Source organism: Cryptomeria japonica, chromosome 2, assembly GCF_030272615.1.
Source record: "Cryptomeria japonica chromosome 2, Sugi_1.0, whole genome shotgun sequence".
Classification (NCBI taxonomy): domain Eukaryota; kingdom Viridiplantae; phylum Streptophyta; class Pinopsida; order Cupressales; family Cupressaceae; genus Cryptomeria; species Cryptomeria japonica.
This window is the reverse complement of record NC_081406.1, coordinates 160,618,083-160,762,261: the sequence shown is the minus strand read 5'-3', so window position 1 is coordinate 160,762,261 and position 144,179 is coordinate 160,618,083. Positions and strand designations below refer to the sequence as shown.

At 34.4% G+C, this 144,179-nt stretch overlaps 1 protein-coding gene across 1 annotated transcript; it reads right to left on the bottom strand.

Moving 5' to 3' along the window:
* Positions 1-86,994: 86,994 nt before the first annotated feature.
* Positions 86,995-133,641, bottom strand: LOC131070541 (polygalacturonase-like). The gene is made up of 10 exons (XM_059213431.1): positions 133,417-133,641; positions 133,140-133,268; positions 132,769-132,927; positions 132,467-132,674; positions 132,032-132,113; positions 131,820-131,928; positions 131,488-131,613; positions 131,182-131,401; positions 88,940-89,160; positions 86,995-87,084 (listed from the first exon to the last, which is right to left on the bottom strand). Exons 1-10 carry the CDS (start codon positions 133,639-133,641, stop codon positions 86,995-86,997), a joined length of 1,569 nt encoding a protein of 522 aa, XP_059069414.1.
* Positions 133,642-144,179: the final 10,538 nt, after the last annotated feature.

The window sequence follows — 144,179 nt, the reverse complement described above, 5'->3', positions numbered from 1 at the left end:
TTGTTATTTATGTCATTGCTCAATCAAATCTCCTGATCATCTAGAGATATTTCTTGTTCTTCATATAGTGGATTTGAAAACACATAGAGATCTTTGTTAGACATACTCTGGCAGTATGTCATTTCATCATTTATATCTGCATTATTATAAAGAGGATTTGTAAAACATTTAAAATGATCTTGATAGTCATATGACTCTTCAATTTTTTGGTCTTCATATGTGCTCTCATTGTCATTAATGTATTTACTAGAGAAATAGGAGGACTCATCACATAAAGTTTTTTCCGAATGGCAACCATCCTTAGTCATGTCATCACACAACTGATTTGAAAAAGATTTGAACCTATTTCTAGGTACATGTGCACATTCTATCTGTTGTCCATGACACACCTATTTTTCCTTTGCTGCATTTCTCTGATACTCTCTATCCAGAAGATCTGAAATTTGTTCACTACTGAGCAGACAATCTTCCTTTTGATATTGCATGTTGTCTATTTCCATACAGGTCTCATTAACAATGGATTCTTATTCAATCTAATCCAAAATTCCCTCTTCATTAGGGTTTTGTGTTTCCTCTGTAGATCTCATCCTGCATCCATTATCTTCTGCAACAATTTCATCATATAGATACTTGAGAAAATTATACAACTGAGAGTCATACCCTAACTTATATATTTAACTTAATAACTCATAAAATGGAGGCTTGACATCTGAAGGTATCTCCTGATAAATATTGAACATCCTCATGAAGAAATTTACTACAGATTCATCTTCTTGTTTTTTTATATTTAAAAATTCATCCAAGGGAGACACACAGAATTTTGTTTCCATAGTGTATTCTTGGTCTTCCTCTAGCTCATAGCACATGCTTCCTTCTTCAACTACATCATGAAACACATCAAGGAACCATTGCTCCAACTCCCTACATGATGAGATGCTCTATGTAGGGAGTGATTGATAGGCTTATCTTGCATTATCCTTCAATATCCTGATGAATAACTTCATCACGTATTCTTCTACATAAATCTCATAATCCTTTACGAATATACAAAATGAGCCCAAATGATCAAGTGCTAATTCATCATATTCCCCCTGGAATTTTGGTACAAGTTATGAAAGATTAGGGAACAACTTGTTTGGGATACATTGAAAGCTTTTGAGATCCAATGGCCTGATGCCCTCTAGAATAAATGGTTTTCTTTGAAACATTCTAAACCAAAACTGCTATTTGTTTCAAAAAGGAAAATTTTCATCTCCTTCTAGATCTTCTCCCTCAGTAGAGTCACCAACTGAAATAGATCTTGTTATGTATAATAGAGTCGCCACCTCTTGTCGAGGAAAATATTACTTACTGATATCCTGGGTTCTTCCTTCTAGTAGAGCACACCTTAACAGAGATTCTGGAATTGAAATTATCTAGACAACTCCCTAGCAGAGTCACCAATCTGTTGGGTGACTCGGATGGGGAAAATATGTATGAAAACTCCCCAGCAGAGTTGCCAATCTATTGGTGCCCAAAACCACAGATTGGAAAACCCAAAGACTTGTCAAATCCTCAAGTAGTCCAATCAGCTTTGGCCAACAAACAGGGATAGTCAAAGACTAAATCCCTCTTCCCTTTAGGCTCCACTAAACCTAAGAGGGTGTACCTCACACTCTCAAGCACAAAAGAGATTATTTAAAGTGGATTTAAGCCTTTTAGCAAATTACCAACTGGTAAATTGTTGTCTGCAATTATGCTTTATTATGTGCTTTAATTGAATGCTTTGAAAAGAAATGATTGTGAATGTATTGAAAATGAGATTTCTTTTAGGACCTAAAAGACATATCCATAGATCAATTCATATTGGATTTGGGAAGAATTTTTTTCTGTCAAGGACCTTGAATGCATACAGATCAAAACCTTGAAAAATCAGTAACAGACCAATGCCTCTATCCATGTATATATATGACACTTTATCGAAAAAATATCTTATACACTCAAGAGACAATTTCTCACCAACTATGAAGGTTCAGTATGTGTTACACAAACAATAAGAACTCCATCTTTGACCTAATGCAACAGCATGTGATTCGCATCATAGAAAATCTATAAACAGATTTATCAAGAGGACAAAGATAACTCGTCGACACAAAAGTGTACACAATATTTAGAAAAAGAGATAGTGAACCTTCTATATTAATCTTCGCGAAATAATTGCATACATAAGATGCACTTGTAAATACTTCATTACAGATTGCTTGCACAAAATGATACTCCTCCTTCCTATAGACTTCTCTAATACAAAACGATATTCAATCCTTACAGCATTATGTTGTTATTATGACTCCCCCCTCCATATCTACATTTTTTAACCACTTATATATGTGGTTGAATGGGCACCATACCCCTTTTGGGGTGAAAATTCACCATTTTACATTAAAATTAACAAAACCCTTTGGAATTAATATGCAAACTAGTTAGTCAATAACCTTGCTTTAAGCTATCTTTTGGGTTTTTGTTTGGTCAGCTTCCTTAAACTTCAAATATGAATCTAAATTTTTTTTGGTGGTAGGAAACCTCCACGTATAAAATGGGTCTTCATCAGATTTTATATTCTCATACATTTGCATTCCAAGTCGATATCTTCTTTCATGCAGGTCGAAATAACAAACTTTTCAGCTTTCTTACGGTCTTTTGTATAGTCTATAGCCAAAAACACATTTTATAGATCTAATATTTTTACTGGATCTTGGAAACTTAATTTTATGAAATGGGTATTTCTTATATTTTCATGTTTCATTCATTTTAATTCTCTATTCATATCATCTTTTCTAAAGATAAAAAACACTAGTCTTTCATGGGGTCCATTGGAATTAATTTATTCATATCCTCCTTTAGTCTAGTTGTTAAAATCATTAATCATACATTATGTGTTATTTCCATGAAGTGACCACCATTTTTCATAGTAGGGTTCTTGAAATTATTTGGAAATTTGAAGCCCCAACACCACTGTCATTGTGTTGCATGATTTTGTCGATCATCTTTCAACTAGTTCAATCAACTACTTATCAAACCTAAGTCACTTAGATCATGTCTTATATAGGATAGATCTTTCCTGAAACCAAACTAAATCTTAGTTACTTCTCTCAATCACTACGTTAAAAAAACAACTAGCTTCAATTTGATCTTGATTTTTGCATCACATCTAGCTCTCATTCATATCAGTTATAAATACCCGTTCAAACCAAAATTTCTCACAAGAAAGATGACAAAGGTAAAGGACCATCCTTTTCATCAAGAGACAATCCATTCTTTGTAGAAAACTCCATCTCTAATAAACCTTCATCATCAAATTTACCAATTTTTGATTAGCCATTATCTCCCATCATGTCTAGAGAAAGGCAAGAAAGACAAGCTACAAAAGATGATACTTATGACAACCTCAGAACCCATGCTAATGACAGTGATTCCTCAATGAGTGATTCTGAAGACTCTGAACCTATAGAAGTTGTTATAAATAGCAGTCAAAATGATAAAAATTTCTGAAAAATGATGAAGATCATCATGGCTAGAGAAAAGGATTAATATTTTCTAGAGCTAGAAAAACAATGTGCTAAACTTCCTATTGATTATAAAATTGAAACCCTTATCACTAAAGAGGAAGAGACAACTTTAGTGCTGGTAAAAAAATAACTACAAGTGTTACAGACAAAAATCACATAAATAAGAAAACAAAGATAAATCATCAAAGCAATATTTGCTAGACACGATATGCTCATTTCCATTTGACAAAAACCTTTACGTGCCTCAATTTCCTTCAAGAGTGGAGATTCCTAAGTTTGACAAATATGATGGTAATGTAGATCCTCAAGACCATGCTAGAGAATTTTGTACTTTATGTATGGAATTCATTTACGAACAAACGTATCCAATGCGCCTTTTCCCGAGGAGTTTAGGAGGACAAGCTATGGAATTATTTTCGAGCCTATCTATGAGAATTAAAAATATTGAGGAATTAGTTAAATCATTTCTCCAACAATACTCCTATAAAATTCATCATCCAATCACTATGATAGAGCTTTGCAATACCAAACAGAAAACAAAAGAGCCTTTTCTCACTTTTCTCCAATGTTGGAGAAAGATGTTCTCTAGATATTCATAGCCTATTCCAGATTCTGAGAAGATGGAATATCTTTGTCAACAACATGATCCCTGAATTAAAATACAATATCCAAATGCAAGTGTACCCTTCAATTAAAACAATGGTGGATAGTGCCCTCAGAATGAAAGATGTGCTTATAAAGAAAGGAGAAATATCACTTTGGAAAGAAACACAACAAAGGTCTAATTCCAAAGGAAAGAACAAATATTGGAAATACGAAAAAGATAACAACAAAAATGTTGTTAATGATGGAGTGGTAGACACTATTAAAACAAAGTCAAAACCCATAATATCTAATCTAGATAGTGGTACACAAGCACTCAAAGTAGCTGAAACTGCGGTAGAAAATCCTCCTAAAAATTCAAAATAGTGGTGTAAAGAGAAACCTTGGCTTTTAAAGCCTAAACACGATTTGACTCCTCTAGAAGAATCGTATGAATCAGCATTTAAGACTTTATTGGAAAATAATCTAATAATATTGCGAGACAAGTCTAGACCATATGATCCAGAAGTTAAACCCAAATGGTGGGGGGGAAACAAATACTATAAATATCATTGAAAAAAGGGTCATACAACAAAAAAATGTATGAAGCTCAAACATGAGATTAAAGACCTCATCGATGCTAGCAAAATTATTGTTGGAAATCACACAACTAATGTTGATCACAAAGATTTTAAAGATCCCTTACTTGCTTATGAACAAGGTGATTCCTCAAAATCCAAGGGAGGTGCCAAAGTCAATTACACCTACACTAACAATGACAATGTGATCAACATGATTGAATCTTCCCAATCAGAGTATTGCAATGTGATTATAATCAAAGATAAACAAAGTAAAGCACAAACTATAAATTTTGTGACCCACACTCAAAATAAGGTTACTCTCCAAGGAGCTAGTTCCTCAACTCCTGCTCAAACAACATCGAACCTACCAACTTCTTCAAACAAACAACTAGATACTATCACGGCTAAATATAAGTAGCTAGCTTCATCATCTTCTCCTATTTATAGCATTATCGAACAATTGAAGTGAACTACTACTCAAATCTCCATTTTTGAACTACTTAAAATCTCATTTGCTCATAGAGAGATCCTGGACAAAGCTTTGCTCACTACTAATGTCCCCAAAGATTCAGATGTAGATCAGTTTCAATCTATGGTGGGTCATCTGATTTTGCCTCATTACCTCACCTTCTCTGAAGAAGATGACAACTCACTGAATCACTCACATAACCAACCATTATATATCGAAGCTATGATCCATAAACACCAAGTCAAAAATGTTTTGATAGATGGAGGCATTGGGTTGAATATTTGTACCTACAATCTACTGACATAGATGGGATTTTCTAAAAATGGCATTGATCCAACAAAGAAAACAACAATCAAAGCTTATGATGAAGAAGAGAGAACCTCTAAAGGTTTGGTACTATTACCGATCAAGGTAGGATCTATGGAAAGAGATGTTATTTTTCAAGTCCTTGACCTTCCTCTTTCATACAACATCTTACTGAGCATGCCATAGATTCATGAAATGAAAGCATTACCATCTACATATCATCAATACTTGAAATTTCCTTATAAAGGAGTTGAAGTCAGTATTCCTACTGATACAAGCTACACCTGTAATGAATTGGTGCAGTGTAATGATACCTTTGTTTCTCATAACTGAGTAGCCTCTACAGCTGAAAGTTTAGAAGCTTTGATGAAAGAATTAGAAAAGAAATTGAAAATCATAGATACTAGAATGGATGGATACAAAATAGAACCTATACTTTCACTAATGTCTCTTCCTCCATCAGCAAGACAATCTGGAAAACCATCAAAGATTATGAAGCCACAAACTTCAACTCCAAATGTCATTTATGATGGTTTTTTTGTATAGTCCTCTACATCCCTTGTAGATGAAATAGAAGAGGATGTTATTCTCAAATGACTTTACAAAGAAGATAGTAAAACCAAGGAAATACAACATTGTGAAATTTCCATGACACAAAATGGTCCAGGATATAAGATGATTCAACGTATGGGATATTTAGGTACTGATCCTCTAGGAAAGCATCAAGAAGTTAATGTTGAACCCATTCAGCTACAAACTAGGTCTACAAATGATAAATTCAGACTTGGATAAAATATAAGAGAGTCATCAGATCAGAAACACACTTCTCATCATTAGTCTAAGTGGAGGAAAATGATACTACCTTCAACATCACGAGAGTTAAATACTCAACAAACTTAGGAAGAGTATCAAAATGAACAAGAAGAATTGGAAATTAAGAGAGAAGAAGCAGCTGGTAATCAAGTTCCAATTGTATTAGCAATAACTGTACAAGGAGTAAAAATCCTATAAGACATGAGAGAAGAAATCAAAGGAATTAAAGAGTTGTTTGCACCATTGAACATTTCGGTCACATACACATGTAGAAATAAAATAGATGATTTAGAAACTGACTCAAATGAGTATAAGTGGGGTCCAAAACATCTCTCAGATACATCTACTACATAAACTCCTGAAGAATCTAGTGATATCATAGATGAAGCACAAGAGATCATATGCTTAAAGCTGCAAAAGGAAATAGAAGAAATTAGACTAAAAAGACAAGAATACTACGAACAACAGCTGAAAGAAGAAAGAACACAAGAAAATTCCTCACCTACTATATCTCCCTCTAATGAGATAGAACAAATCAGGTATGGAACTATAAAAGAATAATTAGAGGATATAGAAGTAGGGCTAGTCATTAGTCTAGAGGAAGCTGAATGGAAAAGAAAACAAAGACTAACAGACCCATCAAGGTTATGTCAACAGGTATGTCAAATACAAGTGATCAATGAACCAAATCATGAAGGAACTTGCAGCATCAAATATGTAGATATAGATACTATACATGCTTTTACTAAGGCACTTGAAGAAGAGTCAGAAACTTCATCTTATGACTCTGATCACTTTGATATAAGCTTTATTTATGACAATACCTATTGGATGTTAGATGCTTGATTAGTCCCAAAGACACTGAGAGGGCAGGGTGAATTAGTGGCTAACCGATAAACAAAAGATTTAAACTTGTTTGCAACTTTATAACAAAAATTAATATACCGATAAATAAGTAATAATCCAGTAAAGAGAAATAAGAGAGACAAGATCAATTCACACCATAACACAAGATATTTTGGTGAGGAAACCCGGTAAGGGAAAAACTTTGGTGGGATTTGTGACCCACAATATTTACTCATTGGTCAATATAAATAAATATTACTTACAATAGGGGCCTACACATGCAGGAAGGCCAACAGCCTAGAGCTCACTGCTCAATGACAAAAATGGAGCCCCACTGACTACAAAATGGATAATTAAATCCAAGTACAATGTATGGCTTTACAATAGCATCTGCAATGCCTGATTTAGTACTGGTTTAAGCTTAATCAAATACCTCTACTATAAACCTTGCTTCGCTCTGCTTATTACCTAATTACATAATCATCTTGTCTATTCCCAAAAATTCTCTCTCAAAATGACCTACAAGATCTCATACATATATGAGTCTTTACAATACATCATGTCAGCTACAAATAATTAATTACATTACAATATAATTTGTATAAACAAAACTTTATCATATGTCGGCCTAGGTGCTGGTATGATTCATTGCCAGTGTATACTGGGTGTTGGTGTGAATGAACTTTGTGTAGTTGTCGGTGCCGGTATGCGAAGTCTGTTATCGGTAATTCTATAGAACCCTATTACCGGTTGGTTGCCATCAATGACACCATCAACTATTCTCATCTAAGTGTGTAATGCCAACAATCTCCCCCTTTGGAATTGATGGCAACACTCATGAGGAAAATCCAAAAATGATATCCAAAGATGTCAAAAAGAATCAAAGAAAAAATAATTCTACCTTGAAGTTGGTAACCGGTTGGTTACAATCTAAAATATATCCACTACAATGAGATTAAGTCCTTGCAAAAATGTAGAACTATCAGAAATGATATCCTCAGTCTGTCAGATCATGTCGATTAGATGATGCATTTGTTCCTCCGATGATCTTTCTCCTAGAATAGTAGCCTTAGATAGTCCATTCCAGTGAGTCAATAGATTGTCCAATCTAGGACCAAGTTTGTTGTTTAACTCTAAGGCTTTTGACCTTATTCGAGCTTTCTCCTTTTCAATTATTTCTATTTTGTCCTCATATATTGCCATTTATTCTTCATATAAAAGTAAAGTAAGTTCAGAAGAGCCAATCAAGTTGTCTTCTATATCATCTATTTCTTTCTGTGTCTGTTTAATTTGATCATCAATATCAGCAGTCAAATGATGTGGCTTGTAAACACCTCTATACAATTCCTTGAACTCCAAAATTGTTGAATTTAGTGTTGGTATTAAAGAATCTAGCTTTCCTATATAGTCCTGAATAGATTTATTGAAGAAATCTTCCTTTTCCTTATTTACCCTTTCTTTAATTGTCTCCTCATTAATCTTATCAGTCAATTGAATATTAGATGAAATGAATTTAGACAATGTTTCTAACTTATCAATAGAACCTACAATATCATCTACCTTACATGTTGGTGCTATCTGATGCAAAATAGGTTAGGTGTCATCAATAGCCTTAAATGCTAAGGCATTGCATTCTATGATCTTTCTGATAGAATCCAACAAAACATGTGTCACATTAGTCGGTCTAAAGTCCAAAGAAGATGTACCGGGTTTTGTAATGATTTTTATTTTAGCCTCAACTGCCTTCACATCTTCCACTTTCTCTTTTCCTACCTCACTTGAATCCACTACTGGTTTAGATGTGATCTGTTCAGGTTCTATCTCTACTAGTTTCTCTACCTTCTGTAGGATGTCAACATTTATAGATTCAGTTACCTTTTCAATACTCTCAGACGATTTGTCTATTACTACATTGATGTCCTGATTTTCCACATTCATGGTGAACAATGTTTGACTCCGGATCAATATTCTCAATGTTCACTTTTTCTATTTTCTCTTCCTCATGTTCAACTTGTGATTCAACTTGTTTATTAACCTATTCCTTTGTTGGTTCCTCAAATTGTTTCTCTTCTTCTACCGGTGGTGTGTCTTCAATCAGTGGGGGTAGGTTATCTTTAATAGCCAAGTCAAGAATGCTACCAATTTTTCTCTTACCCTTATCACCTTGTTTCTGATATACTTTGGTAAAAGATTTGTCTAATTTTTGTCTATCCTTCTCTTCATTCTTTTCTTTTTCTACAAATAATATGTCCCACTTGTCAGCAGTTTCATCAGCTATTTCCTTTACTCTTCCTACCATTAAACTAACCTACTGGTGACCACTAGCAAAGACTGATCGGTTGGCTTCAGAAATCAATTCATCAATTTCCTGTCGCAAATTAACAGGGTGAATGACCAACAATGCTTCAACCTTTAACTTCTTATCTAGTTACATTATAGACAACCTGTTTGCCTCAAGTCTCAAATAAAGATCATTAGGCAAATCATCAACAACCTCAATCAAAACTTTCTTGAAAATGTCAAGATGTAAAATAATGCTTTCCTCAATTGTTTCCTTATTAAAATCCATGAAAGTAAGGTAATATTTGTTAACATTGCTAAGATTTCCATCCTGTGTAATTTCATTTATAAGTTCTATTGGGGATAGAATGTCAGATACCTTAGATGTCGGTTTCTTCGGTGTAAGTTTCTTTCTTTGAGTGCTAGGATTTCTTGCAGTTTGTTGTTTCTTTCTTAATGTTCTTGTTCTCTTAGGAGAAGGAGTAGGTGTCAGTGAAGTTTTCCTTTTCTTCCTTTCAACTCTTTTGAACTCTGTTGCTTTATCACTTTTTGTCTCAGAAGAAGTAACAACCGGTGAAACATGAGCTATCGGTTCCTATCCATCTTGCCTTTCAAGTTCACTAGCAGTAATACCACTTATATTCATTACATTTTCTTTTACTTCTTTGACCATTTTAGATGCATCTCTTATGATTTTTTCTCTTCTCTTTCTCTTCTTTTGTATACCAACCACCTTCTCAATAGTGTCATAATTGCCAAAAACTTCTTCAGAAGGTTCTCTTGGTGCATCAAGAAGTGTCTTTGTATAGGCCTCAATAATGTTCAAATCTACTTCATAACCCATCTATGTTATCCAAATGGTTCAAGGAGTAACAACCTCCATCCATGTCTCATCTCTCTTGATTACAAAACAAATTTATTTGTCATACTTGTCCACAATACTTTGCGGAATCCTTTCCCTAGCCTTCATCTTAGTTTGAAATTTCTTGAAATAAGATTTTACCATTTCATCACTATTAGCACCTATGCTGGTAATAGCTTTCATGATCTATCTACCAATAGGGATGTCATAAGCAAAGTCCTTGTGACCAATCTTGGGAATCTCCTTAGTGAAATAAAGCATTAGGCATACAAGTAAGTTACCAAATCAGAAGGTTCCCTTCTTGTCACCCTTGATCTTCTTCAAATTGTCTAACAATTCATCCTTAAGCCATTCATAGATGTCAATCCTTGCATTGTTCTTCACCATTCCATATGCACTATGTATACAAAAGCTAGAAACAAAATTTAACTTATTTGCATGAGTAACTCTGTAACCAAACACCATGCTCACATATTTCACATTCACATCAGTGATATCACTAACCCTAAGGGATCTATTGTCAGATGTGGCACCGGTGAGCTTCATAACTCCCATGTTTGGGATCTTCTTGTTCTTGTTAGGCCTAGTACCGATTGAGGGTAAACTAGTAACTGCCTTCATAGCCTCCTTAGTAATTTTAAAAATAAAGTCTAGCCACATAAATTCCCCATGAACCCTCCTCAGTACAAGATGAACTATCTCATTTGAAAATTTAGGAATGTTCAAGATTCCAACAAATTTTAAATCCTCAACAATCTTATGCTCTGACTTAATTAAACCTTGTTCATTAGTTATAACATTCTGGTATATGTTTCTCAAATCATCAAACCCTAAATTCTCTATGTTGCAATGAATATATATCCTCGGATCTTCAACAAAAGCAACTTCCTTCAAAATTTTAGAAAATGCTCCCATGGAGTCATCTTGCTTAGAAATCTTAGGAATGATCTTAAACACGGGTCTAGGGCACTTAACATTCTCTACCACAGTAGAGTTTGCAATGAATTTGGGAACAGAGGATGAAGTAGCCATGATACTGAGAAAAATACCTTTTCTGCACGAGAAATCCTCTTAAAATTGCTCTGAAAATGTCTTAGCTTCTTTGCCTTTTGAATGCCTTTTCTCTCTTCACGCTCTTCATAAATTTGAATGCTTTGTAATTTGAAATGAGGGATTTCCGCGCTTTATAATCAAAAGTTCACCAACAACCGTATTAATTGCTTCTGGTTAAGTGAAAACTTAACATATCTGCTGCTAAAGAAGAAATATAGCTTCTTACCATCAACAAAGGGTAAAATGCATGATTTTGAATTTTCTACCATACCCCCTAAGGATTATTCCTTAGTTAGATGAAGTCCCTCCTACCGGTGTAGGACTACCCTGTTTTGCCAGTGCAGAGATAGATTCATCACAACTTTGATCTTTCTTCCTAAACCATTGTTTAGAGAATTCTTGCTTGATTTTTGTCACCTTTTCTTTGCATTTTCTATTGGATCCTTTATTGTTCATTGGTGAATTCTTGCTTCTACAAAAAATTTCAATATGCCCAAACTTATTGCATGCATAGCAAGTTACATCATTTCTCTGAATTGCCTTTCCCTAACCTTGACCAGCTTGAGTTCTGCATTGATTAGATAAATTTCCATATCTACCACAAACATAGCATTTCACATTCATTATGCAATTGTCTGAATTATGTCCAATTTTATTGCATTTGGAATATTGACTCGTGGGTACATTTGTATTTTGATTATTTCTAAATCTGCACTGATTTTCGCCATGACCAAATTTGTTGCAATTAAAACATTTCCCATTAAATTTATAAGCATTAGGTTGTCTTACCGATTTGTTGTGATCATGATTGTTTGCAGTCCTAGAGCTTTCTCCATGTTCAAATCCAAGTCCAACTATTTCTCCATCAGGTTTCTAAATTTTCAGCATATCATCAAGATTATCTAAACTTTTCTTTAATTTGTCTTTGTATTCATTTGTAGTGACCAATTCTCTTTCCGAAGTGCTAACTTGTCTCCAGAGTTCCTCATTGTCATGTTGCATGTGAATCAAATCAATTTTAAGCATGTCATTTTCATAACTAAGCCTTAAAGATTCATCTGAACTTTCATTAAGTCTTCTGGCCAAATCTTCCTCATTCTTCTTCCTATCTTCAATATCTTTGCATAGTCTCATGTTTAAATCTTGCATCTCATTCTTTATGTTACTATTCTCTTGTCTCAATTTCTCTGTAATATCTTAGAGAGACTCTTTTTCTTCATCATTCTTCATCATCTTGATTTTGCAATTGCACATGTAGTTCTTTTCTCTTATTCTTTGCTATAACCAGGTTATCTTGAAGTGCTTTGATAAATTCCCAAGCACTTGTAAGTTCATCTTCAAGTTTGATATTCTTCAATTTTTCTGCATCAAAATTTTCAAGAGCTCCTTCCAACTGTTTTCTCAAACTTTCCATTAGTATCGGTTTCAGAATCTTCCTCAATTTGTTAGGCTTCTATAAATAGAGGACTAGGCTCTGATACCAATTGTTAGATACTTGATCAGTCCCAAAGACACTGAGAGGGGGGTGAATCAGTGTCTAACCGATAAACTAAAGATTTAAACTTATTTGCAACTTTATAACCAAAATTAATATATCGATAAACAAGTAATAATGTAGTAAAGAGAAATAGGAGAGACAACATCAATTCACACCATAACACAAGATATTTTGGTGAGGAAACCCGGTAAGAGAAAAACCTGGTGGGATTTGTAATACACAATATTTACTCATTGACCAATATGAATAAATATTGCTTACAATAGGGGCCTGCACATGCAAGAGGGCCAACAACCTATAGCTCACTTCTCAATGACAAAACTGGAGTCCCGCTGACTACAAAATGGATAATTAAATCCAAGTACAATGTACTGCTTTACAATAGCATCTGCAATACCTGATTTAGTACTACTTCACTCTTCTTATTACCTAATTACATAATCATCTTGTCTATTCCCAAAAATCCTCTCTCTCAAAATGACCTACAAGATCTCATGCATATATGAGTCTTTACAATACATCATGTCAGCTACAAATAATTAATTACATTACAATATAATTCGCATAAACAAAAATTTATCATATGGCGTCCTGGGTGCCGGTATGATTCCTTTCTAGTGTACACTAGATACTAGTATGAATGAACTTTATGTAGCTGCCAGTGCCAATATATGAAGTCTGTTCTCGGTAATCCTATAGAACCCTATTACCGATTGGTTGCCATCAATGACAACATCAACCATTATCATCTGAGTGTGTAATGCCAACATTGGACACCCAACTATGACAACTCCCTCATGAATGTCGAGACTCTTCCTCCTGGCCCTGTTACTGTCAAACTACAATATGTTATCCAATATAAAGTATACGATAGTGCTAGTGGTAGGTCCATTGGGTTAGGTCATCTATATATTAATGTGCACTTTGATAATTGTAATGTAACTCTTCCTGGTCTTGAGACACTTACACAAGGTAGTCTTCTAGAACTCGACTTATCGATCGGAATTTATGATGATAATACTGTGAACTCCCTTGATCTTGTTAAAACTTTATCCTTGGTACATCATGAACTAATTGACTATACTGTTCAAGACCAACCTTTGAATATACCTACCTTTTCCAATGACTATACATTAGCCTGCTATATTAATATAGTTGAACCAATGGACTCTTCTAGTAGTGAAAAAAGTGAGAACATGATAGGAGAAAATGCCAAGTATCTTATTCGCAAAAAAAAAAAATGTTTTGATGGCAAAAACCACATTGTGGCGGTGTCAGAATAAAAAATAGTGAAAATAAAGGACATACCTAATGATGATAACCTCTCTGAGGCACTTGAAGGTGAGATAATTGACATTGTGCCTGATCACTTTTAAGAGTGATCATGAGTGCTAATTGAACCTACACAACCAATAAACATTGGAACAAAAGAAGCTCAACACACCATACATGTAGCTCAATCCTTGTCAGCCAAAGAACTAAAATAATTTGTTGATTTCTTCACGGAAAAGAAGATCAATTTTGCATGGACATATGTTGCTATGCCAGGTCTAGATCCTGACCTCATAATGCATCATCTCTCTATCAATCTTGGAGTTGAACATGTTAAGAAAAAACTTCATAAAAATGCATGCTCATGTTGCATTACTTGTTAAGGCTGAGCTATAAAAATTACTAAAAGATGGATTCATCAGAGCAATTGATTATATCGAATGGATATCTAGTATTGTGTTAGTTTCTAAACTTGACAAATCAATCCATGTTTGCACTGATTTCAGTTATTTAAACAAATCCTATCCGAAGGATGATTTTCCACTACCCAACATAGACTTGATTTTGGACATGACACCTGGCTATGAGATGTACTATTTAATAAATAGTTTTTCAGGATATAATCAGATCAAAATTGCACATGAGGATCAAGAGAATACAACACTCACCTTTGCAAGGGGAACCTTCTGCTAGAATATAATGTCCTTTGGTTTAAGATTGCAAGTGCTACTTATCAAAGAGGCATAACAATTATTTTTCACGACATGATGCATAAAAACATGCAGGATTATACCGATGACACTCTAGTTAAGTCCATGAAAAGATCAACACATCTATCAAAACTAGGTAAAATACTACGTAGAATGGAAAAATTAAAACTCAAGTTAAATCCTAAGAAATGTGCATTTGGAGTTACATATGGTAAGCTCCTAGGATATATTGTTTCAGTGAAAAGAATTGAAGTGGATCTCGAAAAGGTTAAGGCTATTATGGAAATGCCACCTCCAAAGAATATCAGTCAAATGAGAAGTTTGTAAGGACGCCTCCAATAAATAAGGCACTTTATTTCTCAGCTATCAGATAAAGCTCAACCATTCAGAAAGGCATTATGAAAAGGATTCAAATACAACTGGGATGAAGATTGTGAACAACATCTAAAACAAATCAAGGAATATCTTTCTAATCCACCTATATTAATGCCACCAATTCAAGGTAAACCATTGATCATCTACATATCAGCTACAGATACATCACTGAGGGAACTTCTGGCACAACCGGATGCAAATAAAAAGGAAAGAGCTCTATTTTATATTAGTAGGACCTTGGTGTCCTATGAGATGAACAATACTATCATAGAAAAATATTTTTTGGCATTAGTCTTTGCATCACAGAAATTAAGACACTACATGTTATCACATTCTATTAAGCTAGTGGCTAAGATTGATCTGCTCAAATACCTTCTCAGCAAAGCAACACTTATAGGAAGATTGGCTAAATGGGTCATGGTTCTTACAAAATTTGATATTGAATATGTATAATGCAAAGCTATCAAAGGATAGGTCATTGTAGATCAACTTGTTGTGGCTCCGCTTGAAGACAATCAACCTTTGCACATAGAATTTTTGAATGGATCCATCATGCACCTTACTCTGCAAGCCTGGAATTTTTTTTTTTATGGGTCTTTCACTCAACATGGTTCTGGTGCTGGAATACTTTTTATCACTCCTCAAAGATATTTAATCCCAAAGGCTTACAAGATTCTTTCCTTCCACAAACAATATTACATAGTATGAAGCTTTGGTAAATGGGATCAAGTTAGCTATCGAATGGTAATTTGTTGAATTACACATCTATGGAGACTCTCAACTAAAAATTAACCAAATAAATGATATATATCATACTCGAGATGAGAAACTGATGACTTATAAGAGAATGGTTGATGATCTCAAGAAATACTTTACCTTTGTATAATTTTAGTAGATTCCCAGATCAACAAACAAAGCAACAGATATTATGGCTACCTTAGCGTCTATACCACAACTACAAGAATCTAACTTTAGCTTTGAATTCATGGTGGTAGAGTTACATTATCCTGCATATGATTCTCTTGAGTCCCACATGGTTTGTTCTATCATTGGACATGACTCATTGTTGGTATTATGGATATGTTGCATTAGTTTTGTCATTGATGTCAATACTTATCAACACTTATTCTTCTAGGGATCTCTGGTTATGTTGAATTGGCACATTATGTTCACAGGCAAGTTCAATGACTTATGCATAGTCATCGATATTTGGTTCACTGGCACTGAGGATGAATTGGTATCATCTGGAGATCACTTGGCTATGTCGAAGACATCGTCTGGACACTTGGTTTTGGAGATTTGGTTATTGGTCTAATCGGGTTGAAATATTTGTTGTTACCGACAAATTCATCTAGGTTATGGACCGACATGCATTATCTATTCCAGATTCACACGACACATTATGGAGATGGTTTAATCAATTAATATTGTTGTTGAGCAGACATGATGCATCACATCTTGACTTACTTGTGATATATTTTATTGTATTATTCTTAGTAAGCCAACCTACACATTTGGTCTTAGGTTCTGGTATATATGTAAGATCTCAATTGTGAGATTAATATGGTATGGTGATGGTATGTAATAAGGTATTGTAAGATTGTGATATTCAGTATATGTGAATATAAGAAGAGCTACTCACGCAGACATCATTTGAAGATTCAAGGTTTGAAGGAGACAATTAGAGGTTAACTGGTATTGAATCCAGCATTGAAGATGCTACTTTTAGTAGTACATTATCATTGGATTTAATCATCCAATTGTAGTGAGTGTGACTCCCATCTTTTGATTGAGCAGTGAGCTCTAGGCAGTTGGCCTTTCAGCATGTGCAGACCCCATTTGTATACACATACTATCTATAGTAGCATCATTTGATTATGGGTAAGGTTTCCCACCATGGTATTTCCCCTTACAGGGTCTCCACATACAAATCTTTGTGTTATTTGTTGTGATTATTGTTTCTCTTTCTATTTCATGCATTAAGTTTCACCGGTACTGTTATTAACTGTTAATCTATTTATCAACATTAAGTTTGGTTTACCAGTACTAAGTATGAAGTTTGGTTAAGTTATATTTGGGTTAAAATTATTAGACAACTGATTCAACCCCCCCCCTCTCAGTTGCCTCCGGGTCCTAACAATTGGTATCCAAGCAAAGTCCTATTTTTGCAGAATTTTAACAACTTGAGGAGATTCTATGACAACTAACTATTTCAGGAAGGACAGTCTAAAACATGATGGAACTAACTATGGTATATGGAAGATTAGAATAGAGACACATCTGAATTGCATTGGAAAAGACATGTGGGATGTTACATAGAATGGTTATGTTGGTCCTACACAAGGTCAACCTAATCCACCTACATTGGCTAAGGATCAAGAGAATGATTGCAAAGCAAGGGAAGCACTTTTGAGCACCTTGTCATATCAGCAAATCATGGGACTATTAGACCAATCTACTACTAATTCTATTTGGGATAAATTGGAGATATTGAATGAAGGTGATTCCACTGTCAAATTTGCAAAACTGGAATGCTTCTGGGTCAGGTATGAAAATTTACAAATGGAAGAAGATGAAATAATTTTTTCTTTTATGGAAAGAGTTAATGATATTGTTTTGGGAATACGGTGTTGTGGAGGTTCCTTAAGTGAAGATGAAATTATTTCTAAAGTTTTAAGAGCATTGCCACTGGCATACAAAATGAAAGTAACTGCTATTAATGAGTTAAAAACTATGCCTAATACATCAGTATCTAGAGATACCTTTGTTCAAAAACTTTCAGCATTTGAGCTTGAGGAATTTGGTCATGTTGCTACAATTAAGACAGATTTAGCATTAAAAGCATCATCATCATCAGCTGATAAATCTGATTGGAAAGCACTCTATGCAAGAGAACTTGAAGAGAAGAATTTGAAGAGCTTGAAGCACTATTTGCAAAGAAAATACCTAAAGGTCCTATTGGAAGTAAGTATGAAGGTAAAACACCTTTTAAATGTTTTAACTATAATAAAATTGGTCATATGGAATCTAGATGTCCGGATAGACATGCAAGATTGAGAGAAGAAGGTAAAAGAACATATAAGCCTAACCGTGAATATCAGAGATATAAATTTAAGAAGAATAGAGACAAAACATGTTACTATGTTGATGAAGGAGTTACTAATGATTCTAATGAAAAACCAGGAGACAATGGATGGTTTTTTGTTTCAATAATAGAAGATCAACCAACACCTACTGTTCCACTGGTAGAGCAAGCCCTAACAGCTAAAATTGAAGAAAAGGATGAATGGATTATAGATTCTGGATGTTCACATCACATGACTCATGATACAAGTAAATTCTTATCTTTTCAAGATTACAATGAAGGTCTAGTAAGATTTGGAGATGACAAAGCTTGTTTGATCAGAGGAAAAGGCACTATATCTTTTGATGGTAAGCACAATACTGACAATGTTTATTATGTTCAAGGTTTGAAGCATAATCTTTTGAGTGTTGGTTAATTATTTGAAAAAGGATTTTAGTTACAATTCAAGAATGGTAAATGCAAAATCATGGATAGAACTGGTTTGGAAATTGCAACCGGTAATCAGATTAGAGGTAATATCTTTCATTTGAATAACATTGAAAAGACATGCTTGATTGCACACATTGATGAAAGTTGATTATGGCATAAAAGACTCTGTCATGTAAATATTGTTTGCATTGTGAATATTAGTTCATCTAAGGCAGTAAAGGATTTACCTAAGATTGTAAAACCTCATAATTCGATATGTAAGGAATGTCAAATGGCAAAGCAAGTTAGAACAACTTTCAAGAGTATTTCTGAGAAAACCAATGATGTTCTTGATTTAATTCATACTGACTTATGTGGTCTGACAAGAACAAGAAGTCTATAGGGAGATAGATACTTTATGCTAATCATTGATGATTATTCTAGAATGTGTTAGGTTACTTTTCTCAAGGAGAAATCAAAAGCCTTTGGGAAATTCAAATTATTCAAGGCACTTGTAGAGAATGAAACCGACAAGAAAATCATATGTTTAAGATCATATCAAGGAGGTGAATTTACATATGAGCTCAATAAATTTTGTGAAGTCAATGGAATTAGAAGACAACAATCAACACCCTAGACACCTCAACAAAATGGATTTGTGGAAAGGAAGAATATAACTATTCTAGATGCAGCTAGAAGCATAATATCAAAAGAAAATCTACCTCATGTGTATTGGAGAGAAGTAGTGAATACAACTATTTACACTTTCAACAGAGTTCACATCAAAGGTGAAACCGGTAAGACACCCTATGAGCTATGGTTTGGTAATATTACTACTCTTAAGTACTCCAAAATATTTGGAAGCAAATGATACATTAGGAGAGATGAGTATATTGGTAAATTTGATCCTAGAAGTAATGAAGGAATATTTCTTGGGTATTCATCTAAAAGCAAAGCATATAGATGTTTTAATAAGAGATTACAGAAAATCATTGAGAGTGCAAATGTGAAGATCGATGAACACTTTAGAAGAAATTCAATGTCTATGTATTCTGAACCGGCAGTTGAGATAATCACAAATGAACCTATACATAATGCACCGATACAAAATGTTGATCTAGTCACACCGGCATCATCAGAGAATTCCACAGTGATTGAAGAACAACATCAAGTGAATACACCTAGGTATGTTTAAGATTGAATCACTCTGAAAGTCAGATAATTGGGAATAAGTATTAAGGAGTTATGACTAGAGGAAGGCTAGCAAATGAAGAGGTATGTTTAATCTCTCGAATTGAACCAGCATCTTGTATTGAGGCATGTGAAGATAAACATTGGATTAAGGCTTTAGAAGATGAATTAGAACAGATTGAAAAGAACAATACATGGACACTAGTTCCCTAGCCTAAAAATAAAAATTTAATTGGAACTAAATGGGTATTTAGAAATAAACTTAATGAAGATGGTAAGGTAATCAGAAACAAAGCAAGATTTGTGTGTAAGGGATATTCACAGAAAGAAGGAATTGATTATAATGAAACCTTTGCACCGCTAGCTAGAATTGAGGCATTCAGATTATTTCTTGCATTTGCAGCACACAAGAACTATAAAGTTTATTAAATGGATGTTAAATGTTCATTTATGAATGGTGATCTTGAAGAGAAATTTTACATTGAACAACCTTATGGATTTTCATTGACAAATGATAAAGATATGGTTTGTAGGTTAAGGAAAGATTTATATGAATTGAAGCAAGAACCTAGAGCTTGGTATGCTAGATTGGACAAATATCTTATGAAACTTGGTTACACTAAAGGTAATGCTGATAGCAACTTATATTTCAAAGTGACTAATGAAGACATTTTGGTTATTGAAGTTTTTGTTGATGACATCATTTTTGGAGGAGAAAATGGATTGTGTAAAGACTTTTCTAATAAGATGTAGGAAGAATTTGAAATGTCTATGATTGGACAGATAAAATTATTTTTAGGATTGTAGATAACCGGTAAGTACTCCTATGACTACAATTGATAAACTATCATTGAAGGATGATTCAACTCTTGTTAATCCGATAAGATACAAATCTATGATTGGAGGTTTACTATATTTTACATAAACAGGACCTGATATAGTAAATGCAGTATGTATTGTTTCAAGATTTCAGAGTAATCCTAGAGAAAATCATGAATCAGCAGTGAAAAGGATTTTTTGGTATTTACAAGGAACAACAAATCTTGGTTTATGGTATCCTAAAAATGAAAATTTTGATCTATGTGCATACACTAACCCTGATTGGGCAAGAGATGTAGATGATAGAAAGAGCACCACCAAAGGGGCATTCTTCTTGGTAGTAGATTGATTTCATGGTTAAGAAAGAAACAAAGTTTTACATCATTATCAATAGTAGAATCAGAATCTATTGCAGTGGCAACTAATTGTACTCAGGTATTATGGATTAAGCAAATGTTGAAGGACATAAAGGTAAAATTAAAACAACCTATAATCATCTATTGTGATAATTCAGCAGCAATTGATATATCTAAGAATCCGGTATTTCACTCTAAAACTAAACATGTTTCTATCAAATATAATTTTCTGAAAGAGAATGTTGAAGCAAAAGAAGTGAAATTGGTTTATGTGAATACTAAACAACAGATTGTAGACATCTTTACTAAGCCTTTGCCTAAGGAAATTTTTGAATATCTCAGAGAATAGCTTGGGGTTATACCCTCACTAGTAGAGACTTAGATAGTTGATGCTAGGCATCAAACTGACAGAATTTAGAGAGAAACCTTTTTCTGGCTTTGATGGAGGAGAGCTACTTCTTAGGGGGAGTAGTTGGATAAGTTGGTATTTGTAATTGGTTCTATGAACTGGTTGTATCTTGTATTTGTATTACTTTGGCATTTGATGTCAAAGGGGGAGAGATATCTATGGAAAAAAAAACATTATCCTTTGGGGAGAGATTATTCATTGGGGGAGACATTTTTACTCTCTGCATTTATATTTTAATTCCTGGTATTGATCTATTTTGGAGATTGTTGGTTTGTGGTTTATTGGCATTTCTGCTTTGGCACTTAGATGGTTTTTCCATCTTGTGTTGCCATCAATGCCAAAGGGGGAGATTGTTAGTATTATGGATATGTTGCATTGGTTTTGTCATTGATGTCAACACTTATCAACACTTATCCTTCTAGGGATCTTTGGTTATGTTGAACCGACACATTATGTTTACTAGCAAGTTCAATGACTTATGCACAGTCACCGGTATTTGGTTCACCCGTGGGTTATATTATTCACTGGCACACAGAATGACTTGGTATCATCTAGAGATCACTTGGCTATGTCGAAGACATGGTCTGGACACTTGGTTTTGGAGATTTTGTTATTGGTCTAATCGGGTTGACATATTTGTTGTTACTGGGAAATTGGTCTAGGTTATGGATCAACATGCATTATCTATTCCAGATTCGCACAACACGTTATGGAGATGGTTTAATCAATTAATATTCTTGTTGAGCCGACATGATGCATTGTATCTTGACTTGTAATAGATTTTATTGTATTATTCTTAGTAAGCCGACCTACACATTTGGTCTTAGGTTTTGGTATATATGTAAGATATCAATTGTGAGATTAATATGGTATGGTGATGGTATGTAATAAGGTACGGTAAGATTGTGATATTTGGTATATGTGAATATAAGCATAGCTACTCACACAAACATCATTTGAAGATTCAAGGAAGGTTTGAAGGAGACAATCAAAGCTTAACCGATACTTAATCCAACATTGAAGATGCTACTTTGAGTAGTACATTGTCATTGGATTTAATCATCCAATTGTAGTCAATGTGACTCCCATCTTATGATTGAGCAGTGAGCTCTAGGCAGCTAGCCTTTCTGCATGTGCAGACCCCATTTGTATACATATAGTATCTGCAGTAGTATCATTTGATTGTGGGTAAGGCTTCCCACTGTGGTTTTTCTCTTTACAGGGTTTCCACATACAAATCTTTGTGTTATGTGTTGTGAATACTGTTTCTCTTTTTGTTTCATGCATTAAGTTTCACCGGTACTGTTATTAACTGTTAATTTGTTTACCGGCATTAAGTTTGGTTTACCGATACTAAGTATCAAGTTTGGTTAAGTTATATTTGGGTTAAAATTATTAGACAACTAATTCACTCCCCCCCCCCCCCTCTTAGTTGCCTTCGGGTCATAACACTCATCTCACTATAGCCACATTTACTCTTACTTGCATGACCAAATTATTCCTGCTAATCTTACCTATAATGAGAAAAGGAACCTAATCCAAAAATCTTCACGATGTGTCATCATCATTAATGATCTATTTAGGAGAGGTTTAGATAGTTCTTTGCTTAGGTGTCTAGGAACTGAAGAGTCCCAATGCGCGTTATCTAAAGTTCATGAAGGTATTTTTGGATCTCATTCAAACAGTCTAACTTTAGCTCAAAAACTACAAAGAGATGGCTACTATTGGCCAAATATGAAGAAAGATGCTATAAAATTTATTAAAACTTGTGAGAAGTGTCAGCTACATGGGAACCTTATACATTCTCCAGCAAGGGATCTCATACCTTTCATCACACATTTGCCTTTTCAACAATAAGTGTTTGACCTCATTGGCCAAATTTATCCTGCATCATCTAACAAACACAAGTTTATTATAACTACCACTGAGTACTTCACTAAGTGGGTAGAAGTGGTTCCACTAATCAAAGAAACTGATAAACAGGTAGCTTTGTTCATCCTTAACTATATCATCTGTAGGTATGGGATACCTTCTTCCATTGTAGCTGACAATGGAGGACAGTTCAAAAACAAAGATCCTAATGAACTCTATAAAATATTCAAAATCAAACAGCACTGGTCATCCATATGCTACCCTCAAGGTAATGGACAAGTCGAAGCATCTACCAAAAATTTGCTGACTATCTTACATATAATAGTAAACAAATCTAGAAAGGATTGGCATCTGCAGCTCAATCCTACACTATGGGCTTATAGAACAAGTATCAGAACACCTATTGGGGCTACACCTTTTTCTTTGGTGTATGGGTCCGAAGGATTCATGCCTATTGAGGTGGACACATCATCTTTGAGAGTTTCTTTGCAAGGTATTTTTACTAATGAAGACTACAAAATATCTAGATTGCAAGAACACAAGTTGTTGGACGAATGTTGGCAAGTGGCATTTGATCATTTGAGAACCTACCAAAAGAGAATGTCTAGAGGTTATGACAAGAAATTTTGACAAAGGGAATTTCAGGTTGGTGACCTTATTTTGAGAGAAAGTCCTAAAAATCAACAATTTTGAGACAACAAAGGGAAGTTTGAACCCAACTGGTTGGGTCCCTACATTGTTGTTGCAGTCTTTGGCTCTGGTGCCTATCAAATCTCAACATCAGAAGGAGAACAACTCCGTGAACCAATCAACACCATCCACTTGAAGAAATTCTTCACTTAGTATTCTTTGCACCCAGCAACCTGTACAACTAAAATGTCCTGAAAAAAAAAAAATTCTTTGTCAAGCAAGTGAAAACCTAGTAAACAGGAACCTCTTGTACTCAAGCACTCCATCTATCAACACAATTCTAGTATTTCCCGTTTTCATTCCCACTTTCCTGCATCTTTTCTTTCCCTTGTACATATCTTTTAGTCACTTTTGTGACATCCTGGTTCTTTTGGAACCCTCGTGACTTGAAACCGATCAACGTCCTAGTCTTAGGGTACTCGATTGATCAATTTCCATATTCTAAGTAGTATCAACCAAGTCATCTTTCTATTGGTAGTATCAAATCATCCCATCTAAGTTAGTCATCTGTCTCCAAACTAATAAAGAGTTTTTTATCACTAAGTAAACAAGCAAAACAAGATTACTTAAATAAATCACTAAACAATTTGAGATATGATCAGAATTTTCTTTGTGTGCTATCTTTTAAATTGGTTTTCTATTATTATTCCCTTTGAGTAACTTAAGAAAGTCTATCTTGACTAAGAAAAGCAAGGATTGGGGGCATAATATTTTTCTTTATTTTCTTCTTGTGGGAATGATTCTGATGATCTAGAAACATCTAATCAGCTGGGTGTCTATGATAAGTGCCTTTACATCAAGGTGAAATATCCACACATACCTTGACTCCACTTATTTGTATGCTATAGGGAGATTAACATCATTTCTTTAATGTACAATCTGGATGCATGCATAATATGTCCAAGGATACGAACAAAAAAAAAGGGCCATTGTAGATAAGATAATTAATATTGCATATGAAAAGGAAGGAACTCTATTTTGCGTGCTATGTTTGTAAATGCTCAGTGATGAAAATTAAGCATTCCAAATCCAGTGACTAGGTTTAGGTTGCATTCATTCTAAATTTTATGCATTTCGAGTGATTTCAGCATTGTAACAATGATCTCTTTATCTTCTGAATGAGAGTCTCAAGCAATCGTCATTTCTCAGCTAAGTAGTCTCTTTATCATCATTGTTTCTCCGATCGAGTATTTGTGTATTTAGATGCTAGCTGCATACATAAGCATCTTATATAAATTCATACATTTTATTATTACTTATTTGTATTCATATTATTGCATGAATAAAAATAATGATTTGCATTACTCGTTACTCATTTTCATCATTTATTTGCATATGAAAAGAAATAAAGAAAAACAACATCCATATACATCTCCATTGCATACATCCATATTGAAAATAATATGCATACATATAGAATAAATCATATAGAAAGTAATCTCATAATCAATCAACACAAGTACGATGAATTCAAATCAAGAGCTCATATATATCATCATAATCTCAGTTTCTCAGAGTACAAATGGTATCAACTGTCAAATACAATGTCTCATCAGAGAAAGAATCGTATAGGCTGCAAAAAATGGGGTACATATAAAAAGCTAGGAGATATAACAAAGCTAGCTCTCTGCCTCTCCCTCATCACCAGGTAGAGGAGGTGGTGCCTGCTAACCGAAATCCTATCTGGGTGCCCTAGCTCCCTCAGATCAAGAAATATACTGAGAATATGAAACAATGTGTTGTGCTACTGGGACCACTACACTATAAGCTGCAACATAATACGCCACCCGACTCGTCTAATGTAACACCTCCCGCTGAAGAGAATCACGCTTTTCTCTGACCTCAGCAACTTTTCGATCTTGTTCTTCTCTAACCTTTGCAAGTTTTTGGTCTCACTTTAAAATCTGGTTTTGTGCCACTGTCAACTGTGACTACAAACCTATCAACCTAGCTCTCAAAGACCATGCCACATTTAGTACTCCTTTCTCTCTCAAAGCATCTCCCTCTCTGCCTCCCTGCTCATCTCTCTGTTGCCTAAATTTCCTAGGAGTTGTTCTCTCCTTGTCACCTCCACCCTTTTTTGCCCTAGAACCACCAACCTCAACCCCAACAGCTCCTAAAGATCCACCCTCCCCTCTCCGTTGATGTCTAGCTCTAGTTGGTACCCTGCTACTACTGGCCCCAGGATCACCTCCTACTTGCCTAGGTGCCTCCACTCTCTGTCCTTGTACCAGCCCTCATACCTATAACTGTGTTGGTGCCTCATCCTCAACCTCCTCTATAAGAGGTGCATGCTCTCCTGGATCTGTAAATTGAGGAAATGGATGTCTATGAAACCAATCTCTGTACTAGGGCAATACCCCATGTCTGAAACATCCTCTAGATAATCCCATCTCTGCGGTTGTAAACCTGCTAACTCCTGCATGCTCAGTGCATATGATAACCTTGGATCCCATCCTCATCTCTCCTCCTCTCCATATTGGGCATAGGCTATGAACTCCTAGGATATTCCCTATGGTCTCCTATACTGCCTCATCATCCTAGATACTACAAACCGCTTAATGATAGACACTAGTTTGTGAATGAGAGGTTGAGTCATGAACATTTCCTTCATCTGAGCTCTCCAATTGTCCCACAACTCTAAACCCCTATACGACCTCCATACTACCATGATCAGATCATCCAACTACCTCCTCCAATAATCGATCTTGTCCAGATGGGGCTGAGTAATATAACCTAAATAACAAGAAACAATAGGTCGGTGTGCCTCTCTAGAATCATCCACTATAGGTCAACATACTGGGATGTGCTCCTACGCCCAAATCTACAAAACTAGAACACCTACTACCATGCTCTTCCCCTCCTGATACACAATCTCATGCATCTCATGATACATATGGGGAAGCAAGTATGATCCCCACCCTAATCTCACAATATGAGTCAGCAACCTCTCAAGCATCCTGGACCAACCCTAAAGAAAACCCTTCTGTCTTCTATCAAGCATAACAAAACAACTGATCATACATGCTAACATGCATGCTACAGGGTACTGCTCACCATATCTACTCATCATATCATCCCATGTGATAGTACACTCAAGAATAATCTCATCATGGAATATCTATCTCAGTGCTAAAATACCTAGTCACTGTGTAGGATCATAATCAACCTTGTCTCTAGCAAACGAAATCCTCATAATCCTATATATGTCCTCTGGTGTAATAGTCATCTCTCCAACTAGTAGATGGAAGGTGTTATTCTCTGAATGAAAATTCTCTACTAATGTAGTCGACATCCCATGATTCACACGGATATTAGGAATTTGTAAAAGGTATCCGAACCCACACAAGTCAATATGTGCTCTCTCTACATTTGATAACCCATGGACTAGCCTCATCGTCGGCAGAAATACACATCGAAACTGAGTATCCAGCAATCGAATCTACAAAATCAAACATACAAATTGTCAGCACATGATCCACCTTGTGCTAAAAATATGTTAAAGATGCTCGCGAATCCAAATATACAAAATTAAAAATTATTGTTTAGACTCTAAAAAATGCTTGTTGTTTTTCATATGAGTCTCCACAGACAAGCAAAAACTCGTACGGGTAAAGATTACACTCCACACGAGAAAACATTTACATACGATAAAACATAACATATCGCATGATACAATGGTCTACCAAGAACAATCTTGTACAATTCATGGAAAGAAACCACATGACAAAACAGAAAAAGGAAAGTTTATCGTATGACAAATGGTGTTCACCCACACAACAAAACGATGCAAACGACTTCTAATGGAAATAAAATGCAAACAAATCAACAAAAAAATGAAATTTAAGAAATGCACAAGCTTAAGATTGATCACTTACTGCTAAGTCGTAGTTCTGCGGTCAATTATGACATCTCTAGCACTCGAATTGATGATCCTGGATTGGAATGGCCATTTTTTTCATAGGGGGCTTTTTAAATTTTGAACTTTGGGAGGTGAAAATGACTTAAAAATGACACATGAACCCTTTATATAGCCCAAACCCTAATTTTTTATTATCTCCAATGGACATGAAACTTGTACCCTAAGATAAATCAATTGTCTTGAGTCCATTTTCAACATTGAAATCAAAATTTGACGTCAATTCTCTAGTCAAAATTTCACGATGTTGACTACTTAGCACTTTCATCCTCAAGTCAACTCTAAATCTTAATTTCATTCTGAAATCAACTTCGATTTTAATCTTCAACATCAATCTTTATGCTTAAATAAATTATGATCGCTAAACATTGCCTCTAATCATTGTACCCTCATCATCTTTTGATTTTGCTCCCGAGGGGTCATACTCATGACCTCATCATCTTTTCAGTGATTATCATCATCAAAAGTCAAGAAAACTTGTCAAATCTTCATCAAAAGTTGAGAAAACATCTTTTCAAGTCAATTTAAACCTTGTTACTAGGGGCATCTTAACTAAATCACGTCGCATCAAGTAGAGATTCTTCAATGTTAAAGAGAGCAATCTCTAGGATCATATCAATCGTTGTCCTTATCTGAATCAATCTTCAAATTGATGTTCAACTTTAATCACATCAAATCAAGCTGAACATTGTCTTTTGCTAATTGGTTCTTGTTCAATAAATCTTGGAATTGGTTTTTAGCGCTTTGCTCAATAGATTATTGTTCAATCAAGTTCAAAATTAGTTGCGTCTCTCACTCAATGTAGTTCAATCAAGTTCAAGAATGATATCTTGCTTTTTGTCGGTCCTAGTTCAATCAAGTTCTGGATCAACATCGCTTAATCAACTTTGTTTAGTTTCATCACTTCAAATACAGATGAACATCTCACTCTTCATCGGTTTGTGATCTATCAAGTTCAGAAGTCATTTCTCTCTTTGACATCAACTATTCTTTGAATCAATGCACTGCTTGCACATCAATTCAAAGAGGGGCAAATATAATACCCTAAAAATGGTCACCTAAACCATGGGCCCCTAATCTCGAAAACATCACCAAGCTCCTAACACAAGGCAATTAAAATTAATCTTGAGCACACAATTAATTTCTTAAATCATCAATGTCACATGGCAAATAAATTACCTTGAATTAATTAAATAAATATTTAATTAATTGATCATTTCAAGTAAATCATTTTTAAATAATTATCCCATTTATTTTATTAAATATCATAGTATATTTAATTAAATAAATCAATTTGCCATCAAATCATAAAAAAAAGGAATTAATTGGAAAAAGGGAATTAATTGAAAAAAGAATTAAAAATTGAGAAACGAAATCAAATGGAGATAATATTGAAAAGAATTAAAAATTGAGAAAAGAAATCAAATGGAGATAATATTGAAAAGAATTAAAAATTGAAAAAATATCAAGAAAGCAATTAAAACAATTAAATCTCAAAATTGAATAAAATAGAGAATAAATCAGTTTTTTCTGATTTTAACTTAATTTTAGTTCAATTTCCTTAAAAAACTGAGAAAAGAAGCCAATCACATGAATTCACCTGGATTGTGCTCCTTCTTGGAAAATCTTGACCACTCATCATCATTTGATCTCGTGTGTTGGTTTCTTTCTGAAGTTTCTATAAATTTAGGCTCTCATCTCCTCGTAAAGGATCCTAGAGAATATATTGTTATTTTGTTGTTTTTGCTTTAGGTTCATTAAGATTTTCTATTGAGAATATTTGCATATTAGTTATTGAATATTTGTTAAATCAGTTAGCTTAATATTCATTCCTAGCTTAATCATGTTAGGCTAATATTCATTAATCTTGCATATCTTGCATTCATTTAGCCCAATTTCGTACTCATATAGATTAAATCCTTCATTTAGGTGTTGTCTAGTCACTGGTATTGCATATAAAAATCTGAGAGCGAGACTAAAATCACATCTACTAGAAGGCAATAGGTCTCTTTGTGATGGTTTATTGTTCATTGTTGATCGATTTACTAACCATGCATCTAATGACTTAATTGAAGTGTTGTGTATTCTAGATACAGATACGATCCACTTTTCACACACACACATGGTTTTTCCCTTTACTGGGTTTTCCACATATTAAACTTGATATTATGTGGATGGTATTTATTATGTGATTATTGCTTATGCTTAATTAGATTATCTGTTATTCTGGTATTAATATGTTGGGCTCCGATATTAAATTTTAATTTGCTAATGGTTCTAGTAGTCTAAGACAAATGATTCACTCCCCCCCCCATCTCAGTTTTCGTTTGGTTATTTGAACTGTATAACAATTGGTATTAGAGTTTTGGTCCTATCTGCAAAAAGCTTAACCACTTGAGGAAGATCCTATGGCGACTAACAGTTCAAGTTCATCTAGTTCTTCTAGAGCTATCTTTTGAAAAAATATTCTGAGGCTTGATGGAACAAATTACTCAGTATGGAAGATTCAAATGGAGACTCATTTGAGATGTCTTGGCAAAGAGATTTAGGAGATCACATAGAATGGTGTCACACCCTATAATCTGGTATCTGGCAACCCTCCTTTGGAAAACCTAGATAAGGAGCTCGAGAATGATTGTAGAGCAAGAGAAGCCCTCTTATGTGCACTTTCTAATCAACAAATAATGGGATTAACCGACAAACCATCTGGAAAGGCTATATGGGATAAGTCGGATACTCTTAATAAAGGTTACCCTATAGTGAAGATTGCTAAATTGATGGTTACTAGGTGAGATACGAAAACCTGAAGGTGGAAGAAGATGAAAGGATTACTGCATTCATGGAAAGGGTAAATGAGATTCTTATGGGAATTCAATGTTGTGGTGGAACTCTAAGAGAAGATGAAAAAGTTTCTAAAGTCCTAAGAGCCCTACCATCAGCTTATAAATGAAGGCTACTGCTATTAATGAGTTGAGAACATTGGCTAATACATTTTCCAATAGAGATACTTTGGTTGGGGGTAAGTGCAAGAAGTTGTGTCCACTTTTTGGCCAAAAAGTGGAAGTTTTTTCCCTTTTTTTTCGATTTTGTCCCGTTTGACCTAAATATTTGAGGCACTTAAAGAATGAATCTTAAAAAAATTCAGTAATAGAAAATGTAGTGCTCGAAGTCTACTTTCCAAATATGTAATTTATTTTTATTCCCAGATCTTAAAAATGAAGTTTGAATAGGCATTAATAAAACCTATAGTTTAAAAGTCACTTTTCAGGACCATACCATGCCCGTGTACGGCAACCATATTTTGACCTAAATGATTTTTTTTTTATAAATTCTTTTGGGAAAAGATCTATAACTCACTCACCTTTGATGAGAATATTTTTTTGTAATTTTTTTCTACATATTTTTTTTTTTGTTAATTTTTTATTGGGCATAATTATTGTTTTGAAAAATTCTTGTGTACGGCAAACATAATTTAACCTAAACTTAACATTTTTTGGTTTTTTTTTTTGTTAAACTGTATAGAATTGTCTCTAGTTTGATACCATATAATTTTTTTTTTCAAAAAACTTAAAAACAAAAAAGTTACTAAAAAACAAAAAAACCATGTTTTATAGACCTCTTTCATTATTAATTATTTTTAAAATAAAAATATTGATCAATTTTTTTAAAAAAATACATATTTAGAATCTAGATAGTCTCTACTATAATGGGTTTTCATTGTTTAAAAAAATTCTGATAATTTGATGTTCAGATATATTTTTGAAGTCATTATTTTATATGAAGATTCATTTGGCCTTCAAGTTGTAGGTCAAACCAGGTCCAAGCCTAAGGGTCGGCTCTCCAAGCCATTCCCCAAGTCAAAAACCGAAGCTACAACCAAACCAAAGTTGAAATTTTTAGAAACAGGATCTCGTTTACAAAATGGAATCTCGTTTCGTTTTTTAAAATAATTAAAAAAATGTTTAGCACACGGGATCGGGATCCTGTTTCAAAAACAAAACGAGATCCTGTTTTTTTTTTTTTTTAAATTAATTTTTTTTTTTTAAACAAACAAACTATATATACATGAAATATTAAATTTAAGTATAAGAAAGGAAAAAGACTAAGGGAAATTTATCAGGATGTTTGAGAATGGTTTCAGATCTCTAAGAGTTATAATATACAGATTCTAGATTTTAGAAGATCTTATAAATTGTGACGTAATAGGACTTATAATGTCATAAAACAACGTATTATGTCATAATAAGTCTCATTGGTACATAATAGTTCCTAATGTGTCATAATAGGCCATATTGTGTCATAATAGGTCCTATTGTGACATAATACGACCTATTACGTCATAATAGGTCATATTATGTCATAAGACCCCTCAAAAGAACCTATTATGACATTATACCTCTTAATAGGAAATATTATGACTTAAGACCCCTTAGTAAGACCTATTATGTCATAATAGGTCCTATAATGTCATAAGACTCCTTAAGAGGACATGTCATGTCATAATAGGTCCTATTATGTCACAAGACCCCTTAAGAGGATGTATTATTATATTATACCCCTTAGTAGGACCTATTGAAGGGTATTATGTCATAATAGGATTGATTATGACATAATAGGACCTATGATGACATAATAGGTCATATTATGTCATCATAGGTCCTATTATGATATCATAGGTCATATTATGTCATAAAATCCCTTAAGAGGAACTATTATGACTTTATACCCCTTAGTAGGACTTGTTAAGAGGTATTATGTCATAACAAGACCTATTGTGACATAATAAGACCTGTAATATCATAATACAACCTATTATGTCATAATAGGTCTTTTTGTGACATAATAGGTGCTTTTGTGTCATAATACCCCTTAAGAGGACCTATTGTGACATTATACCTCTTACTATGACCTATTATGACATAAGACCCCTTAGTACGACCTATTATGACATAATAGGATCGATTATCATATAATAGGACCTATTATGTCATATAGGTCCTATAATGTCATAAGACCCCTTAAGAGAACCTGTTATGTCATAATTGGTCCTATTATGTTATAAGACCCCTTAAGAGGACCTATTATAACATTATGCCCCTCAGTAGGACCTGTTAAAGGGTATTATGTCATAAAACCCCTTATGACATAATATGATCTATGATGATGTAATAGCTCCTATTATGTCATCGTAGGTCCTATTATGACATCATAGGTCATATTATGTCATAAAACCCCTTAAGAGGACCTATTACGACTTTATACCCCTTACTAGGACATGTTAAGGGGTATTATGTCATAATAGGACCTATTGCGATATAGGACCCTTTAGTAGGACCTATTATGACATATGTAGAGAAAGATGAGTTGGTTGGAAGAGAGAGATGGTATGTTTAGATTCTAGTTGAGGGGTATTATGTCACAACAGGACCTATTGTGACATAATAGGACCTATAATGTCATAATATGACCTATTGTGACATAATAGGTCCTATTGTGATATAATACGACCTATTATGTCATAATAAGTCCTATTATGTCATAAGACCCCTTAAGAAGACCTATTATGACATTATACCTCTTACTAGGACCTATTATGACATAAAACACCTTAGTAGAACCTATTATGACATAATATGATATATTATCACATAATAGGACCTATTATGTCATAATAGGTCCTATTATGTCATAATACCCCTTAAGAGGACCTATTATGACATTATACCTCTTACTAGGACCTATTATGACATAAGACAGACCTTAGTAGGACCTATTATGACATAATAGGGTTTATTATCACATAATAGGACCTATTATGTCATAATAGGTCCTATAATGTCATAAGACCCCTTAAGAGGACTTGTCATGTCATAATAGGTCCTATTATGTCATAAGACCCCTTAAGGGGACCTATTATGACATTATACCCCTTCCTAGGACCCGTTAAAGGGTATTATGTCACAATAGGACTAATAATGACATAATAGGATCTATGATGATATAATAGGTCCTATTATGTCATCATAGGTCCTATTATGACATCATAGGTCATATTATGTCATAAAATGCCTTAAGAGGACCTATTATGAATTTATACCCCTTACTAGGACTTGTTAATGGGTATTATGTCATAATAGGACCTATTGTGACATAATAAGACCTATAATGTCATAATATGACCTATTATGTCATAATAGGTCTCATTGTGACATAATAGGTCCTATTATGATATAATACGACCTATTATGACATAATACAACCTATTATATCACAAGACCCCTTAAGAGGACCTATTATGACATTATACCTCTTACTATGACCTATTATGACATAAGACCCCTTAGTAGGACCTATTATGACATATGTAGAGAAAGATAAGCTGGTTGAGAGAGAGAGGTGGTACTTTTAGAGAGAGATAAGGGGTATTATTTCATAATAGGACCTATTGTGACATAATATGACCTATAATGTCATAATACGACATGTTTTGTCATAATAGGTCACATTGTGACATAATAGGACGTATTATGTCACAATATGACTTATTATGTCATAATAGGACCTATAATGTCATAATATGACTTATTATGTCATAATAGGTCACATTGTGACATAATAGGACCAATTGTGACATAATAGGTCCTATTGTGACATAATACGACCTATTATATCATAAGACCCCTTAACAGGACCTATTATGACATAAGACCCCTTAGTAGGATCTATTATGACATAATAAGATTGATTATCATATATTATGACCTATTATGTCATAATAGGTCCTATAATGTCATAAGACCCCTTAAGAGGACCTAACATTATACCCCTTTGTAGGACTCATTAAAGGGTATTATGTCATAATAAGACTAATAATAACATAATAATACCTATGATGATGTAATAGGTCCTATTATGACATCATAGGTCTTATTATGACATCATAGGTCATATTATATCATAAAACCCCTTAAGAAGACCTATTATGACTTTATACCCCTTACTAGGACTTGTTAAGGGGTGCTATGTCATAATAGGACCTATGTTATGTAGGTAGGGGGTAAGGGGAGGTGTATAGAGATAGAAAAGATAAAGAGTAAAGAGTTAAGGACACGAGAGAGAGGTAGAGACATAGTTTTAGATTTTGGGAGAAAGGAGACAAAGTGAGATAGAAAGGAAAAAAAAACAAAGAGAAATGTGACTTATATATAAATTTTATATTTCATGTATATATAGCTTGCATTTTTTATATATATTAAAAATAAAATTAAAAATTAAAAAAAAATTAAAAAAATGGGATCCCATTTTGTTTTTGTAACAGGATCCTGTTTCTAGATCTAGGCTCGGGATCTCAAAGCTAAACGGGATCCCGTTTCAAATTTTGGGTCGGGATCCCAATGGGAAACAGGATCCTGTTTCGTTTCTCATGCATTCCGTCAGATTTGCCTTTTTTTTCTAATTGTAAAACTTCCACACTAAGTGGACACAACTTTGTGCACTTACCCTGGGAAACTATCTTCTTTTAAACTTGAAGACTTTGGACCTTTTGGAGATGTGAAGATTGAACCTACTTTTCATGCATCTAAATCTACAACCAATAAGCATGATTGAAAAGATTTGTATGCAAAGGAATTAGAAGATATGAAGAGAGAAGATGATGAGTTTGAGAAACTTGAAGCACTATTTTCTAGAAGAGTACCTAAAAGCCCAATAGGAAGTAAGTATGTGTAGTGTCGTAAATTGTACGCACTTGCTAGGGTGGTACAATTTCACACCTAGTTTAGCACCCGCCTTGGCACATTTTGCATTGCATTTTCCCTTTAACACTTAATTAATTAAATTAATTAGGTCTAAGGTTCTATTTTATCATCTCCCATATCATAAAGTTGGGCCCTTTTCATTAAAGTGTGCCCCTTTCATTTTATTCCCCTAATACATCATTTAATCAAAAACCCTAATTAGGTCCTATTTTGAAATTGGGGGCTTGATTTCGGGGGACAAAACATCTCAAAATCACCTGTAACTTCGGGATTCGCTCTAAAATCATCATATCCGACGGCCCTGAAAATTTGGTGAAAAGTTGTCGGGACCATGGCGCCCAGAGTGCACACGGTCCCGAACATTTTTCTCGAAATTTTAGGAGCGCGATCCAATCATAAAATAAAGCTTAACCCCAAGATATTGGCGAGAGATTCAATCTCTAGGTCGGCCAAAAGTTGAAATTAAGACCTAGGGTTTCATATATAAGAGCTCTCTTTCTTCATTTGAAAGGATCTAGATTTTTGGTTTCAAGGGCCTTCTATGCAGCGAAAGAGAAGATCTTTGAAGACTTCAACAACATTCAACATAAATCCATCAAGCATTCATCAATTTCATTCATCCATTTAGGGCTTTGAAGACATTGAAAAGCAATAGGGGATCACCGACTGAAGATTGGCTTGTACCCCTCCCTTGGGGTTGGGTATGATTTCATGTTGTTTTCATCTCTTCACATAAGCCTCATTATATCACTTGTATTCATGCTTTAGATCTCTTTACATCTTGATTTGGAGCATTTACATTATCATTTGCAAGCAATTAGGGTTTACTTTCTAGATTGCTCTAGTTTGCTTACTTGCATTTTAGGATCTTGCACACACACAAGGTCTGCACACACACTACTTTTACAATACAACTTGGCTATTCATGGAGGTGGAAATCACCAAAGCGGGGGTTTGACTAAGGCAAAACCCTATATAGCCGCCCACCATACCTTTTTCAGATATAAGTGTAGGTTTCAAGATTCGAACGACGCCGCAAGTTGCAGATCTGACGGAAGCAGATGGAGACTGAACAACACACCAAATTGCAGAGAAAAAGACCAGGACAGGGGCGTGGTGCACCCTGGTCCTACCAGGACAGGGGGGCTGGGCACCCTCGTCCCTCTATCAGACAGCAAGTTTCAGCATTTTTGACAGCTTTTCAGGTTGCAAAACAGCAGTTTCAGGAGCAGTTTCAGGGGCAGAATCAGGATAGTGGCACCCGCGCCCCCGTTCCGAACTTTTTCACTCAGATTTTAACACCAGGTACACATCTGCATTCTCCTTTTATCTTTGTGTTTATATCTTTTCATCACTTAATCTCAATCTTGCAATCTTGTTACTAGTTCATACTTGCACTCTAGGGCTAGTAGTTGAACTTGCATCATTTTATCTATCATTTGCAACAAAGGAATAGAAATCCTAATAGGTAGCCCGTGGCTCTCTCATCTACAAAAGGAAGTAGCCAATTGTGTGATACCTCTAGGCTCTTTCGTACTCCACAAATGTGTGTCAAAAGGTAGGATTAGGGCATGTTGACCTAGTCTCGCTTTTTCCCCCACACATTTTGGTGAACCTGACGTGAATTCCAATCTTCTCTCATTCTGATTTATGTTTTGAAATTTGAGTGTTTATGCTATTTCAAATTCAAATTTTTATTTACAAGTTTTAATTTCTTGCAAGATTCAAAAATCTAGAGGAATTTTTTGCTAAAACCCACATTTTTCAATTCAAAGTTGAACTTGTGGATAGCTTAATTGGGATCAATAATTTCAAATCTGATTTAGGAACTCATTTGAATCATAAATTTTATTTTCTAAATCTACATTGTAAGTGCTTGCATTGGTTAAAATTAAACATTTCCTTCTATTTTGCATGTGTTATCATTTGAAAAAGGAAAATTGTTGTCATGATGCATTCATTTCATAGATGTGATAATGGGTTAGCTTCCCTTGTTTCAATTTTTCCTTCTCCTAAAGAACCTCCCCCCATCTATAACAACATTTTAGTGCCTAAAAGAGTTGTTACCAATCCCTTTGAGACTCTCCCATGCTCTAAGGATGAAGACTTTAAGAGTGATCTTGACAATTCTCCTAAAATGTGCCCTTCCTATTTAGCTATCCTAGAGGAAGAGAATGATATCATAAACACCTTTCTTAATGTTACTTCACCTTCCCTACATGATGCCTCTCTAAGTGAAAATGCATTGATGGACATTGACTTATTTTCTCCTAAAGTTGGTCCTTCCAATGGGGGCATGTTAGTGCAACAAGAGGTTATGAACACTTCTTTCAAAGATCTCCTTCCTAAGCATGAATCTTTGGAGAAATATGTTCATGTTCCTCCTAAAAAACACTCCCTTCACGAGGATCCTTTTGTGCAAGAAGATGACATGATCCCTAAATTCTCTAGTGATGGCATTTCCTTTTCCAACAAAATTCCCACTAGAGATGATGAATTAATGATAAATGCTTACCCTTCTCCTAAAGTTTGTCTTACCCATAAGCATCCCTTAGAGAAAGAAGATGAAATAATAAGAAATTTCCTTAATTCTCTCTCCCCTAAAGATCATATTGAACATATTTTGAGGAAAAAGGATGAGTTTAACACATCTATTGATGCTCTCCCTCCTAAGGATGAGGAATTAATAAATAATGTTATCTCCTCTCCCGAAATTGACAATACTTCAAACATTCCTTTCAACAACTTCGCTATTTGGGATGAACCATTAGAAGAAGGTGTAGATTATTCTCTACCCCATGAGAGAACCCTAGCCAAAGGGGATGAAATCAAGATTGAAAACTCCCTTGATAGTTTCTCACCTTCCTTGAATCTCAATTATTCTCCCTCTAAAGCATCTCCCTCTCCTCAACTTGGTTCTACTCATAAGGATACCCTTGTTCAAAGCAAGATGGTTAACATCTCTTTCAAAGATCTCCCTCTCAAGAGTGAGACTTTAGAGAGTAATTTTGATCCTTCTCCTAGAGAGTTTATTCCCCATGTAGATCCTTTGATGATAGAGGATGATATGACCTTTCCTAGTATTACTCTTCCTACTAGAACATCAATGCCTACCCTTTGTCTCTCTCCTAAAATTGTTTTAATCCGTGATGAGATTTTAGTGCAAGAGAAGACTATCAATAATTCTTCCAACACTTTTGTTCATTCCTCTAAACCATCCTCAATCAATTTGATACATGTGAATGAAACACCTAACAAACCTCTCTTCACTGTCCAAGGTGCTTGTCCTTCTCAAAATTCTCAGCCTTTAAATAAGCCTATCTTAGTGGTTCAAGGTGGTTATGCTAATGATTCTTTTTGCACTCCTAAGAAACCTATTATTACTATGCAAGGAGGTTATTCTACTAAGAGCCCTTATGAGTATGCTAAGAAACTGACTAGAGAGAGTTATAATGTGGTTGCTCATACCTATAATACAAGAAACAATAGGCAACCTAATCCTCCTCCAGTTATCCCAACTTCACTTCCTCAAGCTCCTTGTATTTCACAAATGCTTAGTAAGGACTATGATCTCTTAGAACAACTTAAAGCTACCCCTGCTAAGATATCCCTTTGGGATTTGATCCAAACTTCTTTCGCTCATCATGGAATGTTACAAGATGCCTTGAAAGATTTGAATGTTTCTCCACCTAATACATCTAGTAATATAGTGTCTTTGGTTAACTCTGTGATGAATCCTAAAGCTCAAATTGTGTTTACTCAAGATGAGGTGCCTACTAGTGAAATTCAACATCAATATGGTCCCTTGATGATTGTGGTTATCATAAATGACACTGCTATAAGATGAACACTGGTAGATAATGGTTCTGGCCTTAATGTGTGTAGCATTAATCTATTGCATAAGATGAATGTGGATACATCCCTTATTGAGCCTGACTCTCGTCCCATTTGAGGCTTTGATAATGTGGCTAAGTCCTCATTGGGTATTATCACCTTACCCATCACAGTGGGACCTGTTACTTTGCCTACTCCTATCCATGTTATGTTGGGAAATCTAACATACAACTTGTTATTAGGGAGATCTTGGATTCACAGTATGCAAGCTGTCCCCTCTACATTGCATAGACAAGTTAAATATTTATAATAAGACATATACCTTGATAGGTGATACTAATTTTCAAGCTCATTTGCAAACATCTACTTCCAAAGGGAGTTCTTCTAAGCCTTCCTCTTCTAGTGATGACTCGTTAAACAAGATACCTATGGATGAATCATCACCCTCTGAATCAAAATTCTTTGGGTGAGTCTGAAGTTCCTGAAGAATATTCTTCTCAACTTGAATCTACACATGAAAAGGCTTTTGATCCTGAGAAGGTTCTCACAGAAGACGATTGGGGATCTCTTGATTTCAATCCCACCTTTGTAGGTGAGTATAGGGTTCCTCCTAGAGAGCTTAAAGTTAAAAAGAAGGAAGAAACTAGAGATCAATTAGTCTTACCTGAACCTATGAGCAATAATTTTGTGGCCGCTTCTCAAACTTATCCTCCTCACACCTCTAATTCTGAAGAATTTGTTTCTTTGTCTTATGAAAAACCACCTTTTCTCTCTGAAATGGCTAATCGTTATGGTCGTGGTTTTCACATTTTGGCTAAGAGTGGCTATAGTGGAAATGGTTGTGGCACAAATGAACAAGGAATTAAAGTTCCTTTAGAACATAACATGCATGAATATTCATTTGGACTTGGATATAATCTTTCTAAGCCCACCAAAGCATCTAAAAGACCATCTCTCAATGTGAATGCTATATTTAGTAGTGATGATGATCTCACTTCAACTAAATCATCTTCTACTTCTATCAACTCTCATTCCCCTCATAAGGAAATCTTGGCGATGAACAAATCTCTTTATGAATCCCCTCAAATTTCTAAATCCACTTATGAATATTTATCTCCTATTCATCATAAAGTCCTTTCCTCCAGGGATAAGGCTCTAATAGATTACACTCATCCCTCTTCTAAGATTTCTTGTGACTTTTCTTCTTCAATTTTTATCATTTTATACATGTTTTTGATCTCACTTATAGTTGAGCATTTAGCATGTCATATTCAAATACCTCATTCAATCTATCATTTCTTTAAATAACATTAATGGCTATTATGTTGCTCATCATTATGTGACATTGGTAGCTCATTTACTGGGGGCTCATTGTCATTCATGATGGTACAATTTCAAGTGCAATCATATATTTGAAGCAATATAATAACCTAATTTTCTATGTTATCTCTTGTTCCTATGGGGACAAGAGTGATTTCATACATCTCTTCTTTTGATGGTTAAAATTTCCCTTTGGGGTAATAATGTGGAAATATTGATCATCTTTTCTTTAGAATTCTCTTTTCCTAGATATGGGAGAAGATGTGTATTCTCTTTCTTATCCTACCCACTTCTTGTGAGGAGAATTTTACACACACTAATGTCTTGCTTGCATGAACTCATGTGAGTATGTAGTACATTCTGCTTATGTCTAAATCTCTCCCTAGAAGATTGTGTATGTCCTTCTCAGGCAATGATCTTTCCTTATTTTTATCTAAGGATCCACTTTTTCCTATTTCATGGATGGTGTGGACTTTATTACTTGATGTTATTCCTTGTATGCATTTGTTGTTGTTTGTTCAAGGATTCTCTCTTACCAGAGGTGTAAGTCCTTGACTACAACCTCTTTTGCACTTGGTAAAATACATCCATAATGAATTCACTCTCCCAATTGGGTTAAAAAGAGCTTCATCCTTCATTAAGAATCATTTTCACCTCGCAAAAGAAGGAAGTATTGCATTCTTATTCTCTTCTTTGTCTTATTCTAGAAAATGTTATATTTGTTTAAGACAATTCCTCTTAGGGATAGGTGTCTTTTGTACAAAGATCTCTTCTCCTCTAAGGATCTCCTTTACACATACTACAAGATATCCCTTTTCAACTATCTTATCCTTGCTTAAAGAATGCAAAACTCTCTTGCTTGGATCTATGACATTGTTGCATTTTTGGGGTATCTTCTTTTATGATGAAGGTAGGTATCCTTGTTCTACTTTGCTTATGACATAAACATTACACTTTTTGAGCAATGGGTCATTCTTGGAACCAGAGCACAGACTCTTAGAGCGAGATGTCTCCATTTTTCTTTTATGCAAGGTGATTATTCTCAGAACCAGAGCATAGACTCTTAGAGTGAGATGCCACGCTTTTGTACTATACATATACAGGTTGTAGCATACTCAGGCATAGACTCCTATGAGGTGCTTCTAACCTCCCTTACACACACATGCACGAGGTTGAGTGGAACTAGCGGCATAAGGGTAGACTTTCTCACTCTCCTCCCTTACATGGATCACCTAGACAGACTCTAGGGGCTAGTTTTCCATGTCCTTTTTCCCATGGATCACCTAGACAAGATCTAGGGGTGAGAAGTCCATGTTTTCTCTCTCACTATTCTTCTCATGGATCACCAATGTGTGTATTCATGCTTTTTTTCCTTTCTTTTCTTCTCTTTCCATTTTGTTTCCATTTACATCCTTCATCTTGTGTTAGAGAACTCTCAAATCCTCCCACTCTTTGTTGTGTTGGAATTGAGATTTAGTCCTCCTTCTTACCAAATGATTCTCCATTAGTTTTTTGATCTCATATCAAATCTTCTTGTGAGCATTTGTCATCAATATTCTTTAACAATTCGAAGTGGTAAACATGATACCCTGTTTCAACTCACTAAAATTAGCAAGCTGAAACAGGGGGGGGCATATAGCTACCCTCGAATTTTCATCACCTTCCTTAGTAAGCATTAGGTGATTTTGTGATCTAACGTGTGTTTTGTAGGGTGCGGTTCCTAACTATGTACTGCAGATACCGCTGGGGGCTTCGTTCGACAGACTTATGCATATATCCTTTTTCAAATAATGTTTACTTTTCTGTACTTTAGCTTGCATATGCACGTAGTGTTCATATGACTGCTAAAGTGCGGGCTAAATGTAGCATCATAAATTGTACGCACTTGCTAGGGTGGTACAATTTCACACTTAGTTTAGCACCCACCTTGGCGCATTTTGCATTGCATTTTCCCTTTAGCACTTAATTAATTAAATTAATTAGGTCTAAGGTTCTATTTTATCATCTCCCATATCATAAAGTTGGGCCCTTTTCATTAAAGTGTGCCCCTTTCATTTTATTCCTCTAATACATCATTTAATCAAAAACCCTAATTAGGTCCTATTTTGAAGTTGGGGGCTTGATTTCGGGGGTCAAAACATCTCGAAATCACCTGTAACTTCGGGATTCGCTCTAAAATCATCATATCCGATGGCCCTGAAAATTTGGTGAAAAGTTGTCGGGACCATGGCGCCCAGAGTGCACACGGTCCCCAACATTTTTCCCGAAATTTTAGGAGCACGATCCAATCATAAAATAAAGCTTAACCCCAAGATATTGGCGAGAGATTCAATCTCTAGGTCGGCCAAAAGTTGAAATTAAGACCTAGGGTTTCATATATTAGAGCTCTCTTTCTTCATTTGAAAGGATCCAGATTTTTGGTTTCAAGGGCCTTCTATGCAGCGAAAGAGCAGATCTTTGAAGACTTCAACAACATACAACATCCATCCATCAAGCATTCATCAATTTCATTCATCCATTTAGGGCTTTGAAGACATTGAAAAGCAATAGGGGATCACCGACTGAAGATTGGCTTGTACCCCTCCCTTGGGGTTGGGTATGATTTCATGTTGTTTTCATGTCTTCGCATAAGCCTCATTATATCACTTGTATTCATGCTTTAGATCTCTTTACATCTTGATTTGGAGCATTTACATTATCATTTGCAAGCAATTAGGGTTTACTTTCTAGATTGCTCTAGTTTGCTTACTTGCATTTTAGGATCTTGCACACACACAAGGTCTGCACACACACTACTTTTACAATACAACTTGGCTATTCGTGGAGGTGGAAATCACTAAAGCGGGGGTTTGACTAAGGCAAAACCCTATATAGCCGCCCACCATACCTTTTTCAGATATAAGTGCAGGTTTCGGGATTCGGACGACGCCGCAAGTTGCAGATCCGACGGAAGCAGACGGAGACTGAACAACACACCAAATTGCAGAGAAAAAGACCAGGACAGGGGCATGGGGCACCCTGGTCCTTCCAGGACAGGGGTGTTGGGCGCCCTGGTCCCTCTATCAGATAGCAAGTTTCAGCATTTTTGACAGCTTTTCAGGTTGCAAAACAGCAGTTTCAGGAGCAGTTTCAGGGGTAGAATCAGGACAGTGGCGCCCGCGCCCCCGTCCCGAACATTTTCACTCAGATTTTAACACCAGGTACACATCTGCATTCTCCTTTTATCTTTGTGTTTATAGCTTTTCATCACTTAATCTCAATCTTGCAATCTTGTTACTAGTTCATACTTGCACTCTAGGGCTAGTAGTTGAACTTGCATCATTTTATCTATCATTTGCAACAAAGGAATAGAAATCCTAATAGGTAGCCCGTGGCTCTCTCTTCCACAAAAAGAAGTAGCCAATTGTGTGATACCTCTAGGCTCTTTTGTATTCCACAAATGTGTGTCAAAAGGTAGGATTAGGGCATGTTGACCTAGTCTCGCTTTTTCCCCCACATAGTATGAAGGAAAAAAACCTTTTAAATGTTTCGCATGTAATAAGATTGGTCATTTTGCATCTAGATGTCCTAAAATAAATTCAAGGTTTGAAGAAAGAGTTTGAAGATTATTTAAGCGTAACCCTAGATATCAAAACAAGTATAAACTAAATAAAGCAAATACAAAGCATGCTACATAGTGGATAAGGAAGGCATTACTGATTCTGATGATGAACTAAAAAAATACTCTGCTAGTGGACCCGACAATGGGAAGGAATGGGTGTTCCTGGCTATCAAGGAAGTTGATCTGACACTGCAAGAGAAGGCACTTGCTGTTAAAATTCAAGACAAGGATGAAAGGGTAATTGACAGTGGTTGTTCACCTCATATGACTGGAGATAAAGGGAAGTTTCTATATTTGCAAGAATTTGATGGTGGTCTAGCTATATTTGGAGATGAAATAGCATGTATGATAAAAAGAAAAGGAACTATATCATTGGATGCTAAGAACAATACTCACAATGTTTATTATGTTGAAGGTTTGAGGCATAATATTTTGAGTGTAGGACAAGTTGTAGATAAGGGATTTCAATTATAGTTCAAGGATGGAAAATGAAAAATCATTAACAAATTTGGTTTGGAGATTGCAGCCGGTACATAGACAAAAGGTAATATATTTCATTTGAACTCCAATGAGAAGACATGTTTGATTACACAGATTGACAAGAGTTGGCTATGACATAAAAGGCTGTGTCATGTGAATTTTGATTGCATTGTGAAGATCAAATCAACTAAGGCAATTAGGGATATACTCAAGATTACGAAGCCCTATAATCTGGTATGTAAAGAATGTCAAATGGGTAAATAGGTCAGAACCTCTTTTAGGAGTATACAAGATAAATCAAATGATGTTCTTGATCCTATTCATATTGATTTATGTGGCTTTGCTAGAGTTAAAAGTTATTAAGGTGATAGATATTTCATGCTAATCATTGATGATTATTCTAGAATGATATGGGTTACTTTTCTTAAGGAAAAATTTGAAGCATTTGAAAAGTTTAAAATCTTTAAGTCTAAAGTGGAAACTGAGATAGGATTGAAGATTAAATGTTTGAGATTAGATCATGACGGATAATTTGCATCCGGTGAGTTTAACAACTTTTGTGACAAGTATGGTATAAGAAGACAATTTGTTGCTCCCCGAACACCTCATCAGAATGGAGTTGTGGAAAGGAAGAACATAACTATCTTGGATTCTGCTAGAACAATGATGATGGAAGCTTGTCTACCTCATATCTACTGGAGAGAAGCAGTGAGTACAGTGGTTTATACATTCAATAGAGTACATATCAAAGGAGAAACTAGTGAGACACCTTAGTAATTATGGTTTGGCAATACCCCTACCGTTAAGTATTTTAAAATTTTTGGTAGTAAATGTTATATCAGAAGAGATAATATCACTAGGAAATTTGATCCTAGATGTGATGAAAGCATATTTCTTGGTTATTCTAATGAAAGAAAAACATATAGATGTTATAACAAGAGATTGCAAAGAATTATGGAGAGTGCTAATGTCAAAGTAGATGAGATAAACAAAAGTCAAACCAAAGTTTATGAGAAGGAACCAACACTGGAAATGATTATATCTGAATCGGTAGCACCTTTACTAGAATATAGATTTGAACCAGTTACTCTGATAGTATCAAAGAACTCTACAGTAATTGAAGAATATGGAAGAGGAACAGAAAGTCAGAGGATTCTCAGGTATGTGAGATTGAATCATTTAGAAGATTAGATCAATGAAGATAAGAGAAATGAAGTAATGACAAGAAGAAAAATGACAACTAATAAGGTATGTTTAATTTAACGAGTTGAACTAGTATTAGTAATTGAGCCATGTAAAGATGAATACTGGTTGAAAGCTATGAAAGAAGAATAAGATCTGATTTAGAAAAATAACACATGAACCATGGTTCCCCGGGTTAAAAATAAAAATGTTATTGAAACTAAATGGGTCTTTAGGAATAAATTGAATGAGGATGGTCAATTTATAAGGAATAAAGCTAGATTGGTCTATAAAGGATATTCTCTGAAGGAAGGAATTCATTATGGAGAGACTTTTACACTTGTACCTAGGATTAAAGCTGCAAGATTATATCTTGCCTATGTTGCTTATAAAAACTACAAGGTTTATTAGATGGATGTTAAATGTGCATTTTTGAATGGTGATCTTGATGAGGAAGTTTATGTTGAGCAACCTGGTGGTTTTTCACTATCAGATGATAGAAATATGGTTTCCGAGCTAAGGAAAGCTTTATATGGATTGAAATAAGCACCTAAAGCTTGGTATGCTAGGTTGGATAAATATCTTTTGAAGCTTGGTTTTACTAAGGGTAGTATTGACAATAATTTATATGATTAAATCACTGATGATGATATACTAATTATTGAAGTATTTGTTGATGACATTATTTTTGGAGGTGAAGATAAGTTATGCATAGAATTTTATAAGAATATGGAGAAAGAATTTGAGATGTCTCTGATTGGTGAGATGAACTTTTTCTTAGGTTTGAAGATCACTCAGACTAACAAAGGTATTTTTATCTATCAAACTAAATATGCTAAGGAATTATTTAAGAAATTTGGTATGGGAGATTCTAAACTGGTAAGTACTCCCATGGTTACAAGTGAGAAATTGACAAGAAAAGATGTTTCGCTACTAGTAAATCTTACAAGATACAAATCTATGATTGGAGGTCTACTCTATTTGACTCAAACTAGGCCTGGCATTATGAATGTTGTTTGTATTGTTTCAATATTTCAGATAGATCCTAGACAAAATCACGAGATTGCGGTGAAAAGGATTTTTGGATACTTTCAAGGTACATCAACATTGGCTTGTGGTACCCTAACAATGATAACTTTACTTTATGTGCATATATAGATGTTGATTGGGCTGGAGATGTTGATGACCAGAAAACCAACTTCGGTGGAGCTTTCTTTCTTGGAAATAAATTGGTTTCATGGATCAACAAGAAACAATCATGTACTTCTTTATCTATTGCTGAAACTGAGTATATTGATGCTACTACTAACTATACACAAGTTTTATGGATGAATCAAATATTGAAGGATATAAAGGTGGCCTATGATGCACGAGTAGTTATTCATTGTGATAACTCTATTGCTATTGATATATCAAAGAATCTAGTATTTCATTCTTAAAAAAAGCACATATCTATCAAGTATAATGTTTTGAAGGAAAAGGTAGAAGATAATGAAGTTAGATTGGTTTATGTGAACACTAAAGAGAAGATTGCATATATTTTCACTAAAATTTTTCCAAAGGAATCATTTGAGTACCTATGAGATAGATTGGGAGTTTCTACTCCTCTAGTAGAGACTTAATTGATGTAGTTTGGCATCAGTCTAGCATGCATTATCAGAGATACTATTCATTTCAGCACTGATGTGGGATGCTACTGCTCATAGGGAGTAGCTAGCTTTTTGATTCAATGGTTTATGGTTTTTTATTTGATATTTCTATCAGATTTCTTGCATTGATGTCAAAGGGATACTTATATTGATGTGAAAAAGAAAAAGAAATAGAAAAAGAAAGTGTAAGGGGGAGTGATATTGTTGTTTCTCAAAGATTTACAAAGATATTATTGATAGGGGGAGATATTGATATTCAGAGCTGTATGTGGGAGATTATTGGTTATCTTCCATTGGGGGAGACTTGTTTGGCATTTCTTGGTACTTTGATGTTTTTCACATCTAGTGTTGCCATTAATGCCAAACAAGGAGTTTTTGGTCATTTAATGGAATTGATTATGTGTTACATTGATATTTTGTCACTGATTCCAACACTAGTTGTCTAGATGCTTTATCGACACCCTTCTAGTCTCGATAGGTTGAGTAGTTTTTAGTTAACCTGGATCCAACATGATCCGGTAGGCTCTAGAATAGTTTGGTTATGGAATTGGCTTGTTCATGATACTCATTCTCATATTTGGTCAGTTGGTTTTGGTGTGGTGATCGAATACTATCCTGCTTCCCTAGAAGCTTGGTTTCTAGTTCCAGCGAGGGTTTCAGTGGCAAAGCTTTTGGTGGAGATCATTGATGAATTGCATAAGTAGTGTTGGTGCAGCTTCTAGTGGAGTTTCAGGATGTCGTTGATCATCATGTTTGAGACTTGGTGGATGAAGATCATTGTTGTAGCGTGTGGACCTTTACTGGGTCCCAGTTGATCTATGTTATGGACTAACATTAATGTAACGTGTGGACAAGACCTATTGATGTATTTCCTAGATGTCTTATATGTTGATATTATTTGTTTGGCCTAAGGTCAACATGGTTTGTAATTATGTAATTGGTTTATTGTCTGGTAGCCAACCTGATTATTTATGGTAGAGGGTATGTATATATAGATGTAAGATCACATTGTATATCATCATGGTTATGGTTAGAGGTCATGCTCAAGGAATGTAATGTCTGAGTAATGTAATATCATTAAAGCAAAGGAGTTGGTCGATCATTAAAGATCAAATTGGTTTTATGTAAGAGGATTTAGTCCTCTAGTATTGAGCTTAACCGAAACTGTACTCAGGCATGGGAGATGTTACCTTTTGCAGTTCAACACTTCTTTGGATTGTAGTCTGGATTTCTATGTAGTCGGTGAGGATCCTTTTATGATGAGCAATGTGCTCTAGGTTGTTGGCCTTCCTACAACTGCAAGCCCCTCAATTGTAATTCACATACTTATTGTAGAAGTATTATCTGATTGTGGGTAGGCCTCCCACTGTGGTTTTTCCCTTTACCAGGCTTTCCAAATATAAATATCGGTGTTATGTGGATGGTATTTATTCTGTTATTATTGTTTATTCTTAATTGGTCTATCTGTTATTCTAGTATTAATGTTTTAGGTTCCAGTAATATGAAACAACTAATTCACCCCTCCCCCCTCGTAGATGTCTTTCATTTATTTGAACTGTCTAATAGGATTTGGGTCCAGACCTAGTGTTATCTTATTTAGCTAGGTTATGGACCCATTTATGTAACATGTTAGTGGATGATCCCGATGCATTACCAGTTGGGTTTATTGATTGGATTATGTTGTTTTGGTCTCAATCTGACTTGGTTGATCATTAGATTGTAGGTTTAAGTTATGAATTTATTGTTTTATCTTTTATATGGCTGACCTAATTGTTTAGGTCTTGGGGTGGTATAAATATGATTTAAGATCTCTTTGTAGATCGTGGTCATTGGTTATGGGATTATTTGTGTGCGAATAAAGTTGTAATCATATGTAGAGGATTTGGTTGATTATAGATGATCGAATTGGGTTGGTGAAAGAGCTTTAAGACCTATGGCACTGAGCTTAACGGTAAGTTTACTCAGGCATAGGATATTTTATTCTTGTACTTTATTCTTCTTCTGGATCATAGTCTAGATTTATTTTGGAGTCAATGAGGCTCCTTTTGTGATGATCAGTGTGCTCTAGGTTGTTGGCCTTCCTGTATGTGCAGGCCCCTCTTATTGTAATCACATACTTACTACAGAAGTATTATCTGACTATGGTTAGGCTTCCCACCGTGGTTTTTTCCTTCTCTGGGTTTTCCACATACAAATCTTAGTGTTATCTTTTATGGATGGTTGGTAAATGTTATGTGGTTTATTTTTGTGGCTAACTATTATATCTATTATTTCGGTATTTGGTTTATGTATTCCAATAATAAGGTTTTAATGCTTTAAGTTCTATAATCTGTTGACAACTAATTCACCCCCCCCCTCTCGGTTGTCCTCTAGTTATCTGAGTTTTCTAACAATTGGTATCAAAGCCTGGTCCTCTCTACAGAAGCTTAACCACTTGAGGAATATCCTATGGCATCTAATAGTGCAAGTTCATCAAGTTCATATGTTGTTGTTTTCCAGAGAGAAATTCCTAGGCTTGATGGAGACTCATCTAAGATGTCTTGGCAAGGAGATTTGGGAGATCATTGAGAATGGTTATACACCTCATAATTTGGCATCTGGAAATCCTCCTCTGGCAGACTTGGATAAGGACATTGAAAATGATTGTAGAGCTAGAGAAGCCCTTTTGTGTTCACTTTCTTATCTGCAAATTATCAGACTATCTAACAAATCAACTACGAAGGCTATATGGAATGAATTAGAGACTCTGAATGAAGGTGACCCTACTATTAAAATTGTTAAACTTGATGGTTATTAGGTGAGCTATGAGAACCTGAAGATGGAATAAGATGAAAGAATTATTTATTTTATGGAGAGAGTTAATGAGATTGCCATGGGGAATTCCATGTTGTGGTGGATCTCTGAGAAAAGATGAAATAGTTTCTAAAGTATTGAGAGCTTTTCCATCATCTTATAAGATGAAGGTTACTATAATTAATGAGTTTAGAACTATGGAAAACACCTCTGATAATAGGCATACCTTTGTTAGAAATTTATTTTCTTTTGAGCTTGAGGAATTATGTCCTTCTGGAGTTACTTTTTTTTCATGCATCTACATCATCTACTAGCAAGAGTGATTAGGAATCCTTATATGCTAAGGAACTGGAGGAAATGAAGAAATAAGATGAAGAGTTTGAGAAACTTGAAGCCCTATTTCCTGGAAAAGTACCTAAAGGTCCTACAATAAGTATGAAGGAAAAACACCTTTTATATGTTTTGCATGTAATAAGATAGATCATTTTGCATCTAGATGTGATGGGGTTCACCTAGTTTGCTTAACACTTCACCTAGTTGGTGTTGCTCAATTCCACCAACTCACCAAGCCTAGTTTCTCTCTAGACCTCCAAGTCCTTCTCAATCTCTTCTAGGGATTGAATCTTGACCATTCCAAGGTGTTTTCTTCAAGTGTTTTGGCTAGGAACCCCGCCAATTCACAGTGCTTCCCATATGCTCAACTATGGCTACTTGGCTTCAACTTATCAAATTGGCCTCCTCCTATTGCGAGATGATGAAGAGGTGTGGAGGTGCCCATGAAAATGTTTTGAATGCATTTAGGGTCCGTTTGAGATTACCAATCATTAGGTTTCTTACCGATTTCAAAATCTTGCCTGGAAAAGGGCTACAACGAATGAGCCCTAATTAGGCCTCCAAAATCTGGTTTTTAAGGGCTTGAGTGAAAACGGTACAAAAGACCCCCAAAAAAGTTTGGATTTCCTTCAATGGTTCATCTATCCTCAAGTGATTTTTGAGGTTTTTCCTCCTTACTCCACCATACAATATGCTAACCCCAAAATGAGGGTTATGAAGGGTTTTTAGGCCTTTTGGTCGGCAATGATTGGTCAAGTTGGGGTTTGGGAAATAAATGGCTTATTCAAGGCTCCTTCTTGCATTGGAAACATTGTCCCAAATCCATGGACCCCTCCAAAGGCTTAGATGGTGGTTTGGCAACTTAGCACTTCAATTTCACCTTATTTCCTCTAGTCGGGTTGCTCCTAGACTCGCCTAGAATAAGGTGGCAGTCATATTGAAACTCATCTCTAGAATTTGTCCCTACATATGTACACTATAAAAGTAGTTTCCCTTAATTTCCCAACAGCTCATGATGGTAGCACATGTGGAATTCATGGGGCAACCATTTTACATAAAACTGCTATATACAAGCCAAAACTGGTTGTTTGCAAACCAAAGAAAGAAAACACAAATGAAAACTATCTACAAAGATTGAAATGGAACTAACAACTCTGTGACACACTAAAGAAACTCAATCCATTGCTAGATAAGTGGATTCAATCCATTTGCATATACAAAATGAGTAAAAACAAGCCAAATGTTGTCAACTAGTCTGAAAATGGGTAGTTTTAGATTGTTGAACTCACAAAAAGCATTCTCCAACCTTGGTAATCATGCAAGAGAGGGTACTTATATTTTTCCCATGTGTGGAGTCATTTTAGGGCATAGGACAATCCCTAACTCCATCGCTAACCAATTTTTGAACAAAAGTTGTCATGCAACTTTGCACTTTTTCACTTTTTTGTCTTCTCAACCTACAAGACCTATTCTAAGTCATCACACATGACTTTTCAAACTTGTCTGAGACTAATTTAACCCTTCCTAGTGCTTATACCAATTTTTGACACTTTTGACCATCAAGAAGGTCAACTACCTACTCAAACCCACTATTTACACAAAAATGCAAACCTAAGAAGAATGAACTCAACCTAGGCCTACATTGACTCAAAACACTAACTCTTCAACCCTCCTAGAGTCCTTATTCACTACTGACTTGGATAGGGTTAGTACAAGACAAAATTGTGAAAACTAGATAGCCTAAGTCTTAGGTGCTCTTGCACCAAGATGTCCTGAAAGCAATTCAAGATTTGAGGAAAGAGATAGAAGATCTTTTAGACCTAACCATGATTATCATAAAAAGCATAATTATAGGAGAAAAAAAGACAAATCATACTACTATGTTGATGTGGAAGGTGTGACTAATTTTGATTATGAATCAACACAAAATTCAGCTAGTGGATCCGGTAATGAAAAAGAATGGGTATTTTTGGCTATCAAGGAAGATGATCCGGTACGTGAAGAAAAGGCCCTTGCTGATAAAATTGAAGACATGGATGAATGGGTGATATAAATTGGATTTTCACATCATATGACTAGAGATAAAAGGAATTTTTTATCTTTGCAATAATTTGATGGCGGTTTGGTTATATTTGGAGATGATGAAGCATGCATGATCAAGGAAAGATGAACTATATCACTGGATGGTAGGAATGATACTAATAATGTTTATTATGTTGAAGGTTTAAGGCATAATCTTTTGAGTGTAGGATAGTTCATGGATAAGGGATTTCAGTGATAGTTCAAGGATGGAAAATGCAAGATTATCAGCAAATCTAGATTGGAGATTGCAACTGGTACAAAGACTAAATGTAACATCTTTCATTTGAACTCTAGTGAAAATACATGTTTGATCACACAATTTGATGAGAATTGGTTATGGCATAAGAGGTTGTGTCATGTGAATTTTGATTGCATTGTAAAGATCGGTTCTACAAAGGCAGTTAGAGATATACCTAAAATTATGGAACCCTATAATCCGGTATGTAAGGAATATGAAATTGGAAAGTAAGTTAGAAATTATTTTAAGAGTATAGAAGACAAATCTAATGATTTTGTTGATCTTATTCATATTGATTTGTGTGGCCCTTCTAGAATAAATTTTTTTTAGGGTAGTAGATATTTTATGCTAATAATTGATGACTATTGTAGAATGATGTGGGTTTGTTTTCGAAGGGAGAAATTTGAAGCATTTGAACAGTTTAAAATATTTAAAGCTAAAGTTGAGACAAAGATAGGATTGAATATTAAATGCTTAAGGTCATATTAGAGTACAAAATTCACATTTGGTGAATTTAACAGTTATTATGAAAAGAATGGGATAAGGAGACAGTTATCTACACTCCAAACACCTCACCAGAATGGAGTTGTGGAAAGGAATAGCAAAACTATTTTTTATGTGGCTATAACTATGATGATGGAAGATAATGTGCCTCATATCTACTAGAGAGAAGTTGTGAGCATGATGGTATACACATTCAATACAGCTCATATCAAGGGAGACACTGGTAAGAAACCTTATGAGTTATGGTTTGGTCATACACCTATAGTTAAGTATTTCAAAATCTTTGGTAGTAAATGCTATAGAAAAAGAAATGATTCCATTGGAAAGTTTGATCCTAAATGTGATGAAGGGATATTTCTTGGTTATTCTAATGAAAGAAAAGCATATAGATATTACAGCAAAAGATTACAGAGAATTATGTAGAGCACTAATGTCAAGGTGGATGAGAAAAATAGAAATTAAATCAAAACTTATGAGAGAGAACCAACAAAGGAGATGATCATAACTGAACTGATAGCACCTGTACTAGAACAAAATGTTGAGCCAGTTACTCCATTAGTATCAAAAAATTCAATAGTAACTGAAGATCAAATCAGAGGAATAGAAAGTCAAAAGACTCCTAAGTATGTAAGGTTGAATCAATCAGACGATCAAATCATTGGAGACAAGAACAAATGAGGGATTAAAAGAAGAAGTTTGGCACCTAATGAGGTATGTTTAATTTCTCAAATGGAACAGGCATCAGTAATTGAATCATGTAAAGATGAAAGTTGGATTAAAGCTATGGAAAAGGAATTAGATCAGATAGAAAAGAATAACACGTGGTCTTTAGTTCCTCGGCCTTAAAATAAGAATGTTATCAGAACTAAATGGGTTTTTAGAAATAAAATGAATGAAGATGGACAAGTTATGAGGAATAAAGCTAGATTGGTTTGTAAAGGATATGCTCAGAAGGAAGGAATTGATTATGATGAAACTTTTGCTCCAATAGCTAGGATTGAAGTTGTGATATTATTTCTTTCTTATGCTGCCCATAAGAACTACAAGGTTTATCAGATGGATGTTAACTATGCATTTCTGAATGGAGTTATCGAAGATGAAGTTTACATTGATCAACCTAATAGATTTTCACTTTCAGATGACAAAAACATGGTTTGCAGGTTAAGGAAATCTTTATATGGATTGAAACAAGCCCCCAAAGCTTGGTATACAAGATTGGATAAATATTTTTTGAAGCTTAGTTTCACTAAAGGTAGCGCTAATAGTAATTTATACTATAAGATCACTGATGATGACATATTGATTGTTGAAGTCTTTGTTGATGATATCATTTTTGGAGATGAGGATAAGTTTGTATGGAATTCTCTAAAAATATGAAGAATGAATTTGAAATGTCTTTGATTGGGGAAATGAATTTTTTCTTAGGTTTGTAGATTACTCAAACTGATAAAGGTATTTTCATCTGTCAAACTAAGTATGCTAGAGAGTTATTGAAGAACTGGGGTATAGAAGACTCTAAACCAGTTGGTACACCTATGGTTACAAGTGTGAAGTTGACTAAGAAATATGCATCAGCACTGGTAAATCTTACAAGGTATAAGTCTATGATTAGAGGTTTGTTATATCTGACTTAGACTCGACTGAATATAATGAATGTAATTTGTATTGTATCAAGATATCAGAATGATTCCAGAGAGAATTATTAGAGTGACATGGAAAGGATTTTCAGGTATTTGCAAGGAACAACTAAATTTGGTTTGTGGTATCCTAAAAATGATTTTACAGTATGTGCATATATAGATGCTGATTGGGCTCGAGATGTTGATGACTAGAAGAGCACATCTGATGGAGCTTTCTTTCTTAGAAAGAAACTTCTTTCTTGGATCAGCAAGAAGAAGTCATCTACATCTTTGTCTATTGTTGAAGCTGAGTATGTTGTTGTTTCTCTAACTGTACACAAGTTCTATGAATGTAGAAAATATTGAAGGATATAAGGGTGGATTGTAATGAACCAGTAGTTATTCTCTAGGATAATTTTGCTGCTATTGATATATCAAAGAATCCAGTATTTCATTCTAAGACAAAGCACATATCTATCAAGTATAAATTTTTCAAGGAGAAGGTAGAAGCAAAAGAAGTCAAATTGGTTTATGTGAACACTAAAGAGAAGATTGCAATTATCTTCACTAAACCTTTGGCTAAGGAATCATTTGAGTACTTTAGAGATAGATTCGGGGTTTATGCCCCTCCGATAGAGACCTAAATGATGTTGATTGGCATCAGTCTGACATGCACTTACAAAGCTACTATTCATTCCATATTGATGTATTGGTGCTACTACTCGGGGGAAGAAGTCAGCTATGTTGTTAAGTGGATTTATGTTTTTTCTTTGATGTTCATTTCAGATCTCTGGCATTGATGTCAAAGGGGAACAAATATATGTGAAAAATGAAACTTAACAGAATATAAATCAAGGGGAGTGAGCAAAGCTTAACTGAGATATCATTCACAGGGGGATTTTGTTCATTCTTATATCATCTTTTGGGAGATTGTTGACTATCTTCCTTTGGGGGGAGACTTTTTTGGCATTTCTTGGCACTTGGATGTTTTTCGCATCTAGTGTTTGCATCAATGCCAAAGGGAGAGTGGTGCAGGAGCACCTAGTTGAGTAAAACTCCCATTTTTGAATATTTAATGCTTTTATGTTTGTAAATTATTGTGTTAGGTTTATTATGTTGTTTTAGGTTGTTTTGGGTCATGTTTAGTGGTTTTGTTCTCATTTTGGGCTCTAGAGATCATGTTTTGCCTTTTAGGCCTTGAGTTGACAATTTTTGGCAAAAATGTGAAAAATTTCCAAAAAGGTCTCCTAATGTCTTCAAGAGAATTGAAACATGTTTGTTTAGTGTTTTTAAGAATTTCTTATTTAGGCAAGTTGATAAGGATAGGTTGTAAAAAATACCTTTGTGAGCAAGAAAAGTTGTCATTTGGCTTGAAAAGTTGTCAAAATTATCATTTTCTTGCAAAATGAAGTTATTGAAGCCTCATGCCCATACTAGGGCTTGAAAACCAATTGGAGAAACTATATAAGGCCTCTCTTTTCCTTGGAAAGGGTTGGTGATTGTATTTACAAGTGAAACTTAATAAAAATCATGCTTTTTTGGCTTTTATGATTGTTTTTCCTTCCTTTGAAGAGCAGTCCGTACTTTAGTTGTGCAAATCCATACTGTACCTTTTCGGAAGTTGTAATGTTTATGTAATAAATCTTCCTATGTAATTATTTCATTGGTTTTTCATTTGCAAGGTGTTTGTATAAAAATATTTGTAAACTAGGAACCTGCTGCCCTGCCAGGGGTTTGGAGTTGTAAAATGCATCAACTTGGTTGATCTAGGTCTAGGATCCCTCCAATGGATTCTTCCAAGTTGATCCATGTGTATATAATGTACATATCTTTCTTTTTGTGCCAGGAAAGTGGTTTGAAGATGCATTTGAGTGTGAACTAGGCAAGTTGGAGCAACTAGGCTAGTTCATGGTTAAAACTCAAGATTGTCATCCAAACGTAATTTGGAATGAACAAATCAATGAGGAAGTGATATGGAAGTATTTTCCAGAGTTTTGAGCATCACCTTGGCTTTTTGGATTAAGCTTGTGTTATCAAACATTCCTATTTTTGTAAACAAATAGTGTGTTCACTATTTTGTGATTGGTATCTTGTAAAATGCTTATTGGGATGCATCCAAAAGCATCATCCAAGCCTTGCATCTTGAAGGAAATGTAATAGGAGGATTTTTATATGTTTTAATACCTCATTGAGATACTTTCCCATTTCTAAACTCTTCATTCTTGTGGGTCCCAAAGTACAAATGTTGCTGACTGGTAAAAGGCAGAAAAAGGACAGTGACAGGGCAATTTACTATTTTCCCACTAAAGTGTTTGATATTTACTTGAATGTAAAAAGTAGGGGAAGGTTCTGTAAGATGTGGTAGAGGTCCTAAACCATTATGGAGGCTTGAAGAGTGGAGTTAGAGAGACTTTCTAACATTACTTTCTCCAAACCCTACCAAACCCTCCAAATATGCCACAAAAGGTGGACAGTCTTAAATTTGCACTAACGGTGGGCTAAACCTTGAAAATGTTTAAGAATACACCCCTAATACATCATTCAAAACAAGCTTGAGGGAGAAAATGACCATCGTTGACTGGTAGGAGCAAAATAAGGCCAATTAGGCCTCCATGGGCTAGTAGCCCTATTGCATAACACACAAAAAAATGATAGTTTTTTGTCAAATGCATGAAATGGATGGTGAAGTGGAACTTGGCTTGTGAAACAGAGTGAGAACAAACTTAAGCAGCCCAACAAGTGTTACTTGGGACTCCTAGATAGTGTGCAACCTTATTTGGGGGTAGTTGAGCCTTGTTAATGAGTTTGATCAAGTTAAGGGTTAAAGACCTCAAACAAAATTGTGAGTATTCAAAGGTGAAAAATACCTTACTTCCTCTGCATTTCCATGTGGAAGACCCCTAGTACACTCTGAAACCTAAGGTTGAAGGCCCCAAGAGCCAAGCATGAGAAAGTGTAGTTAGAAGGAATAAGCATTTTGAGTAGATCTATTCATGGGGGAGAATCATCACCAAAAAGGGAGTTTATTAGGCAAGTAAACCATGGAGAACTTGGAATTACAACAACAAGACAGATTAAGTAGTCATGCACAACAGAATCTATAAGTCTTTGGCAAATGAATTGAACCTTTTAAGCAAATTAGCCTTGTGAGTACTTTCCTAGCAAGCTCCCTATCATAGTGTTATTAGAGCCAACAAAAGATTTAGGAGAAAGACACATTAGGCAAACATGGTGACCACTGCAGAATTGGCTAAGAAGGTTGAGGACCAAGAAGAGGAAAATAGGGCACTTAGAGAGAGAATAGACCAACTAGCAATGAAACTTGCTAAAGTAGAAGTCAAAACTGAAGGGGTCCAGGATAAGGTTGGAGATTAGGGTAAAATGATGGCAATAGAGGATGAAGTCCCCATGCCCGACCCTGCCATTGAGAAAGAACCATTCTTGAAAGCCTTGAGAGCTATGAGTGGTAAGACCTTAGAAGGAGTGGCCCTTTTCAGTGGGAAGATGAATCCAGATGCTCTAATAGAGTGGATTGAAGGATTAGAAAACTATTTTGAATGTGATGGAGTGACTGAAGCACAAAAGCTTAAGGTGGCAAAATCAAGGCTGAGAGGGGTAGCCTTAACTTGGTGAATGTTCATCCAAGAGGAAAGGGTGAAAGTAGGTAAGCAACCACTAGCAACCTGGAAAGCAATGGTAGCCAAAATTCAAAGAGACCTACCTTCCTCAAGACTATGAGATACAACTTCACAAGAAAAAAGAAAACTTGAGACAAAAAGACCTAGATGTCAGTAGCTACACTGAAGAGTTTCAGAAACTCTGCATGATATCCAAAGTAGTGGAGGATGAGAGTATCAAAGTGGCAAGGTATTTGAATGGGTTAAGATGGAACATCCAGGAAGAGATAAGCTTGTTATGCCCACAAACCGTACACAAGTGCTATCAATTGGCACTTAAGGTGGAAGAGAAAGGTAGGAGAAAGCAAGAACAAAACAATAGAGGAAGAGGTAGGGGAAGAGATGGTAGAGGCCATAGAGGCAGTTTTGGGGGAAGAAACATAGATCAATGGTCCCAGGGAGAGTCTAAGCTTATTGAGAAAAGTGGGGATTCTCAAAGAAAACCCAACTATAGGGGTAGGGGATCAAGCAACCCAAGTAGAGGTAGATATAATGGACTAGGGAGAGGGTCCTACCTCTCAACCATGAAGTGCTACAACTACCAAAAGTTGGGCCACCCTACCTATAGATGCCCAGAGAAGCTTAGTTCATCCTATGGAGGTGAAAAGAGGGTAAATTATGTTCAGAAAGATGGATGTAGTACCAGAACTTCAGCATTGAACCACCTAGCTTCAAAAGATGGTGAGAGTTTGATGATCAAGAGAGTGTTAATGAAGAAGCCACATAGTACAAAGGCCTCACAGAGAAGAGAATTGTTTAGGATTAAGTGTAAAATCATGGGAAAGGTGTGTAAGGTGATCATAGATTCAGGATCCATAGATAACATCATATTAGAAGAAACAGCAAGCAAATTGAAACTACCTAGGATACAACACAAGGAGCCATATAAAGTCACCTGGTTGAATAAGGGACAACATGTGTTGGTAAATGAGAAAGCCTAGGTAGATTTCCACATTGGGGGATATGTAGATAAGATCCTATGTGACATCCTTTGTATGGATGCTTGCCCCCTATTGCTTGGTAGACCATGGCAGTTTGACCGAAAAGCACAACATGATGGGGAAAGATACTCCTATTATTTTTAGAAAGATGGAGTAAGCTATCAGATTCAATCCCTCATTGAAGAAGGAGAGAGCAACAACAAAGTACCTAACATCTTGTTAGTGAATGAGAAAGAGTTCATAAAAACACTACAAGAAGGTGAAGGAGTAGGATTTGCACTCATAGTGAAGCCTAAGGAAGAAAAGGCAGAAAAGAAAGTTGAGATACCATATGAGGTGCAGAAAATCCTTGATAAACTCAAACAAATAATCAGTGATGGTACACCTACAACCTTACCACCTCCTAGAGCCATTAGTCATCAAATTGACTTCATACCTGGAGCCTCTTTGCCCAATAAGGCAACCTACAAGATGACCTCTGACCAAAACAAAGAGGTAGAAAGACAAATACAAGAACTCTTAGACCAAGGGCTGATTAGGAAAAACATTAGTCCTTGTGCAATACCTAGAGTGTTGGCACCTAAGAAGGGTGGAACATGGAGACTTTGTACAGATTCCAGAGCCATAAACAAAATCACCATCAGATACAGATTTCACATACCCAGGATAGAGGATTTGATGGATTGTTTGGGGGATGCATAGTATTTCAGTAAGATTGATTTGAAGAGTGGTTACCATTAGATAAGAATCAAAGAGGGGGATGAGTGGAAGACAACTTTCAAAACAAATGAGGGACTCTATGAGTGGCTAGTCATGCCTTTTGGACTCTCTAATGCTCCCATCACATTCATGAGGCTCATGAATGAAGTTTTACATGATTTCATTGGCAAATTTGTTGTAGTGTATTTAGATGATATTCTTATTTTCAGCAAGACTAAGGAAGAGCACTTACAACATTTAGCCAATGTTTTGAAATAGTTATTTGATGAACAGCTAACCATTAATCTTGAAAAATGTGATTTTATGAAGCAAGAATTGGTCTATCTTGGTTTTGTTGTATCAGGAGGCAATCTGAAAATGGATCACTCAAAATTGGCAGAAATAACTAGTTGGCCAACTCCTAAGACAACCTATGATGTCAAAAGCTTCCATGGTTTGGCACAGTTTTACAGAAAGTTCATCAAGGGATTTAGTGAGATTTGTGCTCCAATGTTGGACACCATCAAAGGGGGTGTAAAGGTAAAGTTTCAATGGACAAGTGTAGCCAATAAGGGGTTTGAATTACTGAAAACTAAAGTAGCTACTCAACCAGTGTTCATTTTACCTAGTTTTGATAAGCTTTTTACTATTGAATGTGATGCTAGTAATATTGCAGTAGGAGCTATTTTAAGTCAAGAAAATAGATCAGTTGCATTCTTTAGTGAGAAATTAAATGATGCAAAGAAAAAGTACTCATCCTATGATTTAGAACTTTATACATTAGTACAAGCACTTAGGAAATGGAGACACTATCTTCTTCCTAAATATTTTGCTGTATACATAGATAATCAGGCACTTAGTTTCTTGAACTCACAGGATAAACTGAGTCAGCATGTTAAATGGGTAGAATACTTGCAAGCTTACACTTTTACTCTTAAGCATAAGAAGGGTCAGTTGAATAAAGTAGCAGATGCTTTGAGTAGAAGGTTGTTAACTATTCATGAGATTCAAGTTCAGAGCATTGGTATTGATAGTTTCAGGGACATGTATCCTACTAATAATGACTTTGCTGAAGCTTATAAAGTTTGTTAAGATTTTGAGAATAACTTCCATGGTGCATATGCTGATTTCACTTTGCAGGATGGTTTTTTATTCAGGGGTGGTCAGTTGTGTGTTCCAAAGGGTTCTATGAGAGAGAACCTCATTCAAGAGAAGCACAATGGGTGTTTAAGTAGACACTTTGGTCTCAATAAGACCTTAGAGCTAGTTCAAAGGGTCTATTAGTGGCCTAAAATGCAGCGAGACATCAGGAGGTATGTTGAGCAATGTTTGGTATGCCAGAAAGAAAAAGGTAACTCCTCTAATACTAGTTTATATTAGCCTCTTCCCATTCCACATAGGCCTTAGGATTGCATTAGCATGGATTTTGCAGTAAGGTTACCTAGAACTCAAGTAGGATTTGATAGCATCTTTGTAGTAGTTGATAGATTCAGCAAGATGGCTCACTTCATTCCTTGCAAAAAAACACATGATGCAAGTTATATTGCCTATTTGTTTTTCAAAGAAGTTGTTAGAATTCATGGTTTGCCTACTAGCATTGTTTCAGATAGGGATGTTAAGTTTCTTGGTCATTTCTGGAAAACATAGTGGAAGAGATTGGGTACTAATCTCTCTTTTGGTTCAGCTTATCATCCACAAACTGATGGCCAAACCAAAGTTATGAACAGGTCTCTTGGAAACATACTTAGGTTCTTGACAAAGGACTATGGGTAGAGTTGGGATCAGCTCATTCATCAAGCAGAATATGCCTACAATGACAGTGTTAACCTGTCTATAGGTAAAAGTCCATTTGAAGTTGTTTATGGTTTGCATCCAAGGGGTATAATGGAGTTGAGGGATATCACTAACTTGAAGCATAAGAGTGGAACAACAGATGACATGGCTCACTCCATGAAGGAGGTTCATGAGCAAGTGAGACAAGCTCTCCAAGATACCTCTCAAAAAGCCAAGGCAAGAGTGGATGCTACAAATAGAGAAGTTTAGTTTTCCATAGGTGATTATGTGATGGTTCATTTGAATAAGGCAAGGCTACAAAAGGGAGTTCCAAGCAAGCTTCAGATGAGGAGGATAGGCCCTTGCAAGATCTTGGCTAAGTATGGGTCTAATGCTTACAAAGTTGATTTGCCTACTATTGTTTCTTTGTCCCCCATTTTTAATGTTGCAGATCTGATTGCTTTCAAAGGGTAGGCACCTAAGGAGATTCAAAGAGTTTCAGATGTTTCTCAATCACTTCTGATCAATCTCTCCCTTCTCTTTCTTTTCCCCAAGTTGAACAAGTTTAGACTCCAGAATTCTCAAAAAGACAAGGAATCACACCTACATGGAGCATCTCATCAACTGGAAGGATCAGACTACCTCAGAGGCCACTTGGATACCTGAAACTGACTTTCAAAAAGTTAGCATTTCTTCTTCTTTTCTGCCTCAAGGAGTCACATGACTTCTTTGTTTTTGGGGGAGTATGGTGCAGGAGCACCTAGTTGAGTAAAACTCCCATTTTTGAGTATTTAATGCTTTTATGTTTGCAAATTCTTGTGTTAGGTTGTTTTAGGTTGTTCTGGTTCATGTTAAGTGGTTTTGATCTCATTTTGGGCTCTAGAGATCAACTTTTGCCTTTTAGGCCTTGAGTTGACAATTTTTGGAGAAAATGTGAAAAATTGCCAAAAAGGTCTCCTAATGTCTTCAAGAGTATTGAAGCATGTTTTTTTAAAGTTTTTTTAAGCATGTATGAGTTGTTTAGGCAAGTTGATAAGGCTATGTTGTCAAAAATGCCTTTGTGAGGAAGAAAAGTTGTCATTTGGCTTGAACAGTTGTCAAAATTGTCATTTTCTTGCAAAATGAAGTTATTGAAGCCTCATGTCCATACTAGGAATTGAAAACCAACTAGAGAAACTATATAAGGCCTCCCTTTTCCTTTTAAAGGGTTGGTGATTGTATTTACAAGTGAAACTTAATAAAAAACATGCCTTTTTGGCTTTTATGACTGTTTTTCCTTCCTTTGAAGAGCAGTCCGTACTGTAGCTAGGGAAATATGTATTGTACCTTTTTGGAAGTTGTAATGTTGATGTAATAAAGAGTCCTATGTATTTGTTTCATTGGTTTTTCATTTGCAAGGTGTTTATATAAAAATATTTGTAAACTGGGAACCTATTGCCCTGCTAGGGGTTTGGAGTTGTAAAATGCATCAACTTGGTTGATCCAGGTCTGGGATCCCTCCAATGGATTCTTCAAAGTTGATCCATGTGTATATAATGTACATATCTTTCTTTTTGTGCCAGGAAAGTGGTTTGAAGATGCATTTGAGTGTGAACTAGGCAAGTTGGAGCAACTAGGCTAGTTCATGGTTAAAACTCAAGATTGTCATCCAAAAGTAATTTGGAATGAACAAATCAATGAGGAAGTGATATGGAAGTATGGTCCAGAGTGTTGAGAATCACTTAGCTTACTAGATTAAGATTGTGTTATCAAACATTCCTATTTTTGTAAACAAACAGTGTGTTCACTGTTTTGTGATTGGTATCTTGTAAAATGCTCATTGGGATGCATCCAAAAGCATCATCCAAGCCTTCCATCTTGAAGGAAACATAATAGGAGTGTTATATGTTTTAATACCTCATTGAGGTACTTTCCCATTTCCAAACTCTTCATTCTTGCAGGTCCCAAAGTGCAAATGTTGCTAACTAGTAAAAGCCAGAAAAAGGACAGTGACAGGGCAATTTATTGTTTTCCCACTTGCTTGCCAAGTGTTTGACATTTTACTTGCAGGGAAAAAGTAGGGGAAGGTTCTTTAAGATGTGGCAAAGGTCCTAAACCATTGTGGAGGCTTGAAGAGTGGAGTTAGAGAGACTTTCTAACATTACTTGCTCCAAACCCTAACAAACCATCCAAATATGCCACAAAAGGTGGACAGTATTAAATCTACACTAATAGTGGGCTAAACCTTGAAAATATTTAATAATACACCCCTAATACATCATTCAAAATAAGATTAAGGGAGAAAATGACCATCATTGACTAGTAGGAGCAAAATAAGGCCAATTAGGCCTCCACGTGATAGTAGCCCTATTGCATAACATACAAAAAAATGATAGTTTTTGTCAAATGCATGAAACCGATGGTAAAGTGAAACTTAGCTTGTGAAAGAGAGTGAGAACAAACTTAAGCAGCCCAGCAAGTGTTAATTGGGACTCCTAGATAGTGTGCAGCCTCATTTGGGGGTAGTTGAGCCTTGTTAGTGAATTTGAGCAAGTTAAGGGTTAAAGACCTCAAACAAAATTGTGAGTATTCAAAGGTGAACAATACCTTACTACCCCTGCATTTCCATGTGGAAGACCCCTAGTACACTCTAAAATTTAAGGTTGAAGGCCCCAAGAGCTAAGCATGAGAAAGTGTAGTTAGAAGGAATAAGCATTTTGAGTAGATCTGTGCATGGGCGAGAATCATCACCAAAAAGGGAGTTTATTAAGCAAGTAAATCATGGAGTACTTGGCATTACAACAACAAGACAAATTGAGTAGTCATACACAACAGACTCTACAAGTCTTTGGCTAATGAATTGAACCTTTTAAGCAAATTAGCCGAATGATTACTTTCCTAGCAAGCTCCCTATTAGGGAGATTGTTGGAAATTGGAGGAATTGATAATGTGTTGCTTTCATGTTTTGTCATTGATTGCAACACCAACTATTTTGGTTTTTACCAGCTTCCGATAGGTTTCGGTAGAGTGGTTGGTTAATGATATTGATCTAGTATACTTAATTATGCTTTGGCTTGTGGATTTGGTTTAGATCTATCATTCATGCTATTTAGATGGGTATCACAATCTGTTACTTCAGGATTTGATGACTCAGGAGCTATCCTTTGTTCTAGTAAGCCTTTTGGTCATCGGCAAGGGTTCTAACAGTAGAGCTTTGTTGAAGACCTTTTGATGCATATGATAGGTGATGTTGGCGCAGCTACTAGATGTTGTTGGTTATCTTGTTTGTGTTCATGTTGATCGATGGTGTTGGATCTGGGTCCGGACCTAATGCTATCTTATTTAGTTAGGTTATGGACCGATTTATGTAACGTGTTGGTGGATGATCGTGATGTGTTACCGGTTGGGTTTATTGATTGGATTATGTTGTTTTTATCTTAGGCCAACTTGGTTGATCATTAGATTATGAGTTTAATTTATGAATTTATTATTTTATCTTTTATATGGACAACCTAATTGTTTAGGTCCTAGGGTGGTATAAATATGATGTAAGATCTCTTTGTAGATCATGGTAATAGGTTATGGGATTATCTGTGTGCAAATAAAGTTTTAATCATATGCATAGGATTTGGTTGATCACAAGTGATCGAATTGGGCTGGTGAAAGAGGTTTAAGATCTCTGGCACTAACCTTAACTAGAACTGTTCACAGGCATAAGAGATCATATTCTTGTAGTTCATTCAACTTTTGGATTGTAGTCTAGATTTATTTTGTAGTCAGTGAGGCTCCTTTTGTGATGAGCATTGTGCTCTAGGTTGTTGGCCTTCCTACATGTGTAGGCCCCACTTACTTTAATCACATACTTACTGTAAAAGTATTATCTGATTATGGATAGACTTCCCACCATGGTTTTTCCCTTTACCATGTTTTTCATGTACAAATCTTGGTGTTATATTTTGTGGATGGTTCATAAATGTTCTATGGTTTATATTTTTGCTTGACTATCATATCAGATATTCTAGTATTTGGATTATGTATTCTGGTAATAAGGTTTTAATGCTTAAAGTTCTATAATCTGTTGACAATTGATTCACCCCCCCCCCCCCCCACTTAGTTGTCCTCTAGTTATCTGAGTTGTCTAACAGATCAAAGAAGAAGAGTGTGCTGAATCAGATTGAGATGACTCCATGTGTGAAGCAGATTGGAGCTTAAATGGATCTGTACTAGCAAGTAGAGAGTGCATTGATTATATCATTTACCTATTGTTTCTTAATAGTTGCAACAATATTAAATTCCCTTAACTCGGTACGTCCTAACAGGCCTGATGTTGTAAATCCCTTCATCAGGTGGCTCGTTAATGTGGGTTTAAATCCTTTAAAAATGTTACTCCTAATAGGGTAGATCTCCTAATAGGGCTGAGGTTAAAATCCCTTTAGCGAGTGATTCCTAACAGGGTCTTCTCTTAACCAGGCATTTTTCTAAAGCTCCTAAATGGGCTAGGCCTTTAACAGGGTGCATTCCAAAAGAGTGCAAATATTTTTTGGGTACCAATTCCCATGTGGCTTTTCCCATTTGGGTTTCCATGTGAAAAATCTTTGTGTTCATGTTGCGGATAGATTGTTGATTTATTCATTTGAGGTCTTTAGTATATTTTCTTTATGATGAACACTTAAGTAGCTACCGGTAATGTTTGGTAAATCTATTTTGGAGACTGTTTGATCAACTACGGGTACTGGTTATGAACTATTTTTGGTGAAGCATTTTCAGATTAGTGAAAGATTGCACTTTATTGTTATTACTAATTCACACCCCCCCCACTCTCAATAATAACTACATCCTCACATTAACAATTGGTATCAAATAATTAGGTTCTATTTGTGTAGAATCTTAACCGCTTGAGAAAAATATCTGAAGATGATGAAGATAGAGGGTCCCAAATTTACTAAGGACAACTATAGAATATGGAGTGATAGGTTGAAGATTTACATCAAAGGTATGGGTGCTCAATTCTAGACACATGTTATTACTAAGTATGTACCTCCCATTGGTCCTCTCACTACAAATCATCTTAAGGAGCAGTAGGAAAGCATTCAAGCATTGGAAGCCATTGTAAGTACACTTTTTAATAATAAATATATTGATGTACATGGTTTAGAAACTTCTTTTGAAGTTTGGGAGAGGTTATAATTAATCTATGGTGGTGATAAGAATTTTCAAAAGGCTAAAGAAGAAAGCCTTAGAGGAAAGTTTGATAATGTGAGAATGATGGAAGGCAAAAATATTACTCAGTATAGACAGAGGATAAAAGAAGTTGTCAGTGGAATCAAAAGTGTTGGTGGTACTATAGAAGAAGACATTGTGGTGAGTAAGATTTGTAGAACCCTATTGCTTGCCTCTGCTATTAGAGTGTCTTCTATTCAAGAGTTGAGATCAGTTAGTAATGATAAGGTTACTGTTGATTCTTTTATTGGTAAGATCACTGCTTTTGAGTTGAATAGTTTTGATAACAGTGTACCTAAGACAAAATCTTCCTTCAAATCATCTGTGTCTAGTACTGATGAGAAAAGGGAAAGGTGTTTTTCATAGTAATGAATGCAAGTCAATTCATCATGGCTACGGTAAATTTGATGTTGATTATGAAGATAATCTGATGGAGTTTGAAGCTCTATTAGCAAAAGGACTTCCTAGAGGCACTGGTAAGTAAAGAGGCAAGATTCCTCTTAAGTGTTTCTCTTGTAATAAGATAGGACATATAGCTGCAAACTATCCTAGTAGTGATCAAAAGGAAGTTTAAAAAATATAAGAGAAAAGGAAAGAAATAGTGTTATATTGTAGTGGATGAAGGTGCTATTGATAAGGAATTTGAGGATGAAGACAATGAGGAGATTTTTTTTGTTGTGGTTAAGGAAGATCTATCTGATAAGAAGGCTTTAGTATCTCACATTGATAATAGTGATGAATGGATTATTGACAGTTGTTTCTCACACCACATGACTAGTAATAAGAGAAAGTTTATTTCTCTTGAAGAATTTGATGCTGGTGTAGTAAGATTTAGAAACAATTCACCTCGTATGGTAAAAGGTAAAGGTTATATCTCTTTGAATGGTAAAAGTAATGTTGATGATATATATTGGGTTGATAGTTTGAAACATAACTTGTTGAGTTTTGTTCAATTGAATGACAAAGGTTATTGTCTTGAGTTTAAGAATGGAGTGTGCAAGATCTTAGGATGCAGAGGAGAACTTGTTGCTAGTGGTAAACAAACTAAAGGTAACTTATTCCATCTAAATGCTAGTATAAACATCTGTTTGGTTTCTAAGGTTGAAGATAGTTGGTTATGGTATAAAAGGTTCTATCATGTGAACTTTGATAATGTGATTAAGGTCAGCAAGTTAAATATGGTTAGAAGTATGCCACAACTTGTTAAAGTAGACAATGTGATATGTAAATAATGTCAGTTGGGTAAGATGACTACATCTTTTAAGAGAAAATTGTTTTATTCTGAGCATATTCTATATTTGGTGCACATTGACTTATGTGGTTAGGTATGAGAGCTACAAGTTTTTATTGTGACAAGTATTTCATGTTATTTACTAATGATTTTTTAAGAATGATGTGTGTTACTTTTCTAAAGGAAAAGTCAGAAGCTTTCAGCAAGTTGAAGGCATTCAAGGCTTTAGTAGAAAAGGAAACCGGTAAGAATCTTAAGTGCCTGAGATCTGACCGGGGTGGCGAGTTTACATCAAATGAGTTTGTGACATATTATGATGAAAATGGAATAAAGAGGCAGTTATTTGGTCGAAGGGCACCACAACATAATCGAATTGCAGAAAGGAGAAAGTGGACCATTGTTGAAGTTGTAAGGACTATGTTGATACAAGGAGATGTAACTAACATGTTTTGGAGAGAAGTAGTCGACGTTGCAATATACACATTAAATCAAGTATTGGTGAAGAAAGGTAATGACAGGACACCCTATGAGTTATGGTATGGTAGAACTCGTAGTGTTAATTATTTCAAATTTTTTGGAAGCATGTGTTTTATAAAGAGAGATAACTATACTAGTAAATTTGACCTTAAAAGTGATTAAGGAGCATTTCTTGGCTACTCTACTAAGGGAAAAGATTTCAAGTATTTTTAATAAAAGGAAAAAGAAGATTGTGGAAAGCATCAATGTAAAACTTGATGAATACTCCGATGAACCTGATGATACCAGCAAATCTGATCCAATAGATGATGAAAAAAAACTTGTGATTATTGAATCGGAAGTGCAGAAAGATGTTGAGCATAACAATACAGATGAAGATGCTCAACCTATAGAAGATGAATATGGCGAACAAGAAGAGGTCATTGCAATGGAACAGTTTATACCTAGGTGTCTAAGGTTAAATCATTCAAAAGACCAGATAATAGGTGACAAGAATGCAGAAGTGCAGACTAGAACAATAATCAGAGAAAGTGCATGTATGATTTCCACAATTGAACCAAATATAGTGAGAAAATCTCTTGAGGATGAAGATTGGATAAAAGCAATGAATGAAGAGCTTGATCAAATTGAGAAAAACAACACTTGGTCACTTGTTCCTAGACCTAATGATAAAAATTTGATTGGTACAAAGTGGGTATTTAGAAACAAGTTGAATGAAGATAGTGAAGTTGATAGAAAAAAGGCAACACTAGTTTGCAAAGGGTATACACAAGATGAAGGTGAAGATTATAGAGAGACCTTTGCACCGGTTGCTAGGCTTGAAGGTATTAGGATGATAATTGCATTTTCAACTTTTAAAGGATATAAAGTTTACCAAGTGGATGCAAAGTCAACATTTCTGAATGGTATTCTTGAAGAAGAGGTTTACATAGAACAACCAGATAGTTTTGCATTGACAGAAGATAAGGATATGGTATGCAAACTCCATAAAGCTTTATATGGATTAAAGCAAGCACCAAGGGCATGGTTTGAGAGACTTCATGCACATACGATAAAGATATGATTTTAGAGAACTAGTGAGGACAATGATATTTATTTGAAGACTAAAAGAGATAAGATGTTCATTGCAGAAGTATTTGTTGATGACATCATATTTGGAGAAAATGATGATATGAGTATAAATTTTGAATATGAGATAAAGGAAGAGTTTGAGATGTCTTTAAATATGTGAAGGAAGTGTTAAAGACCTTTGGAATGGAACATTGTAAACTAGTTGGAACACCTATGGTTATAGGTTGCAGATTGTCAAAAGAGATGAATCACCCTCAATGGATGAGAAGGAACATAGATCCACGATGGGGAAATTGTATTATGTTGTTCATAATAGACCAAATATTTCCCATTCAGGTTGTTTACTTGCATGATTTTAGAAAATCCCTAAGGGGACACATATGACAATAGTGAAGAGAATATTCAGATATCGAGGGACAGTTGGTTATGGAATTTGGTATCCATATAAAGGCAATTTTTCTTTGTAGGTATTCACTGATGTTGATTGGGCAGAAAATGTTGATGACCAGAAGAGAACAACCGATGGTGCATTCTTTCTAGGCGGTAGACTGGTATCTTGGACCAGTAAGAAAAAAACTTTTATTTTTTAGTCTATAGTAGAAGTAGAATATATAGTTGCATCCATGAATTGTACACAAGCTATATGGATGAGACATGTCTTGGAAGGATTCAAGCATGATATGACAGAACTGGTGATTATACATTGTGATAACACTAGTGCTATAAATGTTTCAAAGAACTCAGTAGTGCATGCTAGGACTAAACATATTGAATTCAAGTATCACTTTCTAAGAGAAAGAGTGCAGGAAAAGAAAGTGAGACTAGATCATGTGTCAAGTAAGGAGCAGTTGGTCGATATATTTACTAATTCATTACCTATGGATACCTTTGAATATCTCAAAGGTAAGTTAGGGGTTATACCCCTATCTAAGATCAACTAGGATTCTAGTGATGCATCAATCTAGTGGACACATTGAATATATTTCACTATGGATTGATGAGAAGAGGGATACTCCTCAAGGGGAGAAACATAGGTGAAGCAGTAGAGATGAAGACAAAAGATGCCTCTGCACATTTGGCATTCTTGTCAAAGGGGGTGATGAAATGTAATATTCATGGGGAGAAGAACAATGATAGGGAGAAGATCAAAGGAGAAGATCAAGTGAAGCACAGATCAGTACAACATGGCATGATGAGTTCCTGGTATTTGTCAACAGTTGATTGTTTTAGTTATTGCATTCTTTTAGTGTTTCCATCAATCCCAAAGGGGGACAATGTTGACATATTGGCATAACTGATAGAGATGATGATTTACTGGTAAAGGATTGCTGGTCATGATATATTGATGGACTATTGGCGATGATAGAATTGTGATATGATGATTAGTTATTTGTCTTGTCATTGATGGCAACTATGGTTGTTTATGTTTGGTATATCATCTAAGTTATCTAAGGTATCTAAGCCTAACTAGTAATGGAATGTTTGCTAAGTTGACAGTGAACTAGTAAGCAGGAACACTAAAGGAGATGGTTGTAGTAGAGATCCGTGTTGAGTTAGATGTTGCGGTTTGGAATGTGTGCTTATGAAATTGGAATGAATCTATGAATGGAGCCGCATCATGTTTGGAGAACCAGAAGTCGTGTTTGTAATTGACTATTGTTTATTCAGTGTAGAGTTTGAGAACCAGTGTCAAGATCTTTGACTCGTGACATTTTATGGTTTGGAAGTGAATCTTATCATGTTCATTCTTTAGTGATGATGTGTCAGAAACTGTGTATGATGATAAGATTAAATTTAAGCACGTAGAATGATCAAATTTCTTGGGAAACACCGAAGGGTTTAGTAGAATGTGATAAGGGTTTGATAGCTTATCAGATCGATATGCAGTGATGTGTTATGATCATTAAAAGACTAAAATTATCTTGAAATTTGTTGTAATGATCTATATGATGATTTCTAAAGATCTGATATGATCTATGATGTACATTCATTGTATCTTGTTGATGGGTTAGGGTTATGTAATCGACATAATTTTAAATGTTATTTAAGTCAAGTTTGAGAAGGTTTAGTGTGTCACTGATCAGAGAAGAAGAGTGTGCCAAACTAGATTGATATGTTTTCATGTGTGAAGTAGACTGGAGCTTAAATGGATCTATACTAGCAAGTAGAGAGTGCATTGATTAGATCATTTACCTATTGTTTCCTAACTATCACGGGAGTATTAAATCCCTCAACCAGGTAGGTCCTAATAGGGCCGATATTGCAAATCCCTTCACTAGGTGGCTCATTAATTTGGGTTTAAATCCTTTAGCAAGGTTACTCCTAATAGGGTAGAGCTCCTAACAGGGATGAGGTTAAATCCCTTCATCGCGCGACTCCTAATAAAGTCTCTTGTTAACCAAGCATTATTGTAAAGCTCCTAATTGGGCTAGGCCTTTAATAGGGTGCATTCCAAAAGAGTGCAAATATTTTGTGAGTACCAATTCTCATTATGGTTTTTCCCATTTGGGTTTCCACATGAAAAATATTTGTGTTCATGTTGTAGATGGATTGTTGATTTATTCATTTCATGTCTTTACTATATTTTTTTTATGATGAACACTTAAGTAGCTACCTATAATGTTTGGTAAATCTGTTTTGGTGATTGTTTGATCAGCTACCAGTATTGGTTATGAACTATTTTTGGTGAAGTGTTTTTAGATTGGTGAAAGATTGCAGTTTATTGTTTTTACTGATTCAGTCCCTCCTCAGTAACAATTGGATCCTCACAATAATAAATAGAGAGAGAGAGAGAGGGTAATTAAGGGGAGGGGGAAGGAAGAGATCGAAGTATTGAAACAAAGGGGAAAATGGTGGGTAAGGGAGAGGGGGGAGAAAGTAAGAAAAGGGTAAAGAGAGAAAGAGAAGTGGACAGGATGAGGAGGTGTGAAAGTGAGAGGGTAGAGAGAAAGGGGATGGAAGGGAGAGGGAGAGGGAGAGGGAGAGGGAGAGGGAAAGGGATGACAAATGGATTATAACTATGAATGAAGAAATTCAGTCAATAGAAAAGAATTAAACTTGGGATCTAGTAGAGCTTCCTAAAGGAAAGGATGTGATTGGAGTTAAATGGGTTTACAAGACAAAGTATAATGCTAATGGAAAAGTAGAGAAGCACAAGCCAAGACTAGTAGCTAAAGGCTTCACACAACAACCAAGCATAGACTACAATGAAACTTTTGCACATGTGGCAAGATCAGATGCCATTAGAATGGTCTTATCTATAGCAACTCAAAATAATTGGAAGGTTTACCAAATGGATGTCAAATCAACATTCTTGAATGACATTTTTGAAAGAAGTGTATATATATCAGCCACCCGGTGATGAATTTTTGGGAAAAGAACATAAAGTGTACAAACTGGAAAAGATACTATATGGCTTGAAGCAATCTCCTAGAGATTGGTACAACAGGATAGATTCTTATTTTGTGAACAATGGGTTTAGCAAGTGTGGCAATGAACCAACTTTATATGTCAAAGGGAATGATGAAAGAGAAATCTTAATAGTTTGTTTGTATGTAGGTGATTTGATACTCATAGGTAACATGTCAATTAACTCATTCAAGGAAGGCATGGAAAGAGAATTTGATATAACCAATTTGGGGCTCATGAGATATTTTCTTGGGATAGAGGTAATTCAAAATGATCAAGGCATTTTTATATGTCAAAGTAAATATGCTAATGATTTGTTGAAGAGATTTAAGATGACAAATGTGAATCTATCCCCTACACTAGTTGCATTGGGTTGAAAACTTAGCAAGGATGATAAAAGTCTGAGTATTGATGCAACCTTATTCAAAAGAATATTTGGTAGCCGACTAGATATCATGTATGGGGTTAGTCTCATTTCTATATTCTTATGGACAAACCAATGGAATCATGTTTGAAAGTTGGAAAAAGAGTTTTAAGGTATATAGTTGGAATAAAGACCTTTAGAATTCTGTATACATCTTCAGATGATTAAAAATTGATTGGATATATAGATAATGATTGGGGAGGTAGAAGGGATCATAGAAAAAGCAATTCAAGGTATATCTTTCAACTAGGATTGGGTTTTATCTCTTAGGCATCAAAGAAACAACCAATTGTGTCACTCTCATTAGCTGAAGCGGAATATATTGCTGCCACATCAGTAGCTTGTCAAGTAGTATGTATGAGAAGAGTACTTTCAGATTTGAGGCATCCACAAGAAGAATCTACAAAAATTTATTGTGATAACAACACATTAATTTTTTTATCTAAAAATCATGTCTTTAATAAATGAAGAAAAAATATATATACAAGATATCATTGTATTTGAGAATTGGTGAACAATGGTGACATATATTTTGAGTTTTGCAAGTTTAAAGAACAAGTAGCAGATATTTTCACAAAACCACTTGCAAAGAGTTTTTCTTTAACATCTTCGGGAAGGAATTGGTATTGGTATTGTAGATATACACGACAATGAAGATTGAGGGGGAGTGTTGGCATACATGTACTTCCATCTATGCATATTTAATCTTCCTTGTTGCATTTTGTTCATCTACCCCGACCACCACACTTATTTTTTCTTCCACACTTTTTAATGAACATAAAAATGTCCATTTTTTGGCGCGTTTTCTGGAAGCTTCTCCCATAACCTTGGATAAAAAATTGTTTTTAAAGGGAATGCAATGAAAATACTTTGTTTTTTGAACAAGACATCAATACTCCATTTTTTTGAATGTATAATGAAAAAGAGAGCACTGACAATTTTGCTTTGGCAAAGGGCATTAATATAAACCATCATTTCTTTTTCTGTTTTGTTATTTCTTACTGTTTGCTACAATTTAGCTTTCTTTCTCCCCTTCAATGAATGTTTCTAATCCATAGAGTTGATTAATGAGTCAAATCATGACAAATTTTCCCATGTAAACAGTTTCTTTCCCGTACGAAGAATTTGTTAAATCCAATTCTTTTAATTTTTAGAACAAATTGATGCTTCCCAAAAAGGTTGTCTTGTTTTTATATATCAATTAATAATTCTCTCAAGAGAACTTTTTAATAATGTGAAAAAATTTACTAAATAAATTTAATTATTTTTAAATTAAGATTTGCCATGGAAATGAGTGTACTCGAACATTTAGGTACATTCCCATTTCCATTATCTTTGGAAAAGAAATGACAAGAAAATTATTAAAACCAATGACTTTTTCCATCAGTAGAGTTCCAACTTGTTAATTGCTAACTTTTCTGAAGACTACATTATTTTTCAGGGATTTAACAAAGAGGTTACTACACTAGAGACAACTTCATAGCTCTATTATATCATTGGCCATTGTTACCCAGACAACGTGAAGGAATCAAATTTTCACCTTGTACATTTTGGGCATTCCAAGTGGCTTGCGCCCCTGAGCCAATTACCAAATCTATATTCTCCATTTTTATGCTCGTGCAAGATCCACTTTGGCTGCATGACAACATGATTTTGTCTTCTGTTGCTGGTGTGTCCCAGATATTACTATATTCTATATTACTAATTTTCATAGCAGAACCATACATCAAATGAAAAGGTGTCGGATATTACTATATTCTACATTACTAATTTTCATAGCAGAACCCTACATCAAATGACAAGGTGAACTTCGAATCAGATCTAAGTTGTATTTAAAGAAAAAACTGAGTTTAATTAAAGATTTAGATCAGATGTCTACCTGAGACTTGCAACCAGACCCAGTGTCACCTTTGTCATAGTAGAATTAGTTAATTATTATTGGGTTGCTTACGTCTTCCATCTGGATATTTTCATATGTTATATCACTTGCCATGCCAGGAAGCCCCTGTTATATCATAGACAGTTTGTCAATGAACATTTCAAATAGTGTAACCTGTTGAAAATCTCATTTATTTGTAGAATTTGAAACTACTATGTCTCCTCATAGCCAACCGATTAATCAAATTAAATAACAAAGAACACACAATAACAACAATCCTATTTTTTGGAATTGCACACACCAATTTCTTTTATTGAAGCTTAATTAAAAAATTACATAGAGGCTGTATATATAAAGAATTTGCAGCCTACAAGAATTAATAATATCTGCAATTCTAAATATATTCTTAGTATTGCATGGAAAGCTACTAAGGCTCTCAAACTAAAAAAAACAAACTACTCCCTAAATTAAGAATACAATAAGAGCATGCACAACATGCTTTATTTACTAAAAAAAAACTCATGCAAAAAGCAAAACTTAAAAAAGTCCTAAGGATTCATGCATGCTGGAGTACATGCTTTATTTGCATGAATAAACAAAAAAACTATTAACTAAATTAATCTAGCTGCATGCTAGAGTAGCATCAGTTATCAACATACTCCCCCTTGATGCTGAGAGGGCTCACAATCTTATCTTGTAGTGCTATAAACTGGGCTTTTGCAACCGCTTTGGTGAAAATATTTGCTAGTTGATCCTGGGTGTTGATGTGATTCAATTCAACATCCTTCTTCTGCACCAAATCTCGTATGAAGTGATATTTCAAATCAAAATGCTTTGTTCTATTGTGATGAACTGGATTATTAGCTAACTTGATGGCACTCACATTGTCACAATAAATTACAGTAGGCTGAATTTGTTTTTCTCCAATTTCTTCCAAAACTTTTCTGAGCCAAAGAGCTTGTGTACCTACTAAGGTAATTGCAACATACTCTTCTTTTGTAGATGAGAGGGCAACAATACTTTGCTTTTTTGAGCTCCAGGCAATCAAACCAGAACCAAAAGAAAAACAATTTCCAGATGTAGATTTACAGTCATCCATACTACCTCCCTAATCTGAATCACTAAAGCCTACTAGATTGAATTTTTCAGAAGAGTAGTAATGAATACCAAAACTTAAATTCCCTTTCACATACCTCAAAATCCTCTTGGCTGCCTTCATATGTATTTCAGATGGATTTGTCATATACCTTGAAACAAGTGAAACTAAATAGGCAATATCAGGTCTCGTATGGATTAGAAACATCAAGCTCCCCACAATAATTCTGTAAGCTGTCTCATCAACTAAATCAACACCATCATCTCTACATAACAAATCTCCATGAGCACTTGGAGTGGAGGTAGGGTTACAATCAGTCATATTAAATTTCTTCAGCATATCCTGTGCATACTTTGTTTGACAAATGAAAATCTCATCCTTACTTTGATAAACCTCCATTCCAAGAAAAATATTTCATTAGACCAAGACCTTTCATCTCAAATTCTTTCGTCATAGTAGCTTTGAATTCATTTTTCATCTTAGAACTACTACCCATATACAAAAGATCATCAACATACAAACTTATGATGAGAATATCAGTACCTTCTTGTTTGTAGTAAAGGGTAGGATCACTCTTACTTCTCTGAAAGCCATTCTTCTGAAAATATCCATCAATCCTAGCATACCATGCTCTTGGTGCTTTCTTGAGGCCATACAAATCCTTCTTCAACTTGTAGACATAATTATCTTTTCCTTCCACTTCAAAACCTTGTGGCTACTCCACATATACTTCCTCTTCTAAGTACCCATTCAAGAAGGCACTTTTCATGTCCATATGATGTGTGCTCCACTTCTTATGAGCTGCTAATGAAATCAGCATTCTTATGGTCTCTTGTCTTGCTACTGGTGCAAATGTCTCTTCATTATCAATTCCATACTTTTGTGTGAAGCCTTTAGCAACTAATCTTGCCTTGTGTCTTTCAACACTCCCATCACTATTAAACTTGGTCTTGTAGACCCATTTGGTGCCAATCCTTTTTTTTGTCATGTGGAAGTTCTGTTAACTCCCAAGTGTCATTCCTATGAATGGAATCCATCTCTTCTTCCATGGCTTTCACCCAAACCTCATTAGTACATGCATCTTCGAAACATGATGGTTCAAAATCAGCCTTAGCTAATAAAGAAAAATTCACTATCTCACCTATTGGGTTTTCTTCATGTACTTGATTTCCACTCTTCTGGTCGATATCACTCAATCTCCTTACCTTCCTTGTAGAACTTGGAGAAGAAGCTGGACTTGAATTTTGTACTAAAGAACTTGATGAAGGATTGCTTGGTGGAGTTAAACCACTGGATATAGAAACATTAGTTGGCTGCTCATGATCAATATCAGCAATTATATCATCATTCAAAATAGATTTTGGCTTGTCAACATGGCCTTTTCGATGACCTTAAACTCCCCCTTCATCAAAAATCACATCTCTTGAGACAATAAGCTTGCTAGTGAGGGGATTATACAATATATAAGCCTTGCTTTTCTCACTATATCCAATAAAAATACATGACTCACTCTTTGCACCTAACTTCTATCTATTTTGATCAGGTACATGCATATAAGCCAAACAACCAAAAACTTTGAAATGATTAACATTAGGCCTTTTACCATACCAAGCTTCATAAGGAGTCATCTTTTCTAGTGTATTGGTGGGGCTACGGTTGAGGATGTATACCGCTTTAGCAACTGCTTCTCCCCAATAAGAATTGCTCAATCCCTTGGTTTGTAACATGCACCTTGCCATTTCAACCATAGTATGATTCTTTCTTTCAACTACCCCATTTTGTTGAGGTGTGTATGCAGTAGTAAGTTGCCTCTTGATGTCATTAAAATCACAATAACTTTGGAAAGCCTTGGAGCAAAATTCTCCTACACGATCAGTCCTTAAACATTTGATCTTGCATGCTTTCTCATTTTTTACAAGGGCTTTAAACTTCTTGAATGTATCCAAGGCTTCATCTTTGGCCTTCAAAAAATATACCCAACAATTTCATGAGTAATCATCAATAAAAGTGATGAAATATGATGACTTACCCAAACTCTTAGTCTGCATAGGACCACATATATCTGAATGAACAAGCTAAAGTGGGTGATGAGCCCTCCATGCATTTCCCTTTAAAAACTTTTCCCTTGCATGCTTTCCTTTAGCACAACCTTCACAAACCTTCTTGTGTTCCTCAACCTTGGGCAAACCACTAATGCATGTGAGGTTAGAAACTTCAAACTATGGAAATTTAAATGCCCATACTTGAGATGCCATAACCAACTTGAATCCTCATAAGCCATATTTGCCAAACTATTGTTATGTTCACCAAACCTCAAGGGGAACATCCTATTTCTTGTCATAGGAACAACAGTGATCACCCTATTACCCTTATTCTTATCATAGATAGTACATGTCTTATTCTCAAAGACTACTTTATAATTTTTCTCACATAGCTGCCCAACACTTAAAAAATTGTGCTTCAATTGTGGAGTATAATAAATATCATGAATACTCTTTATACCTTCTTTTTTTGGACCTCCATAGCTCCTTTGGTAGCAACCTCCAATGATTTATCATCACCAAGCTGGATCTTGGATTTGAAACTTCCATCCTTTGTTGAGAACAACTTCTCATTCACTGTCATATGGTTAGAGCATCTAGAATCTAGGTACCAAACATCTTTACTAGTATTTTCGCCCTTGGCATAAGATAAAAATAAGTGATCACGAGGATTGTCACTACTTTCTTGAGTGTAGTTAGCACTTTTACCTTCTTTCAATCTGCATTCTCTTTCAAAGTGACCATACCTATTACAATGGTAACATTGAACATTTCTCTTATCAAATCTACCTCTACCTCTTCCTCTGAAACCATCACTTCCTCTTGAGCCACCTCTTCCTCTACCTCTTGAAGAATTTTGGCTTTGCCCTTTACCTTGGCCTTGATTGATTTTGGCACTACTGCTGCTTGCATCTTCATTTTTTGTGATTAACAATTTAGAGGAAAATGCTTTCTCTACACCTTCAAAAGAATCTTTCAATATTTCTTCATGAGACATCAAGGATCCAACCAGTTGATCAAACTGTAGTTTTGTCAAATCCTTGCTTTCTTCTATGATTATTGCTACATGATTTCATCTGGGTGTCAAAGATCTCAACACCTTTTTTATCAAAACTTCATTGCTTACAATTTCACCAAGTGTAGCCATTTTATTGACCACATCTTTGACTCTGACACAATAATCACTTATACTTTCAGCTTCTTGCATCTTCAAATTCTTGAACTCTCGCTTTATTGTCTGAAGCTTGACCACTTTAACTTGATCACTACCCTGGTAAGCTTCTTGTAGAGTCTTCCAAGCATCTTTGGGAGTTGTTACTCCTGATATTCTTAGAAATAAGCTCTTATCAAGAGCTATCTGAATGTGAAACAAAGCTTGAGCATTCTTTCTCCTTGCTTCCTTTCTAGCTATTCTATCATTGGCTGTAAGGGCATTCCAATCAACTGGCTCTTCATAACCTAATTCAATAATCTCCCACAAATCTTTTCCAATAAAAAAGGTCAGCATCTTAATGCACCAATAATCATAACCATTCCCATCAAATTCTGGAACGGGCATATGGTTAGAATTCAACATGTTTAACTTTGGCGAAATTTCAACAATAAAACTTTAACCCAAAACAATTTTACCTGCTCTGATACCACTTGTAGAATCTGAAACTACTATGTCTCCTCAAAGCCAACCGATTAATCAAATTAAATAAAAAAGAACACACAATAACAACAATCCTATTTTTTGGAATTGCACACACCGATTTCTTTTATTGAAGGTTAATTAAAAAATTACATAAAGGCTGTATATATAAAAAATTTGCAGCCTAAAAGAATTAATAATATCTACAGTTCTAAATATATTCCTAGTATTGCATGGAAAGCTACTAAGGCTCTCAAACTAAAAAAAGCAAACTACTCCCTAAATTAAGAATACAATAAGTGCATGCTGGAGTACATGCTTTATTTGCATGAATAAACAAAAAAAACTATTAACTAGATTAATCTAGCTGCATGCTAGAGGAGCATCAATTATCAACATAATTGCAATTGTAGATACTCGTTGCTTTTTGTTTTACTCCTGTATATTGAAAAACTGTTGTTGCTTGCTTTATTGTAAGCTAATTAAAAAATAACTCTGTTTTTATAGGTTTTATTTACTTTTTATTTATTTTTCCTCATTCATCTGCAGGATCTGCAGGTTCTAGTTTAGATAAAATTTTACATATATTCTGTATGAGAAACTAGAAACACTGAAAGAAGTTCAGCAGTGTAAATGGTTACTAACCGTTGGTCTACTTTTATGTTTACCCCACCAATTACTTCCTTTTCCGTCAATGTAAATTGTTGAAGATGCTCGAACAACAACCTAGAAAACCGTTAGAAAAAATAGTTCCATCGACCTAGAAAAATAAAAAATAAAAATAACTGCTCAGATTTTCTGGTGCAACAATAGTTCCATCGACCCAGAAAAATAAAAATAAGATCTTAATGTTAGTAACCTGAGTAGCTCAAGATGTAAACTTTCTGTTACTCAAGTCGTGCTCTCCATCACCCACTGCACCATAATTTCGTACGTTAAAGCTTCTTCCATTACTAGCCTGAGTAGCAACCAGAGATATTGTAGAAGCCCTAAGATATCGGTTACTTGATGTGATTAACTAGGCTTCAACTGCCATGATGATCAAACATAAGGCCACCATGACCAAATTTTTCACATGAAGATTTTGACCTGGTCGAGCCATTGAACTCAATAGAATTAGAGCCTAACTAAGATTCAGTCAAATATGAATTAGAGAAAGATACCTAAGGTATGAGTGAAGGAGATGAGTGAGCATTAAATAATGCCTATTTATACTATACTAGGAAGTATTTTGATGACTACTAAGTTGCTACTTGCAAGGAAAGGGATATTTAGATCTTGGTTTGATTGACATGTAATTTAATCTGCATCACAAGTCATGAGTCTTTGTTAGGTCTACCCTATGTGCTAACAACATTCTTTCAGGATATGAATGGCTTTGGAATGCACTGTGTGGTAATTCATTGTCTTAGATTCTCTAAATGCAAACCACGTATCAATATAACAACTTACCCATCAAATAACAGACTACCACAGAAATCCAAATGCAAGACCAATCGAACAATACCAGATCATATAGCAGTGAGTAATATTGTAATAAAAATATTTGGGGTGATTTTTTATTATTATAATTTTAAATCAATGTTATTTTAAAATTATATTATTTTAATTATATTTATGTAATATTAATTTATAACTTTTACTTTTATGAATAGTATGTGAGTATCTATATTAATTAAAATTCTAATATTCATACATAAAAAAAATAGAGAGGGACATGTCGTATGAATAGATCCCAAAAAGTAGTTATAGAGTCACATGGGCAAAGCCTTGAAAGCAAAGAAACAACTAAAAAAAATAACAAGCATAAGAGTGAAGCCCGAGCAGAATAAAATGAGCACCAACTTATGTAACATGACCAATTCTAGAGGGCACTAGAAGAGAATCCTTTTCATTTTGCTTACCCCATACTTTAGCAGGTCTAGGGTGACATCAGATAGGGACCACCCCTTATAAGAATTTGTCTTTCCCTCTTCTTTATCTTCAATCTATTTCAGAGAAATGGCTAGATCCATATGAGGGAAGTTCTTAGAAGAATCTCACCACCCACCACCACTGCTAGCTGAAGGCCATCCACTACCACCACTAGTAAATTGCCTTGTACCACCTAGAGGCCACCCAACGGAAATACCTACATGTCGAGGAGAAGTAAAGCATAACTAAGTTCAACCATCCCTACCACCAAAGTGGCAATGAGGGGCATTAGATCTTGGTGAATGAGAGAACCGAGAAGAGAAACATTGATGTCGGCAGCCCTAGGAAGGGGATCTGCTGCAAGAGGTGGAACTATTTGGAGGCACTCTGGCTAAAGTGCATGTGGCATTAGCCCAATGGTTAAGTAACTCCTAAAGGTAGGAGATATCGATAGCCACTTTATTTACTTAAACTTTAATATGCATCATGACATTATTACAAACGTTCGCTTTAGTATAAACTGAAATAGAAGTATCAACAGAGTTGTGAGCAAAAATAATACCATTTCTATCTTTCAATAAAGAATTTAAGAGAATATCCACCCTAGAAGAATGCAAAATATAGGTAAATCTGAAAGCGATGTGAGGCCAGTCCTCAAGAGAACCATATGCCAAGAAAACAGTAATGGGCAAAAGGGGCAAAACAAATCATGAATCCAACTTCACAAATCCAAGACATGATGACAAAACCAGAAGAGATGTTTAAATGTCTTCTATGTTAGCCACAAAAAGGGCACAATAGGTCCATAAACCCCATATTCTTAATATGAGAACCCATGGGAAAGCCTTGGAAAAGAATACACTATTTAAAATGAGAAAGCTTGGGTTTAGTAATTACCAACTAGAGAATGTTACAATCCCTTTTCCAAACAAGCAATGACAACTGCAAATGCTAGTATAAATTAACAGCTAGTACCATAGGAAGGTGAGGAGAAAGCTAACAGTAGTCCAAATGTGACTTGTGTCAAATGTCTATCAATCTATCTCTACAAGATGGTACAGTTGAATCTTAAATATTCTCGAGTGTGAATATTCATAGTAGCCATTAAAAAAAAGTCTTGGGGAGTGCGAATGTCCTTTTTATGAAACCGTGAAGGATTGACCTAGGGAAAGAAAGCCAGGCGGAGGCCCTAGTATACATGAATGAGAGGAGACCACCAAAGGTTATGATGATTAAAAGATGATCCATTTTTAAATCCAAAGCTAGCTCACCAAAGCCAAGGCTTGACAATTTCCTAGGCACTACATATACTTTTAGCAATGAAAGTGCCTTCTATTTGAATAGATTTTGGCATAACACAAGAAGAATCTAAAAGCCAATCCCTTCTAGGACAACCTATGAGCTAAGAAGCTAGAACAAATGTAGTGTCTGAGAAGAATCTTCTAGGCCTCATTCCAAGAAATGGCTTAGACAATCCATTTAGCACAAAGGACTAAACCTTGTCTCCATGAAGAGAGGAGATTAGGCACACTAGAATCATGTAGGAGACAACCAAAAACCCTAGCCAAATGGTGAAACCCCTTGTATTCCTTGGAAGAGGCCTAAAAACATCATGAAGAATCTTTTCAAGTTTCATATGCGTGGAATTTGAAGGAGCACAATAGGAATAATAATACACATGTTGTTGGAATCAAGGATCACTAAGAGGGGGGGTGAATCCATGATCTACCAGTTAACAAATTTTTCAGACTTAACTTTAAACCATCGGAAGCATACATATGAAACTGAAATGCACGAAGATAAAATAATCAACCACACAATCATAACACCAGATTTTTTACATGGAAACCCAAATGGGAAAAACCATGGTGGGATTTGAACCCAAAATATTATTCCACTATGGCCAGTAGTAAAATAATATTATAAAATGGGAATGCATAGGCATTTAGGCACATTACCTAGAGCTCACTGCTTAAATACAATAAGGGCTACAACCCCAAAAGGCTCATTGCCTTATTGATTGATTAAAATGATGAATTATAGTGAATGAAATCTAAAATAACATCAATCTATGATTGGATGAGTTCATGTTAAGTGCAGATGATCCAATGTCTTCAAACTATTTTTCTACTCTAGGCTGCTTTGTTCTTCTCACCAGATCAACAAAGATCAAAAGTGTGCAAGTGAAACTATCCTCAATTGAAATAAAATAGATCACCTCATCTACTACATACCAAAAATTGTTATCCAAATTGATCTTATATATCCACACATAGCAAGAACAATCTTTTACAAGTGGACTTCCAAAGATATGAAAATATGTAATGTGTCACTACAAGTTGGCCTCAACCAAATGAAAATTAGCACTGGACCAAAAACATATAAACACACACTTCTTATAGGTCCCACGTAACTTCTATACACATTTACCAATCACCAAAATCACTGGAATTCTTCTAGACCAAAACTACTCTGACCAATCCTGAAATACCAGTTAACACCTACTTTCGGTTAAGAATAATTATAGCTACCAGATTGAATCTCCATGAATATTTTTCATCAATGACAACCCTAAATCAATAATCAATCTTCATAATGCACCAAATGAGTGTCAATTGGCAACAATCTCCCCCTTTGGCATTGATGAAAACACTCTTGATAAATGGCTAAGTGTTGAAACCTGTACACTAAATAAAAAGAATTTCTAAGGCTCCCCCTTAGACAAAGAATTTTGAAACCTGTAATTACACCCTTCTATAGTGTACATTTTTTACCTTTTCTCTCCCCCTTTGACAACATTGCCAAACATGGGGTGTTGTCCAAAATTTATATACAGAGATACCTGTCATAGACTTTACAAATACTTTAAGATGTTAGCAAAAATGGTATTAAAAAATCCTAGGTGAGTGTCCCACCCACTCTTCAAGTTATCCAAAACTGTAATAAATGCACTAAATACACTTGCATGAATTTCTACTTCCTTCGGATCAGATGACACAGGTTGAGCCATTACCTTCATATAGTCTACCTTATTGCTTAACATGGTGTCCAACCTGGGGGCAATCAAGTTTCGAAGTTCACCAACTCGTCTCAAAATCTCATCCTTCTCCATATTGAGGCTCGAGATTTGATCAGTTAGATCCATTACCCATCATTCAATGTTGTTGGTAAGAGCTACGTTTGAGTCAAAAGATTGTGAAATTCTAGCTAGCTTACCTTGACAGATACTTATTTGCTTGTCTACATCAGTAGTGAACTTTGGCAAAACTAGACAAGACATATATTTTACCGCCTTTTGTCAAAGTCTTGGAGATAATTTGTGTTCAACCCAACAATAAGAATAATAACTCTAGTTGAAGTCTCAACCCAAATTTTATACATTCATTTGGTAAAGTTAATATTTCCATAGCTAGTGTCCATTTGATTGTCAACCCAGGGACGTAATACTTGAAATGGGTCTGCACTATATATGCACTAAGTTCTTCTAATAGCTATTCTACATTACTGCAACAACTAACATTATGCGAAAAAGATAAGCAAGAATTGAAACTATAGAAAGGCTACAGGAAAAATTCTACATAAATTCATAAAAGCAATATTGGATAAATTCAATGCTAATAAACAGAAATTACTCTATTCTAGTTTGGCTATAGGAGCACTCAATGGACCTGTTTCTAGTGGCTACAAGAACAGTCAATGCAAGAACGTCTACTACAGCTAAGGAAAGAAAACTAATATTAACAAATGCACAGGAACACTCACCAAGTGGGCCCCCTTGGATGAGTGATACCAGGCTTCCCAAAAACAACTCTAAAAGCTCAGAATAACATATTTTTATTCATCGTTCTTTGGAAGTCATTACATGATTCAATATGACAAGAAAACTCAAAAATACTTAGGAAAAATCCTCTGCCCTATTTTTCTTCTCTTTTCTATCTAACCCCCAATAAGATAAAGAGCTTATTATTAAAAAGAAATCAACTACAACAAACAACAAAAATCATGCCGAAAAGAAGAGGCGGATGATTGACCGAGAAAGGAGATAGTTAGAGTTATGCTGCAGGAAATGGAGATCTAAATTGAACCGCAGTCATAACATATTGTGGCAGTATTTACAACTTCAATGTCCACCTAAGTTAGACATCAGTATTATCGCTTGATTGCTCCACTTATGCCATTCCTTACACTTCTCATCTTTTATGCACTTTGATCTTTAGTCATCTTCTCGAGTATCCTTTCCTTCAACTGGCGTGAAAGGCGAACATCCACCGTAGCATCATTTATTCCCTGCACTACAAAAGAAATAACATACAATAACATACATACACATTTTATTTAATCAGGACATCTATTAATTTCACAGATGATATTGCTTTAAACAATCCACATGGCAACAAGAATAAATCACATGGTTGTAGGAATAAATAGCATGGTTGCAAGAATAAATGGCATGGCTGAAGGAATAAACTGGCAAAGATAAAACATGATTTAATAGGTTCAGGCTAACATATGGAACACATATAGTAAACTTCCAATACATCACTACTACTTATACAAATCGAAAGATGACAAAAACTCAAGAGTTCTGAGGATAGAAATATGACAATGTCCCAACTCATCATGCCCCCCAACTTTAAGAGCTTGTTGATCCAACAGCAAAAGGAAAATTTCTGATTATTGCACTAATTCTTAGATCACCAATGGATCCTTTACCTATTCCTCCTAAAGCTAAATTCCAGTAAAATCCTTTCATCTTTTTCATCCTGGACCATCTGGTTGATTCTTTTGTAACTGCTTCATAAGGCTGATCCATAGTCTTACATCCCAATAGTGGCCACATAAGAATAGGAGGTTGAAAGATCAGTGGTAACCATTTATTGGTCTTCTCTCTGCCCAGTTGTATATATTTGGGGGCTCTTTCCATAGCTGCCTGAAAATTTTGCAGTGAATGAGGTTCTCCCTGCTTCGATTCTTCTGGTAAGTTATTCTAGCACTGAGTTAACCCATCTATTATAGCTGCACTATCAATCTGCACTAAATGCTCATATGCCTGGTATATTTCCTCCCTCGTTGGAAGCACTAGTTTTCTAACATCATCTCTTACCAGTAATTTTTGCCATTCATAATAAAGAACTCTTGGCTCTTTTGCTTCCTTCCTTAATGGTAATGGACAGTCAAATTCAAAATCTCTGTATGCTCTGGCTTGTGCCCCCATGTTGATCTCATTTTGAATCCATGACATTAAAGCTTTTATATGGATATCGCCAATATATTACAAAGGATTCCACTCACTATCTGAGGGTGCATCATAGTTATGTAAATAAAATTCACATAACAAATTTTTCACAGTTGCTGGAGAAGTCTGGTAACAATAATAAAATTCCTCAGGGGTTTCTAAAGAGGGGATAAGGTCCCTTACAATGTGGTTCAATTTGAAATTTAAATACCCCTCCCTTAAATGTATAGCATAAACCCTTAGAGGTGCCCTACATTGCATTAATTCAGGGACCATGCTAGTGATTGGTTCAACCTTAGCCTCTAATTCCTCAATTTGGTTATCCCTCTTTTCAACTTCTCTTTGTTGTTTGTCAATAACCCCTTGCAATCTAGCCCTCTCTATTTCCCATTGTCTATAAAATGTTAACACAATAGATAAATTTCTTAGGGATGATGGAGGCCTAATAGGTGTTACCTTAGGCTGTGGAATCTCTTCGACAGGTTCCTCAAGCTACTGTGGAATCTCTTCAACAGGTTCCTCAAGCTTTTCTACCACATAAGTGAGATTTGACAATCTATCTACATCACCTTCTTCCTGGATTTCAACATCTGTAGGGCTCCCTTCTTCTGATGTTTCCACTAAAATAACCTCTTTCGGATCACCTGCTGGACGAGCCTTCTAGGTCCTACTCCGTGTGCTTCTCACATAAACCTTTGGAGTGGCTACAGGAAAGGTTTCTACTTGTGGCTCTGTTATAGGGGTTTTTCTTTTTAACCTACACCTCTTGGCTATAGGAGAAATTTGAGTTGCATGCAGTTGAACCATAGGTTCTTCATTTGTTTCATTTATTTCCAATTCCTTCCCTTTTCTCTTAGCAATTGGTGAATCTCTTTGAAGATCAGTGGAGGGTTTCTCCACATTTGCCTCAACCATCTCTTCTTTCATAATAACCGCAGCTCCTTCGGCAATGTGCAAATCATTCTTTACAGAAAATATAAGAGAAGATGGTTCTGCAATATTTTCTGCTTCAACTGGTGGATCCTCTGCAATAGGAGAATCTTCAATAGGAGCATCTTCAACCCTAAAATTCAATATGTCCTCAAATAGCTCTCGTTCCATCTGTGAAACCTCTCTAAGAGAATTTTCTACAAGCAATTTAATCAAACCATGATGGCTGACAGAATGACTTCCATTCTTCCATGTTTCTTTGGCACTTGTAGAAATGAGGTGGTATAGAAAATTAGGGACATTCACCCTCTGACCATGCCATAGATGACTAAGTAATTTAAAATGTGGTGAATATAGATTTGAATACCTCCCTTCACAAGTAATGTATTTGATGACATATAAAGCTACCTAAGGCCACTCTGCTGGTAGGGAAACCCTCCTAGTTCCTTGCTTGTCCACCACTAGAGGTCCATCTGCAAGAAGTGTAAACTCTGCCCTAGCGCTCCTTGCATCTTTTGATTCTGGAAACAATTCTCCTTCCTGCGGCAACCTTGTAACTTCAGCTATCTGCTACTCCATAGCAATGACCCTTAAACCTTTAACCATAGCTTCTCCTTCATTGAAGGAATGCATAAAGTCTACAACAATTTCTTCATTAAAATCCCTGATTTTGAAAAAGTAATCAATCCAGCCATGGTGTCTAAAATAATGCTCGCAAAGAGCATCCTGCAACAATGCATCATGGATTGTTGGTTCATGGCAGATTGGATCTCCACCCATTTCTTACTCTGTTAATATAACACACTCTGGAGCTGAGAAATAGAGAACCAAAATATCCTATAGACTTGAAAATTGAAAACTCCATATATATCTCCAAATTCAGTGGCATAATTTATTACTTCCTTGCATGAAATAATATCTTGTTAAAAACAATTATGGCAAGCAATCAATTCTAAGTACCGAAAAGGATGAATAATTACTAACTTTGGAAACTGAACCATAAAACACCCCCCCCAGCTTAACCTAGCATGTGTCCACACAAGCTGACGAGATTTAGGGGAGTGTACATGGATTTAGGAAGGCATAATCATAATGAAATCATAAATGCATAATTAAAATAGAATACAATATGTACATACCTGCAGTCATACGAAAATGAAGGTGAAATGAAATGAAATGATAGATAAGAAAATGAGATGGGATGACATGAATGGAATTTTATTTATGGAGAAGAATATTCCCATAAGACATGGAAATATTTATGATGAAGCGGCAAGCATGTTCACTGCAGTGGCTGCAGGAACCTTACCTTTATTACTATACTCAATTGCAGCATGAACCTAATCAGTTGTTGCAGGAACCTTATCAGTTGCTGCAGGAACCTGTGTTTCATCCTTTTGGGCAAATTGCTGCAAGAACTCCTCTTTAGTAGTTGGCTTATGATAAAGATGCAATCGGTGACCATTCACAAAAATCTTAAACCAAACAGGATCAATTGTGGTCAAACGAACAACTCCATTAATGAAAATTTCTTCTATCTCATATGGTCCTAACCATCTTGTTTGCAACTTTCCCATAGCATCTTTATATCTAGATTCATACATTAGTGCCCAGTCACCAGCTTTGAACTTTTTCTCTTTGATATATTTATCATGCCACTTTGCTCTCTGATTTTGGATTAGTTCTGTTTGCTGGACAACCATTTCCCTCCATTCGTCCAAAGCATTCAATTGTTGAATATGTTCTTTTTGTGCTTCAGATAGTGTCATATTTAATTGCAAAGTTATCCTCAGAGTTTTATGCTCAAATTCAATAGGCATCATTGTTGATTTTCCATAAACCATTTCAAAAGGTGTAAAACCAATTGGTGTTTTCCAAGTTGTTCTATATGCCCAAATTGCTTCTGAAAGCCTATGAGACCAGTATTTTTTATGAATAGATACTTTTTTGGTAAGAATAGCCTCAAGCTCCCTATTTGTAACCTCTACCTATCCATTAGCTTGTGGATGATATGCAGTAGATTTTTTGTGTCTTATATTGTATTCATTTTCCAAAGCTACAATCAATGTTGAAGTAAATGGTGGGCCTTGGTCTAATACAATTTCTCTTGGTACTCCATATCTTGTAAATATCTCCTCATAAAGAAACTCAACCACCTTATTATCTCTTGCATGTGACATGGCACGAGCTTCCACCCATTTTGTTACATAATCTGTACACACCAAAATGTAGGATTCTCCATTAGAAGGTGGATCAATTGGGCCAACAAAATATAATCCCCATTTATGAAATGGTGTAACTAATATTTGTGAATATAATGGCATCTCATCAGATTTAGTAGGTCTTCCCATACGCTGGCATCTGTCACATTTTCTTGTATACTGTGTTGCATCCTTGTGTACTGTGGGCCAATAGTATCTTGTATTTAGTATTTTGAGTGTTGTTCTTTTGGTAGCAAAATGTCCTCCACATTGCTCATCGTGACATGCATGCAGGATATCATATGTTTCACCTTCCCTTACACATCTTCTCATGACTTGGTTAGGCCTAGTATAAAACAAACAATCAACAATCCATGAGAAGTTAACTTTTTTCTACTAACAACCTTCTTTCCTTAGGAGAGAAATGAATTGGCATTTTAGCAGCAGCTAAATAGTTGGCAATATTAGCATACCAGGGTGTGTGAGCTTGTATAAGGAATAAATTTTCATCTAGAAAAGCATCATCTATTACTGTAGAATATTCTTGTAACTGAAGTCTTGAAAGATATTCTGCAACCACATTAGACTTCCTTGGTTTATCAACAACTATGATATCAAATTCCTACATCAACAATAACCAGCAAGCTAATCTACTAGTAATTGAAGGCTTATTCATGAGATATCTGATTGCAGTATGATCTGTATGCACAAATATGGGATATCCTATGATATAGTGCCTGAATGTGTTGAGTGCATATATAACAACTAACATTTCCTTTTCAGTGACTGTGTAATTCAACTCAGGTCCCTGTAAGTTCTTGCTATTATAATATATTGCACTTTCCAAGTTGTCAATCTTCTATCCTAATACTGCCCCGATTGCATAATTAGATGCATCTGTATGAATTTGAAATGGTAAAGACCAATTTGGACCTTTAAGAATGGGTGCTTGGGTCAAGGCATGCTTAAGCTTCAAGAGAGCTTCATTGCATGCAGAGGTCCATTTAAATTCCATATCCTTGGTAAGAAGTGAATATAAGGGACTTGCAATTTTGCTGAAATCTTTGATAAACCTTCTATAGTATCCAACATGACCAAGTAAACTTCTTACATCTTTTTGCTTCACAGGAGCATTGATATGCTGAATGACTTCAATCTTTGTTGGGTCCACTTGTATTCCTTTTATAGAGATATGATGACCAAGGACTATTCATTCCTACATCATGATGAAGCATTTCACACTATTTTATGACAAACTATAGTCCTCACATCATTGCAAAAAAAATTTCAGGTTCGCCAATGCTTGTTCAAATTCAGAACCATAAGTTGTAAAGTCATCCATCTAGATTTTCATGATGTCTTGAGAAATATCAGAGAAGATACTGCTCAATACTCTTTGAAAAGTGGCTGGAGCATTATTCAACCCAAAAGGAAGAATAGACTATGCATATGTACCCCAAGAACACGTAAATGTTGTCTTTTCTTGATCCTTCAAGGCTATCTGAATCTAACTATAACCATTGAATCCATCAAGAAATGAAAAATATCTCTTACCATCCAAAGAATCCAATACTTGATCCACAAATGGTAATGGAAAATGATCTTTTCTTGTTTCTAAGTTCAAGGCTCTATAATAAACACATACCCTCCATTTTCTTCCTTTCTTAGGAACTATTACCAAGGGTGATACCCATTGGCTATCAGAGATAGGATAGATAAACCGGCCTTTAACAACTTCTGCAATTCTTCTTTAACTATTTCTTTTAATGCAAGATTGATTCTTCTTTGAGGTTATGTGAGTGGGAAACATTCTTCTTTTATATAGATATGGTGGGTGCAAATTATTGGATCTATTCCATGCATATCCTTTTAATCCCATGCGAAAGCATTTTTATGACATTTTAGCAAGTCCACGAGGGCTCCCTTTTGAGTATTTGAAAGATCTCTATTGATATTTAAACATTTATTTAAATCAACTTCTATATTAGTAGGAAGATCAATCTAGTACATATCAGAAATATGAGAAGTATAGACTTCTTGCAACAACAGAATATGCAATACATCAGTAGCTGCAGGAAAGTTTAAATCTGCAATATGTGGTACCAACTCCTGCAATTGTTGTTATTGTATCAACTCATTTATCATAATTTTATAAATATTTGAGTCTTAATCATGCAATTGCATGAATGAGCCTCGATTAATCATCATAAGGTGATTAACAGAGTCAACTCCCTCATATTCTTCTCCCAAAATAGGCCAAACGACTTGTTCTTGATCAAACTGGGGTTGTGCAGGAGAATACAAAGCTAATGTTTTTGTAGAGTTCCCATCTGAAATAGTCATATCCCCTGATCTACATCCAATATATGCATCAGTCGTGGTAAGCCAAGGTCTTCCCAAAACCACTAGATATCCTCCCAGTGTTGCCTTTGGAGATAGAATCATAAAGTCTATAGGGTATTCCCAGGAATCTAAAATAACCACCACATCTTCAATCATACCATCAGGTCTCATTGTAGAGCTATCAACAAGCTGTAGAACTATGGGTGTAGGCCTTAGACTATTGATTTCAATTTGTTTCATTACTTCTCTTTTTATCACATTAATGGCTGCCCCTAAATCAATTAAAACATTTCTTATTTGGCTGCCATTAATGACTATACTTACACAGGACTACCTGGATCAGAGTGTTTTGGAATTGCAATCTTGCCTAACATAATATTTGCCAGTTGACCCATAACATGCACTGTTTGTGGACCCTTCTTCTTCCTGCCATGCCTTTTTAAACATGCTTCTCTCAGTGCCTTACTATATATATGAACATCTTTTATTGCTTGTAACAATGGAATTTTAACACAAACATGTTTCAGTTGATCTATAATATCAAAACCTTGCTCTTGTGTTGTGAGAACTTCCTTTTCTTGCAATCTCTAGGAAATGGCGGTAATATTTGTTTTTGAGGTATTGTATCTTTTGGATTAGAGATTTCTTGTTCTTCTTGTACCTCAGTGATAACTGGAGGAGATGGATTAGGCAGAGTTGTCCTAGATCGAAGGTGAATATCTCTTAGAGATAGAGAATAGGTTGGGTATTGATTAAGATCAGCTGAATAAGCTTGTTGTTGTTGTTGTTATTTAATATTAGGATTTGGCATTGGTTGAGTGGGCAACTGCGTTGATTTAGGTGGGACTACAATGGCTAAAAGAGGAGGCATTATTGCAGAAGGTTGTGGCTGCTGAATAGGCTATTGATAACCAGAAGATTGGACAGTCCATGGCTGACCCCCCCTCCATTGACGAGTAGGTTGCCAATTCCCTTGAAACTGACTTCCTTGGCCCTGAGGTGGATACTAGTTCCCTTGTGGCTACTGCCACTATGGAATTTGATTAGCAAAATGTTGCCCTTTGCCTTGAGAACCATACCAGTTTTGATAATTACCTAGATTTTGAGCATATGATTATTTCCATTGGTTATTTGGTACATAAGAAATTCCACTATAACCAGAAAAAGAAAGTGGATCCGAAGGCATACCTTGTCTTTGAAATTTTGGCCTTCTTTGAGAAACATAGAAAAATTGCTCATCCTCACCTTGTATTTTCTTGAAGATAGGAACCTCAACATTTGCAACCATTTTACATCGGCAATCCTTCTTTCGCTGTGTACAATAAGGACAAAATTCTGCAAGAAATGCATTAGCTTATTCATGCTTCTTCTTAGCTGAAAGTGTATCCAGCTATGTAGCCATATTATTTATGATGTCCTCCTGAAAGTCCTTCAATAAATGGCTAAGTTCCATTCTAGAAACTCCAATACCAGATGCCGATCAAGGTGCTCCTGGCTTGTAACACATGTTCTTCTTAGAAGCAAATCTGGAATACTTCTTACAAATTTGTCCTATTTTAGCCCAAGTGGATTGTGTAATGTCACCTCCTCCCATAAGATCCAAAGAATCAGTGCATTCATCACTGATTCCCCTCAAAAATATCAACTTGAGGGAATCTTCATTTAAAGTACTATGTTTGGACTTTTTGACACTAAACAGAAACCTCTCTGGATAATCTTCAAGACTCTCATCTTCTTTCCATGTCATTCTAAAGATATCATCCCCATGATGATCAATGCCTCTATAATAATCTTTATATTTCACAAGAAACAATCGTTTCATCTCATCCCATGTATTGATTGTGCTACTACCCAACCTCATAAACAATCTTAAAGATGAATCCTTCAAGGTGGTAGGAAATATTTTGAGTCTATGGGCATATGTAGTATAGTCAAAACTCCTACAGAGAACATCAAACTCAAACAGAAATGTGTCTAGATCCTCTATCACCAATCCATAGAATTTAGGGAGGGAAGAAGCTTGAATGTTCTTGAGATTAGCATTATCATGCTAATCAGATATGGGGAACTCAAACGTTGGGTCCATAGGTGGTGGTGGTGGATTATTTCCACCAGGAGGTGGGTTTCCTTGCATTGGAATTGTCGGGGTAGTTACTATATGAAATTCTTCTTCTTGAGGTCCAAAGAGGAACCGAAGACTACCTTCTAGAAAATCTCTATTCAGGATGAGTCAAATTCTCTGGGGTTTGATAAATTTCAGAAAAAGGATTTATATCTAAGGAATTATTTTCTGCATGATTAGGATGACTGGGAATAAATCTACCTAGAACATCTCTTCTTCGCATATGCATGTAGATTCATGAAATTTTTTCGAACAATCAGGTATACCAAAAAAAAACACTTAACTAAAAACTGAAAAGACAATAACCATAACAAGTTCTTAGTTTGACACCATCCCCCACAATAGTGCCAAAAATGTTCAACCCAACAATAAGAATAATAACTCTAGTTGAAGTCTAAACCTGAAGATTGGACATTCATTTTGTGAAGTCACTATTTTCATAGCTAGTGTCCATTTGATTGTCAACCTAGGGATGTAATACTTGAAATGGGTTTGCACTATATCTGCACTAAGTTCCTACAATAGTTATTCTGCATTACTGCGGCAACTAACATTATGTGGAAAAAATAAGCAAGAATTGAAACTATAGAAAGGCTACAGAAAAACTTCTGCATAAATTCATAAAAACAATACTGGATAAATTCAATGCTGATAAACAAAAATTACTTTGTTTTGGTTTGGCTGTAGGAATAGTCAGTGGATCTGTTTCTAGTGGCTACAAGAATAGTCAATACAAGAACATCTACTACAACTAAGGAAAGAAAACTAATCTTACCAAATGCACAAGAACACTCACCAAGTGGGCTTCCTTGGATGAGTGATACCACACTTCCCAAAAAAAACTCTAAAAGCTCAGAATAACATATTTTTATTCATTGTTCTTTGGAAGCCATTACATGATTCAATATGAAAAGAAAACACAAAAATACTTAGGAAAAATCCTCTGCTCTGTTTTTCTTCTCTTTTCTATCTAACCCTCGAGAAGATAAAGAGTTTATTATTAAAAAGAAATCATCTACAACAAACAACACAAATCACACCGAAAAGAAGAGGTTGATGATTGACTGAGAAAGGAGATAGCTGGAGTTATGTCGCAGGAAACGTGGATCTAAACCAAACCACAGTCATAACATACTATGGTGGTATTACAACTTGAATGTCCACCTAAGTCAGAAATCGGTAGTATCGCTTGATTTCTCCGCTAATGTCGTTCCTTACGCTTCTCATCTTTTCTGCAGTTTGATCTTTAGTCATCTCTTGAGTATCCTTTCCTTCAACTGGCGTGAAAGGCAAACATCCATCACAGCATCATTTATTCCCTACACTACAAAAGAAATAACATACAAGAACATACATACGCATTATATTTAATCAGGACATCTATTAATTTCACATATGATATTGCCCTAAACAATCCCCATGGCAACAGGAATAAATCACATGGCTGTAGAAATAAATGGCATCACTACAGGAATAAACTAGCAAAGATAAAACATGATTTAATAGGTTTAGGCTAACATATGGAATACATATAGTAAACTTCCAATATATCACTACTACTTATGTAAATCAAAAGATGACAAAAACTCAAGAGTTCTGAGGATAGAAATATGACAATGTCTCAACTCATCAGTTTGCAAACCTTGATCTAACCTAACTCGGTCATCCTCAATCATCTCCTTGAAGGTTTATATTCTGAGCTCTCTGAAATCTACGCAAAACTTGCTTTGTGGTGAACTTTTCCAATGACTCAAAATTTTTATTACATTTTAACTAATTGAAATAATTTACTAGAGGAGTTAGTACATGGATCTAGATTTACTTCCGGTACAAATTTCTGCAAAATTTCAACAGTCATTTGAATAATCTTTTTGTCCTTACTCTCTGACTTAACTACGTCTTGACTAGCTTGGACCTGAACAATTGCTGCTAGCATTAGCATCTCCATGGGAGACATCTTCCCAATATCTAATGGCCCATCAAAATTTACTGATATTTGGGGTAGGGTCTTAACCAGAGGAGTGTCAATTGTTGAAGCATCAACAAATTGCATACCCTTGTCTACCTTAGTTATCTTCTCATGCACCAGATCCTCCACAAATTCTCCCTTTTCTCCCTCTATTGCACTAGTGTTGCCACTTGGTGCAACTTAGATTACTGGAACCTCACCAACTATATCAATAGTTTCTAGAGGAGGATTGTGACTTATATCTGCATCAAGAGATTGATCTTCTGGATATCCCTTAGTCTGAGTTTCATCCTTCTGATCACCAGAGACACCTTCCCAAGCTACCAAATGAGAGGTCTCATCTTTCTAAACACCATTATTGTACAAACAATTACTCATGATGATCTTTTCCCAGATATTCTTTTCTTCCTTTCTTACCTCTTCCACATGGACAATCATCAACCTATTTACCCTATTTCAGCTCCTAAATTCTTTCTTGTTAGCTTCCTCAATGAGCCTATGAGCCTCATCTTGGGTAATATAGGTGCAAACATTTATCAGCTCTCTCTCGTTAGGCGTACTCATTGGTGGTGGTTCAAATTTGGCCTTATTGCTTGGTCCATCACTTTTGGATTATGGTTTCCTAACCACTCATGAATTCTCCCTTTGACTTGGCCTTGACTTCTTCTTCTTTCTATTCTGACTCAGTGTCAGAAGCAACCAGAGATACTGTGACATATGTCCTCTTAGGCTTTTCCTTTTTTTTTATGACACCTTTTTTAGGGGGGCTCGGACCTTCTGATTGCATAATAGAAATAGGGGCATACTTGGTCTCCTTTGGTTTAGCTTTGGAGGATACCAATTCACCCTTAGGCTTCTTTATTTCCCTTTTAGCCTCCTTATTTGCATGTTTCTCCCTAGCCTACTTCACCTCCTCTCCGATGAATCCCATCTGCACTAACACTTCCTCGGCCATCCTAGAGACTTTCATCTTCCTTGTAGGTGCAATAATTTTTTATGAAGTTCCATGTCCCTTTCTCTAAAACTACCAAATCTAGGTTCCTTAGGATCCACCGTTTAATCAAGAGGTGTTGAGCATATACCTCAAGAGTCTGACCATCCACCTCATATCCCATTGGTAAGATCCAGATTGTCCTTGGATCAACAACTTCCATATGACATTCACCTTTGTCCACCATGAAACAAATAGTATTTTTATACTTCTCAACTATCTACTTGGGGATTCTCACTCTTTCCTTCATCCAACATTGAAAGATCTTAAATAAACTCCACAGGGATACTGTATGGTCTTCTCTAATACCCAACCTCTACAAACCTTGTTTAATTTGTATTGCCTGCAAAATATCAAAAGCCCATTATACTCTTCCTGTATTGGGAATTCGGTTCATGAAGTACAGTGCCAAACACACAATAATAGAACCAAATTTGAACACATTTTTCTTGTCAGGTTTGATCTTCTTTAAGTTTCTCAAGAGTTCTTCAAGAAGAACTAGACTAAGATCATATTGCTTTTCTTCCTTGAGTATCTGATATACAATATATATGGTTGTGTCAGAGACAAAATTCAATCCGCTTGACTAATAGACATTGTACCCAACAATCATAGTTGTGAATCTCACATCATATTCCAAGATATTGTCTATAATCATAGACCAGCTATCAAACTACACATTGGTTACCTTTCTCATGGTTATATTTGAAAATTTTATCAGATTTAGCTTCTCACCAGTTTGAGGTAAATAGGTTATAGCACAAATGAATTCCTTAGTGTTTCTATATGGTTTATCAAGCCATATGAATTCATCATGCATGCGACTGAGAACATACCTTATCCATTCAGCTTCTTCAAATACCATGAAGTGCACAAACTATGTGAAACCCTTTCTCTCCAATTTTGCATATTCAGGTTTGGGATTCCCATCCTTGTTTCTAATATGTCTGTTGTATAGTGCAAGGATTACTTCATTACCGGTTTCCTCAATGTTGTAGTGAATGTACATTCGAACATCATCGACATGAAAGACTCCATAGGGTATAGACAAGAATGCACCAATCGAGTCATCCTCCACAAATTTGAATGAATACTTTTTGAATTTAGGCCTTTCTCTTTCCACAACCTTAACTACTAGCAGAGTATTAATAGAAGAAGATGCCATTTTGAAAATTCTAGGGTTAAAAAGTGTTCTTCTGTAAATACCTTTTATTCTGATGAATGCACAAATGCCCTTGTCTGATCACTTCTAGCTCTTAGAATGCCTTGATAACTGGTTTCTCCTTGCTCTCCTACTCAAACTCTTCACTCGCAAGGTGAGAAATGATTCACATTTCCCCTTTTTAATCTTTGGAAACCCTAATTTTCAGTTGACATAAATGCACTAGCAAAGGTCAATTAGATGCCCTGTCTAGCACCAGTCGACCCACCGAATGATCTTGAGATCAAGATGATCGACTCCAAGCATTTGCAATCTACCATGATCATTTACAGATCTCTTGGTGTGGTTTTGCAATATTTCTCATGAATATTCCACCCCCTATGGCTAAATGTCTTAGTTACTGGATGAGGGTTCTACACCTGATTTAGGTACAAATCCACTAGCTAATTTAGATTCATCTTTTCTCACCCACATCTTCTCATACTTTTCTCTGATCGCCTATACCTTTTCCTTTTCCTTTTCATCTTCTTTGTTTTGGTTTACCAGAGCTTTCTTGCTTCTGTAGTTCTTTGCAATATGACCAAGCTTCTTGCATGTATGGCAAGTAACATTCCTTTGCATTGGTCTGAAGTTAATCTGGTTTGTTCTCATCCTGCATAGGTTAGAGATATGTCCAAATATTCCACAAGCATAACATGTCTTGTTTTGCAAGTTATTCATTATTGCTCTGCACATATTTGACTTGTGACCAAAATTATTGCATATGAAACACTAACTGGTAAAGGTAGGAACATTCTTCATATTCTTCATCATGTTATTGTTGTTCATTGTTCCATTATTCATCATATTTCTGCACTAACTTTCCATATGACTCAATTTATTGCAAGTAAAGCATCTACCATTAAATTAATGAGCATTAGGTTTTCTTACCAAAGGATTCTTGTTCTTCTTCTAATTAGGTTTTGCATTGCTTTGTCAAGATCTGAAGGATTCACCTTTGTCAAATCCAAGTCCTCATATGTCCTTTCCATGTCTCTGACTTTCTAGCATCTCATCAAGCCTTTTTGAGCTGGCTTTGAATTTGTCTTTGTAATTGTTGTCACGAAGGATTGCACACGTGATGCTAAGTCTGAAACCAAGAAATCCTATGAAATATGGAAACACCTTCAATCTTGTGGGTTGCTCAAAATGAAGGTGAATCTCTAGGTTATCGGTCGGCTTCCCTTGAATCCCTCCTAAAAACTAAACTATTGATGTGGAAAAGAGTGAGAGATAATCTAAAAACATGGAAAACTATAACTAAACTGTGAGGTGATACACCAAAAATATAATGATTATAGCCTAAGAACCCACAAAAATATGACAAAATTTTACCCACACAAAATAAATGTACTCTTCAACCACATAAATATTTCCCAAGGAGGCTAAGGGGATCTTAAACTTGGAAGGAAAACCAATTTCACAACCAAATCTAGAAAAAAAAAAACCCTTTTATACAACTTGAAACCTGTGATCATACGAAAATAAAAAAATACATGCAGATAAAATAGACTAAAATTCAAAGGTTTCTGGATCAAAATATAGTAAATCTCTGTCGAATATGCAAATGAACATGCACTATTATCAAGGCAAACACATGAAACTCTGTAACATCAAAGGAATGTTGCTATATAAAAATGAAATTAAACTAAAGTGATGAGATACAATGTTTTTTTACAAAAATGTGTATGCGAAAAAGAAAGAACTAGAGGGAAAAAAGGAGAGAGAGAATACATAGAACCCATCATGTACATCTCCTAAGAAAACCCTGAAAATAAGGAACTGCATGAGAAAAATCCTTGGGAAAATTTGCCCAAAATATCCTAAAAAAATCATGCGAAACTCTACCAAAAATAGCCTCCAATGCTAAAAATAGGTCTCCAACTACAATTGCATGAAAAGAATCCCCTATGCTAAAAATAGAACTATCAATCTACTGCCAAATATAGCTCCACTGATAAATAAGACTTACTATTTAAAATTGCATGCCCTACTACCAAATATAGAGCTAAGAAAAACAAAAAATCTCCCCCCTGAACACTACATTAAATTCTGCCAAAAATAGCTATAAAAAGCAATCTCTTGCTTTGAAAATTTGCATGAACAATGCCTTGCTAAATATAGAGCATGAACTGAGAAATCAAACCCTTCCAAGTGAAATTTGAATGATATGTGAAGCCAAAAATAGGTTATGAAAGCAAAAAGCACTCCCTCTCTTAAAAAAAAAGAACTCTTTGCCAAGTATCCCCGTTCCTTGTAATTGCATGCCCATTCCTTTTATTTTATCTCTCAAGAATTATTTTATTTTAACATTTAAAATAAAATAATTCATTTTATTTAGGTGCTAAAATAAAATAATTTAATTTGCTTTTAATATTTTATATTTTAAAGGAACATATAGGGCCTTAATTATAATTTAATATATATTAATTAAAGCTTTTATATTTTAAGCTTTAATTAGTATATATTAAATATAATTTACAAAATAAAAAGAACTCTTAGTTCTTTTGGCCCTATATCTATGGGCTTATAATAGTTAAGTGTAGGTTTAATGACATAAAGTCATTACCACAACAGTCACTAAGTTTTGTAATTTGTTTCTTTTAAAACAAATAAAAATAAAAAATAAATAAATCCCATTCAAAGAAACTAGGGCATGCAAAATAGGTCTTCAAGCCCCAATTTCATCTGCATCTCTTCATCTTCATTTTTTTGTCTTTATGGAGGAGAAACTTGGTTTATGGAGGTGGCCATGCATGAACTCGGGCTTGAGTTTGAATAGGAACTTGGGTTTTGCAAATAAACTTGGCTTTTACATGAATCCTCTCTAAATCCAGTAAGTGTTTTATGTTCCTTTCATCCATATTTTGTACTCGTAGGGTCTTTGCTTTCATATATACGTAGAATTAGGCCTTCTTATGAACATTGCTTTTAAGATTCTTTATTGCTTGAAAAGACTGATCTTAATCACGACCAGTGGTGTCTTCGAGCGATGAGTGCCTATTTCCCTTCGCCCTCAGAACTCTATTCTTTAATTTACCAAACCTATATGCCAATTATCATTAACACTGTTACTTTGATGGTTGTTGCTTTTATGAACCTTATCTCCTCATTTACTATGAATTTGACTAAGACAACACTTAATATAGGGGGCTTTCTTTATAGAGATGTATTTTGTGCATAAGATTACAAACATTGATGATTATATTTCTATCATTTCCACGACTGCATACCCTTATGGTTATAACCATCTCATATATGGTAACTATCAGCATCAATTCATTCTTGGGAAGATATCCAAATGTCCATGGAATACTATTAATGTTCTTTGACGAATTGGTCCTTGAAGGGTTTATGGGGTGTTGACAAATATTGTTATTAACTGTCATCTTTACTTTTTATATTTGTTGCTATAACTATAATAGATAGCTTTAATTTTATACAGGGCCTTGCATGCTTCTTTCTCCTTTCTGTCTTTGAAACTATTATAGACACCTTGAATAAATGAATGTCATTTACTAATACTAATCATTCATTGCTCTATGATTTAGCTGTAGATACATCTTTTGTTGCTTCCATCACATATATGATTGTATCTATGAGTCAAGCTAATCTTGAGATGATTTATTAATGGCATTCATGTCTTTGACTTGATATGGTTGTGTGTAGGCATTTCTTCATGATTGATAACCATGACTATGTGATTGTCCTTCATGAATTTGTAGTGGTGGTTGATACTTATATCATGGAGAAATGTCATTTTCTTGATATTATTAATATTCTAATGACTATTTTATTGCATTGGCAGTGCACTGATGAGATCTTTGATCGTTCTTTGTCTAGGACTATTGTATATATTTCAATTAGTTGTACATGATTTCTTATCCATAGGGATATTGTATGTTAATATAGTGACTACATATACATCTATGATCCTAAGGCTTTCAAAAGCATTTATCCTTTGGCTACTGCATTGTCTCTATCAGCAGATGTCATTAGTTCTCTTTGGCATCTTCATTCTTGCTCAAAAAGGGTAAATATACTGCTATCATTATACTATACAAATTACACTAGTATATGCACTCTGATGATTGTTTTAAAGGCTTTGGACTATAAGGGAACATTCTTCATACATATTGTATGGTGTTTTCATTGTTCATCTTTACTGTATTCAATCATTGTTGACAAGAAATGATTGCTTATATAAATTTGTTGTCTCTACATGCTTCTCAAGCTTTTGCATTGTTCACTCTTAATCTTCTCTGCTACCCTCCATGTTGTGACAGGGTTTATATTGTAACCTTATTAAGGCCTACTGAATCTTGACAATGATAGGATTGTCTTTTATGCCAAAACTGCACCTACATAGCTACCATATTGTCAATATTTTCTTTGTCTCTAATCAGTATTAACCAGCAACAAGACTATTTCCTTTGAATGTTGCATATACTATTTTTGATAAAGGGAAAAGAGGTTTTGAGGAGATCGGAAACCCTGAACACCAGGTTTTGAAGGGACCAAAAACCCTCGGATTTGAATCTTCTGTGAGTAAAGATAGGCACATAAAATCAGTAGACCATATCAGCAAACTTGGCAAGTGCCAGTCAAAATCTAGCACTACCACAATCATGAAAAAGCTAGCGAGACTAAAATAAAATCATTGTAAAATATGTTGGCAACATAGCCTAAGCATATAAGTGAAGTTGATGAACTCCCTCATCTAGACATTAGGGATTCTCTAGGTCCCCCTCCCCATATACATAAAAATCAGGCAACAAAAGGCTAACATGTCCCTTAACCAAACACTAGCACAAACTAAGTTGGGCCCTTCAAAGCTGTCAGGATCTAGCCAAACATAAAAAAGGGGGTTTCGAAAGGATCCCCTAACCTTCCATTTGGGTTTTAGAATGGTCAGAAACCCCAACTCAATAGGGGAAAGAGAAAGAAAGGAAGTCAACTTACCATCCTTGGTTCTCCTGTAGAGACAAAACTAGGCATTGATAGCCCTATGCAAATCCAACCCTTCCTCCAAAATACTGGCCAAAAGACTAAGAATCCCCTTAACCACCCAATCACCATGCAACCACTCCACCTCCATAGGAGGGAACATTACCTCAAGAGGAGAACCATGTGAATGAGCAGCAAGAAAACAAACCCTCAGAAAGATACCAACAAGAGAAGCATCGAGTGTGCACACTGAAGAATCAGGTTTGCTACAAGTATTCAGCTCCATCACCAAAGGAACAACCCCTAGCTTAATAGGGGAAAAAGGTTCATCAGAAGGACAAGCCACACCAACCACAACCTAAGAGCCAACCAGCCTCTGTCGAGCAAAAAACCCTCCTAAAAGGAAACTCCAGCTCTAGCCCTAGAGAATATCTCCACCTCAATAGGAGATAACACCGCCATTACCAGAATAGAGAGGAAAAAGGGAAGGCAAAAAGACACTATAAGCCTAGGAAAATCCACCCGAGTCCAATCCACCTCCATAGGAAAGGAAAACAGCTCATAAAGTGAAGCAAAGGTAAATATCTAGGAAAAAATAGTGATAGAGAGGTAGAACAAAGGACCCACAAAAGGCCCAAACTGCACAAAACAAACCCCACAAAATAGAGGACCCATGAAAGGCCAAGGCCACATAAAATAAAAAACCCACCCAACAGGCACCAATAGGAGACAATGCCACCAGCATAAGGTCTCCAAAGGCAGAACACGCACTAGTGTGGCCCCTGCAAGCACTCGAGATAGTGGAAGGAAAGGGAAGAGGGGTCCTTGAGTGCCAAAGAAACTCTAGCAGCCACCCCTTATTGTAGATAACCCTCTATTTCCGCCCAACACCATCTACATCTTTGGATTCCACACCTTCATCTACTATCTTTGTAATGCCGCCGTGTCCCCTTGAAACCCTAGTAGAGCTTCCTAACTCTCTCTTGCACATCACATTGATAAATAAAAAAATGTATGGTTGGAACCAAACATGTAGGCTCTATAAGAAAGAAGCCCCACCATTTCTCCAAGGTTCTCCCCATGGACAAATATACTCCATTGTCAACATGGTAGAGAGTAACCCATGGGGTTTGAACCTAGGTTGTAGGCACTATAGACAAGAAGCCCCACCATTTCACCAAAGGCTCATCCCCTAAAAATTGTATGGTTGGAACCAAGGATGTAGGCTCTATAGGAAATAAGCCCCACCATTTCTCCAAGGTTATCCCCATGGAAAAACATGCTCCATTCTCAACATAGTAGAGATGAACCCGTGGGGTTTGAACCTAGTTTGTAGGAACTATAGAAAAAAAGCCCCACCATTTCACCAAAGGGTCATCCCCCAAAATTTTATGGTTGGAACCAAGGATGTAGGCTCTATAGGTAGGAAGCCGCACCATTTCTCCAAGGTTCTCTGCATGGAAAAACATGCTCCATTATCAACATGGTAGAGATGAACCCACAGGGTTTAAACCTAGGTTGTAGAAACTCTAGGCAAGAAGCCCCACCATTTTACCAACGGTTAATCCCCTAAAAAAATTATATGGTTGGAACCAAGGATGCAGTCTCCACAAGCAAGAAGCCCCACCATTTCTCCAAGGTTCTCCCCATGGACAAACATGTTCCATTATCAACATAGTAGAGATGAACCTGCGAGGTTTGAACCTAGGTTGTAGGCACTCTAGGCAAGAAGCCCCACCAGTTCACCAAAGGGTCATCCCCTTAAAATTGTATGGTTGGAACCAAGGATGTAGGCTCTACAAGCAAGAAGCCCCACCATTTCTACAAGGTTCTCCCCATAGACAAATATGCTCCATTGTCAACATGGTAGAGATGAACCTGTGGGGTTTGAACCTAGGTTGTAGGCACTATAGGAAAGAAGCCCTAAAATTGTATGGTTGGAACCAAGGATGTAGGCTGTACAAGAAAGAATCCCCATCATTTCTCCAAGGTTCTACCTATGGACAAACATGCTCCATTGTAAACATGAGAGAGACTAACCCATAGGGTTTGAACCTAGGTTGTAGGCACTATAGGAAAGAAGCCCCACCATTTCACCAAAGGGTCATCCTAAAATTGTATGGTTGGAACCAATGATGTAGGCTCTATAGGAAAGAAGCCCCACCATTTCTCCAAGGTTCTCCCCATATACAAACATGCTCCATTGTCAACATGGTAGAGACAAACCCGTGGGGTTTGAACCTAAGTTGTAGGCACTATAGGAAAGAAGCCCCACCATTTCACCAAAGGGTCATCCCAAAAATTGTATCGTTGGAACCAAGGATGTAGGTTGTATAGGAAAGAAACCCCCCTATTTCTCCAAGGTTCTCCCCATGGAAAAACATGCTCCATTGTCAACATGGTAGAGATGAACCCATGGGGTTTGAACCTAGGTTGTAGGCACTACAGGTAATAAGCCCCACCATTTCACCAAAGGGTTGTCCCCTTAAAATTTTATAGTTGTATCCAAGGATGTAGGATCTACAGGCAAGAAGCCCCACCATTTCTCCAAGGTTCTCCCCATGGACAAACATGCTCCATTGTCAACACGGTAGAGATGAATTCATGGATTTTGAACCTAGGTTGTAAGAACTACAAGAAATAAGCCCCACCATTTCACCAAAGGGTCATCCCCAACTGTTGCATATACTATTATAGGACTATGAAAAATACTATTCTCTGCTCATGAATGAAGTGTTGAATACATTGGATCAGTTGCAAAGTTTCTTTATGATAGGATCAAATATATCAATCTATCTATGGATGTTTTCTCTATTTGTCCTTGAAGCTACCTTATAATTGTACTTGATAGAGAAAAATCATTTCTTTACCTTGAGCTATTTGACTGCCATATATTCATTGTATATGAAATCTCTCCTATGACTGTATTTAGGGCAGTGACTGTTACTAATATTTGAGGACTGTTGTATGTGCTAAATATAGATTTTAGACGTGCTTGCGCTTTTGTATCTAAGAGTGAAAACACCTTAAGATGGATTTATGAATTGTCCTTGAGGTCTTCATTGTGCTTTGATACTAAATGATGCATTCATGCTTAAATACCATCTTGATTTTTAATGTATGTTGCAGGGAAAAGATGCTCCTATTCATGATGATGATATATATTTTAGCTCTAAAAGATTCTTCTAAATTTAGATGAATGCATCACATGCATCTTGACAAAGACTATTGTAAATTTATAATTACTACATATTTTGATAATTTCATTATTTTTTTCTAAAATTCTTTTGTCATTATTGAAGTTGTGTGATGACTTTGGATTGATTGTGGTGTTAGAACTTGTTCATTCATTACTTTGTTGAGTTTTCAAGAACATTCAAAGATTTCTTTGACTTCTTTTTTTATTGTGTGCACTATAAATTACTTTCAGATATCTCATTTCAAAATCTGAGATTACTATTTATGACTAAAATTCAGTGATAAGGGCTCATTGCTCATAGTTATGCATTATGACATTGTGATTGTGTCTTTCTTCTCTTACATATTATCATTGACTACAATTCCATATATTTGGGAATTTTTTTATTCATAGACACTCATCTCCCCTGTGTAGACTGCACTCTTCCTCTATGAATGATCCTAGAGTGTTTATGACTGAATAACACTTGAACTTGGAATCTTCACTATGACAGTGAATTGAATCTTTGTGATGACCTTAAAAATTATTCTCTAAGTGCTCAATGTGAAGGCTCAATCACTACTACTTTGTAAGATAAATGACTACAATCATTTTATTTTTAGAATATCCATTCATCATTTTACTCACTGTCACTGTGATTGCAATCAGTTACTTCTTTCTATCCTTTCATGGCTATGACATGTGGCTATTATATTCTGAGATATATTCACTATTTTAAATCCTACATGGATCTCTGTGATGATTGTTTTGAGTCTTGATCATCTTGGATTTCTTTTTAGAAGAACATTTTTTATTTTTCCATTGCCATGCTTTGTTGGTGTTCTTTCATCAAAGGTGACAAGACATCTGTCACTACTATCTGTGGCTTTGAGTTTGGAGCTTCTTCTCTTGAGTCTTTGTAACAATGAAGCTATAGCTTAAAGTTTCCAATATTGTCCTTGATATCTTTGGTATTTTCCTTGGCGATGCCCATAATTATAACCTTTATATTGTCTCAAGCATTTATGAGAATATTGATAGTGTATTTGAGTACTTCATCTTAGGTCTTCTTATTGTAAGTTATGGGCTGCCATGTGCATCAAATCATCACCTTAATGTGTGCAACTCTTTTTGAACAACAAACTACCTTTTGTAGGCTATTATGATGCTTTCAATACCTTTGTTGATAAACTACTGTAGCTACTTCTATAGAAGTTTTGTGGTTGTCTTTCTTCAACATAATGTAAAATTTTAGTACTATTACATTTGTATTTAACTTCTTTGTTTTATTAGTCACATGATGTCTCTAGTCACCTTTTGACTATTGAATGTAGTCATGTTCATTGTTGTATGTATAGCCATTGAATGGTAGTTTATAGTGTCTTTGAATGATGGTATATGGGACTATGGAGATTATTATATTCATGTTTTTTAACTTACTGGTGTCACCATGTGAGTGATAACCAGTATTTGAGCTCAACCCCTTTCAGAGCCAATTTCAAGCCACATATGTGATATTTATGAAATGAAATCCTGTATCAGTGCATGAAACAAACAAGTTAGATAAAAAAATGGTTCTTAGTGATATATCATGGCATCCTTTCTACATTGATCTACTCTATTTTGAAACTCGTATAGTAGTGTATGCAAAGTAGGAGTATCTTTATGTATGCAGGAGTGAAAGGAGTAACTCTAAGCTCTAACCAAATCACTTTCCTCTTTGTTTTAGGTCATCTCATGGGGTGGACAGCGAGATGCTTGGACCAACGTATCTGACCAGAATACCTTGTGTATAACTCATCACCCTATCAGGAAATGATGGGTTCTTTCTTTCCTTTCTTCCTACATTATTTTGTTCCTTTTGTGTTTGCATTTCTATGATCAATGTGATCTTTTCTCATCTATTCCAGAGCTTGTGTGGGATCTTGTAAATAGTTCATTCTTTATAAATAAAAATGTATTACATTCAAATGTTTTATTCATGTATGTCCTTCTTGATTTTAACATTGCATATTTGGAAATAAGATACTTGTATGGCATGCATGTTTATTTATTAAAGACAACAAACTTTAAAAAAAAAAAAAAATTGTACCTTTTTCTGCAATACATAAGACCTCTAATAGGTCACCAAAAATTTTTAGTTGTCATAAAATTTTGGTAACAGTAATCATTTGCAGTAGCAAGTTCATCTCTTAAGGTGACAATCTATCTTTCATGTTCATGACCATTATTCCTTGACTATGTCAACTCAAGCTTCAACTAATCATTCTCATAGGTAATCCTAAAACATTCATCAACTCTTTCCTTCAATGATTGTGCCAGATTCTCTTCATTTTTATTCCAGTCCTCAATCTCCTTAGTTAGTTTTATCACAATGGATTGCATCTCATTATTCAATGCAACATTCTCTCTCTCAAGCTTGTCAATCTTATCACCTTTACCCTCATTTTCTATGATTTGATCTTATTTCTCCTTCATCTTGTCCATAAATTATTTACTCTTGTCTCTTCAAGTGTTCACTTGATCCTTCAAGTTTTTAATGAAATCATCATCAATATTCAAATTTATTTTCAAGGAACTCATTTCATTTCTTGTTGCATCAAGATCCTCAAGTGCCACACTGAGCTATCTCTAAAAACCGGAATTCATTGATTCAATCTCCTAGACCTTCATTAAGTAGTTAAGAATACTCAGAGGAAATAAGCTCTAATACCAATTATTAGAATCAAGGATCACTGAGAGGGTGGGGTGAATCAGTGATCTATCGATTAGCAAATTTTTAGACTTACCTTTTAACCACCAGAAGCATACATATGAAACTGAAATCCAAGAACATAAAATGATCAACCACACAATAATAACACCATATTTTTTACGTGGAAACCCAAATGGGAAAAAATACCATGGGATTTAAACCCACAATATTATTCCACTATGGCCAGTAGTAAAAAAATATTACAAAATGAGAATGCACAAGCATTCAAGCACACTGCCTAGAGTTGACTGCTCAAATACAATAAGGGCTACAACCCTGGAAGGATCACTTCCTTACATGTTTCATTAAAATGATGAATTAAAGTGAATGAACTCTAAAATAGTATCAATCTATACCTAGATGAGTTTTGATTAAGTGCAGATGATTTGTTGTCTTCAGACTGTTTTTCTACTTTGCTCTGCTCCGTTCTGCTGACCGGATCAACAAATATCAAAAGTGCAAAAGTTAAAATTTTCTCAATCGACACAAAATAAATCACCTCATCTACTACATACCAAAAACTATTATCTAAACTAATCTTATATATCCACACATACCAAGAATAATCTTTTGCAAGTCGGTTTCCAAAGATATGAAAATATGTAATGTGTCACTGCAAGTTAGCTTGAATCCAGATCAAAACTTATCACCAAACCAGAAAAATATGAACACATGCTTCTTATAGGTCCCATATAACTTCTAAATATATTTACCAATCACCAAAATCACTAGAATGCTTCTAGACCAAAACCGCTTTGACCAATCCTGAAATACAAGTTAACTGGCTACCAGATCGAATCTCCGTGAAGAGTTTCCATCAATGAAAATCCTAAATCAATAATCAAGCTTAAAAATGCACTTGATGAGTGTCAATTTGCAACACATGGGTGGCCACCATGATTTTGGAACAACCCTAGAATTTACAAGCTAGAGTTAGAGGCTTATTAATCCGGTAGGAGAGATTCTTCTCAATTTTGACAAGAACAACATTTCAAAGATCAAATAGAGATTTTGAAGTAAAAGGGAATGCCCAAGAAGTGAAAATTTCCCATGTCCAATCCACTTCTACCCATACCCATAAAGCTAAGATGGAATGGGAAGGAAGGACTAGTGATAAAACTGTATTTTATATCACTAAATTGTAGAAATAGAAGCTAGATAGAAAGTATCGATGCAATAAAGAATATCTTTAACATTTTTATCATCCTTGATGAGAGAGAGAATAATCATCTACAAAATAATCATTAACCAATTGATTAGAAGAATCAGGTAGGGCAATTCCTTAAACTCTCCCACCAAAGATAGAGTTTGTCAATAAATAATTGAATCCTTCAATAGGAATAACATAAATAGATAGAGCAAGTGGATACCCTTGGTAGATGAATTTGTGGATCCCAAACACAAAAGACTAGCAACCATCGATGGTGATGAAAGAAGAAGCATCTCTCAAAATCATTTGCACATACTAAATGAAACAATATCCAAAGATAGGGGATCTCAATATAGCTAGAATAGAAGGTCTCTCAACACAATCATAAGCTTTAGAAAAATAAATTTTAAGGAAGATGGAAGCTTTATTAGTGTGGCAATCCCATTCCATACCTTTAATGATAGCAATAATATTGTCCACAATTTATTTAGATTTGATAAAACCTATATAATCTTGGCAAACAATTTGAGTAAGTAGATGTCATATTTTTTTAGAGACAAGGCATTTTCTATGATCTTATAAGAGATGTCAAGGAGGGTGAATGACTTATCATTACAAATATATTCTGGGTAACTAGGTTTAGGTATAAATTTTATATTTCCTTTTTTATTAACTTTCCTAATGACTAGTTATGAAAAGCCTCTAAATAGACCTTATATAAGATGGAACCAACACATTATCAAAGGGCCTTGTAAAATTCACATGGGAAAAAATCACAACCAAGGGTCATCTACCATGGAGCTGATAGCCTCCTTTGAATCCTATAACATGATAAATTTCTTATAGAAGATGAACTAGGCCCTAGAGAACTTACACGACACAACTTTGAGACAATTCTAGAGAGCCCTACCTTTCTTAGGAGAATTTTCATGCATTGAGGAAACTTTCTCATAATGGTGCACAAAATCCTTGCAAATGTGTGTTAACATAGAGAACACCAACCACTCTTCTTTGATTTTTTTTAATGAAAAAGAATGACAAGATCAAAGAGACAAAAAAACCCTGTACAAGCTCAATCTATTACTTTTAACTACTGAAGTTTGGTTGTGATCTAGGCACCTCTAGTGGCATGAGCATAAACATTTTTATTTTTCTACCAAAACTAGGTTAACTAGGCTTGCAAGGTTAGAGATACTTGATCAACTAAGAAATATTTAGTAGGTTGTTGTAGATTCAAGATGTTAGCCTTGTAGGATAATTAATCAAAAATAGCAATTTGTCACCCGTAAATGTTAAGAAAGAATGATTTGTGTTGAATAGCATTGTTACACCATGCAATCCACCCAAATTGTTGAGTAGGATAACAATCAAGATTCCAAACCCATTTTATGTGAGTCAATGTCAACTTGTAACTCATCTAAGAGGTATTGAAGGAAAATTTTGTTTTGGAGGCTTTGACTGGTGCCACACGCCATTCAATGATGAACTTAATGGGGTAGTAGTCAGATAGAGTGACCTCAAGGAGAGGTACAATAGGAGAATCTTGACAAGATGCAAATGAAAAGAAATATGAGCAATAATCATGGCATGAACAAGCTATTTAAGGACTCTATCCTTTTTTACTCAAACATTTCTCTACACATGCCATAAAATTTGAGGATTTTAGTGATAAGAATTGGAATCATAAAACCTCAATTTATTATGCATGTAAAGCCAGACCTCTCATCCATCATCTATCCAACAAAAAATCACTAAGCCTTCCTTCTTAGATGCCACCTTGGCATATTGAAATACCTACACCTAACCCAATAATTGGGGGGCATTGAATCCATAATCAATTGGCAAAGGGTAGATCTTTAAACAACATCATTAGGAGCATAAACTTTAATTATCCCAAAATAATGATTTTCAATTGACATAAGGATCCATACAAACTGATGGATAGGATTATATCCATAGTCAATAATATATAATTACCACCATGGTGTAAGAATTGTAACCCCCCCTCCATGAGCAGTCTCATAATTGGAAGCAAAATCCAAACTAGCTAGCCAAATAACTCGAGGTGTAGCTGAAAGTATGAAAGAAGAAAATTTGATTTCCTAAATATATCATATCAATACCAAGATAATGTTTTAGTATCCTCGATAAAATACTTCTTGTCAAGGTCAGTGAAACCTCTTACATTCCATGAGAGAAAAATCATGTAATATATTCTTTCAAGCCATCATCATCCTCAAGGAAGGAGAACTAGTAATGTAAGAAGATGGAGGTTGGTTGAAACCTAGACAAACCACCCCTTTACTTCTCTAGAATGATCTCTCCTTCCTCCATACACTTAGATGGGCTATGAGAATGATGTAATCAATTAGATTTAGTTGAAAGAGCTAAGGGTAGTTGAGGAGTTTGAACCATAGGTTGACAAAGTGGAGCCTCAATAGTTTTGGTGCTAATAATATATTTCCCTTAACTGAAGGTGCCATATTAGAAACCATAGGTTCTTAAGGCTTGGCTACCAAAATTATAGATGAGGTGGCCTTTCCTTTAAGAATTATCATCATCCTTTTTTATTTTGGTTTGGCCACCTATAAAGATGCACTTAAAGTATTTGCAACCTTGTGATAGGTTTTCTCTCTTGAAGTAGATAGAAGGTAGTCCAAAATCATGTCCTTAATAGATTGACAATTAAAGAATGTATTAGGCGGATTCAATAAAGGACACATGAGTGTGATAAAGGCTTCCTATCTAAATATTAAGTGTGTCCTTTATATCATGAGCCAAATCTATTTCAACACACACCCTTTTTATGGGGTTGAGCATGGTAGAACCAATCTGGTTTGATACAAACCATTCTCCTAAGAGATGCAACAATGGAAGAAAGAAAGTTCCAACAAGGTGAAGAAAAACCTGTGAAATCAGCCTAAACTAGGACCCAAAGTTTCTTATCATAAAAAACAAAGAAGTTTGAATATCAAGGCTCAAAAACAAGTAAGCATGACCTAGCATAGCATGGACCATTCCTAAAATTAAGTTGGGCATGATTCACCTCCGCAAAAAAAAGCAAAAAAAGACTTTGGTAAGGTTTTGAACACCAAAACGGTGGATCCCATGAGGGGTCCATGCCTTGGAAACCCAAACCTAAGGCATGTTTTTAGGGGGGCCCTCCAAATAAAATAACCAATAAGCATAAATTGATCTAACTATTGGCATGCATAATCAAATTATGGAGTAGGTAAAACCACATCAAATGAATTATCAAAAGGCATATCTCATTAAAAAAATTTGAGGAAATAAATCTTTGCACTTACTTATTTGGTGGAAACATTAATGCCAGATGCCAAAGCAACAATTGCTAGCTTGGAGCTAGTCAAGGCCATTTTTAAACCTAAAATGTTATGTAGTGTTTGTGGTATGACACAAGGCAATTGCCAAAAATTAGAAGACAAAGGAAAAAACATAAAACCCTAACTACCTAGCTATAACTTTTACTTCAACAAAATAATATAAATAATTATAAAATAAAATAATACTAATATTATAAGGATGATATATTTTTTTAAAAATTTAGAATACTAATTTAGTTAAAAATATATATAATTATAAGTATAATAGTTGCCACGTAGTGGTGAGTACTTGCCTTTATAGTATTGTAATAAAAATGTTTGTTACAATTCTTAATTATTATAATTTTGAATTATTGTTATTTTAAAATTATATTATTTTAGTTATATTTTTGTAATATTAACTATAACTATCACTTTAATAAAATAATATTAATAATTATAATATAATATAAACATTATACTGAAAACATACATTTTTCTCAAGAATATAATTAAAATTTAATTAGAAAATATATATAATTATAATTATAATAATAAAATTAATCTTAAACTTAATTATTATTATTTTAACTATCGATACATGAAACGCTTTGGACTTGGATATATCAAAAGGACGAAAACCAAAATTCTGGTTTTCAAAAATGATTAATAAAATATGAAGTGATTTAAAAATATATAAATAAAATTATAATTTTAAAATATACACACTTGTGTTTCATTTTTGAATAGAAATATTTGTTGTGTAATGCGAAATAGTTTAATTATTTATTTATAGTTTTAGATATTATTTAATTTAAATGGTGTGAATCAAATCCCTATACAATATTTAATGGATTTTATAAGCTATATAAAAAAAATTATTACAATTCATATTTATTTATAGAAAAAAATCACTTTATGTACAAGATTAATATAAAAAGAAAAAATTTACTTAAAATAAATATTTATTATTTAAATATGAAGAAATATTTAAAAAGTCTTTAAATATATCATTCCTATAAATTTTCTCTTATAACATCAAAAATTTTCATATATTTATTTTGTAGATAAATAATTTATAATTTAGAAATATAAATCTCAACTTTATAAAAATCAAGTTTATTTTGAGAACAAAAATAATAATCTTTTGATTGTTTCTAAAGTGAATGCAATAGTATTGCATATGGAAAGTATTAATTTTAAATTTAACTATCAATTATTACTTGAAAATTATTATTCGTTAACTATATTTTTATAATATTAATTATAATTGCTCGTAATTAAATAAAAAATTATAATTATAAAAGTGGGAATAGGTATTTTTTGAACGACTAAATGAAATATATATTTAAATTTATGATTTAAGGTTATTAATTATTTTATATTTATTAAAATGATTAAAAAATATATGATTTTAAAATGTATTAAAAATGGAATTAATTTATATATATATATATCAAGAGGCCACATAGTAAAAGCTTTCGTAAACAAGTGCTAGGTAGTGGCAAGTACTTTCCTTAATAGTATTGTAATAAAAATATTTGATGTAATTATTAATTATTATAAATTTGAATTATTGTTGTTTTAAAATTATATTATTTTTTAAATTATATTTCTATAATATTAACTATAACTTTCACTTCAAAAAAAATAATATGAATAATTGGCCTCTTAGCGGACTGACTCGAGAAAATCTAAGATATAAGGAAAAAGAGGAAGTAGAATGGGTGAAACTAGAAGAAGGTTGAATCAAAGTGAATTTTGATAGAGCCTTGAGGGTAACCCGAGACCATCAGGAAGGCTATGTAATACAACGCTGGAATGGGAATATTATTCCCCTAGGAGTAAAAAAATTGGTTGAAAGAATGAATAGTGAGGCAGAGTGTTCGGTCGTTCTCTTAGTTGTCAGAATAGCGTAGAGATTGGCAATTAAAAATCTTTACCTAGAGGTGGATTCATTGATAGTTGTTAATGTGATAATCAAAGGGGAGCTGATTGCTTGGAGGTTGAATAAATTCAGTTTTAAAATGCATAATTATTTGAGATCATTTAAAAAAATTACGAACCCTTACGGGTGGCAACAATGTTTCCTATGTGTTGTCAAAACATTTAACTACCTTTAATGACGGGCAAAAGGATGAAGTTTGGGAAAATTGATCTCAATTTTTAAGTGGATGCTACCCAAAAAAAATTTAATTATGGCAAGTTATATGCATTTAATATGGGGGCAAGTTTGAGTGATAAATTTGAATGTTTTTCATATCAAACATTGCAATAATTTTTTCAGAATAGTGAAGGTGTAGGTGGTGACGGGTGGCATGGCAGTGACAAAGATGGAAGAAAATTTCACCCTTATCACCATGAAGAAACAATTTGTTTTTCCTGACCAAGTGATAGAGAAAATAATGAAAAGTGTGTTCAAGTTTTATTCCAGTTGATTTTTGCACAAATAATGGATATTTTGTTAGGTGAGGAATTCATAAGGGTTGAACACTACTATCACTCTAGTATCAACATTGTCTCACAAGCAAAAAGTCCTTTGGGTAATGGAGAGGTGCGTTAAATATGACTAATGGTATCACATGAAATCTCTTCTTGCCATGGCTCAACTAGGGGTCAATTTCATGGCTTATGAAGGGGACTGGTGGTGGATATTGAACCCCTACTTCAATCTTTTATCTATTAGAGTGAAATGTAGGAGAAGGAAGACCAATATGATGAAGACCATTCATGATGGAGTACTCTCAAGAAATTTTAGTATTAGAAGTAAGTAGAGAAAGTTCTAGCCGTGGAGGTGGTGAAAAAATACAATAAGAGGCATCCATCCTTTGATCCAAACAACTATTGGGTTAATGACTCTGTAGGGTAGAAGATGAAAAAATGATTTGATTTTAAAATTTCTACAATTTTATTGAATTTTTTTGTGAATACCTTATAATTTTTGTTTTTGATAAAGATAAACAAGTTTTATAGGGACCTCCAACCAAAAGTTTTATAGATCAAGGCCAGTAGACAAAAATACATTAATCATAAGAGAAATAGGGGATAAACCCCACAAAGAACCAACACCAAAAAAACAAAACGAAAAGTCTCCAAAAAAAGACAAGAAAATACCATCAACTGAGTGAATGCACTAATTCAGTATTCTTCTGAATAATCTTCTTGTTGATTTTCTCTATATTCTACATGATGAAACTAGAGGTACCCTAGTCCTAGCTCAAGCTCTTGATCCTAGTATAGGGACCCAAACTAGTCTTCTCTCCAACAGCACTCCGACCACCCTCAGAAGCATTCTTTTTTTGTTTTTCCCCCAAGGGGGGATCACTAGCTATGGGTCTGGTTCTTAGTTGGCCATCATGGCATTGATTTTATCCAAACCTTAAGCATTATTACTCATTGCCTACCTACTAATTTTCACCAGATTAGTCAGGTTGTCTTTGATATCATTCACATACTAATAAATATGCGCTCGTTGAATATCTTCATAGTTTCAACATCTTGAGATATCTTCTGAATCATGCTCATGATCTTTTCAATTTTAATAGGCCTAGGGGACTCCATGAAAATTTCAATAATTTCCATAGTCTCATCTTTTAGGGTTCCAATTTCCTTATTCACCCACTTCCAGTAGTTCTCCTGGCCCCTAGTGACCTCCAAAATCAGGCCTTCCAACACCTTCTCCCTCTTTTATCACCTTCATTCTCCTTATTCATCGTCCCCTATTTATCGTTATCCACATTGATGGGGATGTCCAACCTAATCTCATGGTCCTTATCTTTGGACCCACTTGACTTGGTCAATTTTGTTTTCCTCTTGATGGGGGTCTCCAGGTTTTGCATTTTTCTACTACTAGATTTAAACTTGCTTGTCGCCCACTTTGGAAGATTGGGTTTTTTGCTACTGTTAGTTCTTGGGGTCACCATAGCCTCCCCTTCTTTATTTGGTCTATACTCAGGGTCCTCAGAATCCTTGATATTGCATCAATCCATGGAAATGCCACTGTCATCCTCTTCCATCTCTGTGTCAGAAACAAATTGCACCTCAGGGTTATAGGAGGAAATGTGAATTTTATCAATGGGGGAGGGTTTCACTTCATGATCTTTGTCATACTCCATGATTAACATGATACTCCCCTCATGAAGAACTGGATTATCCGAGTTCTAGCATGTTTTGCTAAACTATTTTCCAAGGATGACACCAGGTAGAAGGGGATGGAAATAATTTTACCATGCCTAAAATGGTTTAAGATTGTAAAATGATACAAGAAAATACTAGCATATCTACCATCAATAATGATGTACCTCATGATGAATTTTGCTATGTTCTTCTAGAGGGAGTTTAGTTATTTCCTATTGTAGCCACCTTCCATCATTTTAGAAAGCCTTTGTCATTCCTTATCCTTATCAAAAAAAGTAGTAGTGGCCTCCTCACCTATTTTCTTCTCTCTATAAAATTTCTTGCCCTCCATAAAAATTTTAGTAAAAGTGGCAACCAGGGTTTTGTCAACATTTAATTCCACCTCATAAATGGCTAACACGCCCTTGTTCCAACCTTTGACAAAGCTTTCAGTAACCAGGGAAGAGTTGCAATAAAGTCTCTCCAGATAGGGACCATCCCACCATCAGATATTTCCTCCCAAACCTCCTTATTTTTCTGCCACGTATCATAGATAGTGGGTTCATGTCTAATCTTATCATGACCCATTTTATTACTCAAGAAACTCAAATATCTACTCTCCAGATGTAAAACTAAGAAAAAGCAAAACTAGAAGCAGGGCGAGCTAAAGTTTCTAGAATTTCTCAAAATGGTAGTAATTTGAATTACTATCCTTAATGCTCTAGAGTTTCTCAAAGTGGTAATAATTTGAATTACCATCAAATTATTGTATTTCCCTACATTAATGGTTCTCATGGTGAGAGTTTGGCTTTATGCTATTAATATCTTTATCTTTGATATTTTAATTTGAGATGTGAAGATGAGCGCTGGAGTCATGGTTGTTGAAATGTTCATCCTAGGTCTGGTTGACCTTGAATGTTTATGTGTTTTCTCTGATATTTATGGAATATGAATAGTGTATTGTTTTTACCAATGTAGTACATTGTAGTGTGGTCCAATTCTCATTCCTTTCAACCATAGGAATTTCTACTGTAGACCTATTTCAAATTGTATCTCAGTGAATTGTTTTTTGTCCAACTTGTGAAATTCTTATGTTAGAGATCAGTATAAATAAATGATGATCAAAACAAAAAATATATAGTTTAGTAATTGTATTGAAAGGGAAGATATATTTTTATTGGATGTGTGCAAGGTTATGTGAAGTCATGGTTGAGAAGTGAGAATATTTGATATTGATGTTTGGTACTAGAGGCAATGAGCCAAAGATTTCTTCCAACCTCGAACTATTGTGGCAGTTGTGCTTCAGTGGTTGATTCTTTCTTCGCCTTCTTCTAGGTAGTGAGACCCTTCTTTTTCTAGTATTTGTATCCAAGTAGTGAGCCCACTTGTAGTGACCATTCTATTAGTGAGACACCCTTTGGAAAAATTAGCTTAAATGGTGTCACCCTAAGAAGCGTTTCATAGTTGAGAATTAACATTCTCTTTGGTTTTTCCCTTCTTAGGTTTTCCATGTATGGACATTTCCCCCACTTTGGTTATTCTCTCTCACCTCTCATCTCACTTTTGGTACACTTGGGAAGCTTTATCAAATTTGACCCTAATACTAGTCTCTTCCTATTGAACACACTTCTGGATTGAGAGGGGAGAGGAGGTGAATAATTCTAGACCTTAAAAAACTTAAAGTTTAATCCTTTAATCTTAAAAACCATAATAAGTTGGAATTAAACATGAAATCATAAAACACAATGCATAAGGGAACACTAGATTTATGTGGAAACCCCTAAACAAGGAAAAACCATCGTGAGAGTTAACACACAATATATATGATATCACTACATTTTTTTTTAAACACTACCATGGAAGCACACTACCACCTAGAAGACTTGGAAGATAAGGTCTACTATCTAAGGGAAACATACAAAGGACTTGTAGGATTCCTCCAAGGTAAGATACAAATGACTTCCCTGTTAAAGCTCACTACTAGAGGGCAAGACACACGAATATCCAAAAAAATTGAGTCACAAAAGCAAAGTCATTGTCCAACTATGAAGTCTCCCTTGAATATTTGTTACAAGAAACAAACTCTAACAACAATCACTTCCACATTCACTATCTTTGCATCACAAACTTTTGTAAATGATAATGACATGAAATACTTTATATATCATCTTACCCACATAATTAATTTCAAAGACACACCATCACATTAATTTGATCTTCTATATATACCATCTTAATCTTTGCAAACCCTTTCATTAGCTTAAATGGTGTCACCCTAACAAGTGTTTCATAGTTGAGAATTAACATTCTCTTTGGTTTTTCCCTTCTTAGGTTTTCCATGTATATCTAGTGTTCATGTGTATGTTTCATATGTGTTCTCTTTCATTCTTATATTTGTTTTTGGTTAAGTAATCAGAAGATTGTTAAAAAGATCTATTTATTTGGAATAAGTGAAAGATTAAAATTGGTACAATTGTTTCACCCCCTCTCTTAGTTGTCTAGGATATTAATTGTTTTTTACATTTTCCCCTATATTGATTCAATATGAATCCCTTTATCAAATAATGAATTCTTCCCTCTCTCTTGTGTCCTTTCATGTCTTAAATAAATGGTAACATGTCAATAATTTATCCCCAACGTTTTTCCAAAAATAACTCCCCATCAAAGATAAAGTTTGCTAGATATGAATCATTGACAAGGTATGCAAGACTATTCTTTTAATTTTTATAGGAACCTTTTATCTAATATCCTCCTCTTCTCCTTATTTATGTTAAATCCATCCATGTCTACCCATAAAATTTTCTAAGCAAAATGCTTTTATCATATAAAGTTTATTTTGAACTCTGATTTCTCACTTGTCCACTCGATGCCTTCATACACTGTATATTCACAAAAAACATAATGCCTTTTCTCCTCCTTGTTTTTCCTTTTCTACTATTCTTGACCTTAATAACATATAATTTTTCTTGTAACCAACCAGCTCTACCATTCTATGGAAAGGCTCCCATTCTATTCAAAACATGAACCAATAATGTACTATAAATATCCTTTGCATTTAATTAATAAAATCTTTTGATTTTTAAAATGAAAGGAATTATCATAAATCATTAATTCAACAAATATGTTATTGTTGGAAAAAGGTCATGATTAATGTCATGGTTTTAATTTATCATTGTCTAAACAAGGAATATAAAATTTAAAGTGAATTAGAATATATTAATGATAGGTAATTAAAATATTAAGTATTAAGAAACTATTTAAATTATTAACAGAAATAATGCCTCAAAATAATTTGGTAATCAAATAATAGTAACTATAGAATTTTTCCTTTTAAATGAATAATTAAGGTAGTATTTTATAATTATATTGGAATAATTCCTTGTTGTCAACTATACATGATCCTTGAGCTTCTTAATCAATAGAATATTTTGAAAGAAGACCATAATAGTGGCTTATGAGTTTTTTTTAAAATCCAAGGATCTAGATTTTTTATTCTAAAGCATCATCTTTGAATGAATTTCCAAGTTATAATTCCAATTGTAATCATGTAGTAGAGGGGGAAAGAATGTCATATGAGTATTGAATCAACTAAAATATAAAAAGTAAAAATAAGAATTATGAAAATCAATTAAAAATTATTCAAAAAGTTCTTCTAGCTTTGTCCTTTACACCAATAGTGATGTGAAAAATAAATATCTATGAAATTAAAGAAAATGATATTTTTAAATAACAATACCTAGTAAAGGAAATAAAACCCTAAAATTACTACAGTAACAATATCTTTCCAGAAAGTTTCCACTCATTTTGAATTAGTAATCAATATAAAGGAAACATTTTAGTTCTAGATGATCTTATCTATGCTTCTCCAAATTCCTCTCTACCATAATTGGATGTTTCATGTTCATTTTCAGTTAATAATAATATGTCTTTTTCTATGGTGTTTGGCTTTATGCACTTACAAATTAGCCTCAATCTTTCTCTTTTCTTTGTAGTCTTAACTTTGTACCTATTTGATGTTATAGACTTTAGTCATTTCCTTTGTAGGGAACTAAATTAAATGTGTATCATGAATAATAAATAGAGATTAGTTGCATCATGGTAAAATTGAGAAAATAAATCTCATTCAAAAATGTCAAACTAATTCTAGAATTACCATTATAGTCTACATAACTACTTTTGACAAAGCTCTTTTAAAATCGTTGAAATCAAACATATAAACTGCATATAAACTCCATAGGATATTCATGATAATTCATGATGAAAATTACTAAATAGTAATAAAATAAAATATTTCTAGTTTTGTAGGGTAATCAAACATGAAACATAGCTAGGTTGTGTCATTAGAGGACAAAAAATGAAATAATGAAGCAAATATGACTTTTTATATCATAAAGTTTGGTAAAATCATTTTTTGACATGTGTACCATCATCATTTTGATTTATTTGTCATGTAATGAGGTAATATAAATCCCCTCACTTTTAAAATTTCATAAGTCTCTCATGACTCTCATAGGTCTCTTAGGATTGTTATAGGTTTCTTAAGACTTCCATAAGTTTCTTAAGATTATAATATTACTCTTATTTCTATCACAGGTATCTTAGAGCTATCATAATCATCTTATGAATATTTTATGTCTCTTAGTACTATCATAAGCCTCTTAGAACTATGAAAAATTTCCTATGACTATCACAGGTCTCATTACATCAAGTAAACATTATTAAGAGTTAACTCGCAATATATATGATATCATTACAATTTTCTTTAAACACTACGATGGAAGCACACTACCACCTAGAAGACTTGCAAGCTAAGTTCTACTATCTAAGGGCAAGATGCAAAGGACTTGTAGGATTGCTCCAAGGTAAGATACAAATGACTTCCACACTAAAGCTCACTACTCTAGGGCAAGATACATGAACATCCAGAAAATTTCAGTCAAAAAAACAAAGTCATTGTCCAGCTGTGAAGTTGTCCTTGAGTCTTTGTTACAAGAAACAAACTCTAACAACAATCACTTCCACATTCACTATCTTTGCATCACAAACTTTTTTAAATGATAATGACATGAAATAATTTAGATATCATCTTCCCCACATAATTACCATCAAAGACACACCATCACACAAATTTGATCTTCTATATATACTATCTTCATCTTTGCAAACCCTTTCATTAGCTTAAACAGTGTCACCCTAACAAGTGTTTCATAATTGAGAATTAACATTCTTTGTGGTTTTTCCCTTCTTAGGTTTTCCACGTATATCTAGTGTTCATGTGTATGTTTCATGTGTGTGCTCTTTCATTCTTATATTTGTTTATGGTTAAGTAATTAGAAGATTGTTTACAAGATCTATTTCTATGTAATAAGGGAAATATTAAAATTGGTACAATTGTTTCACCCCCTCTCTTAGTTGTCTGGGATATTATTTCTTTTTTTGCATTTTCCCCTATATTAATTCAATATGAATCCCTTTATTAAATAATGATTTCTTCCCTCTCTCTCATGTCCTTTCATGTCTTAAATAAATGGTAACATGCCAATAATTTATCTGCAATGCTTTTCCAAAAATAAGCCCCCATCAAAGATAAATTTTGCTAGATATGAATCATTGATGAGGTATGCAAGACTATTTTTTATATTTTTTATAGGAACCTTCTATATAATATCCTCCTTTTCTCCTTATTCATGTTAAATCCATGCATGTGAGCCCATCAAATTTTCTGAACTAAATGCTCATAACATATAAAGTTTATTTCCAACTCCTATTTCTAACTTGTCCACTCGATGCCTTCATGCACTATGTGTATTCATGAAAAAGTGCAATGCCTTTTCTCCTCCTTGTTTTTACTTTTCTACTATTCTTCACCTTGATAACATACATTTTTTCTTGTAACCAACCAACTCTACCTTTCTATGAAAAGTCTCCCATTCTATTCGAAACATGAACCAATAATGTACTATAAATATCCATTGCATTTAATTAATAAAATCTTTTGATTTTTAAAATGAAAGGGATTATTATAAATCATTAATTCAACAAATATGTTATTGTTGGAAAAAGGTCATGATTAATATCATGGTATTAATTTATCATTGTCTAAACAAGAAATATAAAATTTAAAGTGAGCTAGAATATATTAATGAAGGATAATTAAAATATTAAGTATTAAGAAACCATCTAAATTATTAAAAGAAATAATGCCTCAAAATAATTTGGTAATCAAATAATATGTGAAGAGGGAACAAATACTATGCCAAACCAAACGTGGGAGCTTTGAAAGTGTGATATATAATCGATTCAATATGAAAAACTTGAAAGCATGAGATGATAGTGTAGGACAATAAACACACTAATTAGAGCAAACTATTTACAATAAGTGACTCTACGAATCTAATACTTTAATGTAAGATCAATGAAAATGCTTGAATGACATATCAATAAGAAATATTCTATAGTCAAAGACAAAGGAACAATAATGGGAATGATTATAAAATACAAAGAAATAAGTAACATGATAAAAGAAGAATATTTTTTTAAGAAAACAACCACCAAAGGAAAGTAGACGAACCGAGTTGAAAAACAAAGACAAAAAGAAAAAGCTGAGAAAATTATAGGCATAAAATTGATGTAAACAAGAATAGAAGGAACTATATTAATTAGTGAGAGACCACAACATACATGGAATAATCACAAAGATTCAAATTGAAATGTAACATATCACAGGAAGGATGTGTCATTAACAATGCAACATATGTTCACTTGTGTCAACATGCACCACTTAAGGTGTGTTGATATCATCCACATGAACTAGAAACAAAGTAACATACACATAAACTCAAGAAAGGGAATACATAAAGCAAAAAAAAATTAAATTGAAAGGACAAAAATTGAACAATGAATATGTATTTCAAGTCAACAACTAGACTATAATGAAGTGAATTAACACTATGATATGTTACAAATGAACTATTTCAAGATAATGGCTAGATATGTTATTATTGGAAAAAGGTCATGATTGATATCATGGTATTAATTTATCATTGTCTAAACAAGGAATATAAAATTTAAAGTGAATTAGAATATATTAATGAAATGTAATTAAAATATTAAGTATTAAGAAACTATTTAAATTATTAACAGAAATAATGCCTCAAAATAATTTGGTAATCAAATAATAGTAACTATAGAATTTTTCCTTGTAAATGAATAATTAAGGTAGCATTTTATAATTATATTAGAATAATTCCTTGTTGTCAACTATACATGATCCTTGAGCTTCTTAATCAATAGAATATTTTGAAAGAAGACCATAATAGTGGCTTATGAGTTTTTTTTTAAAATCCAAGGATCTAGATTTTTTATTCTAAAGCATCACCTTTGAATGAACTTACAAGTTATAATTCCAATTGTAATCATGTAGTAGAGGGGGAAAGAATGTCATATGAGTATTGAATCAACTAGAATATAAAAAGTGAAAATAAGAATTATGAAAATCAATTAAAAATTATTCAAAAAGTTCTTCTAGCTTTGTCCTCTACACCAACAGTAATGTGAAAAATGAATATCTATGAACTTAAAGAAAATGATATTTTTAAATAACAATACCTAGTAAAGGAAATAAAACCCTAAAATTACTATAGTAACAATATCCTTCCTAGAAGTTTCCACTCATTTTGAATTAGTAATCAATATAAAGGAAACATTTTAGTTCTAGATGATCTTATCTATGCTTCTCCAAATTCCTTTCTACCATAATTGGATGTTTTAAAAAAATTTAAGTTAATAATAATAATATGTCTTTTTATATGGTGTTTGGTTTTATACATTCACAAATCAGCCTCAATCTTTCTCTTTTCTTTGTAGTCTTAACTTTGTACTTGTTTGATGTTATAGACTTTAGTCATTTCCTTGGTAGGGAACTGAATTAAATGTTTATCATGAATAGTAAATAGAGATTAGTTGCATAATGGTAAAATTGAGAAAATATATCTCATTCCAAAATGTCAAACTAATTCTAGAATTACCATTATAGCCTACATAACTACTTTTGACAAAGCTCTTTTAAAATCGTTGAAATCACTTATGCTCAAACTATTATGAGATAAATATATATATAATGCATAGGAAATTCATGATAATATATGATGAAAATAACTAAATAGTAATAAAATAAAATATTTCTAGTTTTGTAGGGCAATCAAACATGAAACATAGCTAGGTTGTGTCATTAGAGGACAAAAAATGAAATAATGAAGCAAATGTGATTGTTTATATCATAAAGTTTTGGTACAATCATTTTTTGACATGTGTACCATCATAATTTTGATTTATTTGTCATGTAATGAGATAATATAAATCCCCTCACTTTTCAAAATTCCATAAGTCTCTCATAGGTATCTCACAATTGTTATAGGCCTCTTAAGACTTCCATAAGTTTCTTAAGATTATAATATTGCTCTTATGTCTATCACATGTATCTTAGAGCTATCATAATCATCTTATGAATATTTTATGTCTCTTAGTACTATCATAAGCCTCTTAGAACTATGAAAAATTTCCTACAACTATCACAGGTCTATTAGGGATATCATAAGTCTCTCAGGTCTCAAGTATTAATTATGAAGCCAAAATTACAAGTACATTAAGAGGCCCTCTATATTTATTGATAGCTTTGTATGAATGTTTGATCATTCTTCTACGTAATCATTTATTTGCAATAATATTTCATTTTACAAACAAGAGGCATCTAAAATCGTGTATAACTCACAAACATACGTGCAAAGTAAATAATCAAACATTAAATGGCATCATCATGTGGTCCACAAATAAAGTAATTGACCCCATGGGTATATGACCATATAAGCTCATATTATATGTATGTATTATCCATAAAATTAAACTATAAACCTCTATAATCACTTGTAAGTATTTATAAAACTAAACAAAAAATAATTAGTGATAGAATATGCCTCCCCTCCCTCCACTGAATAATTGGTTGGATTCATAAGATACAATGGAAAAATAGGTTTCAAAGCACTTTTAAATCTAATCACGAATGTATATAACCATGTAAAGATATATAAAAATTATATTAAGCAATCCATCATGTAATAATAATGTGAATATGCCAAAAAATATGCACATGGGCTATAGATAGCTCCAATGGTCATAATGTTTTCCTTAGGATTTGGAAAATATATGTAATGTGGCTTTTAATTGCTATGAGCACTCATGTTGGTACATTGAAATGAAAATGTGGTAATGTGTAAAAGGATTCACGATGCTTCCAAATTATAATGGTGTTTCTATGAAGGCACAAGATAAGATGCAATATGCAAAGAGGAAGTGTAATCTTTTTATAGGTAAGGCTTCATTTCACCTATTATGAGTATAAAATAAATTAAAATAAATGATTCCCCTAAAATAATAAAATGGAAGATTTGAAACCACCAATGTGATAAAGGTGAAGGTGAAAAATTACCTAGTGTGTTGAAGTACAACAACGTAAGATGTAATTGTCAAGATATAGAAGTAGCGGCTTGAATATGTTAAATGGAATGTGCGATTCTCCTATAATTCATGTCAAAAGATTTGTTGATATGGTGTCACAATAAATGTGAATTTAGAAAGAAGTATAAGTATGGATTTGCTAATCTAAGCACATGTATACCTAAATATCCCTCGGTGGGCATGATAGAAAAATGGAACTCATTATTGGGAGGGAAGGCATTATGCCCCTAATGTAATGATATAGCAATAAAGAACTAACTTATGATTAAAGATAAAATATGATGCTATTCATGCAATAGATGTGGAATATACAAGTGTAATATGCGAAGAGAGAACAAATACTACGCCAAACCAAATGTTTGAGCTTTGAAAGTGTGATATATTAATATGGATTCAATATGAAAGATTTAAAAGCATGACATGACAATAAACACACTAATTAAAGCAAAGTATTTACAAAAGATGACTCTACGAATCTGATATTTTAATCTAAGATCAATGAAAATGCTTGAATGGCATATCAATAAGTAATATTCTATAATCAAAGACAAAGGAACAATAATGGGAATGACTATAAAATACAAAGCAATAAGTAACATGATAAAAGAAGAATGGTTTTGGAAGGAAACGACCACCAAAGGAAAGTAGACGAACCGAGTTGAAAAACAAAGACAAAAAGAGAAACCTGGGTAAATTATAGGCATAAACTAGATGTAAACAAGAATAGAAGGAACTGTGTTAATTAGTGAGAGACCACAACATACATGGCATAATCACAAAGTTTCAAATTGAATGTAACATAGCACAGGGTGGATGTGACATTAACAATGCAACGTATGTTCACTTGTGTAAACATGTACCAGTTAAGGTGTCTTGATATCATCCGCATGAACTAGCAACATAGTAACATAAACATAAAGTCAAGAAAGGGAATACATAAAGAACAAAAAAGTAAATTGAAAGGATTGTAATTGAACAATGGATATCTATTTCAAGTCAGCGACTGGACTTCAATGAAGTAGATTAACACAATGATATGTAACAAATGAACAAAAGATAGCAAAACAAATCAAATATACTAATTCCAAAATACTATAAATATAATTTTTAATACTATAGATAATTTTCGAATAGACCCTTTACTAAAGCACTTGGTAGGTCGAGTATTTGTCATAATACTGCCATTATATTACATATCATATTTATCGTAAATAAATTCACAATTAATTAATGGCCTTAATCTTAAACTAGAACTGCTGATGTCTATTGACCGAGATTGAGTAGCCGGCGACGTATTTTAAAGTTTATTGCACCAAATGTGAGCATTCTAGCCTCACAAAATAAAAAATTTAACGGTCTATTGTTGTCCATCTAGTATTATAGATCGACAAATATAAAAAACTGCTGTTTATTTGATGTAATGAGATACCACCATTGATATTGACACTCTGAACCAAACATAAGTCATGATTTCAAGAATGTTTATTTGATGTAATGAGATACCACAATGATTTCAAGAATGTTTCTCATTCACAAAGTTTCAAGTCAGCAAATTGAAAGAACTGCAATGAAGTAAATTAACACTATTTCAAATGAACTATTTCAAGACAATGGCATGCGCAAAAGATAGCAAAACAAATGAAATATACTAATTCCAAAATACTATAAATTTAATTTTTAATACTATAGATAATTTTCGAATAGACCACTTACTAAAGCACTTGGTAGGTCGAGTATTTGCCATAATACTGCCATTATATTACATATCATATTTATCGTAAATAAATTAATAATTGATTAATGACCTTAATCTTAAACTAGAACTGCTGATCTCAATAGACCGAGATTGAGTAGCCGGAGGCCTATTTTAAAATTTATTGCACCAAATGTGAGCATTCTAGCCTCATAAAATAAAATTTTAACGGTCTATTGTTGTCCATCTAGTATTATAGATCGACAAATATAAAAAATTGCTGTTTATTTGATGTAATGAGATACCACCATTGATTTAAGAATGTTTCTCATTCACAAAGTTTGATTGATCAATCAAATCAAGACAATTATTCCCAACTACCCATTTCTTTTTATTTGTAGAACAACTCGATGCATCACCAAAAAGGTTGTCTTGTTTAAGGTGAAAATTTTTGTAAAATAAATTTATTTTTAAATTAGGATTTGCCATGGAAATGAACGAACTCAAAATTTAGGTACATTCCCCTTTCCATTTTGTTTGGAAAAGAAATGATAAGAAAACTTACTAACACCAATGGATTTTTCCATCAGCAGAATTTCAACTTGATAATTACTAACTGTTCTGAAGACTATATTATTTTCCAGGGATTTAAGAAACAGGTTACTGCATTAGAGACAGCTTAATCAGAGCTCTATTATATCAATTGGCATTCTTACCCAGACAACGTGAGGGAATCGAATTTCCAAAGGTGCGACCCTGTACGTTTTGGGCATTGCAAGCGGCTTGCGCCCCTGAGCCAGTTACCAAATCTATATTCTCCATTGCTATGCCCGTGCAAGATCCGCTTTGGCTGCACGACAATGTGATTCCATCTTCTGTTGCTGATGTGCCCCTGATATTATTGTATTTTACATTACTGATTTTCACAGCGGAACCCTACATCAAAAGAAAAGATCAACTTCGAATCAGATCTCAGTTATATTGAAAGACAAAACTCAGTTTAGTGAAGGACTTTGATCTACCTGAGCCTTGCAAGCAGACCCAGTGTCACCTGTGTCACAGTAGAATTGGTTAATTATTATTGGGTTGCTCACGTGTTCCATCTGGACATTCTCATATGTGATATCACTTGCCATGCCAGAACCTCCCTGTTATATTATAAAAGTTTGTCAATGAGCATTTGAAATAGTGCAAGCTGTTGAAAATTCCATGAAAATAGAAATAAATACAACGATTCTTGCACCTCTGCTTAATTGCAATTCTATATTTCATCTATCCTCAGCATACAAAAGTTTCTCTGTTACTTGATAAATTGTAATTTTTTAATTTGAGTTTATTCAAACAATGATAATACCGGCCATGTCTTTATTCTTAATCCATTCGTTGTTGATGTCAACTTGGCGCCGTTCAAGTGAATCGAATGGACATCTGCTTTCTTGTTTCCTTCTCCAAGACTTCCAATACTGCACATTCGGGGCATGATACAAATGATATAAAGAATTTCTCATACTAAATAACTTAAAACTACTATTAACTGTTAAAAGGATTTGTGTAGCATTAAATCACCTTATTCCGTGGCCTGGACCGCATGTGATATCACTGATATTAATATTTGAAGACCCATCACCTATCGCCACGCAGTCATCTCCTGCAGTCAGCACACTTCCATGTAATCAGAGATTTATTGTTACCTGTCTATTTTATATCATATCTAAGAATAAAAGAAATTTTCTGTTGTATTATTAATGACGCTGTTTGATTTCAAGTTACTTTGTCAAGCTTCGGTTTATAATATATATTAATAAAATGTTTAAATTATAATTTTCTACTGGTAGTCAAATAATATTATTGATGGATTATGAAATGTAATATGATAGTCAAAGAATATTATTGACGAATCATATTTATCTGAGAATTTTGCTAACAATTCACCCTTGGAAATTCAAACCGCTTTATGAAAAAGGAGATCTTTAAATGATAGTATTTGATACATTACTTTACCTGTTCCAATAGTGGAATCATTTATGGCTATGTTTGTGGATCGGGACGTATCAATTCCATCAGTGTTTGGGCTGCTTGCTGGTGCCTGAATTGTAATACCCACGATCTGGACACTGTCACATCGTGTCAATGTGACATGAAATTGAGGACTGTTTGTCACCTTTAGTCCACTCAGTCTACTCCCTTTCACATCATTGAATTGAATGGCCTGTGAATAAATCAAGTCATATTATATGCATCTATATTCTGTATCAAAAACTAAGAACACTGAGAAAAGTTCAGCAGTATAAATGGTTACTAACCGTTGGTCTACTTTTCTTTTTACCCCACCAATTATTTCCTTTTCCGTCAATAATGCCATTCCCTGTCAATGTAAATTGTTGAAGATGCTCGAACAACAACCACACATATGTGCTCTTCCAACTGCTGGGATTTTCGGGTGCAACAATCCTTCCATCGACCTAGAAAAATAAAAATAAAAATCTGTATTGAGTTACTACCATATGAAGATCAAACATAGAATTAATCGTGAGTGCGTGTAACTTGGATGGAGGATTACTATGGTTACTACAAATGGAATTTAGCATACAAGCATACAACATTTCGACAAAATGGACTTCATGTATTAGATCCATTGTTTTTAATGCTTTAGGGTTATGTTCAAATTTTAGACCTGAAATGTGAAGCCAGGCTGACACGGTCCCTGGAAATTTAGATTGTTAACCAGAAAAGTCTTGCCACCCGGCACATACAAAGTTGCTGACGACGCTTTACAAGCATCATTCCATGCACGAGTAAACGCCTGAAAAGCATTAGAATATTAATAAGATACAAGATTTTGGAGTCCTTGTTAATAAGATGTAAGCTTTCTGTTGCTCAAGATAGAAACGGTAAAAGTGGCAGTAAATAAGATCTAATATTAGTAACAAAAGAATAAATGATAAGGGAACCTCAGTATTGTCGTGCGCTCCATCACCCACTGCACCATAATTTTGTACGTTAAAGCTTCTTCCTTTACTAGCCTGAGTAGCATCCAGAGATATTGTAGAAGCCCTAAGATATCTGTTACTTTCTGTGATTACCTGGGCTTCAACAGCCATGATGATCAAATGTAAGGCCAACAAGACCAAATTCTTCACATAAATAGTTTGACCTAGTCGAGCCATTGATCTCATTAGAATTATAGCCCGTTAATACTATATTAGAAATTATTCCGATTACAACTAAGTTGCGACTTGCAGCGAAAGGGATATTGAGTACTTGTTTTGTTGACGCATAATTTAATCTGCTTCACAATTCGTTCATCTTTGCAGGAGATCGAATAATATATGCTGAAGCCAAAATGTAGTTGAACCTAATTGAGGACCGACTAAGTTGTAATTAACTAATTGATAGCCGACTAAGTGGCCATGATAATGCTTGTATATGTTGGCAATTAAGATAAATATCATTTCATTAGTCGAAATAATCAAAACAAGATCCAACTTTAGTCTTAAAGGACAGTTAGATACTTTGTTTGATTATTTCCATTTTTTATGTTTGATATGATTTGATGTGAATGTGTGATGATTACGTAAAATGATTAAAAATTCACAAGATTCTAATCTGCAATCTCTTTCAAAATGGTCATACCTATCACAATGGTAACATTGAATATTTTTTATTTCTCTATAGCTATTCTTATCCATTGAATTTTTTTCAGCCACCCATGACCTCTAGTTCTAAAATTTCAAACCTTATACACTTGCCCATTGCAGCCTACAAAAATTCACCTCTTTAAAGCCGTTTTGGTAAAGGATCCCTATTTGTAATATCATTGTGAATATTTCCAACTCTGACTCGCCCTGTTAGCAAAACATGCATCCTTTGGAAGATTGCATGTCAGTAAATTCCCCACTCAAGAGTATGTTTAGAGACCCACTCAAAAAAAACCTCTCGAGTCCTTTAGTTCCTCTGCAAAAATGCCTCATATGCTCCTCCTCTATTCTAGAGGTATTCTTGGGCTAGGAGATTTTAGACTGCATTTATTATTACAAAAAAATTGTTCTAATAAGAAGATTCAATTAGTTGTCGTTGTCTCTCATATTATTCCACCACTATATATTTGTATATTCGAACCTGTAGTGTTAGGCAAGATGGATATTTATTCTCATGCTTGTTGGCTCTTTGTTATTTAATTGGATAATACTAATGATAGGGATGTTGTCCTTTCTATGGGCCTCTACAAATGGGAATCTCATGCTTTATCTCTCTACCCTTGGACCCCATCCTTTAATTTCCCTAATTGATCCTATTGAGGTTTCCCCCACTTGGGTTCATCTCTCTCACATCTCTTGTACTTTTGGTACACTACCACCCGTGAATACAAAGTAAAATATTTGGCAGCTTTATCAAAGTTAACCCTAATACTAGTCTCTTCCTATTGAACACACTTCGGGATTTAGAGGGGAGGAAGGGTGAATCATTCTAGACCTTAAAACACTTTAAATTCAATCCTTTAATCTTCAAAAACATAATAAGTTGGAATGCAACATGAAATCATAAAACACAATGCATAAGGGAACACTTGATTTATATGGAAACCCCTAAACAATGAAAAAACACGGTGAGAGTTAACTCACAATATATATGATATCATTACAATTTGTTTAAACACTACCATGGAAGCACGCTACCACCTAGAAGACTTGCAAGCTATGGTCTACTATCTAAGGGCAAGATAGAAAGGACTTGTAGGATTGCTCCAAGGTAAGATACAAATGACTTCAACACTAAAGCTCACTACTCTAGGGAAAGATACATGAACATGCAGAAAATTTGAGTCAAAAAAACAAAGTCATTGTCCAACTGTAAAGTTGTCCTTGAGTATTTGTTACAAGAAACAAACTCTAACAACAATCACTTCCACATTCACTATCTTTGCATCACAAACTTTTGTATATGATAATGAGATGAAATAATTTACATATCATCTTCCCCACATAATTACCATCAAAGACACACAATCACACTAATTTGATCTTCTATATATACCATCTTCATCTTTGCAAACCCTTTCATTAGCTAAAACAGTGTCACCCTAACAAGTGTTTCATAATTGAGAATTAACATTCTCTGTGGTTTTTCCCTTCTTAGGTTTTCCACTTATATCTAGTGTTGATGTGTATGTTTCATGTGTGTTCTCTTTCATTCCTATATTTGTTAATGGTTAAGTAATCAGAAGATTTTTTACAAGATCTATTTCTATATAATAAATGAAATATTAAAATTGGTACAACTGTTTCACCCCCTCTCTTAGTTGTCTAGGATATTATTATTTTTTTTACATTTTCCCCTATATTAATTCAATATGAATCCCTTTATCAAATAATGATTTCTTCCCTCTCTCTCATGTCCTTTCATGTCTTAAATAAATCATAACATGTCAATAATTTATCCCCAATGCTTTTCAAAAAATAACCCCCCATCAAAGATAAAGTTTGCTAGATATGAATCATTGACGAGGTATACAAGACTATTTTTTAAATTTTTATAGGATCCTTCTATATAATATCCTCCTCTTCTCCTTATTCATGTTAAATCCATGCATGTGATCCCATCAAATTTGCTAAACTAAATGCTTGTAACATACAAATATTATTTCCAACTCTTATTTCTCACTTGTCCGCTCGATACCTTCATGCATTATGTATATTCATGAAAAAATACAATTCCTTTTCTCCTCCTTGGTTTTCCTTTTTTACTATTCTTGACCTTGATAAGATATAGTTTTTCTTGTAACCAACCAAGTCTACCTTTCTATGGAAAGTCTCCCATTCTATTCGAAACATGAACCAATAATGTACTATAAATATCCATTGCATTTAATGAATAAAATCTTTTGATTTTTTAAATGAACGGGATTATTACAAATCATTAATTCAACAAATATGTTATTGTTGGAAAAAGGTAATGATTAATATCATGGTATTAATTTATCATCATCTAAATAAGAAATATAAAATTTAAAGTGAGTTAGAATATATTAATGAAGGATAATTAAAATATTAAGTATTAAGAAACCATCTAAATTATTAAAAGAAATAACGCCTCAAAATAATTTGGTAAAAGTTCCCCTATTTGTACTATCACTATGGATATTTCCAACTCTGACTCACCCTTTTAGCGAAACACGCATCCCTTGCAAGATTGCATATTAGTAAATTCCCCACTCAAGAGTATGTTTGCAGACCCACTCAAAGAAAACCTCTTGAGTCCTTTAGTTCCTCCGCCAAAATGCCTCATATGCTCCTCCTCTATTATAGAGGTATTTTTGGGCGAGGAGATTTTAGATTACATTTATTATTACAAAAAAATTGTTCTAATAAGAAGATTCAATTAGTTGTCGTTGTATCTCATATTATTCCACCCCTAGATATTTGTATATTTGAACCCTGTAGTGTTAGGTAAGATGGGTATTTATTCTCATGCTTGTTGGTTCTTTATTATTTAATTTGATAATACTAATGATAGGGATGTTGTCCTTTCTATGGGCCTCTAAAAATGGGACTCTTAGGTTTTATCTCTCTACCCTTGGACCCCATCCTTTAATTTCCCTAATTGATCCTATTGAGGTTTCCCCCACTTGGGTTCATCTCTCTCACCTCTCTTGCACTTTTGGTACACTTCCACCCCCGAATACATAGGAAAAAATTGGGTAGCTTTATCAAAATTGACCCTAATACTAGTCTCTTCCTATTGAATACACTTCGGGATTGAGAGGGGAGGAAGGGTGAATCATTCTAGACCTTAAAACACTTTAAGTTTAATCCTTTAATCTTCAAAAACATAATAAGTTGGAATGCAACATGAAATCATAAAACACAATGCATAAGGGACTTGTAGGATTGCTCCAAGGAAAGATACAAATGACTTCCATTCTAAAGCTCACTACTCTAGGGTGAGATACATGAACATCCAAAATATTTGAGTCAAAAAAGCAAAGTCATTGTCTGATTGTGAAGTTGTCCTTGAATCTTTTTTACAAGAAACAAACTCTAACAACAATCACTTCCACATTCACTATCTTTGCATCACAAAATTTTGTAAATGATAATGACATGAAATAATCTACATATCATCTTCCCCACATAATTACAATCAAAGACACACCATCACACTAATTTTATATTCTATATATACCTTCTTCATCTTTGCAAATATCAACTAGGTCAACCTAAACAAGGGACACGCATAAGTCCTATCAAGTTGGCCACCAAATATGATTATGGTGAATGTGATCCAATCCAAGACTTAGAGAGGACCTCAATACATCATATTACATATCTATAAAATCAATCATCACATATATTTCCAACACTCTTCCCATATCTCCTTCACATGAACCTGGTTGGATGTAGACCTCTCCAAACCCCTTTCTATTGATATTTTTCTTAATGTTGATGAGCTCCAATGGATACACTACTTGGTGTATTAAACGATATCATTCAAATATCATTGAAACTTTTATAAGGAGTATCTAGCCTCTTCGTGTCATCATTTGTCTCGACTCCTTTCCTCTCCTACTTAGTGGAAGGATGTTGATTTGTGTCATCTTTCTAATTTTATTGTTCTCTTAAATGCAGACTCCTCTTCAACATCAAAACAACAATAAAAAAATTTATACTATCAAAGAATCCATAAGCATCATCGATCAGCACATGAGGAAAATAAGCCAAAGGAAGCAGTGAATTTGAAAGAAATTGTTATATTCATAATTTCACTTTTTAGGAGCACGAATTAGTTTTATCTGATATAAGATTATCAACGAACTACAAGATACTCTTGTATAAGAAAATTGGATTTTGACACTTGTACAATTAGACAGAATCTTGTTTTTCTCGGGCATCTTTTTCATAAGGGAATTCTAGGGCATTTGCAAGGGGTTCTGAAATTTTGAATTTTGTAACGGGGTGGGTAAAGTAGCAATTCTGAGTTGGAGCAATAGAAATTCATTTTGTCTCATGAACTAAGTTTTTTAATGAATGTATCATCTATTTTGAATAAACGAATAATATTTACTTCAAATTATGGCTTCTCATTTTATATGAAGTGTTTTTGTTAAGGATAGGAACATTTATCTTTGCAATTTATCTTGTAGAAGTGAATTATGTTTATAGGTTCTCTTCAAGGAAGAGATTAAATGTTCTGGATGTATTTTAGTGAAGTGAGAGGTGTAATAGCAATCAATAAGAATCATTTAGAATGGTTTTTTTAACTTTAATAGGTGTCAATCATTAATGTGTGAGGTCTAGGTAGCTAAGTAGTTAAAGGTTCATGAAGATATTCAATGTTCTCACAATTATGACTCTATTGCTTGGATTAGACATTGATCTTTGAGAATTTAAGTGAATTTTAGGTACCATCTCAAATATTATTGATCTCTTTTCTTTTCTATTTGTAGGAGTAGGTGTAGGTTAGATCTTTCTCTCAATTTTGCCCAATAGTGAAAAATAACCACGGATCTAGCAAATTTACAATAAAATTTAGGATAATCTAGTTGATACTCATTGAGAGAAATCTGCATTTTAGCAGTGTTAGTCAATTTTATTACAAATCCATTAAATATTTTATAGGGTCACCCCCATACGTCTTGTAGAGCCTAAATTGTACATCATTTCAACCTTTTGGTTAAATCCTATTTGCTGGTCACTTTTCTAAAATTTTATGAAATAAGATTGGCTATCTTATAGGAAAATCTAGATAATCAGTTGGAAATGATAACACTACTAATTCCTTGTCAGATCAATTTGGGGCTCTCTCAAGTAATCGACTTATTCATTCATAGCTCTTGAATTCTCTTTCCCCAAACTACCATATACCTCTCCTAGGTTTAGTGGCTCCTCTTTCAGATTCTATTGATGCATCACTTGGTTTAGAAAATACTATTCCTTTTTCTTCTCTTGTTAGGGATTATTTACGAAGAGTTGTTCGCAAAAATAAAAAGGTTCATTCTATACCTTCTCATAGATCTCACATTGTTCCTCTATTCTTGCTTCTTGGCCCCATTTTAGATCTGTATTTGTGGTTATATTTCAACAGTGTGGTCTTGTTGAAAGTGTTACCTATGTATAACCATACTATTTTCTCTTTAGGTTTGACGAATGGCATATAATGTATAACAAGTTGGGGCCCTTCCCCACTTACATTAATGAAAAAACATTGCATATTTTTCTTATCGAATTTATCTCTAACTCTTCCTCTGGGACCACTTCTTCTTGTGTTCCCTCTTGAATAATTCTAATTTTTTCTTTTCCTTGATCTTTATTATTTTGGAGCTAGTTTTGACATCTTCATTCTTTGAAATATGCAACTTAGAGTAAAATATTTATGATTAACTTCTCTAGATGAATCTCTTAATCCTTCCTAATGTGAAATAAGATCTCACAAGGTTATCATACTAAATGATAGACAAATCTTTCCTCTCTTCAATGATGATGATACAATTGTTCCACCTTGTTATTAGAGACATCAACACATTTTTTATCACAACTTAATTGTTCATAATTTCTCCTAGAGTAGCCTTTTTATTAAGCAAATCATTTAACCTTACATAATAATCACTCACATTTTCAGCTTCCTAGATTTTTAAAAAAATTTAAATTCCATTTTCAAGTTTTGTAGGTTGACAACCTTGATCTAGTCACTGCCTTCATAAGATTCTTTTATATTCTTTCAATCATTCTTAGATATTTCTTTTATATTATTTCAAGCAGTCATAGCTATATATGCATCTAAAATTAATGGAAATAAGCTCTTATTGGGAACTATTAGAATATGCAATAAATATTGTGGATTAGTATTCTTTGCCTCCTGAAACATTTTATCGTTAGTTATAAGTTATTCCAATCAACTGACTCTTCATACCCAACTTTTACAATTTTCCACAATTATTTTAATGTAAAAAATGTCATCATTTTAATGTACCAATAATCATAATCACTTCTGTTGAATTTTGAGATTGACAAATAATAAGATTTTGACATGATGAAATTTTAATAAAATCACCTAGTTTTCTACCAAATGAGGAATTTTAAATACAATTCTAGATAATGATGGTAGATTTATACTTAGAAAATTAAAAAAAAAAAAAATTTGAATATAGATATTTTACAAAAAGGAAATATTAATTTTCTTTTCATACACAAATTAAACAAGAAGAATAGAGCCACATCAAAATATCGTTCAATACATTATCTTTTATGAAATAAATAACTTAAATGAGTTTACAAAATCAATAGGAAACTATGCCAAAAATAGAAAATAATACTTAAAAATAAATTTTATTACATTATATACAGTAAATCATGCTAGAGACTTTTATGGAAACAAGCTAAACTATCAAACAATTTAGAAACTATAGAATGGCATTGTATGACACTCAACGCTGTTGGAACTATTAGTTGCCAACACTTTCTTTGTAAATTTCTTCTCTGATATCTCCTTTGTAATCCTTGTTATATTATTGTTGGTCCCAAGAATCAAATTTTTTATCACTAACCATTCTCTATATCCTTCTTTTACACTTTTTCCTTTATTCATTCAATATGAATCATTCTATAAAATAATGCACACTTCTTTTATCTCATCTCCTTTCCTATCTAAAACAAATGGTAATGTCAATAATTTCTCTCTAATTATTTTCAAAAAATAATCCTTCATTGAAGTTAAAGTTTGCTAGATATGAATCATTGACGAAGCATGCAAGACTTATTTTTAGAATTCTTTGAAATCGCTTATACTCAAACTATTATACGATATAATATTTATAAAACTCATGGGAAATTATGATAACCCTTGATGAAAGTGACTAAATGATTATAAAATAAAATATTCCTAGTTTCGTAGAGTAGTCAAACCTAAAACATAGCTAGGTTGTGTTGTTAGGGCACAAATAGTTTTTTTTTTAAATGAAGTTTATATGGCTGTTTGTATTATTAAATTATGACCAATGAATTTTTGACATGTGTACCATCATTATTTGTCATCTAATAAAATTATATAAATCCATAACTTTATGGATTTTTATAAGTCTCTTTTGATGATGATAGGTCTCAAGGGATTGTCATAGATCTCTTAATGACGCCGAGTGGAGAGTATTTCAGGAAGGTTGTGTTTTTATAAGCACAACAGATTGCTTTGTATCCAAAGGTACTTCTAAACCAGAGGAGGTAGCTAAAGGGATTTTCAAAGGCCATCTGTAGTTGCAAATGGCCTTTCCTTGACTACCTACATTTAGCCCCTTGTGTTCTTAATCCTAAGAGTGAGAGGGAGCGGGGAGGAGACCAATGAGGAAAGTGAAGAATCGACTCTAGCAAAGAGCGTGTTTAGTTAAATTTGATAACTAAATTCAGACCCCTGTTATGATTACAATACCCATCTCTAGAGCTCATCCAATAGTTTTTATAGATAGAATCTTCCATCCACAAAACTCATCCTCTAGTTTTTATAGTTAGAATCTTGCATCCATAAAGTTATCAACAATATGATGGTGGTGCGGCTCAAGAAGTTGAATTTCAATAGTATTTGATTCGTCATCGTGGTCCATGATAGTTTCATGATAGTTTTAGTCATATGGTTTGATAAGTTATCCTATTCTATTTTAGGTTTCATATTGGAAATGTATCATTTCCATGTGTATAAAATAAACATATGTCAAATGAGAACATGGCAGTTGTATACAACCTGAAGCTTGTTGCATTCCTTACTCTTATAAAAGGAATTCCAAGGATGTAATTAAGAGATTTTTTTTTAGGAAATCTTGGTCTCTTTGGAAAAGCGTATAATAGTAGTGTTTAAGTTAGAATGTGGAGTCTTTCATAGTGAAGAATGTATATACTCCTTCAGCAATATTAATTAGTTTATGATCTGTCATGACAATTACTATAGATATAGTCTCTACTTCTATAATGTACTTCTTGATCTCACATGAATAATAATATCAATGTTTTTGTTATTTGTCTTTGCAAATCTCTTGTGAAAGTGAATTTTTTTTTGTGGGTTTATGTGCTTGTATAAAAAATTAGAAAAAATAGAAAAAGAAGATATCTATATTAGTAATATATATCACGCAAGGCAACTTAATAACTTATGGTAAGTGTGCATTTAATGACACATTTATGCTCAAGCTAATCGAATACCTTTAAATTGGGCATTGGGGTATTTTAAATACTTTGGGGAAAAATATTGATTTTTTTGGTGACTTTTTTTTAATAGGGGAAAAATATTAAATTCCCTTAGCAAATTTTTCTCAATTGCGTAAGAATTGTACAAAAATTAAGGCAAATTTTTCATTCTTTTTAGGAAAAAAATTAATTTTATTGGCAAATCTTTTTCTTTTGCATGATTTTTTTTTAAAAATTAAGGCGAATATTTCATTATTTGTGGGGAAAAATAATAATTACATTGGCGATTTCGTTCATGTTGCATGAAAAATGTGGAAAAATTAAGGCAAATCATTCATTATTTTTGGGAGAAAATAATAATTACATTAGCAAATGTTTTTCAAGCACATAAAAATTGTAGAAAAATTAAGGCTAATCTTCCATTACTAATTGGAGAAAAAAACTAATACATCAAACACATCACATCTTAGTTGTAAGTGTCTCGCATATCCGTATGAAATCTTTTAGACAACCATTTTTTGGCATGTATGAAATCTTGATCGAGGATTCTCTTCTATCCTTTTCCATGCAAAACTCAAAACATTGCATGTGTCAAAGGAAGAAAAATACGGAGGATACCACATATATAATATTGAATGGCAAGCTACCAGTATTAATCTATGTTGAGGTATGTGAGTCATGTATAGGTTTCAGGACTATTGGAATGAAAGATTTCTTGTGGAATGGGAGAAAAGTACATCTCACATAGATTAATACAATATGTGGAATAATCCAAAGTATAGAGCTAATAGTATCGATTGCCGCCACTTCGCAAATCAAGAAATAGGGTCATTATTTGTATGCCACGTTTTACGATGTAGAAGATAGAAGTTATATCATTTGCATGTTGCATTTCAAAATGTAGAAGATAGACATTTTCTAGAGATAAGTTTTTAGGAATTGTTGTTGCCTTGCTTGCAGAGATTTTAAAATGAAGTACGTAGAAGGTGCAGATGAATAATGGAAAAAGGAGATATGGCTAAAGGTTTGCAGATGCCATGAAGTAAAGAAAATTGATGACTTACCTTATAGCAAAAGGGTTATTAAAATAGCCAAAGATAACTAGGCGATTATTAAAAGGCAAGAGTGCAACTCCAAGTTTTGGCTACAGTTGCAAATATTTTGATCTCTTTGGCAACTGCCATATCTCCCTTATAATGGATAGAATGCAGAGAGAAAGATGGGTGAAGACATGGGAGATGTGGTTTTGGATTCAAGAATCCTTACTTGATCAAAACTATCAAAGTTCTCCCCTACCAGGAAATGCAATGAAAATCTTGTATCCTGGTATTCTCTGCATCAATAACCACAAATGTGAGATAGTGGCATGGCTCATAAGGTAGTTCACATTCATAGAAGCTTTTTGTGTCTCTAAACCAAAGCTTTCATGAATAATGGCAAGTAGGTTTTACGATATTGCGTTGTTGCAATACATGTTACACATACTTCTAAAAGGTTGGTACCTTGTTGCATTCCTTATGATTATAAAAGGAATATCAAGGCCATAAAGA

Excerpts from the sequence above, each read along its gene's own strand:
- LOC131070541 (XM_059213431.1), bottom strand. The coding sequence starts at position 133,641 with ATGAGATCAATGGCTCGACTAGGTCAAACTATTTATGTGAAGAATTTG. Across the intron at positions 132,928-133,139 it reads AGCCTGGCTTCACATTTCAG|GTCGATGGAAGGATTGTTGC; the intron begins GTCTAAAATTTG and ends TTATTTTTCTAG. Across the intron at positions 131,929-132,031 it reads GGTCCAGGCCACGGAATAAG|TATTGGAAGTCTTGGAGAAG; the intron begins GTGATTTAATGC and ends CCGAATGTGCAG.